Source organism: Phyllostomus discolor, chromosome 3 (assembly GCF_004126475.2).
Source record: "Phyllostomus discolor isolate MPI-MPIP mPhyDis1 chromosome 3, mPhyDis1.pri.v3, whole genome shotgun sequence".
Lineage (NCBI taxonomy): Eukaryota > Metazoa > Chordata > Mammalia > Chiroptera > Phyllostomidae > Phyllostomus > Phyllostomus discolor.
In genome coordinates this window covers 7886393-8028943 of record NC_040905.2, presented here as the reverse complement: position 1 = coordinate 8028943, position 142551 = coordinate 7886393, and the positions used below count along the sequence as shown (strand labels likewise).

General features: G+C 46.3%; 5 protein-coding genes, 2 non-coding genes and 1 pseudogene across 10 annotated transcripts; 3 read left to right on the top strand and 5 right to left on the bottom strand.

Annotated features, from left to right (window-relative positions):
• Nucleotides 1-23188: 23188 nt before the first annotated feature.
• Nucleotides 23189-34830, top strand: PTGER4 (prostaglandin E receptor 4). Its single transcript, XM_028518418.2, has 3 exons — nt 23189-23799; nt 24270-25197; nt 32810-34830. Exons 2-3 carry the CDS (start codon nt 24316-24318, stop codon nt 33410-33412), a joined length of 1485 nt encoding a protein of 494 aa, XP_028374219.1. The 5' UTR covers nt 23189-23799; nt 24270-24315; the 3' UTR covers nt 33413-34830.
• Nucleotides 34831-39301: 4471 nt separating this feature from the next.
• On the bottom strand, nt 39302-75037 carry TTC33 (tetratricopeptide repeat domain 33). 2 transcript variants are annotated; one of them, XM_036020183.1, is made up of 6 exons: nt 74726-75037; nt 70685-70906; nt 52054-52135; nt 50498-50629; nt 46219-46919; nt 39302-46174 (listed from the first exon to the last, which is right to left on the bottom strand). In XM_036020183.1, exons 2-5 carry the CDS (start codon nt 70903-70905, stop codon nt 46566-46568), a joined length of 789 nt encoding a protein of 262 aa, XP_035876076.1. In that variant the 5' UTR covers nt 70906; nt 74726-75037; the 3' UTR covers nt 39302-46174; nt 46219-46565. The 2 variants fall into 2 exon arrangements, with proteins under 2 accessions (XP_035876076.1, XP_035876077.1); XM_036020184.1 differs by lacking the exon at nt 74726-75037 and having other exon boundaries at nt 70685-72342.
• Nucleotides 75038-77829: 2792 nt separating this feature from the next.
• PRKAA1 (protein kinase AMP-activated catalytic subunit alpha 1) lies at nt 77830-110646 on the bottom strand. Of its 3 annotated transcripts, XM_028517373.2 has the most exons (9): nt 110498-110646; nt 94793-94934; nt 93012-93105; nt 89256-89400; nt 87473-87560; nt 84979-85203; nt 83021-83507; nt 82792-82918; nt 77830-80747 (listed from the first exon to the last, which is right to left on the bottom strand). In XM_028517373.2, the coding sequence occupies exons 1-9, from the start codon at nt 110622-110624 to the stop codon at nt 80503-80505; spliced, it is 1680 nt and encodes a 559-aa protein (XP_028373174.1). In that variant the 5' UTR covers nt 110625-110646; the 3' UTR covers nt 77830-80502. The 3 variants fall into 3 exon arrangements, with proteins under 3 accessions (XP_028373174.1, XP_035876074.1, XP_035876075.1); XM_036020181.1 differs by lacking the exons at nt 94793-94934; nt 110498-110646 and adding an exon at nt 102089-102094 and having other exon boundaries at nt 80503-80747; XM_036020182.1 differs by lacking the exons at nt 93012-93105; nt 110498-110646 and having other exon boundaries at nt 80503-80747; nt 94793-94920.
• An 844-nt stretch (nt 110647-111490) lies between these two features.
• LOC114511065 lies at nt 111491-118776 on the bottom strand (annotated as a pseudogene).
• Nucleotides 115120-115284, top strand: LOC114514764. The gene has a single exon (XR_003686115.1). It is a non-coding gene; the product is annotated as a U1 spliceosomal RNA (small nuclear RNA).
• Nucleotides 118777-123064: 4288 nt separating the features above from the next.
• On the bottom strand, nt 123065-126058 carry RPL37 (ribosomal protein L37). The gene is made up of 4 exons (XM_028521624.2): nt 125908-126058; nt 124622-124757; nt 124301-124385; nt 123065-123177 (listed from the first exon to the last, which is right to left on the bottom strand). Exons 1-4 carry the CDS (start codon nt 125908-125910, stop codon nt 123108-123110), a joined length of 294 nt encoding a protein of 97 aa, XP_028377425.1. The 5' UTR covers nt 125911-126058; the 3' UTR covers nt 123065-123107.
• Nucleotides 123260-123339, bottom strand: LOC114514620. The gene has a single exon (XR_003686085.1). It is a non-coding gene; the product is annotated as a small nucleolar RNA SNORD72 (small nucleolar RNA).
• A 2868-nt stretch (nt 126059-128926) lies between the features above and the next one.
• On the top strand, nt 128927-135340 carry CARD6 (caspase recruitment domain family member 6). Its single transcript, XM_028525956.2, has 3 exons — nt 128927-129687; nt 131058-131624; nt 132459-135340. The coding sequence occupies exons 1-3, from the start codon at nt 129354-129356 to the stop codon at nt 134747-134749; spliced, it is 3192 nt and encodes a 1063-aa protein (XP_028381757.2). The 5' UTR covers nt 128927-129353; the 3' UTR covers nt 134750-135340.
• Nucleotides 135341-142551: the final 7211 nt, after the last annotated feature.

Here is a 142551-nt window from a genome sequence, read left to right as displayed (position 1 = left end):
CCTGACTTGTAGCGATAGCTACTGCTTTCACAACACCGTGGCCTCCTTGAGGCCAGGAGGCATACGTCTATTCTAAATCGATTCCTCTCACAGCTCCTTGCAGGAGGGCTTCATTCCACCTTAAGTTAATGAATGAAATGCACCACGCCCCCAACTCTGAGAGACCACTGCCCGCTGTCACCGTCGTCCCACGCAGAGTGACTTGCACAGCCTTGGTGCACCCAAGACAGCCCCAGTGGAAGCCGGGTGCAAGGTAACAGCAGCCTCTTCCATTCTCAAAGGGTCATGTTTGGGAAGACGAATCATATGTTTGCCCTAATCATCAGCCTTAGTCACATTCATTCCACTCTTCAGTTACTTTTAAGGTAAGGGATTCTAGAACATCCTGGCTCAGGTTCTGAATTTACTTTACTCAAGGAGCAAGTAGAATAAGCATAGACCTTGAGCTCTGTATTCCTATTCCAGTTTCCATGTGTTTTTTTTTTTGTTTTAAGATTTTATTTATTTATTTATTTTTAGAGAGGGAAGGGAGGGAGGGAGAAAGAGAGAGAGAGAGAGAGGGAGAGAAACATCAATGTGTGGTTGCTCAGGGTCATGGCCTGCAACCCAGGCATGTACCCTGACTGGGAATCGAACCTGTGACACTTTGGTTCCCAGCCCGCTCTCAATCCACTGAGCTACACCAGCCAGGGCTCCATGTGGTTTTATGGAGGACCAGAGTCCCCGAAGGGGAGAGCTGGTCTTGGGGAGACTAAGCAAAACCACAAGCACCCCTTGCCCTGTGAGGACCAGACCACCAAGAAACTTGCATGAAAGGCAAGAAATCTCAAGTTTCCACCGCAGACAAAGGCATGACCTGAAGGGAACCTTTCACCTCTGTCCCAGTGATCCTACCATTCTCACAGGCGAGCGTTTGGATCACATCTGCTAATCCTTTGAGTTCCAGAGAATCCGAATAACAGGCAAATAACTTCCTGGCTTTGTTAGAGGAATGTCGCAAAGACCGGACTGTAGGAGAATTTCTCACTAGCCAGAACTTCACAGAAATCATCCTAATCTAGGCTTCGGCTTCCACGGAACGCACTAACGGTAATGGTTCAGCGGCCCCCGTCTGACTCTTACCCTTGAGCTCTTCCAACAAGCTCTGGAAATGGGAAAGGAAGGCCACCCCTTTGGGAAAACTGGTCTCACACAGCATTTGTGTCAGGGAAACACCCACATGAGCAGCCAAGTTTTGAACATAGACAATAACCTTGAAGATAAACTAAAAGCAGTCTACATCATTTGTATTTATATAAATAAAGTTCAGACCCGGGCCTCCCGAAACACAGCTTTCTGATTTCTCGGCCCCCCTCTGTTCTGGGCGAGGCAGTGACATAAGCACCAACGTGGCAGCCCCAACAACGCGCCAGGTGCCCTAAGGGGAAAGTCCTAGAAAAAGAGCCGCCTCCTCCCTTCTTCCCAAGGTGAAGTTCATTCCTGCCTACTCCTGGCAGCCCACAGTCAGATAACAGTCCCCGAGGCATCAGTCTGACGCCAGGGAAGTATGAAGCTAGGAGCCCGGACAGGTACTCTGGAGAAATTCCCTATTAGGGAATTTATTAACGTATGTCAAATGAACAGGTTTATGTCACCCCAGACCTATAAAAAACAGGACATATGCCCCAGTTTTAATTCTGGTAACAGGTTTACATACCTCCCTTTGTCCTCTTTCTTTATTACTTCTCAGCTACCCTCCTTTTTTATGCAAAAGTAACCAGTCATGTAACCTCTCTATATTTTAGTTTTCTCATTGGCAAAATTGGTGGGGTGGTTAGGCGTCAAACAGGGACTACATTTAGGCCACAGTAGACCCGAGTATTAGAGAAGCCCTACATTTTTTCATGAAGCAAAGGCATACCTAGGGTCTCCCTACCCCAATCATCCTGGCACAGTGCGGGGACTAAAGTGAAAGGAACCGAAGGCACCAATATCAAAGACAAGCTGATTCTGTCGCTACAACAAAGGATGGTTATGGTATAATCAGAACCAAACCAGGTTTCATTAAACACCTCATGTACCCACAGCACTCATTTCAGTTCCTTCCTTCCTTCCTTCTCCTTCCGTCTTCAGCTTTGGGTTTGGAGTGAGAGGGACTTGCCCACTCACTGGCCCCAAACAACTGGTTCCCATTTGCCCCGTCGATCAAAAGGGCACAGAACCGGAAGCGAGAGCCTGAGGTCTTGCACACGTGCAGAAAGGTAACCGCTTGCGTGGCTTCGGCACCCGCATTCCGCCTCCCACACTGATTGTCCCCACCTGTGCGATGAAGGGCTGGGTCTCCACGAACTTTAAGAGCCCTTCAAATTCGAGTACCTCCAATTCCCTAAAACATCTTCCTCTTCCTTTTGCGTCTCTTCCATTCTACTGTATCTTCTTACAGGTGTGCTCATGCTCCCAAGCTTCTAAATATTGCATCACTCAGCAGAGGCTGAACAGCGCAGAAATTTAACAGCCCAGCTTTGGAACCAGAGAAGTCAGATTCAAGGTCCAGTCGTGCTACATACCAGCTGTGTAAGTCTGGGTAAGATACCTTGCCTTAGCTGTACAATCGGATTAATGCTATGTGCCGTGTGGGGTTGTTGTGAGGAGTAATGGAGATACTGCACAGAAAATGCTAGACCCTTATTCATTCAGTTCTTCCAGCCCCTGCTGCGGGATGGTCACAGGGCTGGACCCTGGGAGTACAGCAGTGAGCAAAACAGAGAAGGTCTCTGCTGGTAGGAAGGTTACCATCCAGTGGGGGACCAAGCTCTTGAAGAAGTCATTGCGAAAGTACAAAAGTGATGAATACAATATTATATTAGTTTCAGGTGTACAACACAGGGATGAGGCATCTACATACCTTGTGAAGTGAGCACCTCCAGAAGTCTAGTACCCACCTGGCACCATACAAGGTTGTGACAATATTATTGACTGTATCCCCTATGCTATTCTTTACATCCCTGTGACTATTTTTACAATAGGCAGTTTGTACTTCTTCATCCCCTTCACCTTTTGGGGGGGAGTTGGCCCATCAGTCTGGTAACCATCATTTTATTCTCTGTGAATATACAAACTGTCTGTGTTAACCATTTTGACAGAAGTCTAGCTGAACATTTCACTCTTATGTACCTTACTGAGCGGAGTAAATGGATTGAAATCATTTCTCGGCCACTTAGAACCATTATTATAAGCCATCAAGGCAAGCTATGTAGCAACATATAGACCCCTGACTAGGGTTTTAGGGGACCTGAACTTTCCCTCTCATGTGTATTTAATTATCTCAGAAATAAACGTGTGGTGTGAATAACGGAGGGCATTTTTACATGACCATCTGTCTGCCACGTGCCCGAACCTTTCTGTACATGCTCCATGTGGCCACACACCTAGACTCTGCTGTGCATATGCCGTGTACTCTGGGTCAAGTCCTGGGGGCGGCTCCTCTCCTGACCTCCAATGGCACACCTGCATTCAGTGACAGGTATTTTCTTTCACTGCTCACAGGTCTCTTTGTTTCATGGATCATTAACCCCAAGGTGACTAGGCGGCTGAGATCAAGTTGGAGGGATCCTCTTAATGAGTAACAGTTACTTTGCATTAATTACACCATGATTTTGGTTTTTAGGTGGGAAAATTGCAATAAGAAATGACTTGCAAATGAATATTAGGGCTACTATCCCCACCCCCACCCTAATCATATGACCTGTAAATCTGAGTAGCCTTTGTATTGCATTGAATACCTGCTTGGAAGTCATGAGCTTAGACCATTCCCTAAAGATCTGCGTGGGCCCCCAAATGCATAGCTAAGTCCTCAGATGTATTCCCTGACTCTCACATGATAACGGCTCACCATCCCCTGGTGATCACCTTACACACAAGCTTCTAGAGCCTTTCCAAAACACATCCAGACGAGGCGTGCTTTAGATGTGGGCCCAAGTAAGTACTCACATCTCACATGTGATCAGCAGTTACAGCCATAAGATTTATTTGTCCTATTTGATAATTCTCTGATTATTGAAGTTGTGGTGAGCCGTGGAATACATATATTTTCTTCCTACTTAAAATCCCTGTTCTTTCTCAAAGAAAAGTAAAACCTAAAGCTATTTCTGCACCTACATTGTTGTTACATCTTTATATCTGCGAATAAATCCTGTTGGTGTGTTTTGTTGGTGGTTTTTCTCTCTCTCAAATTGCTGGAGATTTGGAATAAAAATGAATCAGCAACAATGGCGGCTGCACTTAAGAAAATGTGTGATCTGGTTTATAATTTATGGATTGGCTCCTGAAGGGATTCAAGTACTTAACTCCCCATTTGTGATGGAAGTATGAGCAATACCTCTCAATCTGCATCTGACTCAACTTGCTCGTTTTGTCCAAATCTAATTAATGCCCAGATTCAGTTCTCCCTCTACATACATCTCACCAGCTTTTTAAGCCCTACATGTGGAGCCGCAATCATCCAAAATGCCTTACTTCTAATTTTGAAGCAAACCACAGTCTAATGTCTTTGATATTATTAGATAACGTCACTGGTCTACCTCGTGGTAAACAGCAGTAGACAAAGGAATTATTTCTCAGGGAACTCTGGAAGAGAAGGAAAGGAAGAAGAAGACAAGCACATAAGAAAAGCATGAATTAATAATCAACTAAATATTTTCCAATTTTTCTAAGGAACATTTTATTCACGTCTTTCCTATCGCCACATCGAATCTAAACTTCTCTGTCTGGCCTGGCTTTCTGCCTTGGCTCTGTTCTCTCCATTGAATCGTATCTTCCACCCAGCCCTGAGTGTCCGCTCCCACGGGTCCCACACACGCTCTGCTCACGCCCACCTCTGGGGCTGGTGACTTGGCTGTCCAGGTGTGTGCATATTGGAAAGAACAGTAGGCCAGGAGATGGTGAGCCTGGATTTTATCCCTTTCCCCCTTTCTTTTTTTTTTTAAGATTTTATTTATTTATTTTTAGAGAGGGAAGGGAGGGAGATAGAGAGAGAGAAGCATCAATGTGCGGTTGCTGGGGGCCGTGGCCTGCAACCCAGGAATGTACCCTGACTGAGAATCGAACCTGCGATGCTTTGGTTCGCAGCCTGTGCTCAATCCACTGAGCTATGCCAGCCAGGGCTCCTTTCCCCCTTTCTTGCTTAGACACTGAGTGACCTCAGCTATGCTACTTAACCCGTCTGAGGTTCAGTTTCTTCACTTCTAAAATGAAAGGGTTAGCTCGATGCCACCTGATCATGCCACTTCTTAGAAACCTCTCCATGCCTCCCTTACTGACCTAAATGTTCTTTTAATTTCACAGTAGTTATCACCCTTTGACATAGCATCTATTCGACTGATTCAGTTTTTCCTCACCTACCTCCATTAGAATGAAAGCCCCATGTGGGCAAAGCTTCTTCCCACGTGGTTAACCGCTACGCTCCTAGCACTCAGAGAAATTCAATGCATCGTAGCCACTAAAGAAATATTGGCTGAGTGGAGGAATGCATGAAAGCATCATACATATCATTCTTCCTTAAAGATGCTCTACAGCTCCAATTTCCTCCATTAGATTTGCCGAGGATCCCGAGCCCACACCCCTCCCTTCCACGCACTTCTGACGCAATTACAGTGAGTAAGCACCTTCAGTTTGGCTTTTAGAATTCTCTGAGTATCTCAGATGTGTGAGCACGCGCTTCCCTGCTTAAGAACATACCGTGCTGAGGGCCAAGGATGACATGTCTTACACCTAGCCTGTCAAATAGTGGCTAGGTATTTGGTTGATTGAATTCCCTGAAAATGTCAGCCTTGCATTGGGCAGCTAACACAGGAGTCGTCACCCGCTAATCTGCCCATCTGTTCTCTGGGCGGGGTTTAAGGGGGTGATGAAACCACCGAAGCCCGGCTCTGCGAGCCACAAAGGAGAAGAGTAGTCACATGTCCCTTCCCGGAGACCATCAGGTCAGCACTTAATAGCATCCACTGGTACTACTGGGATGACAGGAGGCAGAGGGGGTTGCGGGGAGAAGCGGAGTAAAAATAAATGCAACTGTCTTTCAAACAGGAGACAGAAGAAGTAGAGGACTTGACTTCCAACAGGACTTCAGAGATTAAAACGGCATCGTAAGCGTTATCTCCTCACTTACCCTGTGTCCGTCTGAGAACGGAGCGCCACGGAGTGCGGTAACTTGCCTGAATGAAGGCAAGATTATCAGTGAAATGGCATCATTGTACAACGATACTGCTCACCAAACTCGGGTCTGGCACATTGAATTTCCTCATCTAAGTTTTGCAGGAAACCCGTTTGATCTGCAGCTATTATCAAAAAGCTTTCTCTACTGTAGCTGCAAGGATATAAAAGATAGCGGGGCATTTACTTCTAAGTATAGACTAGTTAGGGTAATTTAACCTGCCTTAGGTACTTCAGGGACATGCTACTGGGCCTCACGTATAACGGTGGCACAGGCAAGACGAGAGAAATCACAGGAGCTAGAGCTGAACGGCGCTAGGCCCTGACAGTGGCTTTGGAGGATATTTGGCTTTTATAACAAATTGTTTTCTTTGGATTTGCTTCTTTTTCTGAAAAGTCAACATGTGAAAAAAATAATAATTAAATTAGAAATCCAAATTAGTTCATTTCTAGCTCTCATTTTATCGTCACTGAACAGGGTGAGGAAAAACAGGGTTTAAAAAAAAATATTGCACGATATCATTGCAAAAGCCCTGATTCTGCGGTCACGAAGGGGTGTCCGTGAGTCCGTGATGCGTGTCTTTACTGACGGGGCTTTCATTTCCACCGCAGGGTCACAGGCCATCGGATGTGGGAGATCATTTAAAGGCACTTTACCCTGCCCTCTCACTTAGCCGGGAGGAAACCGGAGTCCAGACAGACGAAGGGACCAGTCCAAAGCCGCACCGCCAGCGTGAGGGCCTCCGACAGCACCCAGGCGGTTACCTGCACGACCGCACCCGGAGGCACCTTACGATAGAGCAGGCAGCCTCCCAAGGCTCCCAGGGACTCTCAGCTGCTACAGATCCGAGTCCATGCACGCAGCTACTTGTGATTCCGTTTTTGTGAGAATGTGATTCTTCACCGCTGGACATGGCCCTGCTGGCCGCTGGCCCCTGGTGTCCTGCCGAGTCCCCCACCCTCTCTGTTAGAAGCCACGCCTGTGGTGTGCTGGGGAAAGCTCATGCTGCGCTCGGATCAGATCTCTGGAGTGACTCCTTTGTAGGGAAACCTCCTCCAACCTGACTGGACTTCCCTTCCATCGGCTCGTTTCCCCGGCGTTGCAGGATGCGAGGGGGCCGCCCTTCAGAGGACGCCAGCGTGGACTGGCAGACTGGCTCAGCTCTGGCCTGGGAGGCATAAACCTTCATTTCCCAGGTTAAACTGTGCTCTGCTGGTGGGACACCTTTGGTCAGTGAAATCATTTTGTCTGGTTTGTTTGTTTAGTTGAATGACATCACAAGTGTGGAAGACAGAAAGATCAGCTGGGCTGGGGGTCAGGGCAGCGTCTAGACACCTTTTCCATGAACTGATAAAAGAATCTGAAAAGCAAACACCGCACTTATATGGCACCGGGCGATCTGCTGAGAGCTCTACGCTGGCCAACTCATTTACTGTCAAGAAAACCCCTAGGAGGTAGGTAGGTATGAACACTACCCCACTTCTCACGAGAAACTGAAGCACAGATTCAGCAGGTCACTTGCCCATTTTCACGCAGCCAGCGAGTGGCAAAGCCAGCATTATGCACGCGCCCATACATATTTGTACCGCCATGCTGTGCCCAACACAGGTAATTTGAGAAGAGAAATTAAAACAAAGTTTTAACATGCATTTTATAAACATTTCAAGTTAAAGTATTTGGGGATCTAAGATAATTATTTGGACAGCCGACACAATAGCTAAAGTCCTAACCATGCAAATACCATGCAATCTTCATAATTCAGTGTACATATTCAGTTGTGCAAAATAGAGTCAAGTGTACGGGAAAATTCCTGCACCACCTTGACCTTGATAATAAAATATTTCACTAGCTACCTACTATGTGCCAGGCTCCAGAGGAAGAGAAATGCAGCAACACAAAGAGCACGTGGTACACGTCAAATTGCAAGGCTGCCAGCCAGTGTAAGAAACAAACTCTAGAAATAATTGAAGCACTCAGCATTCTAAACACTAAGGAATATAAAAACCTCTTGTGATAACTCAGAGTTAGAAAACTGCGGCCCCGGCCAACTAGCACGGTTGGTTGGAGCATCATCCCAATTCACCAAAGGTTGTGGGTTTGATCTCTGGTCGGGGCACATACAAGTAGCAACCCATGAATGCATAAATAAGTGGGACAACAGATTGATGTTTCTCTCTCTCTCTCTCTTTCTTTTCCTCTCTCTCCTTCTCTCTTCTTCTCTCTCTCTAAAATTAGTAAAAAAAAATTTTTTAAAGAAACTTGTAAACAGTTATATTTTCTCCTGGCTGGCATAGCTCAGTGGATTCAGCGCGGGCTGCAAACCAAAGTGTCGCAGGTTCGATTCCCAGTCAGGGCACATGCCTGGGTTGCAGGCCATGGCCCCCAGCAACCGCACATTGATGTTTCTCTCTCTCTCTTTCTCCCTCCCTTCCTTCTCTAAAAATAAATAAATAAAATCTAAAAAAAGAGTTATATTTTCTAAGTGTGGTGATATTACTTCTCAAATCTTGACATAATCCTACAAGCATTTTCCTAAATATATACTATAATCAAATTTCTTTGATTATGCTTTTAAAAGGATTTTGATTTCTGTACCAGGTAAACATTTCCTTTGTTATTAAATAACACCTCCTATTAAAGCTTCAGTGTGCTTAATGTTGATACTTCTTTCCACGTCTGTTTTTCTTTAAAAAATAATTAAGTAACAGACGTCCCTTCACTATACTAGTAGCAAGGTTTCAAAATAAAGCACACAAACTTCAGAAATGCCAGCTTCGTTACTTCTTTAAAGGTCTTATCTCTGATACAGTCACATTCAGCGGTTCAGGTTTCAGCCTAAGAATTCTGGGGGTCACAATTCAATCCCCAACAATGCATACCTCCTCTCCTTAATTTCCTTCTTGATTATTCTTCATGCCATAAATGTATAGCATCACTTGGCTTGCACCTCAGTTACAGCTTCAGTTTTAATTTTCCGTATTTTGCACAAGGGAGTGGTGATTATCTGCTGTTGTTCGATAAATGATCATCAGATAGCTTGAGTCTGAACGTTCATAGTCATTCTCCTTTCCAAGTTATTTTCACTGAAATCTGTAACAACAATAAAAAGCTCTAGGAGAATGCATGCATTGTTGGGGATTGAATTGGGACCCCCCCCAAATTCTTACGTTGAAACCTGAAACCTGAACCGCTGAATGTGACTGTCTCAGAGATAAGACCTTTAAAGAGGTAATTGAGTTCTGCGGAGGTTGTTAAAGTGTGCCCTAATCTGACCTGATTGCTGTCTTTATGGAAGAGATTAGGAAACACCAGGGAGGTGCAGCCTCCCAGAAAGACTACACAAGGACACGGAGAGGGCAGCCGTCTGCCAGCCAGGAAGAGGGTGCTCAACAAGAACAGAATCTTCTGCATCTTTTTTTTTAAGATTTTATTTTTATTTTTATTTTTAGAGAGGGAATGGAGGGAGAAAGAGAGAGAGAGAAACATCCATGTGTGGTTGCTGGGGGTCATGGCCTGCAACCCAGGTATGCACCCTGACTGGGAATCGAACCTGCGTCACTTTGGTTTGCAGCCCGTGCTAAACCACTGAGCTATGCCAGCCAGGGCGAATCTTCTGCATCTTTGCTTCCCATTTCCACCCCCCGGAACTGCAAGAAAGCGAATGTCCATAGTCTGAGCTGCCCGGTCTGTGGGACCTGACGACGGCAGCCCTGGCAAACTAACACACCCTCGCAAGGGCTCGCCTTCCTCTCCCGCAAAGTCAGTTCCTGACGGCCAGCACTTCTACAACTCTGGTTTGTCCGTATTGTCTCATTTGTTATCTCCGCCCCTCTGTCACATTTCTTCGGTTCTCTATTCAATCATGCCTCATCATGCCACAGCCCTGGGGAGAGGATCATTTCCAAAAGATAGACACAAATGCTGACAACTTTTTAATCTTCAGCAAGGACAGGATAAAGGCTCAGAGTGTTGCTCCCAAATCAGAAGCACTTGAGAGCCACTAGTCCTTGTCGCATCATTTTCATTACGAGTGTGATTTGCATCCATTATTTTAAACTATCAAAGAATATCAATACATAAAAAGAAAAAAATGGAAGCCATCCCAACTTACTAACCATCCACCTAATCCTTCTCTAAAGAAATGTCCACTGTTGGCAGTTTAGTGTGTAAAACTCCTGCTTTCAATGGAGGGATCTCCTTTAAAACACATTTATATACAAGCTCTGGCCAGCTAGCTCAGTTGGTTGGAGCAGCATCCAGATATGCCAAGGCTGCAAGTTCGATCCCCAGTCAGGGCACATACAAGGAACAACCAATGAATGCATAAAGAACTGGAACAAGAAAGTGATGTTTCTCTCTTGCGCTCTCTCTCCCTCCCCTCAACTTAATAAAATTTTAGAAATTAATAAAACATGTTGGCAATACTCTACCAACTGCCTCCATGGTCTGTGAACACTGGTCTAGCAAATGTCTCACTCCCTGGGAGAAGAGACACCTCCTCGTTTCTTTAGCTGGAGATGCAGACAGGCCTTCCTCATCTGCACGTCCTCAAACCAGAGTAGGCCAGTCTGCAGACAGCCTTCCCTCAAGTCCTCATGAAAGAAGCCCAGAACTGCTTCAACATTAGACAAGTAACCGCTCAGATTTATTTATTCCTAATACAATATGTCAATGCTTGCAGTTAAAAATTAAACAATAATATACTTCCCTTTCAGTTCAACAAAGCAATAACCTGCTTCCCTGGTCCGTAATCAGAGGCCAAAGGGTAGGTAATTTATCACAAAAGAGAAAAGGGAGGATTGCCAAGGGGCTGTGATAGCCCTGCTCTTCCTGCAGGGCACCGGTTTAGTTAAGACGAAGCTAATAAACCTGACTCCAATTCCCAAGAAGGCAAGCACAAGTTCAGTCTTCTCCATAAAGGCAAGGTGGCCAGGCACATCACAGAAAATACGTAGGAAGTAGTAGATACCATGTTTATCACCTTTTTTTATGGTCAAGAGCTCTATTCCTGGGAATCAAAAGACTGCTATGTTATAATCTAGTTGGTTCCTTTAAAGATCTCTGATAACATGTTATGCAGTCATGAAAACGAATGTGGTTCATACTACCAGGACTTAAAAGAAATCAATATAGGCCTCAGGAAGAAGATGTAAAGCCATTAACAAAATAAAGCTGTCTCTTTAAATAAATATATATATATAATTTATATGTTATTTTTTATGAGAATTGCATTGTGTGTGTGTGTTTGAATCCTCTGTGTCATTCTCATAATCATGTGATGGACGAGCCTATTTAAGAATTAGCCAGAAATGACACCGAAGACATAGAAAGTGGTATTAATAAATAGACGAGGAGGTAATGCAAATTTTGTAGCTGCTGCTAAATTTAGTTTGCAGAGTCAAACTTACATGCATGCGGAGGGTGACTGTGGCTATACACACACACTGAAATGAGAAGTCAAAGTGCTTAGATAATTAATAGGAAAATGTGTGCAACGTTGTGTACAAAGAAGAGATGAACTGCATGTCTTGTGGGGACGGGAGAACACACGCAACCTTAAGGGCTGTAGCCGTACAGCTCACATTTACTGAGTGCTCACTGTGTACCAGGCACGACTGAGTGCTTTGCATATATTAACTTATTTAATCCCCACCTCGACCCTGTGAGGTAGGTTCTATTATTGTCCCCGTTTTACTGATAAGGAAATCAAGGCCTAGAAAGGCGAAGGGACTTGCCCCAAGTCACATCATTAACAGGTGTTGGTGAAGTTGGTGAGTTGGCCATCTGGCTCCAAGTCCCAAGTTCATCCTGCCTTAATGCATCTTGAGGTAGAGATTTTGCAAAGTCTCAGCAATACACACACCAGTCTTAGCATGCTACATGTTCTATCATTACCAACCTATGTGTATGCACCTGATTACGCACAACAGTTTGAGTCCACCGTACTTCTTTTTTTTTCTTTAAAGATTGTATTTATTTATTTTTAGAGAGGGAAGGGAGGGAGAAAGAGAGAGAGAGAGAAACATCAGTGTGCGGTTGCTGGGGGTCATGGCCTGCAATCCAGGCATATACCCTGACTGGGAATCGAACCTGCGACACTTTGGTTCGCAGCCCGCGCTCAATCCACTGAGCTACGCCAGCCAGGGCTGAGTCCACCATACTTCTGCACATGCTCTTCCCTCCATTCAGATCAGCCCTCTGTGTGTAGCTTCCTACTGAGTTTCTCTCCATTCGTGAGAGCGCTGCTTAGGGATCACCTGTCTTAGATCCCTCCCAGTCCTTCCTTGCCCACAGTAGAACAAATCTAGTCCCCCATATAATCTCTGTGCCTGTTAATACTTATATTTTACATATGTCACATTGACAGAGATACCGCAAGCCTGGACTGAGGGGGACAGAGAGAACATAACATGAAAAGGGAACTCAGAACCACCTGCTCAAATTGTACAAGTAGGCTGCAAAATACCACTTAGCTGCAAGTACATACCATCTTTCATGAAAACAAACAACAACAACAACAACAAAATGGCTCAGATATTGAAAATAAGAGCAAAGGGTGGATCCAAGAGCCATGAAAAATTACTTCCAGGCCTGGATTCCTAATCAAGAACTGGAACCTGTGCCCGGCTGGACTTCAGAATTGCCAGGGACCGAGGGCTCCACTGAACACTCCATGCTCCCTACGTAGGGAGACTGTCCGCAGTGGTTGGGCCAGTCCCGTCCCGCCAGGCAGCCGGCTGTGGGAGGGGATACCTTGTCTCTTCGGTTTGCAGGTCTAAAGGTCAAGGGGAATGCTGTTAAGGCAGCTGTGCCTCGGAGACTTCACCCTAAGAGACTTGGACCCGATGTTGAAGCCCGCATCCTGGACTTGGAGGTGATCATTTAAATGGGTCTTTTGGGAGCGCCTAGGAGGAGGTTAGTGTACTTTGCACGTGGAGGCAACATAAGCAATTTTTGGTCAGAGGCAGAACTGGGATAGTTTTCAAGTAAGTTCTCAAATCCTTTTGACACTCCTCCCTTGAAAAGGTGGAGCTAATTTCCTCTCCCTTGACTGGCACTTGGGGATTTGCTTTCAACAAACAGGATGTAGTAGACATGACAATACTTGACAGCTGAAGTTAGCGTCAACTTCGGCCATGACCTACACGCACTAGGAAGGTCATGACCTACACATGACCTTCAGCTCTCTGGCTGCCTTTTGATGAGAACACCCAAACGGCCCTGCAGAGTAGCCCACGTGGCATGTGTCTGAGCCTCGTGACAACAGCCTTAACACACCACAGAGTCCGGCAGTGAGCTCTCTGGGACCCAACCCTCCAGCCCACACAGGCCCTCAGGAGCCCACAGCCTGGCTGACGTCTTGCATGCAACCCCGTGAGACCCCAAACCAGAGCCATGGAGACAAGCCACTCCAAACTCTCTGCTCACAGAAACTGTGATGCCTGAACTGTGTGTCGTTTGGAGTCATTATTTTAAGTAAGTGTTTAAGTTTGTGCATTAAAATGCTATGCAGCAGTAAATAACTAGTACAGTGGGTAATCACAGATCTTTGCTTTTTTTATTCATTCAGGGCTAGGTGTTACCGCCAGGCACTGAGAGTACAGTGGCGAGCAACATAGCCATGGTCTTTTCTCTCAAAATGGACTAGTGGGAAAGGCAGATATTAACAAACCCATGCACTTACGTTTACAAACTGAGATAGGTACGAAGAGAAAAGAATATGTAATGAGGAGAAAAAGGAGAGACATCAGTCAGACTTGGAGGATCCCTCCAAGGATGCAGCATTTAAGCACAGACCAAAGAGGGCGGGGTTTAGCCAGGTAAGAATGATGGGAAGAGACCTCCAGGCACGGGGAGCAGCCTGCCCTGAGACCCGGAGTGAGGGGAGGGCTCGGATGGGCCACAGACAAATAAACGCACAACTAAATAAGTAAGTATCCCCTGAAGCACTCCTCGGAACAATAAGCCGTCCTTTGCCATATTCGGAAGGAACCCTATATGTGCTCCAAGGAATCCTAATGTGTATTACGTTAAGAAGTGTTATTGATGAAAAGTACATGATCAGCCCTGGCTGGCATAGCTCAGTGGATTGAGCACGGGCTGGGAACCAAAGTGTCCCAGGTTCGATTCCCAGCCAGGGTACATTCCTGGGTTGCAGGCCACGGCCCCCAGCAACCGCACATTGATGTTTCTCTCTCTCTCTCTTTCTCCCTCCCTTCCCTCTCTAAAAATAAATAAATAAAACCTTTTAAAAAAAAGTACATGATCAAATAAACCTGGAGGACGCCAACTAAAACAAAGTTAAACAGCTCTGATTTTCCTCATTGGGAGACATCTCCAGGCCTTTCATGACGATACGCAATACGGCTTTCTAACAGGGGGACATAGCACAGCACTTCCGAATGTCTTTGTCCACGAAACCCTTCCTTCTAGGTCAGATAGACATGGAGAATATGTTCTAAGCTGTAGAATTTTCAAAAGGTTACAGTTTCACCTTCTGAGCCCATACATTGTAAAAATAGATATTGCCTACCCTCATGTATACTGATCTCTACTAGCATGTTTGGGATATGTGTCTAGGGGAAGCAAGAATGCGTAGCACATTTCCTCTTGCCGTTCCCAGCGGGTCGGTCCTGTGGGGGAGGGAGCTCACCGTGCTCAGAGAGGGCCATCTGCACTGGACCTTCTGAAACACGAATAACCTCTAATGAGTCGCCCAGACCTCCTACCTCATTAGCAGTAGGTGAGGACACACAGGCTTTCCTTCCAGGTGTGTGTTTCATTGCCTTGAAGACTTCTCGGTGGAGCTCCAGCACCATGGGGTCTGAGCACATGTCTGTCAGAAAACGTAGAGCTGATTAAGCATCCGGTCATTCTCTCTCTCTCTCCCCACCCTCCCCGCCTCTCTCTCTCCCTTTCCCCTCCCTCCCTGTCCCTGTTTTCCTCCTTCTCTCTCTCTTCCCCCTCCACCCCCGGGTCTTTCTCTGCCTTCCTTCCTTTCTCTCTTTCCAGATCTCCCACCTTTCCAATGCTTTCACAGAAAAAAACTGAAAAGGAATTTTGTGTCTTTGGCACTTTTACCTTTAAGTATTTGTGTCATCATGGGGAAATCATCTCCTAGTTACTAAATCAATGCTTTAAAGCCAAAGCATATGAACATTTTCTTCTATTACATTTTTAAATAAAATTAAGAACTCAGACTCAAAGCAAAGAAAGTGCTGGAATAACTTTGGTGTTCTTGTTCATGAAAGGAAGTATCACGTTAGCGAGGGAGAATGCTGATGGGCTAAGAGCAAGATGTGCCTTCCTCCAGCCATGCACCCGTTCGCCACCTGGAGTGTATCTTTCTTAAACACTTGTTTTCCCCAACAACCAGAGTTTCAACATATTCGTCTTCCATACCTTAGAAAGGATATCAAGTTATAGAGTGAATTTTATCCTATAAAATGCCTTTTATCCAAAAACATCTATTACCTGGAAAGCTGTGTTCTCCTGAGGGTCCTCACAAAGCCGAAGGTAAGGAAAACACTTAGGAAAATAACTCAGCTCTTGCAAGTGTCCGCATGTAACACTGACCCATTGCAAACAAGCAAAAATCAGCCTGAATAAGCGCGACTTTTTGAAATATTTAAGGCAGGTGCAAACTGAGACTAAACATTGAGTGTTCTCCTCTCTCTGGTTCTAGTCAGTTGTGTACCACACGGCATTCATCATCGAGAAATGGACAGCATTTCATCCTTCTGGCACAGGAGACCAGCCACAGTTCAACGTGTATGAATGTAATTAAAACATGTGTTCTACTTTATACAAGTAATAATTATTAAAATACACAAGCATCCCTAACAAGAGAGAAAATAGATAAAATTAATAAATGGTGTGATCCTTTAGGAAAATGGTCCCCAAAGGACTCCATTATTATAGGAAGATGTACGCCATAGAATCAATTTCCCGAATATGCACTTGTTGTTTGTTGAAACACCACAAAGTATCTACTGAATAAAGCGAAGTTAGGTTTCAGTGGTTGCAATTCATCATCTCTTCTGCAATCAAATTCTATTTGAGGTACAGAAAGAGGTAGCTGGTTCGTTAAGAGCTGAAAACTTTCAGACTGAAATGCTGCAACTGGACCCAAGTCCAATCCACTCCCGCCTCTTGAGTTTGTGTCCCGCCGCTCCCCGAACTGCAAATGTGGCTATTGTGCAGGGAGGCATTTATTATGCTCTTGGATACATTCCAAACATCCTTGATGTGTCTCCTCCATCGATGCATATGTTTTGCAGGACCCTCTACCCTAGAGGAGATTTCTAGTTCCGTATTTCAAGATCATGATCTTTCTCCTATTGTATTCTCCTTTCACAGTGTCTCGGCACAAAGTGTGCCCTCGGAAGCAAAACATCCTGATGGACACCTTCATGGCCCTTTCAGAACTGCCAAGGCAAGGAGCCCCCCACACACACGCCTACACAGTTTCCCAACCCACTGTATCAGGATCTCTCTGAATCAGTTCTGCACACGTCACAGGCTAGATCAGGCATGGCAAAGAAGTTCCCTTTTTTCAGCCATCCCTGGTACGTGGGTGCTGGGCCCCTGAAGGAAGCAGAGATGTTTCTGATGAGCGATGTGGGTAATCAGCAGAGAAAGACAAAAAGGGACAGATGATCACAGATGATGGATCTTCCGCTCCTCTCTTTGCGTCCCAAACTGTACGCTAAGCCTTGCTGATGCCCACCCCCCATCCCCATAGAAGGGATGCACCAGGTGAACGCAGGTTTTCTCACTGCCTGTACACCCCGACAGAGTTACAAGTGCTACAATGCCACCTCCCTAGAAGGTTTCCAGGGGTGTACAACCTTTTGGCATCTCTGAGCCACCCTGGAAGAAGAAGAGTTGTCTTGGGCCACACATTAAATATACAAACACTAATGAAAACTGATGAGCAAAAAAAAGGTTTTAAGTAAATTTATGTTTTTGTGTTGGGCCAAAGTCATAGCCATCCTGGGTGGCCGGTTGGACACACCTGCTGGGCTTATCTAATGTAAACAATAAAGGGCTTAGCATAATCCCTGGCATGTCGCTTATGCTCGGTTGGTGTTTTTTCGTGTGACTGACAACTCTCCACTGTATTGTTGATTACCTTTCCTGCACTGGCCCATGCTTAGCAGGAAAGTTGAGTTTGGCTGTGTGTTTATGAATAGAAGAAGCCAGAGCCTCCTAAGGAAGTACTGGATCATTCAAACATCACAGAAGTTGTTGTCCGGCCCCTTGGCAGCTGCAGGAGTGGTGAACTACGCCACTCAAAGAAAAAATTAAATGATGTGGTTATAAGTCAGACATATTGTGACAGATCTTCTGCTTCCTGCTTTTGGCACCTGCTTCCTGGGTCACGGGGTAGGTGGCGAGTGGCTAGATGAATGCACCATTATTATTATTCAGAGAAGTTGTACCTTCACCCTTTACGGGAATGGGGCGGCATCGGCCTTTGGTTTTGTGACCGATGGGCAGAGGTGTTCAGGAGCGGCCGCTGGGGAAGGGGAAGCAGACAGCATAATTCAATGGCAGGTCCCCCTCCCCTCTGCAAGGTCATGACCTTGACTCCTTGCTTCCAGGCAGATTTGGATTCAACCCTTCCAAACAAACATGTCTCCGTTTTTCTTACAAATATCTCAAAAAAATTTTTTTAATCAGAAACTTATTCTGGAAGAGAACCACGTGAATTCTCTGTCTGGGGTGAAATTTACTAATATCCCTTTAATTAACACTGTGATTACAAAGTCAATATTAAACATTCTCCAGAGTAATTAATTATCTAAGGCAGTCCAGCAGTGTAAGCAGGCAATGGACATCATCTCATTGAAAGTAATCCTCTCCTTCTGATGAAAAGGTAGGAGAAGGGATTGCCTAAATTATCTGAATAATTACCTTCATGCTCTCTTTGTGATTATATACACAACCAGTCTTTGAATGTTTTGGGTTAGGCCCAGGCAAACATAAGTTATATCAAAATTATACACACTCAGTGTATCACAATGCCCCCTAAACAACTGATGCCCCACAACTAATCATACAATCATTAGAAGCGAATTTTGGAGGCATAATCATATGTGATGATAACTACAATAATAGGTTACTATTTGTTTTTAATATGGGAATGGCATTTTGTTAGTGTTCATTATTATATATATTACTTAAACTGCAAAAGAAGCAAATTAATTAAAAAACTACTTTTCACTATGCCAACTTACCTGCCATGGCCTTGAACCCAGAACATCTCTATCTCAAAGCCAATGATACTGAGGAAGAAAAAAAGGGACTGAGAGTTCTGTGGTTGGAGGTCCGGCTGGCCTAAGACATACAGCGGGTAGGGGAGCAGGTCTGGGGCTCAGACAGTCCCGACTGAATGTCTTGCCCGGCCATCCATCAACAGCGTGACCTGTAACTCACTCAGCCTCTCTGTACGGGGTGGGGTGATGCTTCACACGCAACAGAAACCGAATATGGTCAGTTTAAGCAGGAAAGCAGTTTATCGGAGAGACCACCTGCTGCACAGAGCCGATGGGAAAGCCGGCAGCAGCACACGGGTGGGCCTCGGCCAGCAGCCACGGCGCCGCAGGAGGCCTCAGCACCACCATCCCCAGAGGCCGTGCAGGCTGTTTAAAAACGACCACACTTCAGTTTGCTCCTCTGTAAAACGGACACAGGACTAGGTGGTACTTCCTCAGAGCTCTGTCGTGAGGGTTAGCTACAGAAGGCACGTGTATAAAGCACTCAGTACGGGGTCTCACACAGACGAAGCATTGGGTACATTTCAGCTGGTCTTCCTAATCCGGCCTTTGAGCAAGTCACATCCCCCTTCCTTGCCTGCCTTGTCATTACGGGAGAGAGACGAGCCCACTCACACTGTATGAGTCCTAGGCTAACAGCTGAAACAAGCAGCCCCTCCAGTCTAAGTGGATTCTCTTCCGCTTCATGAACGTCAGTGGGATCGGAATGCAGGCATTCAGAGACCCAGTTACCCTCTGTCTAATGGGCCTGTGACACACAGGGGCCTTGGATCTAGTCGGCAGAAGTCCTACAGAGAGAGCACCCCCAAGGGGCGGGGTCATCAAAAGGCCAGGCCTGGCCGTGCACCCGTCACTCCTACCTGGATTCCATCGGCTGGAACCCAGTTGCACAGACTTCCCATAACCACAGGCAGTACGAGAAATAACACCCAGCCACGTGGTCATGAAGAAATGGAAACAGGGCTTGGTGAAACATGGCAGTCTGCATCACACCTCCCTAACGCCCTCAGGAGGTTGCTAATAAGATCAGAGCGAGTGTGACAACGCTGTGGAAAGTGACTAACAAGCTACAGATGGTGGCGGTGCGGCTGATTAAACCGGGGAGTCCAGTGTATTTTCTGAAGTGCTAAGATACACAGCAATTCGGCGGGGGGGGGGGGGGGGGGGGTGTCTGAAGAAACTGAAATATAACCAGAATGTCCTTCATCCTGTAGAAGTTTCCTCTGAACTCCTAAGGCTTAATCTCCCCACCCGTACCTTCGGAAATGAGCAACAATTGGGCTGCAGGTTAGACTCCCAGTCTGGGTGCAGAAGATCCCCAGTCCGCAAGCACACGGGGGGCAACCAACTGATGCTTCTCTCTCTCATGGATGTTTCTCTCTCCCTTCCTGTCACCCTAAAATCAATGAAAAAGTGTCCTCAGGGGAGGATTAGAAAATGAGCAACGATGAGTAAAGAATCCCCTTTCTTTGCTCATTGGCTCAGTCCACGATGGGTGTGTGGTGGAAATATCTGTTTGGAGAAAAAAGGGGGAACGAATAAAAGAAAAGAAAGCCATCACTTCAGAGAGTGTAACTGCCAGAGAAGGAGGCGGCCTGAAGCCATCACTTGGTGGCAACCGACCTCCCCCCTGGAAACTCATCACCACATGAAGACGTCGGGGAGTTAATCACAGTACTGACACGTATAACTCCTCCATCATGCACTAGACTCAGCATAAAATGCATGCTTAGAAAATAAAAATTATCAGGAGGCCACACCGTTGCCATGCACCACTACAAGGGGAGGGCTGTTATCGGAGCCACAAGCACAATCGCAGACCTCTTTTCATGTCCAAGGTCAGCTGAACGGCATGCTCGCAACCCCCAGAACCAACCGGGTGAGCGTGGGGAAGGCGAAGGTGTCCAAGGCCGCCGTGTTGTTTGGACCAGACAGATGCCTTGGTCACTGCGTACCCGCATGTCCTGTTGGGGAAGACAGAGAGCCGACTGTTTGTTTGCACAGGTGCTGCTCCATGCCTGTTTCTGGTGTTTTAGGGATGATCTAAGAAAGACACAACCCGCGTTGGCTTAGTAAGGGGTCCGGGCCAGACCTGGTTCGCCCAGCTGCCCTCCCCCCAGCAATGATCCCCTTTCTTATCCATTCCTCTGCCCCAACAACAATCGGACCTAGTCAAAGGGGACGTGTCTGGGCCTCCCCTTATGGTGCTCACTCAGAAGAGGGGTCAAGCCATGAGCCAGGAAAGAGCAATCAAACTGACCCATTGGGCCATTCCTGGACGAGTTCAAGCCTTCAGAGAGGATTTAATGACAACTCTAAGGACCCGAACCAAGGTCTCCCAGTGCAGAGAAGTAGGGATTGATGTGGGAGCTGCAGGGGGGGTGGAAAGCAATGTTTAGAATAAAAGCTTCTTCACTGAAAATACACAAACAGCGACAAACAGTTTCCACACAATCGTGGCAAATTCTTCATTCCCTTTTTGCAACACAGATTCCTGGCAGAGTGTGCAGGGAAACAGGACTGCCCTGTCCCGGCTTTTCAGACGAAGAAGGTTTGGTTCCCAAATCTTCGCCTTCTGCTTCTGAGGGCTGCACGGAAGCTTTAAGAAGCCCAAACATGCACCAAAAGAGGATATAGGTGAACCTCATTGCATTTTTTTTTTCAGTCTTGTGTCCCGGATTCTTATTTCTCTTCCTCTTCCTCAAGCTATTGTGGGGGGAAAAAAATTAAAGGACTGATAAGAAAAACTCCTCCATCAATAACAAGCGCAGTCTGTCCATGCCGTGCTAAAACCTGCATGATCTACTATCTCAGATTACTACACGTAATTATCTCCGCAGCGTGCCTCAGTTTTTATATTTACTACACCCTATCGTGATAAACCTACAAGTACCAGTCCCGATCGTTTCCCACTTTAGCAACACGGTAAAGATATTTTTATTAGCAGAAGTTCCCACCCCCTTTGGGCGGACTTACTGACAACCACCTGACTGGGCGTCAGTGATGCAATGTGGTTAGGGGAGAACCGGGGTAGAGAGTGCGGTTTCCTTCTTCTAGAGCCGGTTTGTGTTCAGTGCGACAGCTCGACAGCTCGTAGAATTTCCTGCTGGGAGGAGACACGGCCAACAGAAACGGGCGCAGTGGTGGCGAAGAAAGGACCCTGAGAAATGGACTGAGCACCACCCTTCTTTGCACGCTGCCCAATAAACGTGTTTTTGCTTCCGAATCCCCGACGGTCACGAGGAAACAGCATAAACAATAGAATGTGCACACGCTGCCTTACACAAGTCAGTGTGCGTCTGGGCGGCTCCTGTCCAGCCGCTGACGCCCGGAATGCCCTCTTCGTGTATGCGTTTCTCATTTGTCACTGTGCCCTGGGAGAGGAACTGGAGAACCAGACGCGTTCTTGGGTTTGTTCATTCACGAAATAGCCTTCCAGGTCTCAGTGCCTGCTTACCACACACAGAAAGCACGTTACTTACCCCGTGAGGAAATACACCATATTGAAGTGTGTGTACAGGGCACAAGGAAAGAGGTCGTTCTAGGAATTTAAGTTGTGTGAAGGCCCGCGGGGTCCCACTTTAGGGTTTAAAAAAAATGGTGAGATGGTTTTCATAACACCATACATTTTCATAATCTTTTTTTTTCTCTCTTTTTTTAAGTTTTCAGTTCTGATTTTAGGAAATAGATGAGGAACTGAATAATGAGCCTAGAGAAAAACGGTTCCCTCGGGAAAAGAAATCAAACTATCACTCAGAGAAAAGAAGGCAGAGCAAATTGGCTTTCCCAAAAGTCAGCCATGGAGGGAATGACTGGATAATTCCCTTGCTCTGCTGAGTTCAAATCCCTGTCTCGCCCGCAAAAGCCTTTCAAAGGACTCGCGCGGTGACGTGTCTAACGCGAGTGTACCAGGGCAGAGGCGCGACGCTCAGCCTCACGGCTCTACAGGGCGGAGCTCCCGGGAGGAGGAGGAAGATCTCGGCTGTTAGACAGACCGCCCTCCCACGCCAACTCCCCCACGTGGCCCCTGCGGGCCACCTCTCCACAGCTGCAGGGCGCTGCCACCTGCGCCAGGAGAGGAGGCTGCTGTCCCGTCTCCTTGTGTGTCTGGGGCTGACCTACGGAGCGCGGCCGACAGCCTGGGAAAGGAACTGCCAACAAACCCCGTTTGTGGTGAGGATGACTCCGGTTCTTCCCCGCCCAAACCTGGTACCCAGCCGCCCATCCACCCGCCCCGCGCCCTGCGCACGCTAGTTCTAACCTGAGGCCCCCCGCGCGCGCGCGCGCGCTCACGCACGCCGCAGCCGCTGCAGGTGGAGTCCTAAGGCACTGCACCTCCCATCCATCCCAGCAACCAGAGGTGGCGACCCGCGTGCGTGACTTGCAGCGTGGTACTATGCAAGTGCGAGAAGCAGCCCACTCGGGGCGGGAGGCAGTGAGTTAGGGATGGTCGGTTCAGAGGAGACCACCCCCCCCCCACCCCCGCGGGATGCCGAGTTCAGAGGAGCCAGGAGGACGGGAGCCCGGGAACACGCTGGGGCTTCCCGGTCTCGCGCCCCCCGCCACCCCGCCCGCGGCCACTCAGCCCGGGGCCCCGCCCGCCCCGCCTCGCTACCTCGCGGCTCGGAGGAGGGCGCGCCCCGCCCCGCCCCTACCGAAGGGCACCAATGGGCGCCCGGGCCGCGCGCCGAGAGTCCCCGCCTCCGCAAGGAAACTTGAAGCCAGAGAAAAGTTTGTCCTGAGAGCGGCTGGAACCGCCGGAGCGGAGCTCGCCACCCGGCTGCCGGAGAGGAAGAAGATGAGCGGTCCCACATCAGAGCGTCCAGCCCAGAGGACATCAAGCCACCCCCAGGGATCCACACGCAGCCTCAGAGGCAGCCGCCAAGCCCGGTAGCCGCGCGCGCTGCCCAGGACCGCGGAGGAGCCCGCGGGAGCGCAGTCTCCGCCGAGTCTCCGAGGCTCCGTGCCACCTGCGCGCGCCGCCACGCACCTGAAGGCTGTCCGCCCGCGGACCGGACCAGCGGGCTCCACGAAGCTTGGATCGCCATTGAAGGAACGGAAAAATAGAAAGAAAGAAAGAACCCCAAGAGCAGGCTTCCCCAGCCCAGACCCGCTGCCCTTCCCGTTTCCCCAAGTTTTTGAAAGCTGGCCACACTGACCCCAGTTCCAGAAAACTGGCAGTCACCGAGACCCGGGTCTGAGCAGGCAAACGCCCCACGAGCTCCCCGACACGCGGGGCGAGACTGAGGGCAGGTCGGAAGCGAGTCCAGCACCTCCGAGGCTTGACGCTGCGCGCTCAGGCGGCTGCCACCGCCGCGGCCACCGCAGGTGAGATGGGGCTGGGGACGCCGGGCAGAGGGTGGGCAGAGGGTGGGCGCGCCCCTCCTCCGGAGGAGCCAGGGAGGAGAGGGCGCGCTCTCCAAATTGTCTTTCATAACTTGTTTTCAGTGAGGACATGATTGACTCAGAATCTGTCGGGAATTAGAGCGAGCCACTTTTCCCTTGAGATGGGTCTTGTTCCGCTTGGCTGCGGACTGAAGTTGGGGGGCGGAGGGGGGTGGGGAGAATGGCAGGATCCACTTATAAATATTAATGCGAGTTGAGTGGTGCTGCGGGCAGGACGTTATCCGGAGCTCGAAGCTTTGAGCAGCCGCAGCTGGCAAGTGGCTACAATTCCCAAAGTAGGGTCGAGCCGTTCCCCTGGTCTCATCAGCACATTGTTTCTTGGGCGCGGGCGTGACACTTTGCAAGCGGTATTTCCGCTCACAGCGCCTGTGTCTTTCTTCCACCATCCTCAGACCCAGCCTCGCACTCCAAGGCCGCCTGCTGCTGCCGGCCGTCACCATGTCCACCCCCGCGGCCAATGCGTCTGCTTCGTTGCTCACGAACAGCCCGAACAGCCCGGTGACCATCCCGGCGGTGATGTTCATCTTCGGGGTGGTGGGCAACCTGGTGGCCATCGTGGTACTATGCAAATCGCGCAAGGAGCAGAAGGAGACGACCTTCTACACCTTGGTGTGCGGGCTGGCGGTCACCGACCTGCTGGGCACGTTGCTGGTGAGCCCGGTGACCATCGCCACATACATGAAGGGCCAGTGGCCCGGCGGCCAGGCTCTGTGCGAGTACAGCACCTTCATCCTGCTCTTCTTCGGCCTGTCGGGCCTCAGCATCATCTGCGCCATGAGCATCGAGCGATACCTGGCCATCAACCACGCCTACTTCTACAGCCACTACGTGGACAAGCGGCTGGCGGGCCTCACGCTCTTCGCCGTCTACGCGTCCAACGTGCTCTTCTGCGCGCTGCCCAACATGGGCCTGGGCAGCTCGCGGCTGCAGTACCCGCAGACCTGGTGCTTCATCGACTGGACCACCAACGTGACGGCGCACGCCGCCTTCTCCTACATGTACGCGGGCTTCAGCTCCTTCCTCATCCTCGCCACCGTGCTCTGCAACGTGCTGGTGTGCGGCGCGCTGCTCCGCATGCACCGCCAGTTCATGCGCCGCACCTCGCTGGGCACCGACCAGCACCACGCTGTCACCGCCGCAGCGGCCTTCGCCGCCACCGCCGGCCGCGGCCACCCGGCCGCCTCCTCCCCCGCCCTGCCGCGCCTCAGCGACTTTCGCCGCCGCCGGAGCTTCCGCCGCATCGCGGGCGCCGAGATCCAGATGGTCATCCTCCTCATCGCCACCTCCCTGGTGGTGCTCATCTGCTCCATCCCGCTCGTGGTGAGTGGCCGGGGGCTGGGGTCCCGCTCCGCCCATCTCTGCGCCCACCTCGGCCCTTCGCCTCCCTCCCCTGCTTGCCCCTTCCCCCACTCCTTGCTTTCGTTCCTTGGCGAGGTGTCTTCAGGTAGCAACTCCAGGTCGGGGCTGGGATCCCCACACTCTGCCTCTCAGAGCAGGCCCAGGCTCCTTTCGGCCGCGTCCCTAACGCGCTAGGCAGCAGGTGCTTCCTGAAAGCCTGATTTCCTCTCTCTCCCGGGACAGCCCCTATCCCTTGCTGTCTGACATTGACCCTGAGCCTTCCGGAACCCCCGCCTCCCTGTCAGATGTGGAGAGGAAACCAACAGTGGGACTTAGCCCCGTGACCCCCACTGTGAACAGCAGAATCCCAAACATCAGGGGTGCTGGTCTCTTTGATGCATGCCATTCCTTAGGGTGGTGGGGCTTGGGGTATTTGGATGTCTGTAGGGTTTGGGGGTAGATTCGGTAGAGTTTTAGCCCAAGAAGACGAATGCACGTTTGGTCTCGTCTACCTCCCTCACTTGGCATCGGAAGTGACCTGCTTAAAGTACTCTAGCAGAACCCCACCATGGAGCTGGGTTCCTGCTCTTTGCCATGCCGCACCTAGGAGCACACCTCAGTGCCCAGGTGGGCTACACCTCCTGCACAGGGGCCGGCCGGGACTCAGGTGCCTTCACTCTCCGTAGGGTCAGGAAAGCAAGGTTTCTCAGGGGGGCCTCCGGGCAGGCAGCTGGACCTGGGCTATTGAACGTGCACCCTGAACAGCTGTGCGAGGTACAGCGCCATCCCAGAGAAACGGTGCAGTAGAGACAGATGGTGGTCTTCGTTACTGTCGGTCCAAACCCTGCAGCTGGTGACCAAGCTCACACCTCCCTGCCTCCAAACCCTGCTGGTGCAGCCTGACGCCCGGTCTCCCCTCTGGGACACTTCTAACTGTGGCCTCCGGACAGTGTGTGTGTGTTTGGGTACACTTGGCTGATAGGACGTCACCCTCTTTAAAATTGCCTCTGCATTCACTTTTCAAAGGTAAGCAGAGAAGTGGAAAGCCTATCTAGTTCTCCTCTGCTTTGCCTGTGGGTAAAATGGAATGTGCACTGGGAACCAATGGGCAGTCGCACACAATACTTTATCTGGAGTTTCCCTTAAAAGCAACTCCTTCAGAGTTTTCTCGACTCCCAAAACACTGCATTCCTGGACATTCTAAGCTATGAACTCAAGAAGAGAGGACTTCTCTTTCGTGTGCTGATTGGGAGTGAGAGAAAATAAGTGTGATGGGCTCTTGATCCTTTCTTTCCCTGATTAATTCCGTCCAGGGATGTTGAACATAAAAACATGATTTCTCTGATAAAGGCAACTGTGCATGGGAGGAACCCGGAGGTGGCTGGGGTCAGCATACAGTAGCTTCTTGCCGATTTGTATAAACAGAACTCAATATCATTGGCCAGAGGGGCCTGTAAACCACTCCAGGACCCAATATAACTTAGAGAGTTAAGCCACACTTGAGCCACATAAATGTACTTTACTGAGTGTAACGGCCACTCGGCATAAAGTGGGGTTCTGGAAGACAGGATGCAGCCCCTGCTAAAGCTCCCTGCTCTGGCCTCTGCCTTACGTTGTACAGAACCGTAAATGACGGAGCGAGTGGCTGTTGTTCACAGAGCGTCCACTTTAAGGAGGAGAGGAACTAGGCTAGAAGGTTAGCCACGTGCACATGCTTTTTAAACGTACTTTGGTTGGAGGTTAAGCATGCGAAGCTGCTGATTACTTCACCGTCACAGACGAACTGTTTTCTCCCAGCATCTTGAGAGACATAAAACGCTTACTTCATCTTGTGGGCTGAAGGGGGGCAGACCCGGCTCGGGGGTGCGGGGCCAGTTTTTACAAAGCCTCTGAAACGATGGGAGAAGCTGCAGGCAAGAAAGGCCAGGAGCTGTATTTGTGGTTTACAAATTCACCACCGTTTAAGTAACGAACACTGTGCACTCCAGAGAAAGCCATTAGTGGGTCGTAGGTATTAAGTCATTTTACCCTGGAAACTGAAACTGGCTCAGCTAGGACGTGCACACAGGGTGAGACTTGGGCATACCTCCGTAAGTGATGTGGAATCAATCATACAAGTGATCACAGCTTCTGTGTGTCGTCTTTAGATTTGGCTACCAAAATCTCATCTCAGAATCACTTTAATTGTAAATTAATGGCGTGCAATAATGATAGGCATGATTACTCCCCACCCACCCACCCACAGTTCAGCAATTACCGAAAGAATTAAAAGGGAAACTCATCCCTAACTATAATCTTCTTTGGCTTCTATTTCCAACTTTCTTGTCTTTTCATGTTACTCGTATTCATATTGTAATTGAAGCTCAAACATTCTGAACTCTGACTTATAAAGTAGTCTGGCTGATCTTCAGTTCCAAAAAACACTGAGGAAACATCTTTTTTTCTTTAACTTTATCAAGTCAGGTTGGTTTGCTAATCCTATTCGAGGAAAATTGAACCCTTCAGAGCATTTTAAAGGCTTGGAAAGGCTAGTAGAGCTAATATAATACAGTTGACTTGGAATTTTAGAAAGTTTGACACAGTCGAGCTGCAGAACAGCCAAGGTGTCTCGTCTTTGGACACCAGGGGACAGGAAGCCCCAAGGACTCTTTGAGAACAGTTGATCTAGAGTTCAGGATAAAAAGTAAATATTACTTTGTTATCCAAAATATGTCTGTCTCATAAAGAGAGCTCGGATTGGAAACGGGAAAAGTCGGGCAATTAGTTATGCATCCAAGGAACTGTGCTGAACTTGCAAGATTTCCTAAAGTGACTCACAATCAACTTAACAGAAGGTGTGAGTACAACCTACCAGCGACATTATGTGACAAGATTTAGTGGGAAGGTGCTTCTAGTTTCTGTTTTTGTTTCTGTTTAAGTACAGGAGACGCTGAAGAAATGAAAGCGTCTGCACTTAAGAGAAATCAGAGGGATAGTATTCTTTAGAAATATGCAAGCAAGGCAGCCTCATAAGGTCCGGTGTTACATGCTGTAGCTTAGATCAGCCCTGTTGCCCACGTTTCCCAGTACTAGTGTGAAGATGACAGTGATGATGAAGTCTCCGCCTCGGAACTGAACGGTGACACTACAGCATCTGGAAAGGCATTCCCCTCCCCACCTCCCCCGCGTAAGCACTGCCGTGTCCATTGTTTACTTGCTTCTTTTCTTTTCTTTCTTCTTACTCTGAAGCAGCCAGTACCTATCTGTGTTAGGGGTAAAACGGCCAATTTGGTTTATCGCGTGCCTGAAACTTAGGTCTTTAGGAAACGAGCTTCTTCCTGTGAGTGTTTTTGGTTGCTTACCCAAAACTGGTTGCGTGGGTAAAGCGCTCCCCAGCGCTGATTAGCAAAGGTGCATCAGGGCAGGAGGAAGCCTCACAGATGCTTCTGTGTCCTGCGGGCAAAGTGGAAAGGGGGTCATCAGACTCCTGAGGGGCTTTCAGATGGGTGAAACTCACAGCTTTAGCTACAAGAGTGCCACAGATGTGGGTGCCATGCCAGCAGAACCTGAAGGATCGCATGGTTTTTCAAGTATACTGAGCTGAGTTTTTAAAAAATAGCAACTCCCAAAAGCAGTTTTTTAGCCATAACGTAACACTGCAGACCTCTTTGTTGCACCTTGAGGACCGTGGAATAACATATAAGTATTTCCACAGCCGGCGTCTCATTGAAAAAAAGCTGTGGGAAGAAAATGCGGCCGGTCAGTGTTTTTGCTCCCTGTACACTTCAGCTGCCTCAGCTGCAGATGGAGAATTCCTCTTATTGTGCAACTCACGGGGCGGCTGTGGGTGAGTCCTAGTCTGACACGGGTCCCTCCTCCGATGTGCGTGGAACGGAACGAGCAGGCATGCCCGCATCCAGCTCCGGGACCTTGTCCCTTACTGAAAAGCACTTCTACCTGGACAGTCAATTACTAAAAATCAGCTTCATCCACACTGCAGCATTCCTTTCCAATTAGACATTCCCTGCCAACCGATTGTTCTGAAACAGGAAGTGCGTGTTTTTGATACGGTGTCATTACTGTACCCGAAAGCTACCTCTGTGCTGTGGTTTTCACATTCTTGATATATTATTCCACAGCGACCGAGCAGCTACACATGGGTTAGCAAAAGAGGGACGGCAGCCAGCCCATACGTTATATGTTAGCCATTTCACTAAGTGCTTTCATCGTTTCTGCGTACATGATCAGGAGCAGAGCCAGGGTCTGAACACAGGTTGTTTGACGTTGGGGCATGTCACTCTACAGCAGACAGCCTCCTCGTACCTTGGCTGCCATCACACCCTCTGTCCAAGTCATCACATTTTCTCCTGCGCCCTCACCTCTAGTCAATAATCTCAAGGAGTTGAGAATATTGTCAGGTAGGCCGCTACGAGCAGTAAACCATCTGTGCCCATCCACAGCTATTAAGAAAATTGACTCGCTTTTAAAAGTGCAAGAGATTGTGCAGGTTGTTTGTATTTGGTGAGTGTTTCACGGTGTTTTCCCCACCCCCTGACTCGGAGGTTCCGCTTTTAGCAGCAGCAGCACGCTCTCCCAACACTGAAAACCACCCGGGGCGGGCTTACTTGTGTAGCGTATCGGGGCCCTTGGACACGAATGCCAGACAAGTGCTTTCTTCGCCTGCCCACGTGACACCGCTGTGGACAGTCCCCTCTGAACCTGGGGGGGTCCCTCTTTGGAAAGAACAAATGACGTAGCCTTTACAGGGAGGCAGAGATTGCTCTGCTTTCTTAAATGTTACAAAGTGCATAGAGTTTATGTTCATCTTTGTCTTTTTTTTTTTTTGGTACATCAAATCAATTTCCGTTGAGAACATGTTGCAAAGCCTAACTCAGCATCTTGATTCTTTTCAAATAATTTCACCAACTTCTAAGAATGTTTGTTTGTTTGTTTGTTCACCTGAATTTGAGATGTTGCTTTTTCTACTCATCTTTTTGCTACCCTGTGAACTCCCCATTGCTGAAATGGTAACAGGGACCAGGCTCAGAGCCTTGTGTTAACTGTACATTTCCCCACCCCCTCCCCCCCGCCCCCCCAATCCTGCCCACTATGGAATTCTAAAATAGGGCTTCCTTAGTTTCCTGCCCTTATCTGCCTAAAAGCAGGGCATAAATTTCCCTTCATGAAGGTGGCATAAATTTTCCTCCCTCACCCCTTCCTCCCCAGGACCAGGATGAGAAGAGTGAGCCTTATCACAGGAGACAGAGCCAGCACCAAGATGAGCGTGCATAAACCTTACTTTACAGTAGTAATAATAATATAATAACAACTTATCTTCCACTAGTTCTCCCATACAGCCCCTAGTTACTGCCCCACATTGACCTGCCTGGAAGCCCAAAACCTCTCTTCTTTATTAAGACGGGTTATACGAGCTTTTTTTAGTTACTTTTTTGTGAACTCCTGTGCATGTAAAAATACTAATAAACTTGCATCCTTTACTCCTGTCAAAATAAATAAGTAAATTATATTAAGTAGGGCTTTCCTTCATTTCCTTCTACAGTATTCAAAATTAATTACTGCTGTGGACAGACTAAGGCTCAGAAATGATTCTTTCCTTGCCTATCATCACCTTGGATTATGAAAGCCCATAATTCATGTTTTTACAACACTCTGACTTTTCTAAAAAAGGTCCTAAAAATTTTAAGATAAAATACTAACTTTTAATACATTCCCTTAAATAGCTGCAAATTTCATTCCTTTTATATCCATTTTAACTGTCCAAAAATTCTCTTCCTTTCATTAGTAACCATGTTTTCTCTGAGGTAGTGGAGGAAGAAGCAACCAACAACAAAACACCTAAAGGTTAAAAAGATCAGAAATGCCAAGTTCAGACTTAACCAAGACTCTATTCTGAAGAGTCTTGGAGATGGCTGGGCAGAATGTTCTTAGGAAGGTTCTTCAGGACCAAGAAGTCCCAAGTGGAGCAACACTGCCCCCTGGCGGCTGCAGGTCTCCAGTTCTAGTAACCTTGCCACAGGTGTTTTCCCTGGAGCCTGTGAACTCACAGAAGAGAAGGCCTGATTGAATCCCTCATTTCTTTTATCCTACGAACATAGTCTGTGATGTGAGTAAAATAGAAGCCTCGTGCTTTTTATCAGTAATTCCATCTCCAGGAAAAATCTGTTAGAAAGAAAGTGGGCCAGCCTGGTGGAACATGAAGAGCAACATGGACCAGGCTGGCAACACAGTGGGGGGTGGGGGGCCTTGCTGGTTTCCTCAAAGCCTCACGGTCTCGGCAACCTTTCCTGAGGGAGATGAATCTCTCAGTGCCCAGACACAGCAGAGAACCTCGACAGAGGGGACGGTAGGAAGAACCCGAGATGCCTCACGGAAGCCATCCCTGGCTGGTGGGCCTGTGGGTGGGCCCAGATGCCCCTCGACTTACACAGGAGTGAGTTCTCATCCCCACTGGGGTGCCTGGAGTGCTCTTTTCGCTCTTGGCCACTCACCAGCTCAACTGCTATCCCAGCGACAAAGGCAGGATTCTGATCGTAGTTTTAGGATGGAGTGGGTGAGCTGAGTTGTTGAGCTAAACCACACGACTGGGTTGGCAAGCAGCAGGGAGCCTCTGGAGCAGCTGAGCCACACGGTCAGATCTGCATCCCAGCAGTCTTCTTCCAGGAGCCGTCTGCAGGACGGATGGGAGGGGGAGCGGTCTGGGCTGGGAGAGCTGGTTTCGCGGCGGATGCGACAACTCAGATGAGAAATGCAGGCAGAGGGAAAAGAGATGAGAAATGCAGGCAGAGGGAAAAGACCGGGGCGGGTTTTTAAAGGAAGAGTTCATTATGCCTGGGGAACAGACTCCCAGGAAAACTCGCAGCGTCACACCGGTCATTCTGGATCACAGGAGATTCAGATGCTGGCTGTTCCCGCATTCTCTCTGGCCGCTGCAGTAAAGGAATGTCTAGGCCTGCCTGTCTGTGATGACTAGATGGTTCGTTGACTTACAAAGTGGGTTTTATTTAAATATGCAAAGGGCAGCTGGAATAGGGGAAATCGAAGTCGGTGGATGACTTCATTGGAATGACCAAACCTTGAAAACGCTGGCAGAAATGAAGCTAATAAAATGCTCCTCAGGGGAACTTGATGTATATGTCACCCACGCACACATCTTTGATCTAGGAGAGATATTCTCAAGATAGATACAAAACTATTTGCCCTGGCTGGCGTAGCTCAGTGGATTGAGCGTGGGCTGGGAACCAAAGTGTCCCAGGTTCGATTCCCAGCCAGGGCACATGCCTGGGTTGCAGGCCATGACCCCCAGCAACTGCACATTGATGTTTCTCTCTCTATCTCCCTCCCTCCCTTCCCTCTCTAAAAATAAGTAAATAAAATCTTTAAAAAAAAACTATTTAAAGTTATGCGAACTTGAAGCATAAGTATAATTTCAGTCTGTGGCCTGTCTGAGGCTCATGCTGCTTTTTGGGGGTGGGGGGCAGTTACTACCAGAAAAGAGGGCTGTCACCTAACGCAATTGCTAAATTAAACAGTGCGTGCAAATGTGTTCCCAGTGGATCTCTGTTAAAATCTCACTGTGGGCGTGTCATTGGTGCAGGTGCGCGTGTTCGTCAACCAGTTGTACCAGCCGAAGCTAGTGCGAGAGATCAGCAGAAACCCGGACCTGCAGGCCATCCGGATCGCCTCGGTGAACCCCATCCTGGACCCCTGGATATACATCCTCCTGCGGAAGACCGTGCTCAGCAAAGCCATCGAGAAGATCAAGTGCCTCTTCTGCCGCATCGGAGGCTCCCGCCGAGACCTCCCGGGCCAGCACTGCTCCGAGAGCCGCCGGACCTCCTCCGCCGTGTCCGGCCACTCGCGCTCCTTCCTGTCCCGGGAGCTGCGGGACGTCAGCAGCACGTCGCAGACCCTCCTGTACCTGCCGGACCTCAGTGACCACGGCCTGGCCGGCGGCGGCGGCGGGAACCTGCTGCCCGGCGTGCCCAGCATGAGCCTGCCCCAAGCCCAGGTGGACACCACCTCCCTGAGGACTCTGCGGGTCTCGGAGACGTCGGACTCCTCCTCGCAGGGGCAGGACTCGGAGAGCGTCCTGCTGGTGGACGAGGCTGGGGGCAGCGCGGGGCCCGGCGCCAAGTGCAGCGCCCTGCAAGTCCCGTTTCCCAACGAAACACTGAACTTCTCGGAGAAGTGTATATAGTAGCTAAGCAAAGCAATGCCGCACTGTTTCTGGAAGCTTCTAAAATCCTGTGCAATAGACACAAAGTGAAGGGTGTAGCTGTGCTCAGAAGGGCTATTTTCGTCCCGCGACTCACCGGAAAGGAAGTCTGCTTTTTGAGCGCTTTACAATCACGTTGATTCGCGCGGCTCCTGTGGCCTGAAACCCATCACGGGGGGCCCTCTCCAGGGCGGATTGCGGTCACCGCTTGGTCACCGAGATCGGCCCTTCGTCTTCTACTTGACAGGACGCTGGCTGAAGTCTCGCTGTGCTCATAGCATCAGGGGCTTTGCCCCTGGCCCGCAACGGCCGGCCAGGGTGGGAGGGCTTGGGTCCGGCGACTGTGAGAACCACCTTAGGGGTGATTTCAGCGTCTCACTAAAGCATGAAATGTGAATTTTATTGTTGTAAATATGACTTGAGGTATTTAAAGTATTTTCTTCTCTATGAGAAGGTTTATTGTTAATACAAGGTATAATAAAAGTATGGTAACCCCTCTATTCCCAGTATAACCAGCTGAAGTTATAGATGTTTGGTTTTGGAGGGGGTGGTTTTCATAGACAAGTTCAGGCCAAGGTGTTGAAAATTCAGTGAAACTCACTATGAAGGGGATACAGATTTTTTTTTTTTTACAAGAGAGAGTACGGTTATAGGAATAAGGAAAAATACTATTGAAGACATGCAAATTCCAGTCCAGAATGCTGAAGTTTGTTCTCATGCTACACAGAATGCCGCGAAAAACGTTCAGTTGCTGACTACATGCATTCATCCAGAAAACTGACTTCTGGGGCACCCAACGTGCTGGCTGGCCGATATTTTCTACTTCTGTCCCCGCCAAGTGGTACTTTTTAAAATGTCAACATAAAATTTTGAAAAGTCTGTAATAAGTACCCACAGTGGAACTGTACAACATAAAAGTAAAACATCTAAGCAGCCTGTTTCCCCCCGGAAACTGTGCACAGGTTTACTCTCCTGAGAGGGAGCTAGAAGACCCACGACAATGTCAGAGGAAGACAGATTTGCGTGCCCGGGAACGACCCTTACGTCCAGACGGGAAAGGGCTGGTGAAACGAGCCTTTCCCAGACCCTAGCAGAGTCTCACGGGACAAGGGGAGATCGAAGACAGAAATAAGAAGAATGAGGGGTGCAGAGCGTGGGCACGCAGGGTCCGCGCATCTAACAGCTTTGTGTCGCGCCCCGTGATGCTGTGCACACACGTGAAGGAAACCTTCTCAAAGAAACATTAAGCATGTTTTGTTGCTTAACAGTGTTTTTTGTGAATCGCTTGGTTGTAGTTCAATTCTGAGCCTGATACTGATAACGGTTTAAAGAAGCAGTTGTACCAACTGAAATTATTTTGGAGATTATGACAAATAAAATAGGCTCAATCTGAGTTTTGTCGTCTTGGTTTTGGAGAACGGGTTGGTTTCTGTTGGTTTCAGGGTTATCTTTTGTACCTTTTCCAATTGGAATTTTTTTTAATTTATTTTGACATAATGTCCAATTTAGAGGACAGGTGCAAGAACAGGACGAAGCCTTGGATCTACTCAGTGGAGAACGGCGTTTAGAAACCCAGACGCAGGTGCGAGGCACGCGCAGAATCCCCGGCATGTGCGGGTGGCGGGAGACACGGAGTCACCTCCTGCTGGTAGAGTCTCTAGCTCAGCGGTCCTCATGCTGCGGCAGGTGGCAGTCGCCCTGAGGGGTTGTGCCCATTTCTAGAAAGCCCCTAGGTGGCGCTGAGGAGCAATGTCATTGTTTGCTCTTGGCAAGTGTTCCGATGTATTTCTGGGTGACCTCAGAAAAACAAGACCATCGTTTTCACAGACCGGATGGCACAGTGGCTCTCAGCCGAGGCAGGGACGGCTCAGAAAAGGAGCACTGGGCTCCAGCTTCTAAAATGTTCTACTTCACCGACATAAAATAGTCCTAATTCATCAACGAGACCACCCAATGCCTAAGAAATGATGTTTTCAGAGACTATGTTACTTGTGGAAGATCCCCCCCTACACACACACATACACAAACAATGAGATAACGCCTAGACTCCCATAGAAATGAATATATACGTGTGAGTGCATGCTCACCACCCATGTCCACGGAGGGAAGGCAAGGTCCTCGTCCACAAGCCAGCCGCCCTAACACCATCTCAGGGCGCAAAGCCGCCCATCCTCCACTGCAGGTTCGCCAGCCGGAACCCTGGTTCTGGCTGAGTCTTCTTACCTGAAACATAACTCACATATTTTTAAATTTGCCTTGTGTTTTACTATGCTCACAGTGTGCAACCATCACCACTGCTATCCAGTTCCAGGGCATTTTCATCGTCCCCAAAACCAACCACACACCCGTTTGCATTCTCTCCCTATTCCCTGCCCCCCCGCCCCTGGCAGCCCCCGTGTGGATTTGCCTATTCTGGACATTAATAGAATTGTGCACTTTATTATTTAGGTGGCCTTCGCCGGCTGGCTTCTGGCACTTAGCGTGTTTCCAAGGTTCGTCCACATGGTAGCGTGAGTCAGTACTTCGTTCCTTCTTTATGGCTGAAGAATACTTCCTTGTATGGGTATACCACCTTTGTTTATCCATGCGTCCGCTGATGGGCACCTGCTTCTTGTTTCTACTTCTCGGCCATTATTAGCTATGCTGAGAGCAGCATTTGCACACAAGTTTTACGTTAACACATTCTCAACCCTATCTATCTGGAGGGATATTGCTGGGCCATATGGTACCTACATTTAAATTTTTGAGGACCTACCAAACTCTTTTTTCCAAGTGGCTACACCATTTTATATTCCCACCAACAAAAGACAAGGGTTCCAGTTCCTCCACGTCCTCGTCAATACTTGTTATTGCCCATGTTTCTGATTGTAGCCATCCTAACAGTATGAAGTGGCCAGCTGTAGTTTTGATTTGCATTCCCCGAGTAACTATTGATGCTGAGAATCTTTTCATATGCTTATTGGCCATGAAAAACATCTATTCAAATCCTTTTAATTGGGTTACATGTCTGTATTACTTTGCTAGGGCTGCCATAACAAAACACTACAGACTGGGCAACTTCAACAGAAATTCATTTTCTCACAGTTCTGGAAGCCGGAAGTCCAAAATCAAGGTGCTGGCAGATCTCACTCTTGGAATGTGCTCTCTTTCTGGTTTGCAGGCGGCCACCTCCTGGCAGTGCCATCACACGGCCTTCTCTCTGTGCACATGCGTCCCTGGTCTCTCTTCGTATAAAGACACCAGGCACATTGGCTTGGCCCACCTTTATTGTACCATGGCCTAGATTATCCTGGATAATTTAAGGATCATTTACCCTTGTCATTGAATCTTCATTATCTCCCTAAGGGCCCTATCTCCAAATAGTCACAATGGGAATTAGATATTCACCCTATGAATGGGGGTGGGACACAATTCAGTCCATACAATGTCTTTATTGTTGGATCTAGGGGGTTTTTTTTTTCTTTCTTTTAAAGAGTTTGGAGAACATCTGTTTATAAATTTTTTCACTGATTTTTTTAGAGAGAGAGAGGAACATCAATTTGTTTTTCCACCTATCTATGCATTCATTGGCTGATTCTTGCATGTGCCCTGACTGGGGATCAAACCCACAACCTTGGTGTCTCGAGATGACACTCCAACCAATGAAGCTTACTCAGCCAGGGAAGGTCTGACTTATTCTTAAAAGAATAGTCAAAGAAGAAAAATGCCGATAGTATTTGCCATCCACATTTATTCTTTCTTCCACATTTATTTATAAGGCTTACCAGCTGCATTACACACAGGTGGTTTTTTTGTGGGAACCTTGTTCAAGACCATACAGAGCTTCAGAGTCAACACGGACTCGTGTGAAACCTTACCTTGTCCCAACAGGGTATCTAGCAGACAAGTAATTCTAACACCATAACCTCTAACACCACCACCTCATAACCTCTAAGACACTGCAAACAACCAGGTCAAACATTTTAGAAAATACGCTCAGCTACGTGGACCAGTAAGACCACGGAATGCAAGAGTCCTTTCTCAAAACACAGCCACCTCTCTCCACAAGTTCCTTACCGGAGCCACAAATAGAAAAAGCCACTGAACAGTCGAGGCAAATTTGTATTTACTAACAGCTACGCCCTGGGCCCTAAACCTTAACGTAAAATATTCATTAGTAGTATTCAAAATATTCACAAGTAATTCCCCTAAATTACTTGTACTGATTTCAAAACAAAACGAGCCAGGAAGTCTTCTCTCTTCCACCCCTCCCCCGACCACCGAACCCAAGTCTAGGATGCTGCGAGTTCTGTCTCATTACTGCTCTTCAAGTACTCCACCAAGGGAACCAGACAAAAAGCGACTTATAACATGAGAGAACATTTGACCCTCACAGGCTACAAAGTCAATGTACAAAAATCAATTGTATTTCCATGTGATAGTATCAAACTGGAAAAGAAGATTTGAAAAGCACTTTCCTGTAAATAGCATCAAAGACATGAACTATTTAGGGATAAACTCAATATGGGCAAGACCTATCCACGGATAATTAAAAAACATGAAGTCAGACTTAAAACAATGACAGTTATGCCACGGTCATGGATTCAAAGACACAACATTGTTAGGACGGCAATTCTTTCTGGACTGATTTATAGCATCAACACGATTCCAATCAAAATCCAGGCAGACTTGCACATCATTAGGGGCAAGTTGATTCTAAAATGTATATGGAAAGGCAAAGAAACTAGAAAAGCAAAACAAGTTTTTTGGTTTCTCTCAAAGGAGAAAACCAAAAGTTTTTTTGGCTCTCAAGGAGTGCAGAGGGAGGGACAAAGTTGGAAAAATCACTGATTTTTAAAGCAATTTTTAAGCTAGTAATCAAGACAGTTTGTTATTGGTGTCAGAATGGACATACAGGTTGGTGTAACAGAGCACAGAGCTCAGGCAAGCCTTCCGTGCAGGGTGAACTGACGTTCAACAAAGATGCCAGGTGTTTCAGCAGGAAAGGACAGCTTCTCCGATGGACAGTGCTCAAATAACTGGACGTCAGAACAAAACCTCACCAAAGTGTCGCAGGTTCGATTCCCAGTCAGGGTACATGCCTGGGTTTCAGGCCATGACCCCCAGCAACCGCACATTGATGTCTCTCTCTCTCTCTCTCTTTCTCCTTCCCTTCCCTCTCTGAAAATAAATAAATAAAATCTTTTTAAAAATGTCTGTATATTAAAAAAAAGAGAAAGAAAAAACCTCAAGCTGCACTTCATCATCACACATCAAGTGAATGTGACATGAACCACAGACCCAACCATAAAGGCTAACACTGTAAAACTTCTGGCAGAAAGATAGAAAATCTTTCTGACTTTGGAGAAATTTCTCAGTCTATAGAAAATACAACCATAAAAGAAAAAAACTACAAATATTAGACTTCATCAAAATTAAACACTTCTGCTCTTCAAAAGGTGTCATTAACAAAAAGGCAAGCCACAGAGAGGCATAAAATATTTACAATACATATATCTCATGCAGAATCTCTATCCAGAATACAGAAAAAATCTTAAAGCTGAAGAATAACTCAACTAAAAATTGGGCAAAATATCTGAACAGGAGATACAAATGTCACATCAATCACCAGGGAAGTGTATTATATTAAAACCACCAAGAGACCACCTACTCATCCACTAAACTGACTCAAATTAAAAACAATGACAATACCAAGCATTCGCAAGGATACAGAGCAACTGAAACTTTTTTACTCCACTGCTGGTAGGAATACAAACTGGACAAGCGTCACAGTTGCCTCTGAAGTTACACACATACTCAGCATAGACTCAGCAATGCCACCCCCAGGGATTTACCAAGAGAAATGAAAACACACATCTCCACGCAGACTCGTGACATACACACACAGCAGCTTTATTTATAACTGAGCAAAGCTTCAGATATTCAGCAACCACCCAGCTGTCCATCAACAATAGGAAAAGGTACAAATTGGGGTATAACCACACAACAGAATAATACCCAGAAATAAAAAAAGGAACATATTACTGATAGGCACAATAACATGGATCAAGCTCAACACAGATTTCAAAAGCATTACACTGAGCAAAAATGTCAGACACAGGGGACAATACCTGTATTTGAAATTCTAGAACAGTCAAACCTAATTTATAGCTACAGGAAGCAGGCAGGTGCTGGTTGTTGGGGCGAAGGGGAAAGACTGCAAATGGGTGTAACAGAACCTTCTGGGTGCTGGGAATAGTCTACATCTCGGTGGTAATGATGACGGATTGCATGGGTGTTCACGTTTGTCTAAACTCCTCAAACTGCACATTCACAATGGATGTTTTACTTTATGTAAATCACACTTGAACAAATGTTCACATGTCACCTTGTAATCAGCATCACCCATTTTCAACATAATTTGCGTGGTTTAAAAAAATCTGAAATTAGACAAAATGTCCTCACTTGGAAATATAACCTGCACTTGGAAATATAACCCCGCTGGGGTTAGAGGGAGTCATGTAATGCCCCCCTGCCCCCTCCTGATTTCTGAGCCACGTGAAGGACAAAAGGAGTCAGGCAGATGCAGAACAAGAAGGCCAGATTTATTGCTGAAGAAGTCTGGGTGAGAGGATGTAACTTAGGTCTGTGCCAACCATGGCCACTAAGCATCAACCCCAAACTAGACAGACCTGCTCACCAGGGCGTGGGCCGTCCGGCACAGCCCCTGGGAGGCAGACGGAGCACCTTCCCGGCAAGGCCTGCATATCTGTCAGGCTTGGCTCTGCACAGGCACCATCCGTCCAAAGAAGGGGAGAAGGGAGCTTTCACGTCCAGGGACTTACCCTAAACTCCCTCTCCTGAGGACGAGGGAGAAAAGGAAAGGGGGAGATCAGGATTCCTCGGTTACTGGATGTCCAAAGCAGCACTGTGGAAGGAAGCCATCTTTACCATCTTCCCCACCAAGTGAAGATCAACGTTCTCCACCTTTCTTGTACCTCGGCACGCGCAACAGGTGACGATCACACACAACACACACTAAGGCACATTCACGGTACACCAGCTGTAGGGCCACCCCTTGTCTTCCATTCACGTGAGCGTATTTAATTGCAAGTGACTACACTGACATATCTCAATTTACTTTGGTAATGAGCAAACCATTTGCAGATTTCTATAATCCTGGTTAAAAACAAATTACTTTCTCAATCCCAAAATGCCACCGATTACAAAATATACCATCAGTGTGATAATCTCTCGGGAAGAAAACACATTTAATACAGCTATTGATTTGAAGACAATTATGAAATTATGATTCTTGTGTCAACTCAACTCAAAATCATTTAGATACATTACATCATGAAACCGAAGTCCAGAGTTGGTTCAGAAGGCCTTCTGATTCCGGCAGCCTGAAACTGAAGGAATGACCGCTTTCCAACCACTCGGCAAGGCGATGAGACAAGCTGTTGACGTCGTGACATACAGCGTAAGTTTCAATCTAAAAAGGCCACCCCGATCAGCTGTGATCTAGGACACTCCAGCTTTCTGAGACGCGCCTCTTTCGTCTTCATTATGGTCCAGCCACAGAGCATCCGTGTAAAATTGCTTCACACCGAGACCGCTCCCATAAAACGTCGGGCGGAGACCCCGGAGGCGACAGATTCCGGCCCTGTGATCCGTGCCTCGCGTGACTTCCCAGTGTTCACGTAGCATTGGTTAGCAGACTGAAGACGAACAGTCCGTAATCTAAGAACCCGCTGTCTAGAGAATAGTGTGTGGATGGAGTTGGAAAGCATCATGCTAAGCGAAACAAGCCAGGCAGTGAAAGACAAATACCATATGATCTCACCTTTAACGGGAACTTAAACAACAAAACAAACAAACAAGCAAAATATAACCAAAGACACTAGAATGGAGGACAGGCTGACAGTGACCACAGGGGAGAGAAGAGGGAATTTAAGGGGACATTGGGAAGGGTTCACAGGAACAAATTTAAAGGATACATGGACAAAAACTAGGGGGAGGGTGGTGATGGGAGGGAAGAGGGGAGGGTTGGGTGGGTGGGCTGGATTGGGAGTAAAAGGGAGAAAACTGTACTTGAACAATGATTTAAAAAAAAAAAAAAACTTACCTTTAAAAAAAAAAGAGAGAGAATAGTGTACAATCCTCGAATTACCAGGCCCGGGGCGGGTGGCAGTGTCCTGACCACTGAGCATCTAGGCCACACAGTTTTCAGCCAAGAAACACACAAACTTTATTCCATGTAATTTTCCTGTTTAGTGTTGTTTCAGAAAGCATACTAAACACATTTAATTACACTACTATCGTGAACATCTATTACTTTTCTTTCAGGTAAGGAAACGTGCTGTCACAGTCCGTCAGTTCAGTAAATGTCAGCGCATCGGCATCCGCATCCGCATAAAACACCGTACGCGCTTCCCCTTCACGCACGGAAGGGCGTGAGCCAAGCGTCTTGTGGGGCCTGGAGACATGAGCTGCCTCCTTCTCCCTGATTATTTCTTCTCCTCCTCCATGCTGTGTGCGAAGCATTTTACGTCTCGTATCTGAGCGGGGAAGGGACGAACCCGGCCCGCCGAGGTCACTCGGGAGGAAACACAGGGTTCTCTACGCAGCACCCGGGGTGGCACGCCCTGCATCCTGGGTCTGGCCGTGTTGGGGGTTGAGACCTCATTCCAGGAACAATCCCCAACCGATAACCACCTGTGGCTCGCAACATTGAAAGCAGTGACTTCTCACTTTCAGATAAGGAAAAAATTACAAAGAAATTCTCTTCCTTTCTTAAAATTGGAAAAATTCATATATCTCCAAATTATCCACTATCTCCAAACTGATCTGAGCTCTTCATAGAAAAAGGTGGCACGTACTGAGTGAGTCACATGTGAGATACTATACACAGTGCTTCACATTTTTTATTCACATAAGAAATCAATCTAACTTTTCAAAAGCTTATAACACAAAATAAGCAAAACATTAAAATACATAAAAAACTATTCCCAAATTACACAATAAACAAATACCCATTACTCAAAACAACATACCAACTTCTGTAGACCCCCAACTATCTACCCTTTGAGAATATTTCTTACTAAACAGAATAAAATAGAATTATTATTTGGTTTTTTTCTCGGATCATTCTAAAACCAACCTCTCCAACCAGAGCTAATTTTCTAGTATAACCTTGGAGAAAAGGTAACACTTTTCAAGGCAAGTGCTGACTTCTCTGACTCTGAAATAAGAGGTAAACATTCCACTGAAAGAAAAATTTCACAAATCATCTCAGAAAAATATAAACCATTACTGACATGCTCCAACAGGATGAGATTTCTTAAAATAAAGTAACACACTTTCATCTCTAACAAAGATTAAATTAAGTGTCTATCAACAGTAGCTCCCTGAGTGTCAGAAGTAACAGTTCCCAGCAGTTCTACGTAACTGTACTGCAATGTGTGTTCTACAAAAATAATCATTCACATCAGCAATGGCAATACTGATTTGTGGATGGACATCGCTGTGGTGTTCCAATGAACTGCTTCTTCAGTACGCCCTTCTCCGTGCATGGGATCGCACCACAAATCGCATGTTAGTGTCCATGTGTGCTGTGCCTAAGTTAGTCACTCACCGGAACTCTAACAGTCACATCCCTACTTTTCCTTTAGAAAGATATACTTTAGCTATTTAAAATTACAATTATTTCTCTTTTGCTGACTAGTTCCAAACAAGTTATCTACAAAAGGAATCCCAAACCATCAGCTGGAAAGTTGTTAGCAAATGATAAGCTATATTCAAGGCTTTCAAGCTTTTTTTTAAAAAGATTTTATTTATTTATTTTTAGAGAGAGGGCGAGGGGGAAAGACGGGGAGAGAAACATCGATGTACAAGAGAAGCATCCATCTGTTGTCTCTCGAGCGCCCCCAACCGGAGACCGAGCCTGCAACCCGGGCATGTGCCCTGACTGAACAAGCGGCCTTTTGGTTTGTAGGATGATGCCCCAACCCACTAAGCCACACCGATCAGGGCTTTCAGCTTTTGAAAATAAAGAAAATACTGCTTGTGACCAGAGCAATGTTGCAGTACGATTTATGATGCAGCTACAAGAGCCATTCATTTTAAAAAATGTACATCAAAAAAATGACTTGCAACTTCTGATCAAGTCGGAGGCACAGGTAAATACGTCTCGTCTCTGTGCACAACTACAGCAGAAACTACAGCCACACTGCAAAACGATGATCACCCAGCACTGTCAGAAAACCTGGCTGTGGATTTAAAGGGTTTAAAGAAGCCTTGGTTGTGGACAACCAAGGATTTAAAGAAGCCACATGCATCCAGATGGTAGCAGGGGTAGAGACCCTGAGAGGTGCAGAGAGGCGTGGGAACAGGAAGGGTGGCCCCACATCCATGTGTGGTGGATTAAAAAATGGGAAGGATACCTCAGGAGTGAGGGATCCCAGCCCCAGTCCAGACCACCCAGCCCAGGGTCCCAGTGCCAGGAAGATAAGTCCCCGTAACTTCTGGCTGTAAAAACCAGTGGGGGTTTGGGTGTGGGCAGAAGAAACTGCATCCTCTTAAAGGGCCCACAATGGATTTAGGACTCACGCAGACCCACCCCTCTGGGATTCAGGACAAGGACAACAGCTAGAAGGGCACCAGTGGCACATGGGGAGAGAGCGAAGTGCGGGTGCAGGGACAGCTTCCTCCAGACAAAACTCCAGAGGCCAGGCAGTGCACTGTCCCCTCTGCAGGCCCCTCCCCACACAGAGCAACAGAGGGGTGACACGGGTTGCCCTCACCTAGTGATGACCCAAGGCTCCACCCCACATAGTTTAACAGGTGTGCTAAGACAGGAAGTAGAAGAAGTTCTACCTAATACACAGAAACAAACACAGGGAGGCTGCCAAAATGAGGAGACAAAGAAATATGACCCAAATGAAAGAACAAAACAAAACTCCAGAAAAAGATCTAAATGAAATGGAGATAAGCAACCTACTGGATGCACAGTTCAAAATACTGGTTATCAGGATGCTCCAAGAACTCAATGGGCACTTCAATGCCATAAAAAAGACCCAGGCAGAAATGAAGTTTCCATTAAGTGAAATGAAGAAAAATCTATAGGGAATCAACAATGAAGAGGATGAAGCGGAGAATCAAATCAACAATTTGGAACACAAGGAAGGAAAAAGCATTCAATTATAATAGCAGGAAGAAGAAAGAATTCATAAAAACAAGGACAGGATTAGGAACCTCTGGAACACCTTTAAATGTACCAACATCTGAATCATAGGGGTGCCAGAAGAACAGGAACAGCAAGAAAATGAAAGCTTATTTGAAAAAAAAAATAATGAAAAACCTCCCTAATTTGGTGAAGGAAATAGACACACAAGTCCAGGAAGTATAGAGAGTCCCAAACAAGTTGGACCCAAAGAGGACCACACCAAGACACATCATAATTAAAATGCCAAAGGTTAAAGATAGAGATCTTAAAAGCAGCAAGAGGAAAGCAATTTCCTACAAAGGAGTTCCCATAAGGTGGTCAGCTGACCTCTCAAAAGATATTCTGCAGGCTAGAGGAGACTGGCAAGAAGTATTCAAAGTGATGAAAGCAAGGATCTGCAACCCAGATTACTCTACCCAGCAAAGCTATTCTTTTCTTTTCTTTTCTTTATTTATTTTTAGAGAGGAAAGGGAGGGAGAAAGAGAGAGAGAGAGAGAGAGAGAGAGAGAGAGAGAAACATGAATGTACGGTTGCTGGGGGCTGTGGCCTGCAACCCAGGCATGTGCCCTGACTGGGAATCGAACCTGCGATGCTTTGGTTTGCAGCCCGCACTCAATCCACTGAGCTACGCCAGCCAGGGCCAGCAAAGCTATTCTTTAGAATGGAAGGGCACATAAAGTGTTTCCCAGATAAAGTAAAGCTAAAGGAGTTCATCATCACCAAGCCATTATTACATAAAATGCTAAAGGGAATACTATACAAGAAAAAGGAGATCAAAATGAGGAACATTAAAATGGCAATAAATTCACAACTATCCATTATTGAATCAAAAGAATAAGCCAAGCAAACAAGCACAACAGAAACAGAATCATAGATCTGCAGATCATTTGGAGGGTTATCAACTGGGAGGAGGAAGGGGGAAAACGGAGGGAAAGGTACGAGGATTAAGAAGCACAAATTGGAAGGTACAAAATAGGGGGATGTTAAAAACAGAACAGGGAATGGAGAGGCCAAAGAACTTACACGCATGACACATGGACATGAACTAAGGAGTGGGGACACTAGGCGGAGGGGGGCAGAGGGGGAAAATTGAGACAACTGTAATAGCATAATCAATAAAATGTATTTTTTAAAAGTAAATTGCCTGTGGTAAAGACTATCTACCATTGTCAAAAAAAACCCAAAAAACATCATTCTCACATTTATCAGTAAGTACTTCCTACCTCCAACAAATACTGAAGGTGTGGCAACAACCATGGTTATAATTATTTTGAAGTCAAAGTCAAAAGAAGCATAAATTAGAATTAACAGAAGCTGCAGAAAATGCCCAGAATGTACACATTTGCATGCATTTCCAGCTGAACTTTCAAAGAATCTGCATGTAACCAAATGAAAACTTTGAATCCAAACGAACATCAAAAATATTCAAGTTTTGTGACACAGTTACTCTAATGAAACAAAAAAAAATAGAAGACTGAATAGTAACAGCAGTGTATTTTTAGGAGGGAAACCAATCGCCGACTTCCTTTTACCATAACCTTTTACCTTCCTTTTACCATAACCTTTTACCTTCCTTGTTGACCACCAACAAGTCAGCATTTTAGCAACACTGGCCATCGAGTCATTCACCAGGCAAGCATTCATGTCCAAGTGGTGTCCTTAAGATGTGTTCACGTCTACATTTGGATTACGTTTATTAACCAAAACCACTGTAGTCAGAATTCCAGTCTTAATAAGTTTAAACCATAACTTATCACAGCATAGTCCCAACACTACATAATAATTCTACCCGTTCGTTTTGATCTGCCTCCTGTGAAAAACTCACTTTACAAACAGCGCTTCTGCCCGGTTTCTCCAGAGTAGATGCCCGTAGGCCTACAACTTGAAGTGGCCATCGACAAGGTGGGCTCAAGCAACCCCTGCTAGGCCTCATCGGGCTTTGATAAACACGGAGCCATCGGGCGACGCAGCGCCGTCCTCCTGCTCCGTGACGGTCTCCACGGTCCCAGAGGCCGACACAATAACCACTGTTTTATTTGCCGACGCGGGCTTCTGTTTTTCGGCGATAGCGGCACAAACGGCCACGATCTCATCACTCTCAAAGTCATAGTCGGGAATTGCCCTCGGCGAGACGTGTGTCGCCTCCGCCGGCGCGGCACTCTTCTCGCTCCTCTGGGCCACCGTCTGCTGCTCGCGGAGCGTCCTCGCCCAAGAAAGGTCTTCTTGCCACACTTCGGGGTTCATCGGGTAGATGTGCAGGGCGACTTGGAAACTTCGAATCGCCTAGGGAAAGCAAAGGTCAGGTGTTTTTGTTGGGTTTTTTTTTTTTTGCTTTGTTTTAAAAAATGGGTGTATTTAACATAATCCACAATATCCACATATGTATGTATGTATATGTAGGTACAGATAATATACACATTTTTTTAACATAGTAGACTGTAAGGAAGGAAGCCAGGGCTGTGTCCTCACTACTGATGACGACCGTGATGAAAAGACGAAGGTTATGAAAGTGTGAGAGAAAGTGACCGGCACGCTGCCGATGGGGACTAGAAGTCCGTTCAGATAGAGACACTGGGGTTCAGCACGAGGCAAGTGCGCTCGCGTGCTCGGCTCCTGCAGACCGGCAGGTACACGGATCCCGGGACTCTCCGGGCTACCCCACGGCCGTCGGGAAGGTGCCGGGCGTGCACGCCTTTGACGCCGGGTGCCAGAGGAGACAAAGGCAGACACTGCACAGTGACACAGGGTCGGTTCCCCGGAATTACTTAACGATTGTAACTATGCGCACACCCAGCGTCAGAGCACCCGAGCGTGAAAGCGAACACTGACAGAACTGCGGGACGAAGCACCGGCAGGAACCGGAGGCCGGAGCAAGCCCGCAGCGCGCAGGGGCCGGTAGCAGACCTCCGCGCAGCAGTCCGGCCGACGGCCGCGGAGAACACGCATTCTCCCCAGGCGCACCGGGAACGCCTTCCACTACAGGCCCCACGCTGTATCACAGCACAAGTCTTTGGGACAACCGTGACAGCATACATAATGGAATATTTTTTAAATGAATAAATAAATAAAAAGAAAATTCACACTGAAAAAAAAGAAAAAGAAAAACCCAAATTTAAAAAGACATACTAACCATCCAACCATCTTTTCTGACTCTAATGGAATAAAACTACAAATCATAGCAACATATGATTTGCTATGAACATAATCTTGAACAATCAGTAAGTTCAAAAAGAAATCAAAAGAGAAATTAGAAGGTATCTTGACACACATGGGAATGAAAATACACGGAAAGGACGGGATGCTGCAAAAGCAGAACTAAGAGGGGAGTTTCTATACATGCCTATGTTAAAAAAAATCTCAAGTAAAGAATCCTACCTCTAAACTCAAAAATTAGAAAATGGGAGTAAAAGATAGAAAATTGTACTTCAACAACAATTAAAATTAAATTTAATAAAAAGACCAAACAAAACCTATAATCATTTTCCAATATACACAACCAATTCTGCATAAAAATCTAAATAATTACTCATAGACATATACCCAACTCTCGACTTTTAATTTATTACCTGTTCTATTTAACTACTTATTTTGTTATGTTTTTATACACAGGGTAGGGCAAAAGTAGGTTTACAGTTGTGAGTACACAAAATACAGTTTATCCTTATATTATTTATTAATTATTGTATTGTTTCTTGTACAACCAACTGCAAACCTGTTTTTGACCTACCCCTGTAGGAAGAATTATTATACGTTAGAAATTTCAGCTTGCTTTCAATATATTTTTCATAGTACAGTAGAAGGTCAGTTCTCGAACTTTATTTGTTCCGGAAGAATGTTCGAGAAGCAACTTGTTCAAACACTCCATCACGCCTTAGGGATGCATGCATGACCGATCACACAGGTCAGCATGAGAGGGTGGTACAGTCAAGGACCAAAGTTTTGCTCAACGATCAGAGACGCTGTTTTCCATGTATAATTTGGTCAAGAACCAAACTGTTCAAGATGGGAGAGGTTCAAGAACTGAGGTTTGACTGTATCACTTCATTATGACATTAAGCAAAGCAATTTTTAACCATTCCAGTCTTTCAAAATGACATTAAGTTTAGCCCTGGCTAGGTAGCTCAGTTGGTTAGAGCATCATCCCAATATAGTAAGGTTGTGGGTTCAGTTTTCATCAGGGCACATACAAGAATTAACCAGTGAATAGTGAATGCACAAATAAGGGGAACAATGAATCAATGTTTCTCTCTCTGTCTCCCATCATCTCTCTCTACAAGCAATACATTTTTTAAAAAACATCTTTTACATAAAAATTACAAATTTAGATTTTTGTCAAGTAGAACCCTAAAACACATTAAATGAGGACAAAATAACACATTTAATTCCTCCAAGAATTACACACTACAAGTACAATGGATATAACTACATCAACAGGAAAAAAGAATTGAACAAGTAGAATTGTCCTACAGCGAGAGAAAATATACTGTACATGAGATCACAGGTCAAAACTTAGAATTCTGACCCGTGATCTCATGTACAGTATATTTTCTCTCGCTGTAGGACAATATTTTGCTAAACATTCTGCCCTAGAGATTTTTTCCTTTACCACAGGCACTTATAAGCAAAAGCACACTGATATGTAAGTTTTGAATAAAGGAAAAATGGAAAAAGTATTATGTAAGTTTCTATTCGGTTCTTTTACCTGTTAGAAAACCAAATTCCTTGGCCTCTTCTCCAGCTCTACTATGATTTAAGTCCGCAGGAGAGAAAAGATGACCATGCTCAATGGCAAAGGAGAAAACGGCCTTTGGCTTCACTGGTTTCCAGTTACTGTGAATTTCACTTCACATTATCGTTTTTAAGTTACTTTATTCCAATCAACTCTCCTCTCATCAAAGTCCCCTACCTATGATTTCTGAGTATTTGACACACATTTATTTCATAAGCAGAAATAACATATTTACAAGTGCACCAGAAAAACCTGAGTTATCCACAACTCACTGGGGCCAGTGCTAGCAAAGGTAAATTCAGGGTTTACCAATAATTTTAGCCTTGAAAGAAACTTGGTTTTTATTTTGTTTTTAACCACGAAGGCCTATAAAAGCATGAAAAATATTTGTTTGCTTAACGACAACAAGGAAGCCTGGCGCTGCTGGATTAGAGCCGCACGTACGTCTGGGAAATCAGCCGTCAGGAACACACGAGCCCCGCGAAACAGAGCAGGGCGGTCCGCACAGCCAGCGCTCACCTAGGGGGCCCCTGCGACCTACGAGGAGGCACAGTCCAGGCAAGCTGACAAATCCATCAAGTGCCAGTTTATAGTAAACGTCACACGATGAGCATTTCACTTTTATAAGCGTCTACACTTCCCCATTTTTCTCCCCACGATGCCTAGCAGCTTCTCAGGCCAGAGAGCTACCGCCACCACACTCCCCCACCCCACTCCACTTCCTTCCCTCCCTCCCTCCCCCGCGCCCTCTGCCAGTGCTCTCGTCCCCATGGTGACGCGGTGAAGCGCTCCCGCCGCCGCTGTACAACGTGGTAAATTTAATGACAAAGAGCACTGCCCCCAAAGTTACTTATTTTAGATTTAAACGAGGTCTAGCAAATGCTGATATTTTATGTTAAATTTTTTATTAATTTCCATGATTCCAAATATCTGAAAAATATTCCGACCCTGATATAGTTGGCATATGATGGAAAAAAGAGTAATAACTTTGATCTGTGTTCGTGGTTTAATACCTTTAAGAGGTAATTTGCTATTTATTTTTTTGCACTGATTGGATAAATGTTTAACTTTTTGATCGAAACCCATCAAAATAAAATAAAATGCTAGCATTCTAGCCGTCTGCCTTCCTTACCAAGACGATCTCCCCCAAGCCCAGCTGCGCGCGCCCCAGAGTCTGCCACGACTCCCAGGACCGCGGGTTCCTCTGCACGGCCATTTCCGCCGCGTGAACTGCCGGGAACATTTCGTGCAGCGACATGAGGACCTACGGCCGAAAACAGACACGGAACTGTCAGCAGTGCCCACAAACCGGCAAGCTCCCGGCAGATAACCACACAGGAACAACCCGTTTCATTTTTAAAAGCATATTTTTAGTCTGGTAAACATAGCATCTCCGTGGTTCTGGCCCCCACCACTGCCGTCCAGGGTCAGGAATTACATATCCTTCTTCCGATTCCTGAGACATCAACACTATAAACATATGGACCATTCCCTCTCCAAGTACTGCGCCCCGCTGCCCACCTGCCCGGAGCCACTAGCCACGCCGGGCCGCGGCAGCTCAGAGCTGTCGGACCTCTCAGCTCCACTTGTGTTTATTCTACTCCTCGTGGGGACTGAGGGGCCCAGGTCTCGCTGCACAAGTAGGTAAATATAAACTTGTTCAACCGCACTTCCTGTCCCTGGGGCACACCCTCCTGCTGTGAAAGTCACTCCAACACTCCACGGGCCCTCACACATCTGGTTCTTCACACCACACACCCCAGCAAAACTGGGGAGTTCCAGAACCCTCCACCTTCGATCCACGGCAAAGGGCCGATTTCATCTACAGTTTCAGGACCAAATGCATTTCACAAAATTTCTGACACAACCACCATTATTGGGTTCCAAATGAAATAACTCATTTCATACAATTCACCACAAATCTTGCCCTTAATATTATGTCCATATTAAAGGTTGAAAATGACTTCTCCAAAAGAAGGTCCTCACACCACTTTCATTCAGGAGATGTAATTCATTTGGGCTTTCTCCGGGATAAACTAGAACCAAGGCTGACGGGAGGGCACCCCAGGCTGAGACCGCCTTCAGCAAAGAAGTCAGACAGGCAGATGGATAAGGGGGCATGGCAGCTACTCCCGGCCGGAAACACGTCCGACACGCTGGGGCGGCAGCCTCCTGGATTGCTTCATCCAAATGCTCAGAGGTGCTGACGGTGAACTTCCCCACAAAGTATCAGAAATGTATTTTCAAATGCAAATGTTATTTTTCAACTGTCGATAACCTCAGTCTATTCGGACCTTCTGCTAAGAACTAGGCCACTTTCAGGGAAATGTCATCATCCAGAACCCAAACCATCGGACGCAGCTCCGTTACTGCTAAGTCCCCACGACCGATCCCCAAGGACAGCAGACCCACTTCGCTCCTTCAGGAGGTCAGCAGTGACTTCTTCAAAGATGCCCACCTGCTCACACCTGACCATAGTCAGGGTGAGCAACAGTCAATGTCATTGTGAAGGTAAACAAACTTCTAAACTGGATACACCAGGAAAAGCCATAAATGATATCGTAACATTTCTTCCCAAATAAATTGTATTTCATAAGGGAAACGGAAGAAAACGCTACTTTGGCCCATCGTTGCTCACCAGACACCACGCAACTGCGCAAGGACAGTGGAATTCCCCGTCACCCTCACCTGTGACTTCATCTCGTACAGCGTGGCGTCGTTCGGGGTCAGCTGCAGCGCTTCGTCCCACTTCTGAATCGCCTCTCGGTACCTGCGGTTGTTACAGTTGCTTTTATTTCAGATTTTCAATAGGTTCTTGAGCATATATCACCAAATTTAAAATGCAGATACTAAGGAGTAATTGCTTATCAAGAAATACCTCTATTAAGAACTGATAACAACGATGTTAAAAAGGTGGGAAAATTAGCCCTGGCTGGCATAGCTCAGTGGATGGAGCGCGGGCTGGAAACCAAAGTGTCCCAGGTTCGATTCCCAGTCAGGGTACATGCCTGGGTTGCAGGCCACAGCCCCCAGCAACCGCACATTGATGTTTCTCTCTCTCTCTCTCTCTCTCTCTCCCTTCCCTCTCTAAAAATAATTAAATAAAATCTTTAAAAAAAAAAGGTGGGAAAATTTAGGAGATAAAGAGAAAGGACAGCAAAAAAACAAAAAGAAAGAAAGAAAAAAGAAAAATATAAATAAAAGAGATCCTGAAAATCTTTCTCTAAGATTTATTTCCCAGGCTCACAAGTCACCACAAGAACTTTTGTTTTTCTCATCAACCTCAATGTCTACATGTGCTGTCACTCATTCTAGAGGTACTGAGTTGGCCAAAAAGTATATTTAGTTTTTTCTATGTGATGGCTCTGCCTGGCTTTCCGGCAATGGGCACTGAGTCAGGCCACGCCCCTCGGCAGGCACAGACCTCAGGGTGGGCTGGAGTGCTCGGAACACACTCCGTGCTCGGCTGGCGGTAAACAGGGGCGTCCCACGCTGGCTCTTCGTTACCCTCGATGGGAGCCTGAGGTTCACGTTTATTTTTAGATTATTTCCACATTAATATTAGCTTACACCCTGCCTAAAGCAATTCAAAGTACGCCATTTAAGGTAATTTCTCTGGTGCCATTAAAATTCTTTGTTTACGAATTCCAACTAATCTGCTAAAATACCACCAACTAGCCCTGGCTGGTGTGGCTCAGTGGACTGGGCACTGGCCTGCCAACAGAACGGTTGCCAGTTTGGTTCCCAGTCAGGGCACATGCCAGGGTTGTGGGCTAGGTCCTCTGCTGGGAGTGTGCGAGAGGCAATCAATCGATATATCTCTTGTACATCAATGTTTCTCTCCCTCTCTTTCTCCCTCCCTTCCTCTCGCTCTAAAAATAAATAAATAAAATCTTAAAAAAAAAGTATCACCGACCACACGGAATTAACTAGCTGCTTTTGTGCCATTAACGCCTATCAGACCATACTGCTTAGATGCTCACGCTAACCCCTCAAGGGTTCCATTCTTCCCATCCTTCCTCTCCCAGCCTTCCAGCTGGAGTAGCATCCTTTCAGCAAAACGTACTTTTAATTTAAAAAGAATAATAGAGAAAAGATGCAAGCATTTCACCTGGTACCTTTTAGCAAAAGAGAGGATAAAAAGGAACATACAAAGAAGGAATAAGAAGTTTGAACTTGAAGCCCTGGCTAGGTAAGCTCAGTCGGTCAGAGCGCCACCCTCAAATGCCAACGTTGCCGGTTCAATTCCCAGTCAGGGCACATAAGTGGAACAACAATTGGTGTCTCTCTTTTCCTCTGTCTCTGTCTCGCTCTCTCTCCCTCGCACCCCCACACCCCCGCTTCTTCTCTCCCTAAAAATCAATGCAAGTATCCTCAAGTGAGGATTTTTTAAAAGGTTAAAAAACAAACATTAAGAAAACATTAAACTGCTGAGTTTTATTCACTATCATTTTTAAAAGTATCTGGACATAGGGTTAGGTTCAGCCATAAAATCTGCCTTCAGTAATAATTTAAACTGTTTACTTACACAAAAGAACAAACAGGTCTTTAAAGGTTTCTCATTTATTATTGACAAGGACAAACCGCTCGGGTTGGCTCAGGTCACTCGGGCACCAGTGGGGAGGAACTCGGAAGTCACGGGAAGGTGCACACACACGGAACAAAGGTCATTTCCCACAGCAAATGGACACGACGCCGCCGCCAACCGCCACCCACGGCAGCACCATTCTCAGTGCTCACTGCGCTGAAGCAACCACCCTGGTCTACTTCCTGCTACACTCGACGGTGAACTCTGAAATAAGTAACAAGTCACAATTCTAATCTCCCAATTTCTACTTCAGGTACCGGGATCACGTAAAATATTTTACCATCTGTATTATTCACACATTTAGCGTACACCTAAATGTTACAAAGTAAAACTTGCCAGAAATTAACTTTGGGTATCATGGAATAATTTGGATCAAATGAATATACACATTAGCAAATGGGCAAGATTATAATAAGCTGCCTTAATTTGATATTAAATCTATGATAAAATGACAACATGTGAAAAAAGCAAAAACAACTAACAGGACTCCGTCCCTTCACTCAGACGAGCCCAGCCAGCTGCCGTCCTGCTTCCTGGGGGAAGGGCTCTGTGGCCCCTCGTCGGACTCCCTCTGGGGAAGACCGGCTCCTGGTACCCAGTTCTTCTTCTTCACAGGACGATCTGAACGTTTCCAGTTACTTCTGTGCTTGTTTAAACCAAAAGCTCTATGCAGACAACGAGACAGGTATTGTGCTCATCCAGGTATGCACAGCTGCAGCACCCAACACGACGGCATTTAACACATACCGATAACATCTGGAAAAAATAAGGTGCACGGTCCTTGTGGATGAATTAGGCCGATGCGGAACAGGCCCCGACAAGAAAATAGCTGCCAGCGCCTAAAGCAAAGTGTTAATTCCACAAGGAGAAGCCTAATGCATCTCAACATATTTGGAGAAGTGAGCGATAAAAACAAAGTACACTTTTATCCTAAGAAAGATACATTACCCGAGAAAAGAGGACCCTACTGATCACGGAAAACTTCCTAGGCCATAAAATAAATACAAAAATTCCACATCGAGGATTAGCAAATTAAACCCAACAGCTCACGAAAGCACAAAACCGCACAGACAGGCACGCGCACCTGCACCTGCACACTCGCCGCAGCTACGCGCGGCGGCCAGGTGGTGGAGACACCGGTGCCCCCCGACAGAGGGCCGGGCAGAGCCCCGCGGCGCTCGTACACAAGGGGCACTGCGCAGCCGCGAGGAGAGACGGAATGCTGCCACTGGCAGCAACCTGGACGGACCTCGAGAGTATCACCCTAAGCAAAGTCAGTCCGACAGAAGAAGCTACGAACCATCTGGTTTCACTCACATGTGGGATATAAAACAAAGTAACAAATGAACGAACAAGTCAGCCACGCACCAACTCCTAGACACAGACAACACTATGGCGGTGACCGGGGGAAAGAGCGTGAGGGGTGGTGAGGGAAAAGGGGGCAAACACATGGTGACGGCAGGAGATCTGACTTGGGGAGGTGGGCACACAGACCACGTGTCACAGAATCGCACACTCCAGCTGTTCCCGCCGCAGATCGGCCGCCGGCAGCCGCGTGAGTGACCCAACCACACCACGGAGCAGAGCCGCCCTGCTGAGCCCGGCCCCCACAGAGTCATGGGAAATGGTATGTGCATGCACTTGAAACCTATATAATCTTATTAACCAATGCCATTCCAATAAATTTAATAAGAATTATTTTTAATGTGATAAAAAATAAAGTATTAAATCCACGGGACCATGTAGAGTACACCTCAGAAAAAAACTGTGAAAGGCTTCATATCTAATAGATAATGGGGAAATAAAAGTACGTGACACTCAACAATACTTAATAAAATTTAACAGCCATTTCTGATTACTTACAGCTATTCTGTATAACTTTCTTAATAAAATTACATAGATAGGTAGACAGATAGATTAGATATCACAAAGAAATGTAATCTTTCCGTGCTATTATCCACTAAGCTTTAGTATTACCTCTAAAAGCAGGAGGTGATTTCAAGCCTATCTCTAAATACTATTTCCCAATGTTATTGTAGACACAACATGAAAGGCTTTTGCAAATGCGCTGCGTTCTGTCTTCTTTCTCTGGAAAATGACCTTGCTCCTCGATGATAACCGTTCTCACTCGCCATCTGCTAGCAAGTGCAGCGGCCGTAGATTCCGCAGGCCTTGTGCGGCGCAGGGACGCACCTCTTCCGACGCCGGCCTGTCCATCCGCTCTTGGGCCTGCTGCTCCCCACTCACGCCTCTGCTCCCCGAGGCTGCACCTGGGCCGCGTCCCTGCCACACACCAGGCCTGTGTCCTCGCGAGTCCCCAGTGCCCGCACGCTGGCACCACTGGCATCCTGTTCCTCCTCCCCTGCACCGACTCAAAGGCTCTCTCTCCACTCTAGCACCAACTTGAGACCCCCTGTTCTTCATGAAGACCACTCTGACCACATGGCAACACTTATCTTTCTGAAGTATGTGTTTTCAAAAGCATTCTAAATGGAATTATTTAACATACAATTATTTTCATGAAAAGTAACTCATTACTTACAAAAATCCTACATGATTGGCCCTGTTTGTTCTCATTTTACTGAAGAGGAAACCAAGGTTGAAAGCAGCTACAGGGCTAATCCTGAGGCACACAGTATTAACCCTGCAAAGATGAAGATTTGAAGCCAGCCCTTTAACTACAAGACCAAAGCTTTCTCCAGCTTCCCCAATGCCCCCTCCCATTTAATACTTCTCCAGTTCTCCACGTAGTTTTATCTTCTCCTTAGTAATGAGTTCAGAGATCAAAGATTTAGTTACATACACTACACCCTGCAGAACACGGCTAGCCTGTGATATTAGATGGTGCTAATTTGTCTCACCTTCCCTTCTCCAAGAGAAGTCTGGGGAAGCATCAGACAGAAGCATGGAAGACATGAAAAGGGGGGACAGGAGCTGGCTAATCATACATTTTATAAAAAGTAAAGAAAAAAAAGTCTACCCTAACACAAAAGTAGCAAACACTTTACCCTTACTTTTCCCACCTCCCCATCCCAGGTACAGAAACTACAAGAAGCCCCAAACCCGGGGACTGGGAGTGTGGGCAGAAAGCACCAAGAGCTCGGGACGCAGAGGGCCCTAAGAAGCTGGGGTGTCTGAGGTCTCAGGAGCCTGTGTGCCTTTTGACGAAGGGGCTGTAGGTCTTTTGAAAAGCTCCATTCAGGGGGTGATAGTGCAGGGTTCCTGGGCCACACAGTCTCTGTCTGCCCCAACTGCAGCCGCCCCAACTGCAGCCGCCCCAACTGCAGCCTCGATTTCACTGCGGCGCACAATCGGCCCCAGACGCCACGGAAAGGAAAGCGCAGGGCAGCGCCCAGACAGAACTTCATGAGAGCAGGCTGTGGTGCACCAGCCCCGCTCTCCTCTGCCCAGCGACTGCCATGTTTGTCACATTTGTCAAGTGTCCTGTTTACTTCCAGTCTTCTCTTCTGCCTAACTCAGCCAGAAGCAGTTAGAAGGCCAGGGAGGGCATTTGCAACAATGTACGGGGGCGTTTTTTAGCTGTCACTGTGACCTGGAGGCTCCAGTGGCAGGGGCCGGGGGTCCTGCACAAAGGGCGAGCCCTTCTCCTCTGGCTAAGAGGAGCGAGCGCGGTGGGCATTCGCCTCACCACTGCGGCTGCTGCATTCCTTCTCCTCCCTCCTTCCTCCCTGTGCTCTGCTTCTCCGCCTACAGCTACAGGGCAGTGCCACCCAGGCCCTCCCGTTCCGGATCCCGGGAAAGTTGGCACCCGATAAATCGCCGGTCTCTCATAATTATGCTCTCAGAGAACACAATGTAGATGTGCTCCATGCATCTCTGCATCTCTTATCTCCACACCAGTGCGGAGCACTCTGGCAGCTGCCAGCCCGGAAACACTGACAGATTAAAGACCTGCTCTGAAGTCACGGTGGTTAATGAGTGACCAAAGTCTGACTCAGCCGGTTGGAAGGCAGCCCGAACAGTATCCCGCTGAAGCAGCACCAGGATGGAAGGGAAAGGCGGCGCAGGTGAGCTAATGGCCTCCCCCAGGAGGAGCAGCTGGTGGTCAAGCCCCGTGAGCACACTCATTTATCAGGAAGAGACATCCGAGTGTTTAGCTACTTTGCTCCCAATTAGATTTCTAATTTACGAGAACTCCAAGTTTAATGAGCTCTATAGCTATCAGCGTATTCGTTTAATAAATATTTGCTGAGCACCTACTCTGGGCCGGGTAGGATTCTAAGGACTGAGGACGCAGCATTCAACAAGTTTTAAATGGACCTAGGTGGCGGGAACCGGAGGAAGGGGGTAAAGAGGGATAAATGGTGATGGAAGGAGACTTAACTGCGGGTGGTGGGCACACAATACAATACACAGATGATGTATTGTAGAACTGCACACTTAAAACCTATGTAACTTTACTAATCAATGTCACCCCGATAGATTCCATGAAAATTTTTAAAAGATATAAATAGCCCTGGCTGCTGTGGCTCAGTGGACTGAACACCACCCTGCGAACTGAAAGGTTACCGGTTCGATTCCCAGTCAGGACACATGCCTGGGTTGCAGGCCAGGTCCCCAGTAGGGGGCGTGTGAGAGGCAGCCGATTGATGTATCTCTTACACATTGATGTTTCTCTCCTTCTCTATCTCCTTTCTCTTCCCCTCTCTCTAAAAGTAAAGAAGTAAAATCTTTTTTAAAATAAAAAGGTATAAACAGACCCTGCTCTTCTAGATCTTCCATCCTAGAACATCTGTGTGTCAAAGAAGGCAGAAAAAGACAATAAACACAGATTAAATATGGTAAGTGCCATAACAACAACAAAAAACAGAGTGATATGGTAGGGAGTGACCATGTGACTACACAGAATGCGTGTCCAGAAAGGCCTCCAGGAAAGCATGTGAGTGAGATCCGAATGCTAAAAAGTCCTCAGCCGTTCATTTACTGATGGGCATCTAGGCTGCTTCCAGCACTTAGCTATTGTAAGTATGCTATGCAGTAGAAAGGAAGAAGGAGCTCCTACCCTTTGCAACAGCTTGGATGGAGCTGGAGAGCATTATGCTAAGTGAAACAAGCCAGTCAGTGAAATACAAATACCATATGATCTCACCTTTAACAGGAACCTAAACAACAAAACAAACAAACAAGCAAAATATAACCAGAGACACTGAAATAGAGGACAGGCTGACAGTGACCAGACGGGGAGAGGGGAGGGAATTTCAGGGGAGAATGGGAAGGGTTTACAGGAACAAATTTAAAGGACACATGGCCAAAAACTGGGGAGGGGGGGTAACGGGAGGGAAGTGGGGAGGAATGGGTGGGTGAGCTGGAATGGGAATAAAAGGCAGAAAACTGTACTTGAACAATGATTAAAATAAAATTAAAAAAAGAAGGCCTCAGCCAACTGAAGATGTGGAGAAAGTTCACTCCTGACAAAGGACAGAAGGAGTGCCAGGCGGACTGAACACCCCACCCTGAGGAAAGGAAAGAAAACTGCCGGCACGGACGGCTATGACAGGAGGCAGAAGTGTGGGGAGAGATGCAGGGGCAGGCGACTGCCACAATCACTCAGGGACCAGCAGGCCCTGGTTATGAGGATGGATTTAACAGGATATGCGATGAGGAACCCGTGGAGTTTTTACCTAACACAGAGACACCAACTGATTTACATTTTGAAAAGATCAGTGAGGCCCAGGGGAGGCGAGTAGACGGCAGGAGTGTGTGGATGAGCACAAGAGACCAATTAGCAGGCTACACGAGTGACCTACGGAAGCGATGACAGATTAGACCAGGCAACAACAATGAAAACAGAGGGAAGGATAAAGGAGATTTAGACTACATTTATTTCTTTTAAGATTTTTATTTATTTATTTTTGGAGAGAGAGGAAGACAGGGATAAAGAGAGGGAGAGAAACATCAATGTATGGTTGCCTCTCAAACACCCCCTACTGGGGACCTGGCCCGCAACCCAGGCACATGCCCTGGCTGGGAATCAAACCAGCAACCCTTTGGTTCATAGGCCGGCACTTAATCCACTGAGCCATACCAGCTGGGGCTAGATTATGTTTAGAAAATAAAGTTAACTTGGATTGGATAAAGGAGTTAAAAAAAAAAAGAAAGGAATCCAGGTTGTGGTCTGAGTCCGAATTACCTGGGAAGCAGCCTGAGGCCTAAGCTAAGTCTCGGTGGGGAGCAGGGAAGCAAGGGTGAGGGGCAAAAAGAGAAGCGAGGTGGGACAGGACGGAGGAAGAATAAACACCAGGTGTACGCCAAACTGCAAACGGTTTCAGAAACCAACACCCATGACTGCTAATCCTGCAGAACTCCCGAGACTGCGTGAGACCTGTGTCTTGGGAACAGTCCAGTGGCAGGAAGGGAAAAGCATACTGATCTGCAGGCCCCTGCCCACGAGCCACAGCCGTCCCCGCAAGGCGATAACCCACTCACACTCCTGGGTCCCCACCGCCAGCGCCGAGGTGGGCTGGTCTCTCGTTGCCAGCACCACATGGGGGGTTCGCTGGTCTCTGAGGACAGCAGCCGCTGCCGGGACGTCATGGTCTCACAGGGGGCAGCTGGAGGTGGCCGGGGAAGACCAGCTCTGGCCGGCACACAGACCGGCAGAGGGAACTCCTGGCATCTGGGCTGTGGTAACTGGGTAAAGGGAGGGGCCTTTTACCGACACAGGGAGGGCTGGAAAGGACCAGATGTTTGGGAGAAAAATCAAGAGTTCTGTTCAATACATGTTAAGTCTGAGACACCAATTGGACATCCCGGTGTGCGTAAAGCAAGCATCGGAGACCGGGGAGTCTGGGATTCGGGTGGGAAGACAGCACGGCAGACGTGTGCCTGACGGTCACGGGTCCGAGACAGTGCTGAAAGCAGGAGACCGTGAAAGTTGGAGAAGGAAAAGCCTACACGTGGGAAGGACAAGAAGCAAAGGACTTGCTAAGCAAAGGAGACCGAGGAGCCACACAACGAAGGAAGAGCACGACAGCCTGCCGAGCAGGGAGCAGTGTGCTGCGGGAGGAAGGGAGGGGCCGGCTGCGCTCCGCTGGGAGAGGCACGGGAGTGAGCACAGAGCCGCAGGACCGACTGTGCCCAGGCGGAGGTCACGTGATCTCTGTGAGAGTAGGTCAGTGGGTTAGTGGCGACAGAAACCTGGCTGGAACGGGCTGAGAAGATGATTCATCAAGACGTGGAGTCTGTGCAGAAGGGGGGCAGAGAAATGGGAGGGCACGTGGAGTCGAGGGGAGCTTTTACGTGGATGCTCTGGGGGGGGGAGTGCTTGCACATCAGCGAGAAGGGGTCAAAAGAGGGAGCAACGGACATTGAAATGAAGATCACTGTCAATAAATGTATCCATTTATCTGCCACTCAAGAGAATGTGTGTCATTCGGCCAGTCACCCTCCAGTTCACTTCTACACAAAAGACAAGTTCATGGTCAATTCTAATTACGTTCCTGCTTCATACACAGACACACCAATTCTCAAAGAAAAAAATAAACCACTTAACTACACAATCAAATACCGCCATCTAGTGGCTGAAACCTTAAAAGCCAACAGATCAAAGTTAGGACCCACACTGTAAACCATTGAGAAAGTATATCCTAGTTAATAATAATTCTAGAAAAAGACGTTTGAGCAAAATACCTAACACAAAATTTTAACACAATATGAAATACACCAACCACACATAAAATCCTAAAATATAATATCTAAAATACATGTCCTGAGTGCTTACTAGGTGCTACATGGCATGCTAAGCTTTTACATAGACTTGCTCTTTAATTCCCCAAACGTATACAAATCTCACCATTTTACACCTGAGAAAACTGAAAACTGACACTTAAAAAGTTAATCATCTGACAAAGTTAATACAGACAGAAATGCTAAAGCCAGGATCTGAATGGAGGTAAAATGACATCCAAACCCACACTCAAACAGTCGACTCACTACACCATCACTACGTAGTGCCCGACTTAGTAAGAGGCTGAGTATGAGAGTACGCTGGTTTGGGGTTACAAAGAATCGTGAACACTGCAAGGCAGAGCGTCGGAGTTTAAACCGCATTCCACTGCAAACCGAGCGTCCCGAGCGTGGTTACAGTTAGGAACCGATGAGCAAACTGACGGCAGGAGGCTGACGCAAGAGAACCGGGTGCCATGGACACGCTGGCTCACTCTCCTTTTAATGCGTTCAGACAACGCTCCATGTACTAAATGCAACCAAATGAGGAAACACTGACAGTGAAAAAAAAAAAGGAAGAAAAAAGAAAACCACGAGGGGCAGGAGAAAGTATCCCAGGACACAGAAGTGGCTCCCTCCTCTTCCTCAACTTCCTCCCTGCCCGCTGCTCTCAGCGATCTCCTCAGAGGCATCTGCACCTCCCTGTGGCTCTGAGGACTATTCCTCCTTCCCAGTGCGAAGCTGTTCCGTACTTGGTTGCTCTTAATCCTTACCGTCATTTTACAAACAAATACACAGAAACAGCCCCCAAAGCATTGCGTGACTGTTACCATCCTCTGAAACGCTAAACTGAAGAGGCAAGATTCCAACTCCAGATCTGCGAATGCATGCAAGTGCAAAGTCCCCACCCACCTCCCAGACTGAGACTGGGACTTCTGCCACCGCTCCCGGAGCCGAGGACGCACAGGAGAACGCTGACTCGGCGGTAAAATGATCAAGACCCCAGATCTGCAACATCCAGACTGAGGGTTTCATTCAAATCTGAATGGTTCCTTCTATCGGTTAACTTAGGAATAATAGCAAATACAGAACAAAAACACATCTTAAACGTTTATAGAAAGATATGAAATAAATAGAAAATGAACATTTCAAGTTTGGTTTTTTAAATCAAATTTTGGTATACTTTATATAACAAAACACATACCTATTTTAAACTTACTCTTTGCTGCGTTTTGGCAAATGTACACACCCATGTAAATTCTACAACCATCACAAAAATGAGTATTTGTATCGACCCACAAAGTCCCTGTGTCCTTTCTCAGTCACACCCCCCTCTAGTTCCTGGCCCACACAACCACTGATGTTCGGTCACTACAGATCAGATTGTCTTTAAAGAGACTTGCACAGATGAAATCAGACTACATGCACTTTCTGACTTCTTTCTGTGAGCATAATGATTCCTGGGTGCATCCATTATTCCTTCTCATTGCTCGTTAGGGTACCATTGGATGGATATACGACAAGTTCATTACCCATTCACCTGCTGGTGGACATTGGGTTTGTTCCAGTTAATGGCCGCTATGAATAAAGCGCTAGGAACATGGCTAGACCAGTCCTCGCATGAACGCAAGTTTTCATTTCTCCTGAGTAAGTATCTTGGCGTAGAACTGCTGGACTGTATAATAAGGTGTATGTTTAACTTTGTAAGAAAGAGCCAGGCTGTTTTCCAAAGTAGTAAAAACTATTTCACATTTTCATCAGCAATGTATGAAATTTCAGTTGCTCCACATCTTCTCTTGACATGTCAGTTTTTTCAATTTTAGCACTCTAGTGTTTGTGTACTAGTATGTTGTGGTTTTAATTTAAAATTCCCTGGTGACTAATCATGCTGAACAGCTTTCATGTGCTTACTGGCCATTCACCTATCTTCTTTGTAAAGCTTCTGTTCAAGCATTTTAATGGGATAGTTGTGAGAGTTCTTCACATCCTCTAGGAGTAAGTCCTGTGCCAGACAGGCATTGTAGATCTTTCCTTCCACTCTGCTTGCTGTTTCATTTTCATAATTATGCCTTTTGATAGCCAGAAGTTTTAATTTTTGATCAACTGACCAAATACATGAGTCATTTCAGTACCTTATATTCTTTTCATTGCTCTACAAGATCTGTCCGCAAAAAGTCCAGTCACTGTTAATATAACGAGAACAGTTTGCATGACATTGACGTACCCTGGCAGCCAAGGAGGGTGAACTGGAATGCGCATGTGTGAACAATGACAACTTCACTGTACTAGTCAGTGGGAGTGGTAGACGCCACTGAGTGAGCATGTGTACTGTGTGGCTGTTGCATTCAAAATGACTGAGCAAGCAGAGCAACAAATCTGCATCAAATTTTGCATTAAGCTTGAACATTCCTCTGTGGAAACTAGTCAGATGATCCAGAAGGCTTTTGGGGATAGTGCAATGAGTGCAGCGCAAATAAAAGTGTGGCACAAATGTTTCAAAGATGGTTCAGAATCTACTGAAAGTGATCCATGTTCTGGAAGGCCTGCGACAAGCAGAACAGCTGAGAATGTTGAACGTGTACTGGCTGCAATCAACAAAGATCAGCGACTGACACTGCAAGAACCGGAAGCTGATCTGGGGATTCCAAACACCACTGTGTCCGAGATTTTGACGCAGGATTTTGGCATGAAACGTGTCACTGCAAGATTCATCCTGCTGCTTCTGCCACCAGAGCAGAAAGGATATTGTGCTACAGTTGCTAACGACTTGATTCAAACCACTACCAATGAACCAGGTTTCCTGAAGAAGGTCATAACTGATGATAAATGGTGGGCCTATGGCTGTGATCCAGAAATGCAGGCCCAGTCATCCCAATGGAAATCACCTGGTTCTCCATGCCCCAAGAAAGCGCAGCCAAGTTTCAGCAAGATCAAGACCATGTTAACCGTGTTTTTCGATCGGGAAGGTGCTGTCCATTATGAGCATGCCCCTCCAGGCCAAACAGTTGATTAATAATGAGTACTGCCTCAATGTTCTTTGTCGGTTAAGAGATGCCATATGATAAAAACGGCAGTAGCTGTGGGCAACTAGTGATCGGCAGCTTCATCATGAAAACGGGCCCCCTCAGGCATCACATCTTGCGCAGAGTTTTTTGGCAAAACATCAAATCACCCAGGTGACTCAGTCCCCCAACAGACCAGATTTGGTGCCCTGCGACTTCTCGCTTTCCCCAAGAGATTTCAGAACATCGATGAGATTCAGGAAAATAAGGTGGGACAGCTAATGGCAATTCCAACAAAGGATTTTGCAGCGTTTTGAACAGCAGAAGAGACTCTGGGTGAATTATGTGAGGTGCCAAGGTGCCCACTTTGAAGGGGACTGAGGCAACATTGTCCTATGTACAGTGTTTCTTGTATCTTGTATCTTCTTCAAAAAATGTGTTTTCCATAGTGTGTGGCTGGATACTTTCCGGACAGGCCAGGTATGTATGTCTGTCTTCACACTAATAAAGTTGTGCTTCAGCACTTGTCATTAATTCGTTCTAGAACTCGTGACGAGTGTCAAGACCAGCAAGTGCTGAATGATGAGGCATTTTTTCTTGTGGAGCATCATCATGCCTCATCCACATTCAAGCACGTGCGGCAAGTGGCAAGCAAGCAGCGAGTGCTGAAACATTTTTTTCTTGTCAAAATGTACAAGTACAGGGTTACCCAAGTTCTGAAGCTGACGAGTACTGAGGTGAGACTGTACTATAAAGGTCTATCATTCAAGAATGCTGTTAAGTGTTGGAATAAAGTAGTATCAGTTTCCTAAGTACGTTTTGTTCCATTAAATTTTTTGACTAGTCTAGATTCTTTGCTTTTCCATATAAAATTTACAATAAGCTTGTCAGTCACTACAAAATCAAGCTTGCTGGAATTTTCATTAGAATTATGTTGAGTTTACAAAGCAATGTGGGGAGAACTAATGTCTTTACAAAACTTAGTCTGATGCATGAACATGGTGTGTGTGTGTGTGTGTACTTAGGTCTTCTTAAATGCTTCTCAGCAATGCCTTATAGTTTTCAGTGTACACTTCTTACATACACGTTGTTGAGTTTTTTCCCTAATTATTTTGTTTTGGAGTGGTCACTGTAAATGATACTTTTTAAAAATTTCAATTGCCAACTACTTGGTTTTATCACCACTATTGGCTTATGGGCTTTCCATTGACTGTACGGATGTTTTGGCTGTGTTCTGACATGCTCTCACTTCAAACCCTCCCAAATCCGCGCCTAAGCCCTGCCAGGACAGGTGCAAAGCAGCCTCCCCTCCAGGACACAGGGCTCCCCTACTAAGGCACGGAGACTCCATGCAGACTCCAGCTAATGTCCCTGGTCAGCTCCAAACTCTTCGCTCTGGGTGGATCAAGCTGAAACACCTATCTCTTTGGTCTACATGAACTCTAATAGTAGTTCAGCTCAAAATGTTCCAGTCTTTTTACCTGGATTTCTGGAATTTTCCCCACACTTGAAAATGTTCAACAAACACTCAAGGGAACCTCGTTTGGATTTCCAAAGCTCCGTCTCTGAGTAGCTCACTCTTCTCTGGGACACGATTCCACAATTTCTAGCTGCCTTACTCTCCCCCAAGCCCAATCCCCATCTCCACAGCTCAGCAGGACCCTTATGGTGAGTCTGGTTTCCCCATCAAGTGTTTAGACCCTGGCAATTGCCTTCATGTAGAAAGTAAGGGGGACACAGGGATGACCTCATTGGTGCCCCAACCCTCTATGTTGACTATTAATTAGCCAGTGATTGAAAACAGCTGTTTCATAGCTTTTGTCCAATTTTCCAGTTGTGCGGGGCTGTGCAGGTCAAGTTCTCGATATTATCTCCTGGCTGCAAGTTGAAACCCACACCTAATTTTTAAAGCATTTTTGTATCCATCATTGGATTTCAGCCTCACAAGAATCCCACAAGGCAAAAATATAACCAGTGAGAGACTATATCACCAATAAAGGATACAGAATAGTTGAGGATATTATAACAGAAGTATCAATAATTGCTAATATGTATTGAGTACTCACCATGTGGCAGGCACCATATTAAGCACTTTACACATGTAAGTTCTTGTAAAGGAATAAGCCTCCTGGACCTAAGGCCCAAGGCCTTAAGCCACTACACTGTGACAACTGTGCTGTTATTTTCTGCTGTATAAACACCAGCCTTCTGCACACAAAACAACTTGAGGGACAAGGCGGAAAAGTATGGGTTACAGGGAAAAGAATGGGACCTAGGAAAGAGCAATGATTCTCGAGTGCAAGGGGAGCCACGTTCTCATGCAGGGGGAGCGTGGGAAAATGCTGTTCTCAAAGGCCCTTGTGGTTGGGATATAAAATAAAATACATTTGCAGAATCCTCCCAGAGATACCATGCAATAAATGACAGTTAATCCACAAAAACCTATTCAACCACAATACAGCCAAAAATAGCAGCTTTATAAACAGTCAGTAAATATGTGCTCAGCGCCTCGTAGGTGCCACAAATTGTTCTGAGAGCTGAAGACACAGTCCAAAAGCCAGCCAAAACCCCTACTGTCCTGAAATGTGCATCTCTACAGAAGACAAATAACATATAAATAAAAAAACTAAAAAGGGAGTAACGTAACTTCGAAGAGGAAGACATACTGAGAGGAAACGCTAAAGGCCGCTGGGATGGAGGAGGAGGGGTGCACGGCGCTGTTTCAGACAGCACAGTCGGAGCAGGGCGCGCCGAAGACAGGGCATGTGAGACGAGACCTGAAGAGCAAGGAGGTGGACATCGAAAACAGGAGTTAAAAGCTCTTCATACAAGAACTATAAAATAAAGTGGTAAAAGAACTGCATTCAAAGACACCGGGAAGGCCAGAGTGGTTAAAATGTAGTAAAAATGAGGATGGTTTATGCTAAAGTTGATTTGAAAGGCTAGAACTTTTCATTTAACTACACTACTTACGCTTTCAACTTATATTACTTTCAAACTGTAGCCTCCACTTCTTTTTGGCAGAGTCACCAAACTGTTCGATCCACTAGGCCCCTCTAGTTCTGCCCAGTCATTCTCTAAAGCTGTGTACACACTACTCTAAAACCAGCGCTAATGAGCAAAAACAGCCTTAATGGTCCCACAGTGTTCTCCATGCAAAACGAAGCACCCAATCCAGCAGATTTTAATGAAATGACTCCATGATCTGACATGGAAGCAAAAAAGCAGGAGTTACTCTGTTTATCTGCAAAGCTCTTATCTGCCCTCCACCACAGGGAGCCTGTCAGGGGGCTCCCGTGGCCGTAACTGAATCGCTTTCCCCTCTCACACACCAGTGTGGTCTAGGGAAAAAGGCAAAAACAACAAAGTTAATGAACGTTTAACAGTCATTTACAGGAATTTCCAAGATGTTTTATGGACATTCTGAAAGTGATTTCATAAATGTGGGAAATTTATGGTTGGTTTTCTTCTGACTAAGACAGAATGGCCCATCTCCTGAAGTTCTGCAAGACAGAAACCTTTGTGCCTAAAATACCGGATCGTTGTCCTTGACTGTTATTTATTTTCTACCGTTCCTTCCCAACTTGACATGCTGATGTATTATAGCTTGAATAGTTTATGCTTTATATTAAAATATAGTAATAAAAGATTACATAAGAATTAAAAAAATCAGACCTAGAAACTAAAATGTTGGTTCTTCAACTTTGACTCATTTATGACAAAATGATTACGAAATCTAACCAGCCTAACCAATTAGGAGGGGGAAAAAGAACAAAATAAAAAGAAAAGACGTAGTGTTTGTTCAGCCCTCCTGCTTTTAATGGCTCACACTCTTCAAGACCCGGTGGGTGGACAGAAGATACCAGGCAAAGCGTCCCGGCCACGTTGCCAATCCCCGGGTAAGCTGAAGCGTGCCCGGCCTCCCAGCACCCTATCCGGACACGCCTCCTGCTGGGCAGACGGACCTCGTCTGAGAGTCCTGTCTTCCGGGCAAATAAATCAACAGTTCTCATGTTGTCAACTGTAATTTTCCTAGTATCAAATGTTTCCTTCCCCACAGGTAAATGTTTCACGGCTTTTACAAAATGTGGCTCTCAGCAAACACTGCAGCAGACAGACTGACACGGGACGACATCCTCCACCCGGATGCACAACGACAGTCTGACATCCACCAGCGCCTGGTCTGGTGCAGGGTGAGACACCAGCCTTGCCCCATGCAGTCTGACCCACCACGTTTAAGTAGAATCTGAGTCAAAGCTCAATGTGTAACTTTCGGTTTACAAGAAACACAGGGGACAGAGAATCAAGTTAAGGAAACAATCAAAAAGAAAACTGGTCTGGCCCTGGCTGTCATAGCTCTGTGGATTGAGCATGGGCTGCGAACCAAAGTGTCGCAGGTTCGATTCCCAGTCAGGGCACATGCCTGGGTTGCGGCCACGGCCCCCAGCAACCGCACATTGATGTTTCTCTTTCTCTCTCTCTTCCTCCCTCCCTTCTCTCTCTAAAAATAAATGAATAAAATCTTTGGAAAAAAAAGAAAACTGGTCTGGACGCTTCAAAATGTCAATGTCAGGGGGATCAAAGTAGGGGACCCGAGTAGACCCTAAAGAGACATACTCACCAAATGCAAGGTGTGGACTTTGGTTGGATTCTGGTTTTTAAAAAACACTATGTAAAGACGTTTAGACAAAAATGGGAAAAATCTAAATGTGAACTGGCTATCAGATTACAGAAGTGACAATTTTCATAGTTTGACAGCTACTGTGTTTGGTAAGAGAGCACCCTCATTCTCAGGAGGGGCATGCTGAATTCGGGGCCAGGTGTCACACCTGCAACTTACTTTCAAATAAATCAGCGAAAAATCCTAAGTACACAATTACGTGTGCATACGTGTGTATATGCGGGGGGAGGGGGGATAAATAAAGCAATTATTAAGACTTTTTTAATCTAATGTAAAGGACAGCACAGGAAGTAGAGTCAATAACACTGGAACAACTATGTGTGGTGCCGGGTGGGCACTGGGAACATCGGGGGGACACTCTGTAAAGTATGTGACTGTGTAATCACCATGCTGTACACCTGAAACTGAAACAAAATAATACTGAATGTAAAGTGTAATTGAAAAATAAAATTTTATAAAATATGTGGGTCCAGACATAGGGGATTCAACCATTCTGTCAACTTGAATATAGACTTGAAATATGTTTAAATAAAAAAGTCCTTCTCTACCTCGAGGTGATAGAGCTACCCTTCTATACTTTCCTTTATTACCGGTGTAGTTTAACCTTTCACACTGAGATTTCTGATTCCTCTAAAATTCAGTCTGTACGGGGCATGAGAGATAGATCAGCTTACTCTCCTCTATACAAAGCTTTCCCTGAGCAGCCTACGAAAGAATTTGTCCTTTCCCTGGTGATTTGTGGAAGGTGGTTTTTGGTTCCACTGAAAGAGCGAAGCAGAGGAAAGGAGAAAGGAATAATTAAAGTAGGAAAAACAGCAGGGAAAAAGGAAGAAAGGATGCATATAAAGAAAGTATTAGAACTTAGCTGAGGAAAGGCTAAGAAAAAATGAAGTTACTATCACATTCCATATTTACTTAAGTATATAAGAAGCCAATGAAAAAATAACTGAAAACCTATTTTCAAATATATATACACAATCCAAGCTATTCAGAAAACATCTGAATTGTGTGGTACATATTGATACTATCACAAAGAGAAAGTTCCCAGAAATTATACCATCTCCTACCAACCAGCAAATTGGATTACGTTATACTGAGCATTTACTCCACTTTAGACAGAACAAAAAGGGTGGGTGGCACAGCATTACAAGAGACATTATAAGCATCTTGAAGACTTTTTTCTCAACATTGAGATTCAATGGGAACTTTTAAAGGGGACTTTTAAAACTGTTTCTTAAATTCGGCACCTAGATGAGACGTTCAAAACATGAACTTACAGAAGTCGTAACTCTCTGTTCTGTTACCCACGGCAAGCCAGGGAATGCACATGTTCTCTGTATGGTACATCTAAATAAAACGCACCGTTTGTCTTCAGCCAGGCTGGCGCCCTCGTCCTTCAGCTGCTTGCTTCTCTCGGCGCAGCCTTCCAGGAGCACTTCTTTCCGGCGCTTCCCGGCATGCAGCCAAGCGCCTTCCTCGCTCTCCGCTGCGTCCTTTTCATCCGCAGCTTCAGCTTCGAACTGCTGGGAAGTGGCCTTGGACACCTTCTCACCAATCTTCCTCTTCCATCCGAAGGAAGCCATTCTGGAAAATGACACAGAAACAGCTTTAAATTTCAAACCTGGCTCTTTAGAGGATGCCGACTAGATGAACAAGGTATCAGGATTAGACTCACGTCATTTTTCAACTCGTAATTAGCCAGTGGCTCCAGGAAACAGTCATCAAAGGCTGCTAACTAAACACCAAGAAGGACAGGTGGACACTATGCATCTCCCGATGGAAGTGGCACTCCACGCACGATGGACTCTGTCCAAAACTTAATTCTGAGTCAGATCTAGCCTCTGATTTGTAAAAAATGTGGGATCCAGGTGAGCATGCAAAATAATATGGCAGAGATGCAGACAGAACAGAAAAATAAATAAAGCTGGTTTCTTCAAGAAATAAACTGTCAGGAAAAAAGAGAGAGGCAGGGAGGGAGGAAGATGGGAGGTAAGCCCTAGATTAATCAAGACTGAGAGATACAGTAACTAAATGGAGTAAGTGGATCTTTTTTTAGCTGTGGGTTCAAACAAGCCAATGGGGAAGAAATAAGGGGAATCAGAACACTGATCAGATATTTGATGATATTGAAGAATAAGTGGTATTTTAGGTGTGATAAATAATTTATGATTATGTTTAAAACACCCTTATCTTTTAGGAATACATACTAAAATATTTCACATGAAATTATATGATATTTAGGAATTGTTTCAATGTAACCAGTGGGGCCTGGGGTGCAGTGGAGAAATACAGATGAAAAGTTTGCTGTCACTGGACAGCTGATGAAGTTAGGTGATCAGTACATAAGATTCCTTATACTTTCCTCTCTCTCCATGTATGTTTGACATTTTCCATAATAAAAAGTTTTTAGAAGATTCACATTTGGCAAATTCATAGTATTGGGTGAATCAAAGAGATAACAAATGTTAAATTGTTTTGCAAATCTGCAATGATACACAAATGTAAGAGATAGAAAAGAATGCAAGTGTACTGATGGAACAAAGTGAAAGGAAATCCTGGAAGAATTCAACAAACATTTACTCAGAGAAGGGATTTACTGAGGGATCCAAGAACTCTTACTCATTACATGGATGGGCTTAAAAACACTGAGAAACCCAGGGAATTTTTATAGAATTTTGTATACACCTGTGTGCATTCTTAAAGGGGTCTAGGACCCCAAGGAGCATAGAGTTCAGCTGGTCAACTTGAGGGATAGGAAACCTAATCACCCAGACGTCTTCATAAAACTACCAAAGAAAGGGCATTGTGGGAATGAGGGAGAGGGAAAAACAAAATAGTGGATTAGTTCTAACACGTATCGAGGTCTTCACTCCTGATTCCCACCTGCAGTGTGAGTAATCACTAGGCGGAGGGGGCAGAACCAGGGAGCAGGGCTGTGAGGCTGTTCACCGGGAAAGGCCCAGGATAATGGCAGAACTGGGAGGGGTAAGAAAATTGTGAATTATGTGCCTAAGTTCTTTTCTTTTTTATTTTATTAAATTATATCTAGAGAGTGAGAAAGAAAGAAAGAAAGAAACATCAATATGTGGTTGCCTCCCACGCACCCCGAAGTGGGGACCTGGCCCACGACCCAGGCATGTGCCCGAACTGGGAATCGAACCGTTTTCGTTCACCGGCAGGCACTGAGTCCACTGAGCCACACCAGCCAGGGCATAGCCTAAGTGCTTGATGAACATGAGTGAGTGCCAATAACTTACAGCCATCAAGAAGTGTACAGGCTGATACGGGTGACCCAGATGCTTTACAAAAGAGCAGGGATTTTTAGAAAAACCCAAAGTATAAAAGGGAATTAGGATAATGTCAAACTCTCTCCCCAGACCCATTACAATATGAGAGATGAGATTCCTGTTTGAAGATGACTATAAGTAACTTAGGGGAAGAACCCAAGAAATGGCTGAAAACGAAAGTGTGGTTACTATCTGTGAGGCACAGATTTATGACAACGTGAGAGAATGGATCATCAGCAAAGTCTCCCAAGATACCAGGATGATTCAAGATCAGAAAGCAGGGTTGTGATTATGACTGTCCTTAAAAGTGACAAGAATGAAGATGATTTAGTTTTCTGGTTTCAAGTTTCCAAATGGAACTTTGTGAGGCACCCTAATAACCCTATTCATACAGATGGACACCTGGTGTGCTTACTAAAGGCAAATCACATCATAACTTACTGGTCAGGTCTGGAGATTACTGGCAGCAGGGGTTAGGGTAGGAGGAAAAGGAAAAAAGGACAGACAGACACACATGTATTTTTAAAAAATTAGTACTTCCTTTAGACTCCCACTACCACCCCCCGCCCTCCAACCCAAACCATGGTTACACATGCTGGAGACAGGTAGGTACAGGTCAAGGCTCCAGATGGTGGTTCTCAACCTTGAATGAAAAAGCCACACTCCCCATTGCCTTGGGTGTTTCTGCCATGCTTCTCCAGAAGTCCTAGAGATCAAAGGATGTGGAGGTCAGGACTCGATGAGGCTTTAGGAGTATAACAGGCCTGATGTCCCCTATCGGTTAACAAGTTTAGCCTTGAAGAGAGGGACAAGAATACACTCCTCTTGGACAAGAGCTAATATTGAACGAAAACTATAGGCAAGTTCAGGGGAAGGGAAAAAAGAAAATGACAAAATTTCATACCCCACGCTTCCCATTTTTTAGAGAAACAGGAGGCTAGTCACCTGTGCCAGGTAAAACGAAAAGAATAGATCTGAGACATGACAACAGGAAAGATCTGAAACAGCCACTGTGAAGGATAGGAAAAGCAACTGTAAGGGATGCCAAACGGTATCGAGGGTGCACTGAGGTTAAAAAGCACCAATCTCTGACCAAAACCAATAGTACAGTTTTATACTTTCTTCAAAATTGTCTGGAGACCACAATTACCCTTTGCCAAAAAAAAAAAAAAAGTGCTATCACCGAGTGAGCAAAAGATGCTAGAATGTCAGAGAAGAAACACTTCAAGTGTGGTGGATTTTGAAGAATAAAAATTAGCCAGGTTTTTTAAAAAGAGGGGTGAGTCCTGTAACATTCTTGTAAAGAAGGCTTTATTGAATCTGTAGTTAGATGCACAAAGCGCCAACACCCTAACCTTTACATTTTCCACCAGGATAGAAAAACCGTACAGACAAATCATAGTCAAACGGGTTTCATGTTAAACTCATAAAACAATACAAAGTCGTTTTCAGCAGAGTTGTATTTAATTAGCGCCATGAAAATTCTAAACAACGATGTTGCATTCTACATTCTTTTGCTGATACAATGAACCCTACGGTAGACACTGGATTACTGTTGCCGGCATGACAGTCCGCCCAGGCCCCAGCCTGAAGCTCTCGTCCTCGCAGGGTCGGAGGGTGCAGCACCGGAGGCGAGGAACTGCTGGGTGAACACGGCCAGGAAATCAAAACAGAACCCTTCTGGGGACAGCACGTATTCGGAGGTCGGGTAGTCAAGAAACGATTTACCCGAAAATGTCACAGCAAGACTGAATCCAGGATTAGCAACGTCCCTTCATTTTTCACAATAGACATGTGCCAAGTTCATCAGAGCTGCCCGGAACGTCCTCGCGAGTTCCCTAGCCCCGCCCTCGGCCGCAGACCGGTGCACTCGGTTCCGCCCCTCCCACCGCTAAACAGCACCGACTGCCCGAAGGCGCTGGAGCCAACCAAGGGAGGGCCGGACCCCCAATCTGCTCCTCCCTGGACACCAACCCTAGTGTCCCCGCTAGGCCACAGCCCCGCTGAATCTCAACTGCAACTTCTGAAGCACCTTCTGCCCTAACCACAAGTCCCACTCGTCCCCTTTTCCTGCTCTTCCTCGGCTTTCCAGCCCCAGCCGGGGTGCCTCACTTACCTGATGACAACTTCGCTCCCGTGTTTACATTCCGCTTGCCCTTTGCCCACCGGAAGCGGAAATCATCATGCCCGACCTCCGACCTGCCTACCTTTAATGCAAGGGTTTCCAAGGTTGGAAGTTGGTTGTCCCCCCGCAGCGTGCCAACCTTCCAGAGAAATCCGCAGGGAAGAGGCGCTTCTGAAAGCCTTTTTTATCCTCCAAGCTCTTCCCCTGGACCACAAATCCCAGAAGTCGCTGCGGCCAACACCACCCCACTTCCCTCTGGGACTTGTAGTCCGGGCCGCCCCTGCTGGGGGCGCTCTCCTAGGGCAGGCGGGAGTGTCGAGTGCGCAGGCGCTCGCGGTGGAAGGGCAGGGGAAACTGGCCCCGAGAGCAGCCTGCGGAGCCTGATGGTGCACCAGCTCGTGGGCAGATAAAGCGGGCGAGGCACGGGGAAAACGATGGGGGGGACTTCACTGCATAAAGATATGCCCCTGCTTTAAAAGAGTTCACACCCTAGCTAATGAGGTCGGCCACGCGCAGAAGCCAGAGGCAAACTCACTGAAAAGGGGGCCTGGGGAGCGGATTCGTGGGTACAGGAGCTCAACCGTGGGCTTCACGTAGGAAAACAGGAGTTGAACCTAGATGGGAGAATTACGGTCTGGGGAAAAAGCTGTGCTTCAGGTCTTGAAAATAAAGAAGTGCGGGCAAGTCACCCCAGGGAAATGTTGAGGCAATTGAAAACTTGAGATGGTTGCAGTTGCGGCGTGGGGGTGGCGGGCAAAGAAGACCGTTTCAGCGCGGGCGCCTCCGCGGCCATCCAGGTGGCGATCACAGCGCAGGGGCAGTCGTCGCTTCTTGCCCGCACGGAGCTCGGAAAACAGTCTTCCCTCTAGGACGGCCTTGGGGAAGCAGTGAAGATTATTAAAATGACCCTTGCGTACAATTGTTTTGAATGCTCTGTAGGAGGAGGGGTTACTCACGGGGTACTGGTGCTGCACCCTGAAGTGCGGGGTCCCCGTACAGGCGCCTGTGAGATCGCCTCCCGGACCGAAGTGCCCACAGCCTCATTGGGGCATAACTTCTACCCACGACGGATGGACCGGCTGGTTATTCCAGGCTTAGGTAGTTGCCGGGCCTTCTCTTGACTTTGAACAAAGGGGAGCCTGTTTCTTGCAAGAAAACAAGTGGTCGTGTTGCCAGTGATACAATTCAGACATTGAAACAAAAACTGATTTTTGGAAAACATCTGCCATAAAGATCTTGACAGCATCCCAATACTTCCATACTTTTCGGAGATCATCACGGGCGATAGGAGGTGTGTCTTGTATGTATATGGTTGGATTAAAAGGCATCAGCATTCGTCAGAGCTGCGTGAGTGAACCTGTAGATCAAAGGCGGTCAGCGCACGACCGCGGGAGCCCTCCTGCTCCTGACACCCATTCCCCTGGTTCCTTCCCCCTCTGCACCAGGGCTGTTCGTGCTAATTACAGGACGTCGCTTCTGTTCTAAATTATAGAGACACTAAGATGGGGACCGTGTTTCTTAAGCTGGGTAGAGGTTTACATACCGTGTTCACTCACCACAAATCTAAAACCCTGAAAATTCAAGCCACACTTACGGTTTGTGCACTTTTCTGCATATACCTCTATAAAAGTCTTTAAAATGCATCCATCTACCCGACACTAGGGGCTGGTTGTATGCCAGGGGGTCACATGGGTAGCACTTGGTTCACAGTAGCCGTAGGAAGGGATATATTTCACAGAATAATCAAATGATGCATGGAGTTGCCCAGACTGGTGTGGTTCAGTGGACTGAGGCCCAGCCTACAAACCAAAAGGTTGCAAGTTCCATTCCCAGTCAGGGCACATGCCTGGGTTTCCGGCCAATGTTTCTCTCCCTCCCTTCCCTTCTCTCTAAAAATAAAGTCTTTTTTAAAAAAAGTGACAGCGTAAACAGCCAACACAATAGCCATCCAGAGTGAACCAATCAAAATTATTACTTTTTTGTCAGATCAGCAAAATACATTTTTGGGTGGGCTGCAGAATTCTAGTAGTTTATGTGTGCCATGAGATGGAAAAGGTCAAAAAGCGTCCTAGCCAGTGTGGCTCAGCCGGTTGGGTGCTGCCCCACAAAGCTGAAGGTTACCACTTGATCCAACAGTCTGGGCGCAGGCCTGGGTTGTGGTGTTCAGTCCCCGGTCGGGGTGCGTAGGAGAGGCAGCAGATGGATGTTTCTCTTGCACATCCATGTACCTCTACCCCTCCCTTCCCCTCCCTCTAGAATCAGTAAGCATGTCCTTGGGTGAGGATTAAAAAGAAGAGGTTGATGAAAATCACAGATTTAGTACAAACCTTGCCTACCGAAATCACGTGGAGTACAACATTCAATTCTAACTGAATTCTACCAGTAGTGGAGTTCTAACTAAATCTAATGTTAGAAGCTAGAGAGAAATGGTAGATGCGTTGGCTTTTACCATATATTTTTTAATATTTTGTTTGGGTGGTTTTTAGATGAAATCAAAACTAATTTAGTTGAGACAAAAATTACAATGTTTGAGTGTTCAAGTTTGTTCGAACACTGTATTTTATATTTAGGCACACTGTTTTTAAAAGGAAGGTGCACAGATGGTTAGCCATGAAGTGCTGTATTCTTTTATTTCGTTTTCCCAGAGGTTAAAAAAAGCTAAGCACATTGTAACAGATGAAAGATGATGTTTTCCTCATTATCCGTTTTCTAAATCTAAGTATTTTAAATTATATACTTAAATATACTCCATTCCAAACACATATGAACATGTCTCAGAATACGGCACCACCAACATTGATTTCTACAACCCATCTGTAGTTGTGCTGTATGTGGGATCTCATTCATCGGGTCAGAACTCAGCACGAAAGCGAGACCTCCACTGTGCAGGTAGGCAATGGAAAGAGTCAGGTAAGATTCAGACAACACACATTTCTCTTTCATCCAAAGGTGCCGGTCAGGGCCCAGAGGCAGACACCTGCATCTGTGAATGGTGCCACCACGGGGTCCAAAAGGGCGGGGCAAGGGGGCAGAACTGTTTGTATCAAGTCATTTAAAACTGAAAAACTAGAAAAGCATCTCAAGAGAAAATATAATCAAAGTAAAAGCAATGGAGTTTATTTCAGTGAAATTATTTTAAATTAGATATGATATATTAAGCTCCCATGTCCCCCAACCTGGTAGAAAAATTCCTCTCACGGAGAAATCATTTATTTTAATGGCAAAATTTTTACATTTCAGTAAAATCTGTTATATTTAAAACTATGTATATAGTACATTTCTGGCAAAAACCTTATACATCTTTCAGTTGTCAAAACAAAGTAAAAATATGGTTGCATAAAATCACAAAAAATATAAATTGCTGAAAAGATAATAAAAAAAGATTAAAAATCATTTGCATTGACTCCTTTACATCTTCAATTAGTAAGAATTTGCAAACTACAATAAATTTGTGAAAATTCTGGTGCAACCTTTACACACGCAACCAAAAGTTGTCATTTCAAATATCCCAGCTTAAAAAAGAATTTACTGCAATAGTCCGTGCATTTATCATACTATTTGTACAAGTGCAATATTTAAATATCTTCACAATACAACTGAGTAACTAAAAGGAATCACAATAACTTAAACAGAAGCAAAGTTTACAAAATTAACAATTTTTGGAAGGTCCTCTTGCATTGGTTCCTCCATTTGCTCCCCACCCACCCACAACAGCTTATAGAGACATTACAACAATGTCTTAGTTCTATATACAGATTTGTAACTTCAAAAATACAGTTGTCTGTTCTTAACATCAGGAACAAATGTTGCATTTAGAGACCTACTTAAAATCAGTATCTTCAAAACAAAGGGACCACATTCAAGTTAGAACACAGTTTTGAATTTATGTTTAAATGGAACTGCTATCATTTTATATAGCTTCCAGATTCCAAATTGAACAGAAGCAGCCCTGGGCAAAAAGAAGCCAAGATTTTTCTTTTGAATTCAGTGCATGTTTCCAGGGGTGCTGGAGCCAAACCTACAACAACAGTAACTATGCGAGCTCTCATGACATCTGAGTATATTATTGTCTAATTACACAGGCGCTCAATGTATTTGCAAAAAAAACAAAACAAACAAACACAAAAACCCCACATTAATTAACAAGTAGTCTTGAAAGGGAAAAAAAGATAACTCTGTTGTAATGGAAAACTGATTAATAGGAAAAATACCAATTTCTTGAAGTTAAAATAGTATAAGGCAAATATGGGTAATATTTTTATTTTTAATTAGCATACATGATACTAATTTTATCTGAGGTGACTTTAAATCTTCATTTATACCTATTACGTAATGCTATTACTAAGAGCAACAAAAACAAATGAGAAATCTCAGAAAGATAAAGTGTCTTTAGGCAGTTCCCATAATGCCACTTTTTAAAAAAGGAATTAAAATTCAAAACAAATATGACCGTTTAGAACTGTCCAATTTGTTCCATATTTCATCAAAATGTCGTACCCGACTAAGGAGACACAACCAAATGCAATGTGTAAACGCAAACTGGACCTGGTTTGGAATAACCAGCTATAAAAGAAATCTGGAGAACAAGTGAGGCATCTAAATATGCATGATCAGATGACAGGAGGGGATTATGTTTATAATAGGATGGCTTTTTAAGGACAGGCATCATTATTTTTAGAACATGCTTGACGTGTGGAGGGCCGATGAGTATGTCTGCAACATCCAAATGGTTCAGGGAAGAAGAGCGTATCCTATATACACATATATGTATAACCAGATCTATATACACAACTAGATATAAAGCAGACGTGGCAACATGTTAACAAGCATCGAATCCATGTGGTGGATACACATGTAAAAATGTTTATAATCAAATCTGGGAGAAAAAGTCGTATCTGGACATTGAAATCATTGGTAAGAGATGGTTTTTTCTGTGCACTGAATCAATCTGAAAGATACATAATCGAGTAACAAGTGTTTGCACACATTCAACACTGACGGACAAGTGCAGAGGACACTGTGAGATTGGCAAAAACCACATGATTATTTACAGCATATGCCACTCGGCTCTTGGGACGCAAAGAGCCATTTATGTACAGAACATAACAGGACAAATTGTTACGATTAAACTTGGTGCCTAGCATACCTCGATATGTTAATTCTGTGTGGTTTTTTTTTTTGACTGAATGAAGCTAGAGAGAGAACCTCCACGGGCCTGCACGGCTCTGACGGGACTCACCCGACACTGCAGCAGACTGGGGTCGGGGGTGGGGGGCACGGAGGAGTCACCCACACTCTCCCTGCCGTCGGAAGGTACCTGCTACTCACGTGAACGAGCCTAGGAAACAAAACTCGCCTATAAAGTTCTCTGAGGATTCTAGGCAAATATTTATTGAATTTATGAAGCAAATATATAACACAACATGGGATAATAGATGAAGGCCTTTATGGTAAATTAATATTCTACAAAGCCCTGTGTACAACTAAATATAAAATAGCCAAAAATCAAGTGAGCCTGAGAGACCTATAATTCATTGTGTATATTCTATTATGCGGTATGCCTGCTGAACAAAGAACAAAATTATCTCAATTCATTCTTGCACATCAGGGTTTTAACTATGAATCGCGTTCCAGTCCCTGTGCGAAATACATTCCGAAGGGCCGATCCTCAGTTATAGTGATGTGTGACTTGATTATAAATGGAAGCGTTTGGCTATGATTTATTATGCATGCTTATTGCTATCAAAGAAATAAGCAAAGTTTTAGGTTTACTGTGCAAGAATTTTAATCAGATTCGCGCACATCTCGAAAAATTCTATTGTGTGGCTTCCGGGTCTTGGAGTTAAGTCAACAGGAGAAGAGTCAAGTGAGGTCACAGATGAGGTAAGAGAAGCTTCTGAGGATCTTCCTTGAGCCTCAGCGTCCGAGTCATTCCTTTGGCAAGAGCGATAGTTGCTGACTGATCCCGATCTCTGTGGCGTAGCAGTCCCTGACTTGGCTTCAGTAATTTCATCTGGGTAAAGAAATAGTTCCATTTATTATAATCCATTACACCCACTGAAAAAGATTTTTTAAAATTTTTTTAAAGATTTTATTTATTTATTTTTAGAGAGAGAGAGAGAAACATCAATGTGCGGTTGCTGAGGGCCATGGCCTGCAACCCAGGCATGTGCCCTGACTGGGAATCGAACCTGCGATGCTTTGGTTTGCAGCCCGGGCTCAATCCACTGAGCTATGCCAGCCAGGGCCAAAAAATATTTTTAATAGTGTTTCATTTTCTTCTTTGAGTGTGGCCATTGACCAGCTAACAAGAGCATGTCTATTTTGAATACTTTCTCAAACAGAGGAAAAGCACCTGTGTGAAATCACTCACCTTTTTCACACACAGGTACTCTCCTGGTGGCTAATCAAGACTGGGTACAGTACGTAGCTACTCATCAGTCTTGCAATCCAAGATTAAGAGCCCAATAAACTAATACCTTGTGGCTTAAAAGACATCTTTCCCTAGCAATAAAAATTAACCCCTCTAAAATGAAATCACAGAATAAATGCACTCTTTGAAGATATTTTGGAAATCATCTCATCCAACTCCTTGTTTTTTCAATATGAAAAGAAACCCCCAAGAGTTAAGTGACTCCCCAGAGGTAACAAAGGAAGAGAGAACCCAGGTCTCCTAGCTCTCATCCTGGTGCTTTTCTTCACTCTCCATTTTCTCTTCCTATTGGATTAAAGATCTCATACAGGAGCAACAATGCACCAAATCATGGCAATGAACAAAAGCAGGAAAAAACTAAAGTACACAACACAAAAATAATAAATGGTCATTGCATTGGTAAACCTAGGTGCTAAGGTTGAGAATCTGATCCAAATCCAATGAGAAAAGTAAAACCCATTCCAGATCTCAGACCGCATTAGGACACGTTAGTGGATAAATACCCTTTGGACATAAAGATAAGCACACAAACAGGTTTGGCCAGCATATCACAGCTCATCTGTCTCTTTCTGCTACTATGTAGATACTATCTTTCAGTTTATGAAGAAGATAAAAAATTTGTAGATGAATCTCACCTGACAATTCCATACAATCTTAGATGAACAAAAATGACAACACATCTTAACTCAATTGATTTGGCCAATGAAGAAAGGCCGTAAACATTTAAGCACACTTTTTGAAAGGCAAATAACGTTGGAATCATGTAACTTTCACAAAAATTACAAAAGATGCTGTGTCTGATTATGTCTCTATTGTCAGGCTGGGAGGAAGGGGCTAGTTCAGAAGAGAAAAATAACCAGAAGCCCCTACAAATAGGTCTCTCTCAAGCGCCCTGCAAGAAACTGTACTCAGCAAATAATTGCTTGTCCTATGAGCTACTAATCGAATCTATTTACAGTGCCTTTTCACTCAACTCTAAAAGCTAATAACTATTTTCTAATCCTTAAATGAAAAAGATAAACATTTTATTAAATATCAGATATAAAAATTATTTAATGAAAACTTACAGAAATGGCAACGATTATTTCTAAATAAAATATTTTATCTGCCCTGGCTGGTGTACCTCAGTGGATTGAGCACAGGCTGTGAACCGAAGGGTCAGCAGTTCGATTCCTAGTCAGGGCACATGCCTGGGTTGTGGGCCAGGTCCCCAGTGGGGACCACGTGAGAGGCAACCACACACTGATATTTCTGTCTCTTTCCCTCTCCCTTCCCCTCTAAAAATAAATAAATAAAATCTAAAAAAAATAAAAACATTTTATCTTATCAGAATGAACCACATCCAAAAAAACAGAAATGTAGCAAAAACTATCACTTTAGGACCAGACTGCATCTGGCTTTAAGGAATCCACAAGATAATCTTAAAAGGTCAACGTGCTCTAAGATTACAATAACAAGACTCATAGATGTTGACATCACAAAGGCACAAAATCTCACATTTTACATTCTTTTTCCATCGAGTTACTAGAAAGGATTCAAGAAGCTTCAAAAGAATCAAAGACTAAAAAGCCAAGTTAGGTAACAAAGTCTAATATGCCTCTGTGGTGCTTTGTGACATACGTACCATCAATACTTCGGAAATCCAGTAAATACGTTCGACTATCCACTTGGTATAACTGCAGGCTCATTTTGGAGTATGTACTTGTCACGGGATTCTTCCTTCGGACTCGCAGATAGTACGGGTTTACAACCTAGCGTATCGTGCGGACAAAGACAACGTCAAAAGCAATTCTTCTACAAAACACTACAGGTTTGCAAATGTACTAATAGTCAGAACGCCCTTTCCTTCCTACCTTCCATTCATAATCCAGTTGTTTAATTGCTCTACACACTTCTGCCATGATATCATTTGGTCGACTCTGACTCCTAATTCCCAAATGCCATTTTGCTCTCCTTACGCCTTGGTGTTTGGATTTCTGCGGATTTAACTCATCAAGGGTATGGCGTGCCCTTGGTGTCTCAGCGACCAAGAAGGGTACTCTTTCAGGATGGGGCCGAGTCAAATGGTGATCATCGAGAAAAGAATCAGGTGGGCTCGTCGCCAAGTAAAAATCCTTGGCCTCATTCATTATCCTCCTGTTATCGATGATGAGGTGGTAGGCGACCGCCAAAGGGTCCTGGTGGTTTCTGTTATAAAGGCAGCTGAGGACCTCCTCTTCAGAGCACTCAAATTTTTCACACACTTCTTTTAAGGCTTCGTCATCAATCATGGTTGAGCTATATGATGGATCCTCAGGAAAGAGATATTTGGGAAGATCCTGCTTAAACCATTCATGCTCCCTGAGAGAAAAAGGCAGGGCCAGGAGAAGGATTTTGAGTAGAGATGAGACGGAAAATGAGACGGTATTATCATCTTTTTTAAACTGAGACTTTCTGGCTCACATTTCATTGTATATATCAGAGGAAATGCTGCAGCCTCCCTCGGATTTTAAGAGGGAGAAAGCATTGCTGTAGTAACAGGAAAAGAAACGTAGATACTTTAGGTTACATCTAAATTGTAAAAATATGTTAACAAGAAAAAGCATCTCTCACTTAGATATTCCAAAATGTAAATTTTAGAGAACATGATTCATCCCTTTCATCAGCTGGTAAACCCACGCCCTGACCTTTGCGCCCGTTTTGGCCGGTCTGTAGCACACGGAGCGGAGGGAGAGGACCCAAGCTCTGCACGCCCATGTAACCCTTCCTCCTTCTCCACCTCCCTAACGTTTCCTTGTTTCCTATCCCAGGTCTGCACCCGATTTCCTCCTTCCTTGTCCCTCCATCTTGGAGAAATGTGCCGTCTAGTGACCCTTCTCCAAAGAGAAATTCCCATGGGGCGGGGCGGGGCCGGGGGGTACAGAATGGTAGAAGAAACATTATTTACAGCAAATTTTAAAAGTCGTCATCAGAAATGGTTCGCCCAGCCCTGACCTCTGTGGCTCAGTTGGCTGGGCATTTTCCTGCAAAGAGAGGGGTCACCAATTCGATTCCCAGTCATAGCACATGCCTGGGTTGTGGATTTGGTCCCCAGTCGGGGCGTACACCAGAGGCAACCAATCAATGTTTCTCTCGCACATCGATGTTTCTTTTCCTCTTTCTCCCTCCCTTCCCCCCTCTCTAGAAATAAAATGAAATATATTTTAAAAATTTGAGAAGTAAATTTGTCACCATCACTTTTGTCTTATTTAAGCTATTAGTTTGAACCATATGAAAATGGCCATGTTGACAGACTTTTTACCTACAAAACAGCAATTTCATATGTGATTCAATGTCTACTACTACAAAAAATGCATGTCAATGACTATTAAAATGTCCTCATTTGCCCTGACTGGCATAGCTCAGTGGATTGAGCTTGGGCCTGCAAACCAAAGTGTCGCAGGTTCGATTCCCAGTCAGGGCACATGCCTGGGTTGCAGGCCACGGCCCCCAGCAACCACACATTGATATTTCTCTCTCTCTCTCTCTTTCTCCCTCCCTTCCCTCTCTGAAAATAAATAAATACAATCTTTTAAAAAAAAGCAACGTAATGTTCACTATTATCATTTCAAAACACAGATGCATATGTAAAAACTGCAAGTCCTCCCTCCTAGCAGTCCTACTTCCCTAAGGTAGCCAGTACAGTGTGTATTTTTATATAACAAATTAAATAAATGTGTCTATACACTACTTTTAACACAAAAATAGCACATGCTGTCCTGTAACTTCTTCTTTCACCTCACTGGCGTCACCGGTACTGTCGGACCTGGTCACCCGCGAGCGGCCTTAGTACCTGATGTCTTTGACCGTGGCCCTCTTCATGGGGTCCACCTGCAGCATATGTTTCAGGAGGCTGATCACAGAAGGGTTTAAATACTGGGGGGTGTAAAAGATGCCATCACAGATCTTCTTAAAAAGGGTTGGCACGTGGTCGTCGTCAAATGGGAGGGTTCCGCACAGCAGAGCATAGAGGATAACCCCACTGCTCCATATGTCTACCTCGGGACCTGCGTACAGTCTGCAACAGGAAACACCCACAGGGTTAAGTGGTCATCGCTGACTTAAGAGTCAATCATTGTGCAAAAATTTGAAGAATGGATACTGAACAAGTACAAGGGGGAACCCCCACAAAACCTGGAATTATGGTTCTTCTGGAAGGTGGGCCCCTGGTAATACAGGCTCCCCCATCAGCTGAGTGTGCTAGGAGCCCATCTGTATCGGTGCACCTGTTGGCGTTGTTGTGAAAGGCTGCGTTCGGCTTCAGTGAACTTCTTTGGAAGACTCTTTCACCACGCCTGCCCACGTCCTGACGGGTGATTTACGAGCGCACTGCCCGCCCCGAGCTGTGTTCGGCAGTTTCTGACCAAAAGCAGCCCGACCCCAGGGCCCTACCCTCCCTATTCACCCCATCTCGCCCTAAGCAACTTTTTTTCTTTCCCCCGATGAAAACAAGTCCTCAAAGAGAAACATTCTGCGGAAGTGGAAGAGGTGAAACAGCAAACGGCAGAAGCACTAAAAGGCATCACAGCTGACGAGTTCAAAAACTGCCCTGAGCCGCGGGAAACCACGTCGGTGGGCGCACTGCATCGGATAGAGAGCGCTTTGAGGGTGGCTGAGGTTTAAACGTGTTAGAATAAACACACAATTTTTTATAAATAAACTCTGGGTTTTAGGGGGTCCCCCCTTGTCATTATCAGTCAGAATATAGTTCGTGTAATCACTGCTGAATATCACACATAAAGATTTTATACTAATTCTATCAGTATTTTCTTTGAAACAAAAGTCAAGAATTTTTTTTAAGTTACAGACTGTAGCTAAACTTCTGTCCTCACTACCTTACTACAGTCCTCATGAGATCCAACCAATAAGGCCAAACCTTGAACAAGCATATCGTCACTGAATTTAAAGGCCTCACAGCTTGGTTACAGAGCAGGGAGTAAGCGACCTTGGCCTGAGGCTGGGGAAGGAAGCCGGGCTAACTGGTTCATAGCCAACTCTGTTGGCAATACACTGTAGCCAACCGGCCAGCCCAGGCGCAGACTAGTTAGATAACCCATTCAAAGTCGGGCTTCAGAGAAAGGATTAATTTAAACTGTCAAATAAATTGTTGTACTGATCAATAAGCACTGTTTTGAAAGTAAAAGTTTCCATTCACACGACCTCACAGAAAGGCATTATGCAAACCAAGAAAATCAGACTTCACTCATGGCCCATTGCATACATGTGTAACTACAATAACTTGTGTCTATTTATTTAATCCCGCCCCCAGTATCCAGGGCCCTGAATTGTTTTATCCCCTAAAGAACTGAGACCACACAAATGGAATAGTTATTAAAAGAATTTTAAACATTAATATAAAATGATAAAGCTTGATAAATCTAAATTTAGGACACTTCTGCCTTATTCCTAGTAATGACTTGACAGAAATATAACCTCTCTGAGAGGGCTAGGCACGCAAGCTTACGGACATAGAAAGAAAGCACTGTAATATCTCTGCATTGTGAATTAAGCTGGATGTGAAACATTCAGACAAAGAAATATGTTTTAAATAAAAGTTCTTAGAAGTTAATTATAAAAACTAGTAACCAAAATCAACCTTCTGTTTTGAATTTCAGTGGTATAATGAACAATTACTCTTAAAAAATTTAAATTTCCCTGTTGTCTAAACTATTCAAAAAGCTGTACCTTACAAAAATTCTCATCTTCTCAAACATTAGGTTAGTAAATTGAGAGGTTACATTTTTTAAAATAATTTTGCAGTCTCTAAAAGATTTTTTAAATGAAATTCAAAATGAACGGAGTCTGAAGATTTTATTAATACTTGAGTCCAATTCTCCAAGACCCTTATCCTAAAACCTTAAGCCACAATAAAATACCATCTATTTGAAAAATTAAAGCTACACACTATACTATTAATTCTTCATCTAAGTAAACAGTAAATCACTCTAACTATTAGGTATTTCTGTATTATTCAAGTTTTTAATGTCATACCTATCTTTAAACTCGCTATTGTTAAAGCTTCAACTTCTTCTACCAGGAAAATAAGGATTCTCATCTAACTACTTTAATATAATATTGACTTTGCATACCAACATTTTCCTCCATAAATGGAGTCCTTAATTATAATGTTTTATTCTTAAAACAGAACATTTTCTGGATAAGAAAAGAATAACCCTTAAGTCTCTCTCCTTTCATCAAAATTAAACACTCCAGGCACTCCAGCCTAACAAAACCCAGGCGAAGACGACCATCACAGATGCACTGAGGGCAGGGGCGTGAGATACTACCTTCCTGAAATTACTTCTGGTGCAGCATAGTTGGGGGAGCCGCAACTTGTTCTTAAAAATTCACCATCTGACATCATGTTTGAAAGACCTGAAAATGCACAAAATCAATTACTCAGGATTTCCCAAGGACACAAATAAAAGCAAAACTCCATTAAACAATACAAGTGAGTTTGCATTAAGGAAATAAATCACTTTACTCTTTGCTCCAACAAAACTCTATAGTCTTTTCCATTCCCAAATATTTTGCCACTATGCCCTAAAATTTGTCATGTACTTCAACATTTAAAATTAGTGTACTTTGGGAATTTAATGTGTATATACTAAGCTATTAGTTATTGTGCTTACTAGAATAAACTTCATGTTTAAATTTTATTAGTACAGAAATTACTAAGGAAAAATGTAGAACAGAGTAGAAGAATTAAAAGTTTCTCTTAACCCCTGTTCTGATTCTTTAATAAGATATAATAATTTCAGAAATCAAAGCTTTTTCAGAAATCAAAGCTTTGAATAAAGCTTTGAGTTTCCTCATAGCTTTATTCCAAAAAGACACCTCTGCCTTCTCAAAAATGTCCTCTATGAAAATGATGATCACAGTTGTGGTACAAGAAAATCAAATACTGTAGTCAACTACCAAAGAACAAAACAAAAAATAATAGCTTAGGGCTGGCTGGCACTACTCAGTGAATCTCTATACACTGAAAAATATATATATATATTCAAAACTGAGGAAAATATAAGACTCTCCTCTGATTTGAACTGGAGCTAAGCAAAAGAAAGTTGCAGAGATTCATTTTTCACTCAGATTTAATAATGTTGATGACAATTTATATAAAAAATAAAGGGCAAGTAAATTTATTTTGATGATCCATATAATGTTCCTCAAGCTGAAATTACATTTTTCTCAAGTTGAAATTGGTTTTCTATCATTTAAAATACCGTTTTTTGTCCTGGCTGGTGTGGCTCAGTGGATTGAGTGCCAGCCTGGAAACCAAAAGGTCACCGGTTCGATTCCCAGTCAGGGTATATGCCTGGGTTGTGAGCCAGGTCTCCAGCTAGGGTCGTGTGAGAGGCAACTGATGGATGTTTCTCTCACATGTCCACATTTCTCTCCGTCTCTATCTCCCGCCCTTCCCCTCTCTCTAAAAAGTAAATAAATAAAATAAAAAATGCCTTTTTTCACCCTGGCTGGCATAGCTCAGTGGATTGAGCGTGGGGTGTGAACCAAAGCATCGCAGGTTCGATTCCCAGTCAGGGCACATGCCTGGGTTGCAGGCTACAGCCCCCAGCAACCACACTGATGTTTCTCTCTCTCTTTCTCCCTCCCTTCCCTCTCTAAAAAAATAAATAATTTTTTTTAAAAAACTAGCATCAGACTTTAAAAAAATGCCTTTTTTCCCTAAAATAATTTTATTCATATAGTTTACCTTCTGGCTTTCAATGCTTGCATAACCCCCTCCCAGGCTCTCTCCTCTCTCTCCAGAACTGATCAAAAGGACACACTGGTAAGAGGTCGCTAACTCCTCCTTCACCCTAACAGGCTCTGTCAAATAATGTCTCTACTGCCACCAACTTAAATTGTTTAGCTACTGTCACAAAACTCAATTTTAAAGACACAGAGCTAAGAAAAGAGAATTCCTCATTTTCTCCTTTGTATACGTGCTCGTGAATTGAACGGTGATGATACACTACTCTGGGAAACTCGGTCCCTTACACAAAAGTAAACGTTATCTGAAGACGCACGTCCGTTAACCGCAGTGACCAGAGGAAGCCGTAAACCCCTTACCGAAGTCGGCGATCTTCGCGTTCATGTGAGCGTCCAGCAGGACGTTTTCCGGCTTCAGGTCCCTGTGGACCACCATGTGCCTGTGGCAGTAATCCACGCCGGAGAGGATTTGTTGGAAAAGGCGTCGACTCTCTTTTTCATCCAGCTAAGAAAAGTAGAGAGACATCTTAAAGGTGTGTCTTTCACAAGAAATGCTTCTACCTATCAATTCCCCAAGCTATAAAACTGCAGGAATGCACGAACCCTTCCAAATGAACCTCACTTGTCAGATACTTTGGAAATGCAGAGGAGGGCCACGCAGCCCGGAACAGGCGCGCTCAGGGGGGCCCTGGAACCGAACCGGAGGCCCAGCCCACCGGCGTCAGCACTGCCCTGACGCACCGCCCCAGCCTGCGCTCCTTCCCGTCCCACGAGCCAGCTCAGCTCGCGCCAGGTTCCGCTGGAAACTAGGCGTGCTTTCCCCCGTGAGGTCAAAACGTTTCACCGTCACTGTGCCACGGGGCGTTGAATGATACACAGCAACAAATAAAACAAAGGACCTCCCACAGCTGATAAAAACAGGCAATTAAATGAACGAGTGACAGTGCTCTGGAGAAAAGTAAAGCAGGATAAGGACACAGAGAGTTACACTGTGGTGGGGATACTATTTTAAGCTGCATGAGGAATTAACATTTAAGCACTGCTAATGAATTAGCTAGCAACCATCTTATTGTATGTTCTGAAATAAAAGACATTTCAATTTTAACAAAAGAAAACCCTAATTTCATTTATTTTGTAAAAATATAAAAGCCTTTATCTTTAATCTGCTTACTGAAAAAATGCAGCAAATACATTTTTTAGGTCAATATTTATTTTATTTTTAATTTTTTTCTTTTTTTTTATTGTTGTTCAAGGACAGTTGTCTCCATTTTCCCGCAGATACATTTTTTAAAACACTCTTTTAAAAATTACGTTTCCGGCCTGGCCGGTGTGGCTCAGTTGGTTGGAGCACGGGCCACAGGCTGGATCCCCATCAGGGCACACAGCCCTGATGCGGGTGCAGGCCCCGCCCCCGGTGTGTATGTGCAGCAACCCCAGACAATGCTCCCCTGTCATATCAGTGTCTGTCTGTCTGTCTGTCTCTTTCTCTCTCTCTCTCTCTCTCCCGCTGCCATTCTCTCTCTCTAAAAGCAATGGAGAAATGTCCTTGGGCGAGGATAAAAAATAAAATAAAATAAAATAAAATAAAATATCCTCTTTCCATGTATCTCTATTTCTGCATTTTCTTATTTTACGTGTTTTCCATCATCACTACTTAGACATGCTTGCCCCTGACAAGCCATAGTTAATAAGAAGCTATCAATTCCGTTGGGCGAAGGAGTCTAATACGCAGTCTGTAACACAGGTCACAAATGACCATTCTCGGACCAGACTTGCACACCTTCAATGACAAGGACAATCCGGGAGAAGAGATGAAATAATTTTTTAATGCAGAATTAAAACTACCGAAGTGCTATGAGATGTCCTTCTTCCAAAAAAATACTAATGCATTAGCAATCTAACACCTTTACTTCTAGAAGAAATGTAGGCTCATTTTTTTAATACTTTATATCCAATATACGAAATAAAATAAAGAATGAGTTCCACATGTGAAAGAGAAGAAAACTTAACGGATTAAACAAAAGGTAAGCGGTCACACAAGCAGATAGGCGACTAAAACGAAGACCATACTGTGTCAATAATAATAAACACAGCAGCACGGCTGAAGGCGGAAACTGCGGCGGAAGACGAGAGAAGACGAAGCACACTTCCGGTTGCACGCGGCCGGCGGAGGCGTCTGTCTCCGCTCCCGGAACTACTACGGCGGAAGTGACGTGATCAGATGAGGACACACAGAACCGGAGAGGGACGGCATGTCAAGAGGGGCCACAGTGGAGAGCGGGTGCACAGCGGTAAAACATGCCACCGGCCAGAAGAGCCCAGGACACACGCCCCCAGGGGTGGGGTGGAGAGCCGTCCCGACCTGCCTCTGCACAGACCGCCGGCACACTCAGCGGTCGGAAGTGCTGGGAGATTCTGAAGGCAGGAGCGAGAGGTGGGCTGACCACCGGCTGAAGAAAGAAACTTCAAACTCCCCTCTGCTAGGGAAGGCGACCCGCAGTTTATTCTTCGGTAAGGCTGACCCAGCTCTGTCCTCAGGGACTCCGAGGCAGGGACGGGGCACCAGAAGGAAGACGGGGGGATTCGGTGAAAGTGGACACACGACGCACTAGGAACACCGTGCAGCCTCCGCCCCATCCAGGGGGCTGGCCGCTAGGCTGGCGCTCTCGGGGAGCTCGGACGGTTTCTTCCGGAGCGACCATCTGGTCCAGGGAAAGATGTTCATCATCACTGACATCTGGTGTGTCCCAACACCATGGCCAGGTCGCTACCTCATCGGCCTACGCAGAGGCCCGCCGGTCAGGAAGCTCCACCCGCAGGAGCTCGGCATTTACTGCCGCCCTCTCCGAGGAAGGGGCACTCTCCGAGGAAGGGGCGACCCACGAGGAGGGGCCGATGCACAGAGGACGAAGACCAATGACATGAATGACGGCAGCGCGGTGAGACAGGGAGCACAGCGCGTACAGGAACAGCGCAGGGAACACGGGGAAAAACGTAACTGTCATCTTCAGACAGATAAAGAGGATCCCATTTGTGGAGGAAAAAAACAGGCTATTGAAAGAAAGAAAATTTCAGGAAGCAAGCAAGATCTTTGAAATAGAAAAACGACAACTGAAAGTTTAATAAGCAACAGATAAAAACTGAAGGAAATCCCCACAAAGCAAACTGACCAAAAAAAAGAAAAACAGAAAAAAAAAAAACAAAGATTCCACTTCAACTTGTGCCTGTTTCCATTTTTTCCAGGCAGAAAAGGACAGAGGGCTGGGAGGGGGAGGCAGTACAGTGGACAGAGAAGTACAATATCTAGAATTTAAACGAACCATGTCAGGAAATGGCTAATCAGAATTAACTTGAGGAATGAGTTGAGTCTGACGAAAGTAAACATATGCTACGCAGGATGAATGAACGAAGGATGCGAAGGACTTAGATCGGGAAGGAAACAGAAAGGACTCGCAGTTCCAGACCCGGCTCTTCCCGGGAGAGGCTTCTGGGGGCCACACAGCCTGGGTGTGAAAACAGGTGGGGGCGGGGCGGGGCTCAGTTTTTGTGTCTGGAACTTAAGACACTGCTCAATTGTCTGCTAAAGCTCCTTCCAACTCCAAGTTCTTTCCGTCTGATTCCTACCTCCTTCATGGAGCCTGTACTTGCTACTTTAGGTACATCAGGTTTCTGAAACCAAGAAAGGAATGCAACTTAAAGGCGGCTAGGGTCAGCCAGCACGACCTAGCTCCTTAAGTATTGAAGAACATTTTGTAAGGATTAAATATATACAGAACTTTAAGACAATATATTAAAAGCATTTGTAGGCCCCAAAGCATGAAGTCCGAGGATCGTGAGTTCCGGGGTCTCATTACAATTCTGTCATTAATATATCACATGACCTTGAGCAAATATATACACTGTGAGTCCCCCTTTCCACATCTCTGTAAACTGACTACAAAAATAATCTATAAGGTCCTTACTAGCTCTAATAACCTATGATTCTAGACAAATATATCACTAAGGGAAAAGATTATTAAATAGACCTCTTAACAAAACTGCTTTCTAGTATCTTAAAGCTAGTAAGGGACAAGGGGAGTTACAAAACAGATACAGGATTAAATCGGAACTGCTTACCCTTCCATTTTTACAGATATAATCAAATAGCTCTCCTCCTGAGACATATTCCATCACCATGAAAATGTCAGAAGGTGTACTGATGACCTGGTACCTGGTGAGAGAAAACATTGCCTGCCAACGTTAAAACATGCATGTCCATTCATTCAGTAAATATTTACTAAGTGCCTACAATATTCCAGGTACTGCACTGAGAGCTGGGGAAACTGCAGGAAACAAAACTTCTCTGCCCTCCTGTCTGTCCCTCACCTTCTAGGAGCCAGGCAACAAACATGAAATGGACAGGCAATACATCAGGGAGTGGAACATGCTAGGAAGAGAAAGAGAGCAAACCAGGGTCATCTCTCACATGGAGCGTTCAAGGAAGGCCTCTCGGATAAAGCAATATTTGAGCAGAGCCTCGTGGAAGTCAGGGAGTCAACTGTGCCACTGCCTAGAAAGAAGGTGACCCAGGCAGAGGGAACAGCAAGCACAAAGGGCATCCCCCAGGCGGGAGCCTGCCTGGCACGTTCAAGCAATGGTAAGAAGGCTAGCAGGGTGAGCTGGGAGAGAGAAACAGATGTGGAGCTGAAGAGGTAACTGGAGACCTGAGGACAGAGAACCTTACGAGCCATGATAGAGCTCTGGCTCTTACTCCAAGGGAAAGGAAGGTTTTAAACAAGGCAGGTGTGTGGTCTGGCCCAGTCACACCTTAGCTGTGGCAGCAGCATCAGGAAGAACTGACCACAGGCAGTCAAGGTGGATGCAGGAGCCACGGCAGCCGTCCCTGCGCAACATGGAGGCAACTCAGACGGGGCTGATGGCGATGAAGGAGCTGGACGCAAGAAATGGGATGGAGAGTGGATGTGAGAGCAGCCGGGAAGTTAAGTTTCCACCCCGAGGAACTGGACGTTCGCTGAGATGGTGAAAACTGTGGGAAGGGCAGGTCTGGGAGGGGAACAGAGAGCTCAGTTTCAGCCGCGTGGAATTTCTCGTGCTGCGTGGACATCCGCATGGAGGACTAAAGCAGGCGGTGGGCACGAGCCGGAGTTAAGGGGAGCGGCTTCAAAGCGGACGGGGATGTTCAGGGGTCATCAGCACACGGGCACTATTTGAAACCACAGCCCCTCAGTCAGTGAGAAGAGGTGAGAGTGAAACCAACTGGGGGTCAGCCAGGTCAGCACAAAAGTCGCAGCAGCTTTAACTTACGGTCTGTAGAGCAAAGCTGAGCAGTAAATAAATCATCTGAAAACCCTACGACTGTGAAACAACAGTAATGTTACTGCCCTTCTGAAATATTGGATGCCTGATCTCCTAAACAGTTCTGTTTTATCAGATGGAAGCAACAGGGGAGAAAACCTTTTCGCTGCATTAACCCCAGCGAGGCTCACTGACTCTGGCTGGATGCTGTCCTAGCAAACGGCTGCCGGTTCTGCAGCGCGCAGGACACTGCACGTCACCCACAGAAGGGCAGGGGTCCAGGAGACGAGACAGGATGGGAAAGGTGACTGCTGAGGAGCACAAGGGCAGCACGGGAACACAGGCTTAAGTGACACGGAATGGGGTTAGACAAACACACACGAACAGGGAGAAACTTCAGCATCCTCCAGAACATCCTCCTTCCCTTCCCTTCCCTTCCCTTCCCTTCCCTTCCCTTCCCTTGGAGGTGACAGTCATCCCACCAGGAGGTGACAGTCATCCCACCAGGAGGTGACAGTCATCTTCCTCACCTCTCATATTAACCAGGTAACAGGCACAAGGGAAAAACTGGTAGGACTGCAGTTAGCACAATCAGAGCTTACAGTTTAATGATGTGCGGGTGCCGGAAGAGCTTGAGGTTCTGGATCTCCCTGCGGATCTTCCCCACCACGTCCAGGCTGCGGATCTTCTGCCGGTTGAGGATCTTCACAGCGACTTTGTGCCCGGTCAGCTCGTGCTTGCCGACTGCGGGAGGGGGGAAGCATGTTCACGAGTCAGTGCCAGGCCTGCCCGGGTACTTACGCAGGCGTATTCCAAGGGCAGTCATCCTCGCGTCCTCAGAAAATACTCGAGCCAACTGAACTCCCTTTCACCTCCACCTGGTCTGCCCGTGTTTACAGGAGTGACCGAGTGGGAGAACACAGAAGAAACCGGTAGCACTGGTTCCTTCCAGGAGGCTGGAAGGCTAAGGGAGAAAGATGAGAGACTTCTTTTTTTGCACTTTTAAGTTCTCTTCATTTATTTTTCATTGTTAAAACTATAATCTCACACATATCAGCTGAATCACACACACATTTTTTCTTTTGATGTACAGTTCTGCGGATTCTAACACAGGTGGACCATGGTGTGACCACTGTCTCAATCAGACACAGAAGATGCATCACCCCACAAACCACCCTCCCGCTGTAGCAACCTCCCCACCCGTAACCCCATGAGCCTTTTAAAACTTGGTTTGTGAGCATGTAGTCTCCATTTTTTAACATAAGAAAAAAAATTAAACGATTATCTTTTAATTTTGAATGCAATGCCCTGGTATTCAATGGTGATAGAATTCAGACATTTTTATAGAGGCAAAGTCTCCAGAAACTTCACCCTTTCTCCAGAACCAAGAAGACGGTACCCACTACAGGAGGAAAACGAAGAGGATCCCCAATGTGGCGAAGGAGCAAAGTCCCAGGTTAACAGATACGCAGAAGGCCGGGAGGCAACAGACCCAAACAGAAATGTTGCAGGGAAGCCGAGACGGTTACTTCCACAGGGGAAAACGGACAAGAGTTGTCCGGGTGTGGGAGTGCGGAATATCGCACTGACAGAATTTACAGAGACATTTGAGGATGTGGGGAATTTAAACTTAGTTTCAAAGAAAATGAAACAAATGAAAAAATGAGGGAAGAACTCAAGGAAAATTAAAAGTTCTGTAGAAAATATAGTCATGATGTTGGCTTCCCAAAGTTTTTATACAGTCACAATTATGAAAACATAAAATATAGATTTTTCAAAGAACGATATAAGGTTATTAGGAGAATGAAGGGGTAGAGGGAAGGTATAAGAGAATATCCTCATCTACCATAACAGGAAGTCAACATAAAAAGCCCATCAATAAGAATTAAGAGATAGCTTGTGTACAGGCATATATTAATTAGAAATGTGGAGGGTTTTTTTTTTAAGATTTTATTTCTTTATTTTAAGACAGGGGAAGGGAAGGAAAGAGAAGAAGAGAAACATCGTGTGTTTGGTTGTCTCTCATGTGCCCCCTACTGGGGACCTGGCCCACAACTCAGGCATGTGCCCTAACTGGGGATCGAACCGGCGACCGTTTGGTTCACAGGCCGGCACTCAATCCACTGAGCTACACCAGCCAGGGCAGAAATGTGGAGGTCTGAAAAAAAAAAAAGACAAATACAAGAAGAAACAGCTAAGAGCTAAAAGTGGGGATAGGGAATTCTGTTTTATAAATACACCTCTTAGCACTACTTGACCTTTTAAAGCTTACATGTATTACGTTACAAAAAAATTTAATTTTTAAGTATGTGATTTAGGGTTTTAGCTTTACAGGAAGAAAATGCTCTTTTTGAAATTAGAACGCAGTGTGTAAGACCATTATCAGAGAGCTCTCCCTCTCCCTGGCAATCTGGATCATTACCAGCCAAAAATTATGATAATGGTAACAGGAAATCCTTCGGTATCTGCATTTGTTATGGGCTGCCTGATGTCTCTCCCAAACTTTACATATTGAAACCCTAACCCCTCATACCTCCAAATGTGACAGGATTCGGAGACAGGGCCTTCAGAGAGGTGACTAAGTTAAAATGAGACAATTCAGGTAGGCCGGAACCCCACCTCGCGGGTGTCCCTGTAAGAGGAAATCTGGACACACAGAGAGACCGCAGGGGCACACGTGGGACACTGTGAGCACAGGGGGGGGTGCTCTGCAAGCCACGCTGCGAGGCCTCAGAAGGAACCGAACCTGCTGCCACCTTGATCTCAGGCTTTAGACTCCAGACGGTGAGAAAATAAATTTCTGCTGTTAACGCTATTCAGTCAGCAACATTTTGTTTTGGCGGCCCTAGCAGATGAATACAATATTTTTTTACTATTTCTAAGTTCAAAACTCAATACTGATACTCTATACTTCTTGTGTTTAAAACATTATCTAGCCTGGCTGGTGTGGCACAGCGGATTGAGCATGGGCCTGCAAACCAAAGCATCACCAGTTCGATTCCCAGTCAGGGCACATGCCTGGGTTGCAGGCCAGGTCCCCAGTAGGGGGCGTGCAAGAGGCAACCACACATCCCCCTCTTTCATTCCCCCTCTTTCTCCCTCCCTTGCCTTCTCTCTAAAAATAAAAAAAAGTCTTAAAAAAAAACATTATCTTAAACAAAGAACTTTTCTCAGGCCAATCTTAATAGGCTTTCCAGCTTCATCTGGAATTTGGGACAGAACTGAGCCTCACCATCTCTGCAAACCCCCAAGAAGGAGAACCTGACAGATCAGGTTCAGAGGTTTTCAGCAAGTTCACATTTCTCCCCACCACGCTCACCAAGACAATGAGTGATGGGCCCTCCTGCCCCCACCCCCCGGCCCTGCAATCCAGAGGGCCAACACAAGGGATTGGGTAGCTCCTCTGTATTCTGAATTTTTTAAGCCTTTGCTACTTTGCTTAAATATTTTAATTAATAATGTTAAATCCAAGGCCAAATTACACAGATATTTCACAATGGGAGAAAAAAAGTCTTTGTTAAGTAAGACTCAAAGTGTTTAAGTCATAGTCCTAACTCTCAATCCTTTTCTTAAAAAAAAAAAAAAAAAAAAAGATTTTATTTATTTATTTATTCCCAGAGAGAAGGGATAGGAGAGAGAAAGGAAGAGAGAGAAACAATGTGGTTGCCTCTCATGCGCCCCCTACTGGGGACCTGGCCCACAACCCAGGCACATGTCCTGACTGGGAATGGAACCAATGACCCTTTCGTTCGCAGGCCAGCACTCAATCCACTGAGCCAGGTCAGCTTCCATTTTGACCAGACCCTTTAGTCTTCATGGCGCCTCTACAATGCAAATCTCACAAGCAAACAAGCAAATGTCCGACTGCAGCCCGGCCCGCTGTAACCGAAAGTATTATCTCAGAATCAGAGAATACAGTGCCATTTTCAAGCTACTATAATATAAAAGGAAACTCTAAATTTAACTACCCTTTCTATAGTTCAACTAATGTCAAAACCATCTGTGGCTAAGAAATTACAGCAGCTTCCTGAAAGATGGCAGAGTAACGGAATGCACCGGATATATGACAAGGTCTGTCTGGAAAAAGTCCAGCCATTGTTAATGTAACAAGAATGGTTTGTGCAACATTGATGTAGCCTGGCAGCCAAGGAGAGTGGGCTGAAATGCACATGAGTGAACAATGCTGACCTCACTGCACTAGTCAGTGGGGGGCGGTAGACACCACCGTTGGGTAAGCACGTGTACTGTGTGGCCGTCCATTCAAAATGACTGAGTAGAACACAGACTCTGCATCAAATTTTGCATTAAGCTCGAACATTCCTCTGCGGAAACTATCCAGATGACTCAGAAGGTCGCAGTCACGGGAAACTGGTGACTGGCAGCTTCATCGCAACAATGCACCCCCTCATGCATCCCGTCTCATGCGGGGTGTTTTTGTGAAACATCAAATCACCCAGGTGACTCAGTCCACCCACAGCCCAGATTTGGTGCCCTGTGATTTCTGGCTTTCCCCAAAACTAACATCACCTTTGAAAGGGAAGAGATTTCAGACCATCGATCAGGTTCAGGAAAATACAACAGGGCAGCTAATGGCGATGGGGAGAACTGTGTGAGGTCCCAAGGTGCCTACTTTGAAGGGGACTGAGGCTTCATTGTCTTATATACAGTGTTTTTTGTATCTTGTATCTCCTTCAATAAAGGTTTCTATTTTTCACATTACATAGCTGGATACCTTCTGGACAGGCCTGGTACTTCCTTCTATCAAAACCTCACTAAAACATATGTGAAATTAGTGAGGAAGAAAACTCTAGAGTCACAGCAAAAATGAACTGTGGAAGTCAAGCACATTCTTATTTCCGATAAGGCTTTCTTCAATCTCCAATACCAAGCAGACGTGATTAAGAGCAACTAACTTGGCTGTGAAAATACAATTCAAGAAGTATTTTCTTTCTGAGATCTAGTTTATTGATATCTAAAGAAGTAGTAATCTCATCGGCCCCAACGACCCCCAAAATCTCCAAGCCCTGCCTTACTTATTAGGAACCTTTCCCCATTATCTGCACAGATGAAACATTGGGAACCATGCACAATATTGGTAACACTGGCAGGCTGAGACTTGGAAGTATTACAGCAGAACCCATTCAGGCCTGAACTCCATCCCAAATCAACCAGTCTCCTCTCATATCATGCTCTAATCCATTTAATTTCAGCCCCAAGCAGCTTTTAAGAAACAGCTGGGGTGATTCAGAACAGATGCATATGTTCTGCTGCTAAATAAGGAAGTGCGGGAGGGATTCAAAGCACCCTCTCAAGTGTGCTCCCCCAGCGCCATGTGCTAAGCACCTACTCTGTGCTAAGCACCTACTCGGTGCCAGTTCATGCTGCCAGGAAAAATGGTGCTAACCAAAAGCAGCCTGGGTTCTGTGACCTTGCTGGCCTCCAAGGGTGACCACAATAATTACAGGGTTGGAAGAAAAATTACAGCACTAAAGAAGAAAAGGGGGGCAGAGAATACACATTAAGCTCACCCAAGAAATGAATGTTTTAGGGAAAATTATTAACTACTTCAGGGTGATAGTTAAGACAATGTAGAAGTTATGAAATTAGAGCAGAGCCAGACAAATTTTGCATTGGAAAAAAAATAATTTCAAAAGCAGTCAAGTTATAGCAAAAATGTGACAAAAATTTATGGAACACATACCAAAAAATGAGGAAGAAATTAGCAGGAATAAGAGGGGAAGGAATACCAGGCCAAGTAAAATTGAACTCATGCGTGGAGAGTAGAGTATCATCCCACCTATGAATAATAATAATACAAGTAACCCCCAAAGGACAGACAGAACGAAATCAAGGTATAGCTCAAAACTTTTTTTCCAATACATGACCATTTCATCGAATTATAAATTAGCAGTGCGAAGGCATAACTTCTTCACTTTTGAAACACTAGGGGACAGTCACCAAAATCTAACTACATGAACTGAAGTTCAAACAAAAACGGAGGCAGGGGCCCGGGGGGTCGGTGCCTGGCCAGCAACTGCAGAGAGCTCGTTCGAACGCACGGGTGCGCCCACTCGAGGCAAGAACAAGGCAAACAGACGGGGTTTACTTAGTTCTTCAGTCATGACTAGTTTGTTTTCTTTAAACGGAAAATTAATGTACTACTGTTCATGGCTGGGTAAGCTGAAAGAATATTTTAAGGGCACAAAGAGTCACCAAAGTCCTAGAATAGTATTGAGGGTGACGTTTATTTTCTAAAAATCTGCAGTTCCTCTCCTCAGAATTTAATTTAGGACTAAGTAGGTGAAAAAACGTGCACACATGTTTACTGCAGTGTCTTGTACAAGAACGAAGACCGCAAGTAACTTAAGTGACCAAATGCAAAAAACAGTTTAAAACATTGTTACTCCAACATAATAAACTCTCATAGGAGGACTACAGAAAACATTTTTATAAATGTAAAAAGAGCAAACAAAATTTATCCGGGCATTCTGCATTTTCCAGCCACGCAGACAAGATTTACATGCAAATGACTATGTGAAAAGTTATTCCACGGTGATTTTTTTCAAATTGGACTTACTACATTGTAGTCTTTTCAGTTAAAAAAAAAAATCCAAAGGGAAGTTTAAAAACAAAAACAAGGATAGGTGTTGGCGGACTGAGCCTGCCCAGGAGCAGGACCGCGCGCCCAGCGCCACCACCAGGGGAGACGGCGGTCTGCGCGGGCACTGGCTCCGCACCACGCAGACCTGCGCTCTGTCCCTGCGTGCGGGTGCGCACCACATGCTCGCCGTGGGCGGACTGAACCACTTCAGCCCCCTATTCACTCGTCTGTAAACATAGGAATGCCGCATATCCCACACAGGTAACTGTAAGGAATACGTCAAGTAGTCTGCATGTCCATTGTGCCTGGCACAGAGTCAGTGCTTGATTAAAAAAAAAAATGGTAGCTGTTCCTTCCTAGGGTTCTTTATTTTCCATTTCTCCCTGGCCCGCCCCCCATCCCGACCTGATCAGCCCTCACTGTTCCGGGATAGCCAGCCAGTTTCATCTCAGCTCTTTGGCTGGCCCCCTCCTCCACGGAGAGTCAGTAGCGCGCCCTTGTGCAGGCACATAAGTGTTCCGCAGATAGAAGCTGTAACTTCTCCACATCTAGCTCCCGTCTCCCTGAGCTTCAAACCCACCGACCTGCTCCGTCCTTCCCCTCCCCATCAACGCCAACCCCGAGATGCCTGGCTCCCGCTGTCCAACCCTTTTCCCACTGTGGTGTGAATTTTCAGCAGGTCACTGCCAGACATCTCCTCGAACGGCACCAGGCCCTGGACAGGGACGGCACCAGGCCCTGGACAGGGACGGCACCAGGCCCTGGACAGGGACGGCACCAGTACCACGAACCCGCGGGAACACTGTCGGGTCGCAGAAGAGCACGGATTAAATTGACTTGAATTTCAATCAGATCTGTTTAATGATTACTATTTCTAAAAAATCTAAATATAGTTAATATATAATAGAATTTAAGTATACAATTTACTGTAGTGAACACTCACGACATTCCCAGCATGCACCCACACACGCAGACTCGAAGTCCCACCAGCCCTGGCAGAGCAGCCCCAGGAGCAGCGCCTCACGGGTCAGGACGCACAGCACGACGGACTGACCTGCCCAAGGTCACACGGGCAAGACGGACTGACCTGCCCAAGGTCACACGGGCAAGGCGGACTGACCTGCCCAAGGTCACACGGGCAAGATGGACTGACCTGCCCAAGGTCACACAGGCAGCGAGGGGCCTGCAAAGCCAGACGCTGAGCCCAGGTCCATCTGAAAATATGGTGCTTTTTCCAAATGGTAAGTGAAATGTGATAAACTTTTTAAAAAAGATAATCCTCAAAAGGACATTATACAGTATAATAATACAAATATAAACACCCTTTTATCAAACACAAGGGGTAGAAGTTAACATGTCAGGGGAGTCCTTAATGGACAGTCTTGTAGTTCTGAAAAGAACAGCAGGCTAACAGTTGACTCCCCCATCTGAGAAACAGCGCAGGGCTGCCCACAACGGCGCTGCCGCCACTGTGGCCCTTCTCCTGCGTGAGAAGACGAATCCCGTCTCCTCGAGCCCCGTTTTAACACCAGACACCGAGACGCCGTTCTACGTATGAAGCCAATTTAAAAGTTACTGAAAAACGAAGGTATTATCAGAGGAGAAGTGAAGGGCATAAACTATAAGCATATAAAATACAACGGCAGGTGTAGGGGGTTGAATAGGTTCCCTCCTCCCCAAATTCAACTCTGCCTGGAATCTCAGAAGTAATCATCTGGAAACAGAGTCTTTGCAGACATGGTGAGTTACGGATCTCAACACGAAACCACGCTAGATTGGGGGTGAGCTTTGTATCGAATGCCTGGGGTCCTCCCAGGAAGAGGAGAGAAGGCAGGAAGAGACACCACAGACACACACAGACAGAAGGGGGCCGTGTGAGGACCGAGGCCGGGACCTGGGTTTTGCGGCCACCAGCCAAGGAACCCGGGCAGCCACCAGCAGCCGCTGGGAGCCGGCAGCCGCTGGGAGCGGCAAGGCGCGGAGGCTCCGCAGTGCTCGCCAAAGGCTGCGTGACCCCGCTGACCCCGACCTGTGAGGGAATCGGTTTGTGGTGTTAAGCCACCCGGTTTGTGGCTCTTTGCTCCCACAGCCCCAGGATGCTGTAGGATACAATAGGTTTATCAGTTTGGGAGTGAGTTTTCTGAAATGATATTCACCATGAACATTCACAAGTTCACAGAGCTACTGTCTTTGGAAAACGGGTTTTCCGAACGGCACTGCACACGGCGGTGCACTCTTCAAGGAACACACTGTACAGAGCCGGGGGCCCAGCAGATGCCCGGGGGCGTGACGTCACTCACTCCCCTGTGCCCTCCCACGGCGACATCCGAGGAGTCCTCTGGCTGGACGGGGCTTCCCGCTCCCAGCACCACGTGCTCTGGGCTGCAGGTCCCCGCTCCTGCGGTTCTCTGCTCCCTGCAGCTGTGTCTCCTCCTTCGAGAACTATCCACAGCCAACCCTTTCGGCCCCTTCTCCGACGCTCTGATCTGGGGCCTCTAACCTTCTATGGGCTAGAAGAATCACAAAACTAAAATTATTAAAATAGATTTCATACAGTATGCTCTACGAAACCCTAGGACTGGAGACTCTCCACAGGAAAAAAAAAAATTCACAATCAAGAAAATCTGGGGAAGGACATCTGTCTTCCCGTTCAAAGCCGCCGTGGGCGCGTCACCCACCCCGAGGCTGCGGGTCCCCTCCCCATCAGGGCCCACGCGAGGAGCACCCAGTGAGTGCATCAGTGAGGGGAGCGACAAATCAGCGTTTCTCTCCCCCTTCCTCGCTCTCTTTCTCTCTCTCAAATCAATAAATGATTTTTTAAAGCAGATGTTTGCACAGAATTTAAAAACAAAAACAAAACCTTGCCCTGACTGGTGTGGCTCAGTGAGCTGGGCATCACCCCACAAACTGAAAGGTTGCTGGTTCGATTCCCAATCAGTAGACACGTCCGGGTTGTGGGCCAGGCCCCCAGGTTGGGGTGTGGGGGGGGTGAGAGGCAACCAATGTTTGTCTTTTACACCGATGTTTCTCTCCCTCTCTTTCTCCCTCCTTTTCTCTGTCTCTAAAAACAAATAAATAAAATCTTTAAAAAAAGAAGCTCATGGACTTCCAGCCAAGATGGAGGTGTAGGTAGACGCACTGTGCCTCCTCGCACAACCAAAAGGAAAACAACAACAATTAAAAAAAACAAAAAACCACCAGAACTGACAGAAAACCGAACTGCAAGGAAGTCTGACAACCAAGGAGTTAAAGAAGACACACTCATCCAGACCAGAGTTCCGGCCAAGCTGGAGGCGTAGGTAGAAACCCTTTGCTTCCTCTCACAACCAAAAGGAGGATAACAACCAATCTAACATCAATAAACAACCAGAAGCACCAGAAAATCAAACTGCATGGAACTCCGACAACCAAAGAACTAAAGAAAAAATCAACCAGAACCACCAGACGGGTGCGCCAAGACAAAGAAATAAGGCCCAAATGAAAGAACACAGCAAAACCTCAGAACTAAGTGGTGAGGACATTGCCAACCTAACTGATGGAGAATGTAAAGCCCCGGTAATCAACATGCTCACAGAACTGATTGAGCTTGGTCAAAAAATGAAAGGACAAATGAAAGACACCCAAAATGAAACAAAGCAAAATATTCAGGAAACCAACAGTGATAAGAAGGAAACGAGGATTCAAAGCAACGATGTGGAACAAAAGGAAGAAATAAACACCCAACTGGATCAGAATGAAGAAGGAAGAATCCAAAAAAATGAAGAGAGGCTGAAGATTTTCTGGGACAACCTGAAACGTTCCAATATCCAATCACTAGGATGCCAGAAGGAGAAAAACAACGAGAAGTTGAAGACTTTTTTGACCAAATAATGAAGGAGAACTTCCCCAATCTGGTGAAGAAAATAGACTTCCAGGAAGTCCAGGAAGCCCAGAGAGTCCCAAAGAAGTTGGACCCAAGGAGGAACACACCAAGGCACATCATCATTAAGTTACCCAAGATTAACTATAAAGAGAGAATCCTAAGAGCAGCCACAGAAGACAGTCACCTACAAAGGAGTTCCCATAAGGCTGTCTATCAGCTGATTTCTCTAAAGAAACCTTCCAGGCAAGAAGGGGCTGGAAAGGAGTATTCCAAGTCATGAAAGGCAAGGACCTACATCCCAGATTACTCTATCCAGCAAAGCTTTCCTTTAGGACGGCAGGGCAGATAAAGGGCTTCCCAGATAAGGTCAAGTTAAAGGAGTTTGTCATCACCAAGCCCTTACTATATGAAACGTTAAAGGGATTACCTTAAAAAAGATAAAAAATATGAACAATAAAATGACAACAAACTCACAAGTATCAACAAATGAACCTAAAAGAAAAGAAAAACAATGAAAACAAAAACTATGCAACCAACCAGAACAGGAACAGAACCAGAGAAATAGGCATCACACAGAGGGAGTCCAGTGGGGAGGGGGAAAAACGGAATAGGGGGAAAAGGTTCAGGGAGGAAGAAGCATCATTGGTAGGCATAAAACAGATGGGGAGAGATAAAAAATGGTACAGGAAACAGAGGACTCAGAGAACTTACATGTACGACCATGGACATGAACTAAGATGGAAGGAATGTTAGAGGGGACGGGGGGGGGGGGCGCGGGTAAAGGGGGAAAAACTGGGAAAACTGTAATAGCACAATCAATTAAAAATACTTTTAAAAAAGAAGCTCGCTATGCGTAGTAACAGGAAAGGCTCTAAAATGCCCAGTAGTAAAGAAACCCCTTAAAAGTTGTCTACGTCTTAACTGGAGAGGTTGTTCCTCCTGAGGTTTTACAACAATGCCCCCACACTGATGACTCTCCCAGAGTGGGCAGTAGTCAGTCTAACCACTCTCTTCCTCCCTCTTTTTTCCCAGCACATCTCGTCAGTTTAACGCCATCCTACGATAATCTGTGCTTTCGTTACTTACAGGAACAGAAATATTTGCCTTGAACTCAGTTACCGAAATACTTCAATGTTAGAATTTCAGAAGCATAATGCTTGCGGAACTATAGTGTCTTACACCTTAGGAAATACACATGGTCACATTTAAGCCTCGCAATAATCCTAGCTTTCTCAAAACGAGACTGGAGATTCCCCACCGACGAAACTCAGTTGCAGCCAAATTAAGTGCTCCTCCCTAATCAGTCAGGGCCATACGTGGACCGTGCCAGGAGATGCATGGCTGAGATGCCCCCCTTTCCAGAGCCCCAAGTTTTCCTCTCCACACTTGCACTGCTTTGCAGTGGTGCGGAGGTGCGGCTTCCGGGCAAAACAGGACATCTGCAGACCACTGACAGCAAAGGTTACCGGAATTCCCGTCTCCCTCCCAAGAGGGGCAGAGCTGTCACCTAAATATTAGCTAACGAGACCCTCTCTTGCTCTCCAAAGGGAACTCTGTCTCACTGTGGGACATTGTAACAAACGCTCTTCTAATCAGACACGTAATCCTGAATTGAATCAAGATCATACTTTGAAAGAGAGGATTTTAAATAGGAGAGAGATGCCACCCACAAAGACAGAAATATCTACTGAGAATATTCTAATCACCTAACGATTTCATCCCCATTCTAAAATCGAAAGGATAGAAATCTCACAACTAAAAATACTAGCGAAGAAAACCATCCTGGAGAGGGGTAAGCTTTAACAGCCATACGTGGAAATTTGAGAAAGCTACCTTTCTACAAAACATTTCAGGCGCCCTGAAAGGCACGCCACGCATCCATGTCTCACTGCCCCCCCCCCCCCCCCCCCGCATGGCTCAAGCATTAGACAGTACAACTGAAGCCCAGTGTGGCTCCTCCCAGATGCGCCTCCTCCCTCTCTCCCCAGAGGTAACCCCTCTCTTGAATGTGGTGTTTGCCTTTCCCATAAGTATGAGTCCACAAACAATACAGGAAGATTGTTTTCCCATGCTTAGCTTGCCAATTTAATTTTGTGTATTCTTTCACCACACACTTCAAAAGTACAAAAGGATACACAGTGACATGTCTCCCTGCGACCTACTTCCCCTCCCCTGAACAACTAATGTAACACCGTTTCATTTGTATCTTTAAAGAGACACTCTATACAGGAGCAAGTATTTGCACTTAGATACATAGCTGCCCTGCTTTTGTACATGAATGGAAGGTATACTATAGGCATTGTTCTATTACCCCCTTATTTTTCCTTTTAAAACATACACCTTGGGCCCAGGCTTGCGTAGCTCAGGGGCTTGAGCGTGGGCTGCGAACCAGGCATCGCGGGTTCGATTCCCAGTCAGGGCACATGCCTGGGTTGCAGGCCATGGCCTCCAACAACCGCACATTGATGTTTCTCTCTCCCTCCCTTCCCTCTCTAAAAATAAATAAATAAAATCTTTAAAAAAAACATACACCTTGGAAACTGTTTCTTAAATTATATAGTCTCTTGCTTTTTTTTTCATTTTTGCAAGGCATATCACTATATGAATAAACCATAATTTAACCATAATCCTATTAGAAAGTTAGTTCCAATCTTTTGCATTTACAAACAATATGGCAATGAATGACCCATTATTTCACACAAAGGAGTATACAGAATAAATTCCTAGAAGTTGAATTACTGCGTTAATTTTAATAAATACCGTCACACTCTAGAGGGATGATACCAATTTGTATTCCAACCAGCAATGTAAGTTTTTGCATGTTTTTTTAAATTTACATAAATATCGAGCATACATATCCTTCTACTTCTTCCACTTTAGTGACCTAATTTTATATACTTGTGATTCACCCATGCTGATGTATACAGTTCATAGATTTTTTACTTAAATGTTTAAATAACTTGCCCTGTGACTCATTTACAAAGAAAACACTCACCTATTTAACTGACATTGCAGTTTTATGTGGAAATACTCGTCAACTAAATAGATCCTATGCACAAACAACGCAAAGGCAGCCTTCTCTGGGAGCGCTGACAGGACACTGCCATTCTGACTGCCTGCAGCCTCCCGCGAGTCTTTGTTCCGAGTCTTTGTTCGTGGGGCCCTCGTACTGGTCCACCTGGGGGAACGGGGCGTGGACCAGCCACGGAGGGGAGACTGACACCTTGACTACAGGTGTGGGGGCCTGGGAGTGACAAAAGACAATTCAAGCACAGTTCCAAATTAACCCTAGTTGTCTGTTTAAACTTTCCTCTCAAAAAGTCAGGGTTAAGTTACCAAAGGATTTTTTTTTTAGCCTGTAATAGGAAACAAAATAATCATCATGAATTTACAGTTCCCTCATAGATTCCTTTTCTACGTTAATTTTACCAGTGTGTTTAGCTAACTTTAAAAGCTCTTTCTACTCCAAATTATCTCCAGTGAAATAAATGGCTAATCATATTTCTCATAAGAATTCTTGTCACATTAAGGCTAGTGTACTTTGCCGGTATCACCACTAGAGGAGCTATTGTTGCCTGTTCACTGAGCATCTATATCCTTCTCTCTTAAGAATATCCATTTCTGTCTGGGGATCTACCCTGTCCCCCTACACTATCCCAGTACTTCAGAAGAAGGTCCCCCTCCCCCACCTGCTACACACACACACACACACACACACACACACACACACGAGTGGCCATATCCCTCCAAGGGCAACTCCACTCCCCTTGCCAGTGCCTACCTAGGAACCAAAGCCCAAGCCAGGTGGCAGAGGGCATCCCTGGCCAGAGGGACTGGAAGAGCCGATGAGGTTCATGAGAGGAACACCAACATTTCCTCCAGAAAGAATTGCAGAAAGAGATGTTCTCGCTAGGCTGCGCTGAATTTTCTATCGGGGCACAAAGCACCCCAACAGTTTAACAACTTACAAATGCACTCGTTAAGGATTTTGACCAACACCCAGTGATGCATCTACGGACAAGCTGAGCCGTCTCTATGAGACCTAGGATCCTGCGGCTCACACTGGCCCCACTACATGTGACGAAGCTGCCGTCTTGGACGGTGAGGCACAGGGGGAGCAGGGAAGGGTGAGGGACAGCAAGTCACTGTGGCTCACGCCACAACCGCATCACAGACCGGATCCGGGAAACAAACAAAAAAAATTTCCTCTTGCCTTCCTATCTGCCATGCCAAAAGCTGCCTAACAAATTTAAAAAACATAAAAAAAGAGACCTGATTCTGCTCAGGTCTGTACTAGGAGAACGAGCATCCCAACCCAAGCAGAGCTGTGGAAGGGGCGAAGGCGTCAACACGGCCACTGGCCACCACCATTTGGGGCAGGGGGGAGGGACAAACGAGCTTTTCTTACCACTACTTGTAAACTAAAAGCAGTCTGCGACTGCTACCCAGCAAAGCGACAGCACACCAAAATAAACAAATAACCTCGGGAACACGACCATCTCGTGACCTAACACAGACCCACCCGCATGGATGCTATCACCCTATTCTGCCATTTGCTTCTTGCTTTTGTACATCGTTGGCCCTGCTGATTTTCATCAGAAGGTCTCGACAGTTGCTTCCCTGTGCGGCTCTACAGCAATTTTTCGGTTCTATGGGTGAGAAAGGGCAAAAGAAGGAAGGGTTCTCCTGTTCCATCCCCAGATAAAATCAGAAAGTGTTTATTTAACTCTAGTAGAACAAGGCTCAGTTAGTTAATTCACTGTACAGACTTGCACAACTTTTCTGTCCTTCCGGTCGAACATTACCTGCAAGTCACAGGCTACTCCTGGAAAGCCAAGGCATGAATTCTGGTCAGTGTCATACTTTTTTTCCTCTGCCTCCCTGCTAACAAAGTCAAATGTTTTAAAGACAAAAATTATGCCTCACAAAGTTTTCAGTTAAACTTCCTGAGCCTAAATTGATGGGCCAAAGAACAAACAAGTTTGCTATTTGCAGGATACTGTTTGAAACACACGAGTAAGAGAATCCACACACTTTAAAAAAGAAAGTTCACATGATGAGCACTAAATTGCGTACTAAGACCTAAGTGCCCAGTGAAAACAGAGGGAAAGGGACTCCATTAACGATCTGGTGAACACTATCCGGGTGCAACATCCGCAGGAGCTGCCAGGGTCGGGCTCGGCGCAGGGACTGCAAGGGGGTCCCTCGGAAACGCTGCAGGCGAGTCTGCACTCAGAACAGAAACCAGGCATCGCAAACACAGGACCAGGTTATTGTGCACCGGCTGCTCCGAAAAATAATTAGTCACCCTTTCCGACAGGATGGCCATTTTTTTTTCCAATTGGGTAAGCTACCCCTAAAGCAACCTGACTTTGGGGGGACACAGTCCACACTGGAGAATCAGCCGAGGCAGGCACGCCGACAGCCCCCCGAACAGGACGGAAACGCGGACAAAGCCGAGAAATGCCGGGGAAGCGGTGGGCTGGCCCCGAGCCGAGCGAGCGCGCCCCGCCGGGGCGAACCGGGGCGAACCAGGGCGCCCCGGCGGAGCGCGCCGCGAGCCCCCGCCCGCACCTGGGAAAGTTCGTCCCGCCGCGTCTCCGCCCCTCGCGCGGGCGAGCCCCCGGCCGCGGCGCCGTCGCCATGGCGACCGGCCCCCGCCCCACCCCACCGGCCCGGGAGGCCCCGGCCGGCCGCGGCCTCGGGCTCCGCGCCCGCCGGACGCAGGAGCGGGGCTGTCGAGCCCGGGGACGCGGGGCGCAGGGGGCGTGGGGGATGAAGCGGCGCGCGGAGCAGAAGTCGCCGGCCCGGGGCCGCGGCCCAGCCTCGGCCGGGGGTCCTCACCCTTCACTTTGCCGAAGGTGCCGACCCCCAGCGTGTCCCCCAGGATGTAGTGGCCGATCTTCACCCGCCCGTCGTGTTTCTGCTTCTCGGCCGTCGCCATCTTCCTCCAGGAACTGAGCCTGCGCATGGCGCCGCGGGAGGGGGCGGAGGGGGCGGGCAGGGCCGCGCCGGGGGCGGGCGGGGGTGTGGGGACGCGGGAGGGGGGCCCCGCCGCCAGCCGCCGCCCAGCGCAGCCCGCCGAGGCCCCGCCGCCGCCGCCGCCGCCGCCGCTGGCGCAGACGCTCCCCCTGGCGGGGCGGGAACCGTCTCCCGCGCTCGCCCGCATCTCAGCCGCGCGGCGCCCGCCCACCTGCCCGCGGGACGGCAGGCTGGCCGGCCGGCAGGGCCGCCCCCCACGCCCCGGGCTCCTTCCCCGCTGGGGTCTGCCCTGCGGATTTCTGCCGGGTCGGGGGGCCGCTCTGCGGTGCCTGCGGCGCGCTCGGGCCGAGCGGAGGGGCGGCTGGTTCCCAGTGCAGCCTGCACTGGAACGTGGTGAGGACACCGCCCTGCCGCCGCCTTCCAGCCTTTGCATTTTCCCTGCGCGGGTGGAATCCCGCAGCCACGGGCAGTTGTCAGTTACTTCTGTGACGAGTCCCCCACCCCCCTCCCGCCGCTCCTTTTTTTTTTTTTCAATTTTTTCAATTTTTTATTTTTTTACTTTGAGCCCGTAAGTTGCCCTTGGGCACCACGACAGCTCGAACGGCGTTGTGGGGTTTGCTTCCACCTGGGCACCTTCCTGCAATTTCCTCCCCCAAGCAGGCTCTGATGGAAGGACTAGGTTGGGGATATGTGTGACTATATTGGTGTTCAAGGACTGGAATATTGCCCACACATTTTGATGCATGGGAATTGCATTTTAGGTTACCATTAAAATGTAGACTTTCACTGAACTGAAAATAACGCTTACAAGTTGCACCCACCAGATCAGTCGACAGTTGTTTTTTTATGTCAGTAAAAATGAGCGGCATTTAAACTATATTTTAATGAGAACACTTTCTCACCATCTGTAAATGAAAATGATTTGCACTTTTCAATCTGAAACAGCTCTGGCATGAAGACTTAATCGCTTTCTGGTCCAGGGGGCTCGGATGCCACGGCACTAACTCCCCAGGGCCCTGGAGGCATGTGTGGGCATGCCCTCCTTGGGCATCCTTGGGGCAACTCGGGCTGGACTCTTACCAAGTGTTGAACCACTTTTCGGTTTTTCCTTCACTGAAGGGATGGATGTTCCTGTGAACTTGAGAATGTGCTCTTTCTAATCCAAGCATCTTTATTACATCTTTTCCCCAATATGGACATCTTTTGGGACATTTTATTCTGGTAACTACGCAGTTGATGAGGGCACCGTGGATCCCCACCATATTTCTCATGATCTACACGTAAAGGCTGAAACAGAAGGCTTATCTGAATTCTTGGTAAATTTATGACGAATCTGTTGTGTACAAACAAGAGACCCCCACACACTCTGCCACAGTTTGTAATCTGCCCGGGGGCCTCTGAACTATTGAGCCAAAATCCAGGCGAGGAATGTGATGACTGTCCTCCGCAGAGGCTGCCAACACGGAGCCGAACAAGAGGAGGGGACAAATATTTATTATGCTTGGAGAGTAAGATCTGGGCTATTATCTATACAAATGGCATCATGTTATATCACAGGGGAAGTAGAGAGTATACTTATTTTTAATAAATATACTTTGTAAACAACAAAAGGAATTTTTAAGTGAGTTCATTACTCAATGTGGGCAGAATGTAGTGTCCAAAAAAGGCAAAAAAAAAAAAAAAAACCTTTATACGATCTTAATTTTGCAGTGTCATAGCACTTGGGCCAGTGTCAATGGGCAGAGTTTGACTCTTCATGAAAATAACATTAAAAACTAAAAGACTAAAAATGTTATTTTCTCCAATGAAAGTTACCAACTGTCCTAACTTGTGCAAGCTGTTTATTTATGAAATCAAAGCAACGTGCATTAATTACTGCTGTGTTTCCAGCCAGGTGCTGCAGAGGAAGGAAAAGCCTTTGAGCTCAGAATTACACAAAATGAGCAGAGCGAAGTTACAACTGTCCTTGGAGAGGGCATCAGTTCCTGCTTTATTGAGGACTGCTTGTATTCTGAAGGGCCAAAATGCCAAGAACTCTATATTACTGAGATACTTAGGAGGGGCAGTTGTTACTGTTGTTATTTTGCTTTCTGGTTCCTTCACCTTCACTGGTTTGCCTTGGGAGTTCCTGCAGCTCAGGCTTTGGGGGTGTCTACCAAGCAGAAAGCGCTCTCTGGATTCTCTTAAAGGGAAAAAAAAGTTAAATTTCCTCCTACTCAAATAAATAAATTAAATTACTTTAAATATGTATCTGTTATTTCTTTTAACCTAAAAGAAAAAAATCACAAGGTTCCTCAGCTCTGCCCAGTTCCAGGAAAGCCACAGAGCATCTTACAGGGGAACAGACAGAAGCTGCATTTCGCAAACCCGCTGCCAGTCTCTTCCTGAAACTATGAAGACCTGACTCAGAAAGTAACATAAGCTTTGTTGTATAGCAGAAATATCAGAAAAGTTTGCTTTTCTGCTTTGGGGTTATTTTAGATTATAATTCTATTTAGTAAGTATGTATTAAATGCCACAATTCACTCAAAAGCATTGCTGGAGAAATAAAACCTAAAATCATAGATCGAAGAACTGACTGGCAACTTAGAAATCATCTTATCCAGTCTCCCATAGTCTGAGCAGCTTATACTGCTGTGGTCTTTCTTGTCCTGTTAAAAACTGAATGTTTCCCTGGCTAGCATAATTCAGTGGATTGAGCGCGGGCTGTGAACCAGTGTCACAGGTTCGATTCCCAGTCAGGGTACATGCCTGGGTTGCAGGCCATGACCCCCAGCAACCACACATTGATGTTTCTCTCTCTCTATCTTCCTCCCTTCCCTCTCTAAAAATAAATAAAATCTTTAAAAAAACACACTGAATGTTTCTAAGAAAGCAAGTAATTAAAATAAGCCTTCTTTATTTCTTTGCTTTTCCTCTTTCCTTCATTCCTTTTTCAAAATGTTTGCCACGTTTTCTTCCACTCTCTCTTCCTGTTATTCTCCCATTGACCCCTTCCGCAGACCTTCACTTCCAGGCCCTGATAACTACCAGACACTGTGGAGAGAGATACAAAATGACTCTGGAGGAGCTTCTAATCTAGGGTTCTCTCGAGTTCTCTCCCCCCTCCTCCTGGAATAGATGCCCTTCACATGTCCGACATCTTCCAGCGCAAATACCAGGATAAGGTAGACTGTGGCTTCCACCCAGTTTCTGGACCCATCCGTTCTAACCCTGCCCCTATCAAAGCAAAGTAAATTGGAACATCAGTGGGCAGGAATGGCATTAGAGAAGGAGCCTTGAATCCACTCTAGGCGAGGGGAAAAGTACTTGTTTTCAGACTTCAGCCCTTCAGCTTTTATTAGCACAAGTAAGTCACAGTACATTTCAGTGCTGATGAGCACACACCAGGATGACCCAACACTGGGTGAGACGCTCAGCCGCTCTTGTTGGCTGCTTCCTCTGTGGCCCTTCAGAGATTCTAAGGGAGCCGAGGCCTCCTAGCCTTCTCTTCTCAAAGACCTCACGGTGTTAGCACACCCGACACTGTCAGGTGGACATTACACTTCCTCCACGTCTTCCTCTAAGTACGGTCATCAGAGGTAAGAATTCTGAGCACTCCATTGCTATTAATGCAGCCTCATATTCCCTTAGCTTAGTTGCAGTTACGCTGTGACTAATATTCAGTATTTATGAGACAAACAACTAAGTAGGTATTAGGCAGTTTGCTAGGACTCAGAAAACAAAGGAACAGCATCTGCCTGCAACAGGTCATAGCAATGTGATAGATGCTACAGTAAAAACACATCTGGCTGGTGTGGCTCAGTGGATGGAGCCCCAGCCTGCGAACCAACAGGGTTGCGGGTTGGTTTTCCAGCCAGGACACAAACCTGGAGTGCGGGCCAGGTCCCCAGCAGGGGGCGTGTGAGAGGCAACCACACATTGATGTTTCCCTTCCCCTCTAAAATAAATAAAATCTTAAAACACACACACACACACACACACACACATATATGGCCCTAACAGGATTATGAGAGGAGGGTATAACCTTTAACTGTGGAGGCCCATGAGGGCTTGCACTTGAATAGATTTAGAGGAGCACTGAGAGATGGTGCTTCGTACTCAAAGCAAAGGGCGGCAGCCAAGGGCATGGGGCAACTTGGGGTAGGCATCCCACGCAGGGGACGAGCACGTGCAGCATCACGGAGGGGAGGAGGCCCGAGGCCCTCCAGAGAAGAGCCAGTGGTTACAGGGGTCGAGGTGAGGGCGCGCTGTAGACTGAACCCTTAACCCTTGAGGTTTAACGCGATCCCCAGGTAGATAATGTAAGAAGTGAGCTGGATTATAGGACACCCTGCTAGCGTGTGAGAATTGGGTCAAGTTTCAGATCCAGACGACCTTGGATCGGCCTTATAGTGTAATTCACCAAGCTGTGCTTAGCTGTGTCCTAAGGTCTTAAACAGTGCTGTCAGCGTACTACTTCTGTGTTAAGGCAAACATTTCCCACACTTCCCTGGCGGGGGAGATACCGAGATCACGAAGGTGGTTTTCCCAGGGCGAGGCTTCTCCATTGCACTCCGGATGTGCTGACCCCTACGATTTCCCCGAATGTGGGAAACTTAACTGCATAATTTGTGGTAGTCGGAGGGCCGTGATAGTGCTCCCTCTGGATTGAAAAAGAAGCAAATATTTCCACTTTCCTTTCTGGTTAGTGCCTGTGAGCCACAGAAACGCACCTCCTCAAGGATACAAAAATAAGAATGCCGTTTCGGAGTTAGACCAGTGTTTGCAAGCCATGAGTATTCTGCCTGTTCGACAGTTAGATTTCTGACCAATTGGCAAGCCTATTTGCAAACAATTCTTAATTATCTGGGAGTGCATGAATCATGGGAGCAGGCAAAGTGCATGGTGTGGTGGAGAAGTTGGACTGATGGAGAAAGAATGACCTTGAGACTGAACTTGAGCTCATGTGGTAGGAATCGCAGGAACATCCTTCCTCTGCTCTCTTTGCCTTTCATCTGAATCCCCACCAAGTAGCTGAGGAGCATCAACCAGGGATACTCCCCAAAGGCTTAACCCACCCACCCCTGGACAGTGAGAGGTGATTGTGCTCGCTTCAGTGTTGTTTTTTTTGTTTTAGGGTTTGTGGTGTTTTTTTGTTTGTTTGGACAATAATGGCTTTAAGTGCCTGACAGATACTAAATCTGAAATTAGGGCATTTTAGTGCCATTACTTGAAGCATACACGTGCCTTTCATTCTATGACTAACCTGTGTGGATGAAGTGTGCTGAGTGAGTGACTGAGGTGGGCATGGGTGGGGGCGGGGTGCATGGAGGAGGAGGGGGATCATCAAAGGAGGGAGCGGGGTTAAGGGGGCCTTTGGAGGGCTCAGCCAGAATCACCCACATTAAAACCGTGAAAGGCCCCAGCAAGACTGTGTAACTGTGCAGGTTACTCCGTTCTTACTGACACAGCCACCTCCGAAGGTCCTATTCCAGGTCCTCTGGAAATAGTACCATCTTCTCACACGGCTCTCCAAAGCTCATTCTCCAAAGCTCATTAGCATGTTCGAGGGTCAAAAGGATCAGGGAGAGGCCAGAGTGAGTGGTGCTCACTCCAGGAGCTTATTTACACAGGCTCCCCCCGCCCCCACCGCCTCTTCCAGCCTGTGGTTTCCGTGAACCAGAGTGGAGTATGATACCCCGCTCTGGGGGCACAGAGCAGTCCTGGGGCTGTTCCGCTAATGGTAACTGCAGATGAGACTCTGGGCCACGTCACTGGGCGCCCTGAGCCCAGAGCAGCCGTTGGGTGAACCGCTAGTGACGGCGCTGCAGAGAAGGCGGCTGACGCTGGCCCCGAGGTGAGGCCCGCCCGGCACCCCTGCAGCACATTTACCCAGCAGCCCCCGAAGCAAGTGTTATCCAGCTCCTGCAACCACAGTGCCTCAAGCTGCGGGGACTGTTTGGAAGAAATTAGCAGATACTGAAAGCTCTCTTTGAAACGCACAGAGAGGGCTGACTTATTTGGATGGCTTCCTTGGGGTGAAGCTGAATATTTTTCTACAATTAACGGTTAGGAAAAACTTGAACTGTCTGTGAAGGCATTTTACCCTTAGCAAATTCATCTTGACCAGCTCTGTTCCCCAAAGGGAAACTTGAACTCTTTAGACGTGAATGTCACTGGGAGGGGTCAACCCAGGGAATGGAGATTTGCTCTCCCACAGGGGCCTGAGGCTCAGGGAATTATGGGGAGAATGTCAGAACTGGGAGCTTAAATCTTACTTCACAGTCGAGGAAACTGAGACCAGAAAAACTTCCTGCCTCGACTTGAGGAAGCTAGACCAGTCTCCAACGCCCTGTTTTATCAGTTAAAAAAAAAAGAAAAGAAAAGAAAAGAAAAAGGCCTGCCCCGGCCTGGTAGGTCAGTTGGTTAGAGCATCATCCCGACATGCCAAAGTGTGTTCGATCCCCAATCAGGGCACGTACAAAAATCGGCCAATGAATGCATGAGTAAGTGGAACAAACGGATGCTTTTCTCTTTGTCTATCGCCCTCCCTTCCACTCTCTAAAATTTATACACATTTTATCTAAGATTTATTTATACAACTTGTAATTGTACAAATAAATAAAAATACAAAGACCTTTCCCTTAAAGGATTTATTAATTTTTCTCCGCGTATTAACACTCAGGAGTTCAAGTCATTTTAGACATTTTGGAGAGCAAAGCTAATACTTTTTACACTTGCTAGATATCTATTTGCAAAGCCAGATTAAATGTAACATTCCATCAGAATACGGCTTGGCTTGCCTCTGGGCACTCCCAGCTTACACACAGACACACAAAATGTGTCCAAGAAACTGGTCACAGCTTTTACAATCCTCAGCCCAATCAAGGACACAGATGCCCAAAAGGGAGAGATGAGTGAAGAAACTTCTTTGAAGAATGTGTTCTTCAACCCAGCCTTCTTGGAAAAGAGGGTTGATACACTCTAGCGCTAAACCTGGCGAGGGGACCGTGCAAGGAGAGAGAGCTCTGAAGTGTGTTTTCTGCTTCTGCCATGAGACCTGCTGGCACTGAGGAATCTGTGCAGGCTGGGGTGGGCCGTCTCCCGGGGGCCCCTCGGAGAGGCGGCGTGGGGTCGTTTGGGACCCCACAACAGGACCCTCAGAGGCAGAGAAAACTGCAGAAGAGGCTGGATTCCCAGGGCTGGGAAGGGCTCACACAGAATTATTTCAAACTACGACAGAACTACAGGAGAAATAACCTCCAAAAAGGTCACAGGAGTGCCCAAGAGAGGAAGTCAGGTTAATCATCTGCAGGGTCCGGCCAAGGAAGCACCACCCCACTCCCTCACCCCGGCTCCCTCCTCCCATCCGCCCCTTAGCCCCACTGAGAAGTGAACTGGCAGCTCACAAGCCCTGGGGCAGCTGTGTGAGGCTGGGATGAGGGGCATCACGGCCCCTCTCCCCTGCGCCCCCCTCCACTGCACCCCTCCCCACCGCACCCCTCTCCCCTGCAGCCTTTCTCCACTGCGCCCCTTCCACTGCACCCCTTCTCCACTGCCGGCTTCCAGCCCACAGGAGTCCCAAGCTCAGAGATAAGAATGAAGGACAAGTCAACCCTGAGTTTTGACTATTACGTAGGACCATCTTACTTATTGAAATAAAGCTGTTTTCACAGCTGACCGTGACTGGAGGGTGTTTCTCACTGCGTGGGAGTGGTCTAAGATCACGAGGGTGAGACAGCGGCCTCACGGCCGGCACCGGAGCACAGTCCCCCCAAATAAAGGTGAGGGCGCACGAACAAAGGCGGGTTTTCCTCTCCGTCTATGGCTCTGTGGACCACTTCCACACGCGAGGAACTGGATTTCCTTAACAAACCAGCCCTCCACCTTACTATACAGAAAGCTTTTTATTAAAAAAAAAAAAAAGAAAGAAAGAAAAAAAGAAAAAGATTTACTTTTAGAGAGAATTCAAGGGAGAAAGAGAAAAAGAGGAACATCAATGTGTGAGATACGACTGGCTGCCTTGCCCCCTACTGGGGACCTGGCCTGCAACCCAGGCATGTGCCCTGACCTGGAATGACCTTGGAGTCCACAGGCTGGCTGGGCTCAATCCACTGAGCCACACCAGCCAGTGCCAGAGAGCTTTTGCTTGATCCCATCCTTGGTTCCTTAGGTTACTGACAGCCTCTGCCCTGTGCTCCTTTTAGAGTATGATTCAAACTACGTTTTTGTTCTGAGCAGAAATAAAAAAAGAACTATAATCCCTATGTACTAATGTGTAAACCTTCTCTGAAGCCAGTACTTAAATAGAAACAATTCTATAGTGTAATCCTTTCCTTTTCTTGAACATACAATACTAGTTTCAGCTAAATACAGCCAAGATCACATTTTGCAACCAACCTGGAACTCAAAAAAGGCCCAGTATCTGCCTGAATGGCCATCCTTGTTTTTGCAGGAGTAGCTCCTTATCATTTTGCTTCCCTCCCTCCCTCCCGCCCGCCCCTTCATTGATTTTAGAGAGAGGACTGGAGGCAAACACAGAAACATCGGTTTGCTGTTCATACTGGTTGCTCCGTGTATGTGCCCCAACAAGGATCGAACCTGCAACCTTGGCGTATCAGGTCGACGCTGTAATGAGCTGAGTCACCCGGCCAGGCCAGGCCCTCTGGTAGCTTGCTTAACCAGCCCTCTGAAGTGGGCTTCTCCACTCCCCAGCACACCCATTGTCTTTGTCCTCACAGCACTTAACCAGTAACCGTGATCCTTACTTGTTCGCTGTCACGCCCAGTGCACACAACCTGCGCACAAGCACAGACGCACATGACTGAAAGGTGTCAGCTGTGCAGCAGGTACGACTAGAAGCCTCCACTGAAAGAACAAAGGCTTTAAAGGAGCCAGTGACCTCCTGTCCTACTGGGAGGAGCACACCAGCTGGCCCCTTGCTGACAGGGTTCCAGCTCCGAAAAACCCTTGCAAGGATAAAGAGTTGTATCAGCTCATAGAGGAAGAGAGAGAGTTCCTCACCTCTTCTCAACAGAGCAGCTCCTTGAAGAGAAATACCTTCAGCTTACGTGGAAACCACCGCTAATAACTACAATGCTCTGAACACGGAATGACAGATTCTGAAGTCTTTATTTTCCAAGTTGTCCGTTCTCTGGAATACCCATTACTGATTTAATGCAATTCCATTTGGCTACAATGTGTTATACTAGGTTACTACTTAACAAGTCAGTCTCGGCCTTTTATTATACAAATGATCCAGGTATATCAAGACCTAAATTACCTAAACCCATCTAGATTAAAATTCCAAGAATAACTTAAGCCCTTAAACCTTTATAACGTGTTCTTAACAGGGTGTACCAACACGTACAGCACACATGGGTGAGTGTTGTGTGTATGTAGTAGACACATCAAAGCTTATTTCCTTAAGATTCCTCCATTCCGTAGCTCACTGAACAGGTACTTGGCTCATGAGGAGGGGCCTGTATCACAACAGAAACGAAAGGCAACCATAAGATATCCAGGTGACCTTCCCAAAGCATCTTTTGTTTTAAACTGACCCTCCATTCCCCACTGCCCCATCTTCCCTGCCCCTCTAGCAAGCAGGCTTTTCCCCCATACTCTACTGAAATGAGGTTTATGGACAGAACACTAACCTGAATTTTGCCAAGTCCCTAAATCACTTCTTTTATTTTTAAACTTTAAAATCTCCTTTCCCCTTGGCCTCAGCCACGCAGGACCAAGTGCCCCTCCACTGCTCTTTCTGCAGCCCCGGAGGTTGACTGTCAACTGCAACCATGTTGCAGTTCCACTCTGTTGCCAGGCACACAGTAGGTGTGTCACATGCGTTATGTTGAACCAATGAATGAACCACCCTCCCTCCTATGGACAACTCCCTGAATTGTTGAATCTGATTGTTTTCCTTCTGGGGTTTGTGTATTTTCAAATGCTGTCAACAATTATTGAATCAGACAATTACTGAAGCCGATTAAGAAACAGTCCTTTTCTCTCACCACCGCCTCATCTCCTTTAAATTATTGTCACCACTCCGACCCCAAAGTCAGTTCCCTTTCACAACTCTGTTCATTTCTGCCAAGAGCAGATCCCCAGCTCTCTCTCCACTTAACTGCCACATTTACTCAGTGCTTCTGAAACTTGTCCTTCTGGTGTCCTACTGACATCTCGACCAAACCCAACGTTAGTTCCCCGCCCCGCGTCCCGTATTCCCTCCCTAAGTGCACCAACCACCTCCTCGCCCCAGTCAGAAACCTGCCTCCCAAGCTTCGTGATCGCTTTGAAGCCTGTTGCACTCAACACAAGGCGGTATTTTCATGTATGTGACCCCAGAGCCCGCAGCACAGCCGGATACAGAAGGCAAGTGGGGCTGGACACTCTGCCCTTGGGCCCAGGTCTCAGGTATTCTCATCAGGGCCCTTCCCGATACAGCCAGCCCCGCTGGCCCCGCCTCAGCCCCCGTCCTGGCGATTTCCACAGGGGACGTTTAGGAATCCGGGGCCTGGCCTTCCAGCTTCTAGACATACACCCACACCGCCCCCCACATTAACTGTGCTGATGATAATCATGTGTCCTTGGAACCGCCAATGATGCCATTGCTCCGTGACCTGATTGCTATTACCCCACCAGCTTCTTCTGTGCCAACCCCTCCCATCTCCTGACCTGCCAAGCCCCAATTTCTGTGACCCAAAGGCCAAGTCACCAACACCACATGACACACCCAAGTGTTCCTGGGCCTCACTTCAGCTGGCCTCTGGAGTCACCCATCTGGTCCTGAGTGCCCTCTGCCCGAGAAACACGGCGTCCTTAGCTGCTAAGGTAGCCAAGCTGCAGGCACTGCGTGGGCACGCCGGTCACCGTCTCAGTGAACGAGAGTGGCACTGGTCCCAGGCACCTTTTGTCCGATGAGGGACCCACTGTGCAACGCTGAACTCTGATCCTCGGGCCATGAGACCCACACAACACACGAACTTCTGCAAAGTACCATTAAATGAGCAACCAAATGCGCCTGTCTGCACTTCATCTTGAATGTGTTAACCCAGCCCCATCTCCTTCCCATTGCTTCTCCCTGGGTCTTCAGTCCAACTTAACTGTGGTCACTGCACCTTCGCTGTTGGCCTGTGAGCCAGCCATGACTTACAGGGACAGTGAGCACTGCGCCAAAGTAGTGTCCCAGGGAGGCCCACTTTGTGCCAAGGGCCACAGGCACTGGCAAACAAGAGTCACCTTGTGCCCAGGACACAGGCCTTTCTTTCTCAACGCACCACTGCCCCTCACCTTTTCTCTCTACTGTACCAGCTTCCTTTTCCTGACCCGGGATCCAGCAGGTCCATAGGTCTTCAGGCCAGTGCCCGCTTGCCACAAACCCGACCATTCAGTCCACAGAGGACTACCTGTCTCCACGGTCCCCTCCACCATGCAGGACTCTGCCATCAGCATTACAGGGATTTCAGAAAGCTCGCAAGAACAAGTCACGTTTCAGCTGGATCAAGCCAAAATACCGTTTCGAATGCCAGGAAGCCCAGTGTATACTTGGACGAGCGGGGGCTTCTGTGCACTCCAGAGTGCAGTGAAGGGAAAACCGGAGGCAGTGAGGACCAGAACCCTTGTAAGGCCAGGTGAGGCTGGAGAGCAGTTCGGCCGCTTCACTACTTCGTGGTGACTGTCTCAGCACTTGTGCCCTCAGCCTCCCGTGCCCTGACCTGGCAGGCTGACGGAGCTGCCCTCACTTCAAAAAACTCTTTGGCAACAGGCCACCAAAACTGGGAAAGCGTGGCAAAAACCCCCAGAGCACTCTAACACAGACCCCCCCCCCCCCGCCCCCAGTGGAGGGCTAAACATGCTCTACCGGGGACCAGTTTACGCCTGGCTTTCCTTTACTCCCACCCCAGCCCGTGGTGTTTGCACGGGGCCCCACAGACTTCACACCCAGCGGGTGGTTCGGCTTCCCACTCAAACCTCACACACAGCCTGTGTGCCAGACTCGAAGCAAGCATTTTGGATGCTGGGGTCAGTTAGGACAGAATCCATCTGACCCTCAACCTTCATGTTCTCATGGATACTCAAGCCCTTCTGTACAGGACTGGACAACCACTCCCCAAAGCCATACACGGCAGCAGGGGAATGTTACTAAAAGGAAGTAATCTATGCTTTTGTCTACTCTACCTTGTTAAATATCCACACAAGCCTCACACTCCGTGCTACTTTACCTCTTACTACATTCTTCACATCACCTACAGTGTTGTTTGCTTGAAGGAATCCTGGAATTCTGCTTGTTTCTCGTCCTCCTAAGCAGTATCCCAACCCAGGTCAGAGGTCAGTGCTGCAAAACCACCGCTTGACAAGTAAACCTGATATTGAGTCGTCCTGTCCCCAAACCTCTAGTTCGCCGAGGCTCCGAGTGGACTGAAAACCCCTCAGCACACCAGACACTTTTGGACACCAGCATTTATTGTGGGACTAATCAGCGAAATCCTCAGGATGAGCTGGATGCCGCGACAGCCGCCCTCTTGGGTTTGGGTGTCGTCCCTTCACGGAATCCATGCCTGCACCACATCAAAGACAAGAACCGTTACTTCAGCAACCTCAGAGAGACATTTTACTTTTTGCTAAAACAGATTTTTAATGAGCTTATCTCAGTTAAATGCTGAAATCAATAATGAATTCATATGTTCAGACATTTATTTTTACAACATCATCGATAAGCTGCAATTGTTCTTTTATACCCTTCTGCTTCACGGCATCTATTTTTGGGATATAGTAAACTGCACTTGAAAAACAAACTCAACAATGTATTTGGTTTTACTGAACCCTGGACTAGGATTTCTCTGCCACCTGTTAGGAGACCCAAGGTACTTGTGAAAACAGGTCCCTTTGCTATGAAGCAGGTATTAACTACTGTCCTTTAAGCAAGGAAAGAAAACACACGTGTTTAATGGCAGGTAGTTTCTAAACTGCTTGACATGTTTACAGTCTAACTCACTAACAGTCACACCTACTGGAAGGCAAGTGTACTGTGGTTGTAACCCCCTGGAAGACCCATGAACTGAGGCCCAGAAGGCCCTGAACCCCTCCGCCGCAGTAGCAGATCGGTCCACAGGGAGCCGCACCACTGCACGATGGTGTGAAGCCGCAGCACACCAACGCAGGCACATCCCAGGGTGCTGTTCGTGTTCACAAAGCCCGTCTCCTGATCTTTGAAAATTATAAAATCTGGAATTGAGTGGGGAGCAGCAGCCGGGGTTCTGCTTAATATCCTCCACTGCACAAAACAACTGCTCACAACAAAGAACCACCTATGTTGAGACCTCAGATGGGTTAATGCTTGAAAAGCAGTTTGTAAGTCTAGGTTGGGGCTGAAACCTCTGCTTTCCTAACAGAAGTAAAAGTTCTTCCTTATACAGATGCAGCAGCAACTATGACAGCTTGCTACAGTGGACCCCCCAAAGCCACAAAACTGAAGGTCTGGCTGCAGACCTCACTCGCACAATACTGTCTTTTAACAAAACCCAGACTCAGCGGACCTGAAGGCTACGGTGGCAGACAGCACCTCCGCACACCCCTCCCTCGCCCACCAGGGCAGCACCCTTCCTGCACACCAGTAAGGGACCGAGACGATTCTCATCCAAGCTCGCAGGGCCCACAACGACTGAAACAGAGAGGCTGTACCTGAATCTGCGGTACACGATCTTCAGGTGCCTCATGCGACCCGTCCCGGTAGTGTTTCGTCGCTTGGCCTTGGCACTCCAGTTATCTAAAACACAAAACTGGGGTGAATGGTTTTCCCGGGACACCCTGCAAGCACCATTGTCCCAAACAGGTAAGAGCCTCCCCTAGGTTTTCAATTGGCTTCACGGGAACGCAGGCTCACACCTTCACGGGAGGCACCCAAGAAGGTCCAAACCAGCCCCCGGGAGCGGCGCCAGCAGTACCGTTCTTGACCCGGGGATGCACCCCAACACCCAGCCCGCCTGGGAAAGGTGAACTCACACTTTCTCTTCCGCTTGGCGGGGTAGCCGCACTTGCCGCAGGTGGACTTCTGCAGGTGGTAGGCCTTGGAGCCGCAGCGGCGGCACAGCGTGTGCGTCTTGTTGCGGCGCTTGCCGAACGACGACGTCCCTTTCGTCTGCAAGCCAAGGGGGCAAACAGTTCTGAAACGCAGCAATCACCGTGCGCTTCCCGCAAAGACACTGGAGCAGAGGCAAGCTCTACCGCGGTCACGAGGGCTGAAGTTACCCTCGGGTTGGCCAAAACGTTCGTGTGGTTTTCTCCATATAGTAAGACATTTTTCGTCCTCATCAATAACTTTATTGATTTGGATATCCTAGGTATGTCGGCTCTCTCCCGCTATTGGCTTCCAGGGGGTAGAGGCCAGGGGTGCTGCTCAACATCTCCCCATGCATAAGCCAGCCCCGCAGCAAAGAATTATTTTGGCCAAAATGTCAATAGCACCAAAAAACGTCACAAACCACTTCTGACACGTTTAATCGGTCACAGCACCTTCTCCACACACTGCACAAATTTTTGCTTTTCAGCTGCGTTTTTACCTTTCTTGAAACAATAAACCACAATACGCCAAAAATGTTATTTTCTTTTTATCTTCAATACGAAAATGATTGCACAAAAACTCGGTAAATTTGATCATTTTTAAATGCACGCTGAGATGACACCTGACACAATACAATGTAACAGAACTGCTTTGCATAAAGTTAAGGACAGCTAAGCACGACTCAAGCCACCAGGACGGGAAAAAACATAAGAACTTTCTGGCCAACTCAGCAACTTTTTTTAGAGGTTCGATCAAAAACCACTACCTGCATTTCACATGTATCTAAAGCTTCCCGCAGGAGCTGCTGTGCTTCGAATCCTGCCCCATTTTAGCGGGGAAAAGGCAAAAGACGAAATGTGATTCTCCTCCCTACCCTCACTCACACACCTAAGGGCGCCTGCTAGGCACCACCGACCCACAAAACCACTCTCCTCCAGAGCGAGGCGCCCCGAAGCCAGCTTCTCCCTTTAATCCCCGTCCGAGGGCAGGGCGGTGCGGGCACCAAAGCTCAGACTGCAGCGAGGGATCTAAAGTGGCTCCAGTCCCACGACAGTCCCAGGCAGAGGTAGGAGCCATCCTTCTGATCCGGGAGGGCCGCAGCACGTCCCTTCCCTGCCCACCCGCTCCCATGATCGGCAGCCTTGCCGGCACTCCCACGGAGAGCAAGGAGCGCGGCGCTGGGGACAAGGATGGGGGGCGATTCGAACGGCGCTTGCCAACAACTCACCATCTCGCCTCTGCCGCCGTGACCAAAGAGACCGGAAGGGAAGACACTTCCGCTATATCGCGCTGAAAAGCTTCCGCTCTGGGGAGTACTTCCGGCGGGGCGCGGTGCAGCGTTCTCAAGTGTCCGTCGCCGCGGGGTGTTTCAGGTGTGGGCGGGGCCAGTAGGAGTTTCAGCTCGGGGCTGGCGGGCGGGGCCGAAACTCGGTGAACCGTGCTGATGCAGCTTCTGCTGCTGGAGCCGCTCTTGGGCCTTTGCGCGTTTTCAGCCGGAGCTGTGCCCGCGTCGCCAATTGCGGTCCCGAGCTGGTGGGAAACCTGGAATGTGAAGCTGTCCCTCCCGGGGGTACGCGCCGCCGACTCCGCGTAAAGGGACTAGGATCCCGATGCGGAGAAACCGGGTTCTTTGGGGTCCTCTTCCCTCTCGCTGGAATCTTCTCTGAGAGGCCGCTGCGAGTAGCGAAGCCCAGAATCTGAAAACCGAGCAAATGATGTTAGAAAAGTTTACAGGTCGAGTTTTGACTACCCACGCGGATCTTGAGGGTAGTGTCCCGCATCGCAGCGTGAAGAAATCCGATTCGGCAGCTTTGAGCAGGCTCCGGGAGCCTGCACTCGGGAAACCCGTTCCAAATAGTTTCGAAATGGGTGGTTCCCAGACCTCAATTAATGTGAATCCAGTTGTAACCCTTTCCCTATCAAAGCCCCCCGCAAGACGATGAACTATCCAAACATTGAAAAAGTGTAGGGAAAAATGATCCCGAATAACCCTATTATGTGCTTTCTAAAGCAAACCAACAACGCTACCTGCAAATGCGAATTGTCAGCAAAGGTAATTGACTAAGCGCTAGCAGAACCAGGTGAACTGGAGGAATCAGGTTTAATTTTGTCAGGTGAACAGTAGGCGCTGCGAATAGAAACAAAGACAAACCTTTACTGAAAGTTGCATGCCTGGGGCTTGACCACCCACCATGACCTGTCCAGTTAGGAATTTAAGATCAGATGACCCTGTGGGGTTACCTTCGGTAAAACCCCCCTTTTTTTGTCCACATGTAAAATACTCCGGATTATTCATCCAGACTCCTGTTGATCCTTATTTCAGGTTGTTTTCCAGTTCTTAGGAACTGCATCACTGAATAAAGACCAACTAGTTCTTTTTTAAATCAAAATAAAGTTTGCTAATAAGAGCCAAAAAAGTAACATTAAATGGTAATGTTTAAAGTAGAAAGTTTGACTCCCTCTGTAACCTATCCACAGAGATACCAGTGTTATAATCAGGGTATCTCTTAGCTGTCTTATTTTAAGTATAATGTGTATTCATGTGTGTATGTTATATGTATACACTATATACATATTTTTAAAACAGAAGTGGGATCCATAACTTACTGTATTCTATAACAATACATCATGGGTATCACTGCTTGTCAATATGTAAAGATTTACTTCGTCCTTTTTAATCACTTTTTTTTTTGGTGTTTCATTGTTGATGTGTAAACATTTATTCCACAAACCCCCAATTTATGGAAATTTTTATTACTTTCAATTTTCCGTTACTATAAACAGTCATGCAATTCAGAGTCTTGTGCATACATCTTTGGGCCTTTGTCTGGTCATTTCCTTCAGGAAATTTCCCAGCAGGGGAATTGCTGGACTGAAGGGTATGAATATTTTTTTCTATCAACATTTATTTATTGCTGCATATTGCCAGATTTCTCTTCAAAAAGAGTTAATCAATTCACATTTTTGTGATCACAGATAGAGCTTAGAGCAGGGAATAGCTAGTCCTATCTGAAGTTCAAGGGAGACTTCCCAGAGTGGCCCCTGGGGGCCAGTGGTGGAGACTGAGTCTAGTCTGGGAAAGAGCGGATGAATGAACCACAGGGGCCAGGGTGTGGGGGGGGGGGGGGGGGGGGGGGGGGCGGGGGGCTGGGCAGTCACACTGCCCTGGCCTGTTTGTGTCGGCGGCGGTCTCCAACACCAGGCAGCACTGACATAGTTCATCTTTGCCAACTAGAATTATTCTTTCCCTTTTGAAACATTTTTCTTTCTTGAGGCTTTATTGCTTGTTCTGAGGATAAGGACACAGACATTTCAATTTTTATACAACTTTGAACCTGCATACGGACATACCCCAAACCTAAATTATAGTTGTGATTCTTTTTCTAAACAGTTATTCCAGTGACTTTCCAACTTAAAATTTGGAGGCAAATTTTCCTTAATAGAATACCAGGTACCAACATTTGCCCTGGCTGGTGTGGCTCAGTGGATTGAGTGGCGGCCTGCAAACCTAAAATTTGCTGGCTTGATTCCCAGTCAGAGCACATGCCTGGGTTGTGGGCCGAGACCACAGTCGGGGGTGCATGAGAGGCAACCAATCCATGTGACTCTCCCACACTGATGTTTCTCTTCCTCCCTCCCTTCCTTCCCCTCTCTCAGAAAGTAAATAAATAAAATCTTTAAAAAACTAAAAATAAAAAATAGAATATCAGGTACCAATATCTTCAAATGTTGATACCGTTACATCATAGTCCCACGAATTCACGATTTAATATCATATACATGACATAATCTAATTTTTAATCTTTCACAGCACAGCTTTATGAGGAAAATTGGACAACCACACCAAAGACATTACAGAGTGCACAAAATTTGGACACGTAGAACCACCTAGATCTTGATTTCAAGATCAAGGAGCGGTTTTCTTTAGGAAACAATTCTACCAAAAACATGGGAGTCGAAGAAATTTAAAATGTTGAAGACATGTTACATGCAGGACGGACTCCAAATTGCCATTTACTGTGCTTTGTATTATGGGACATGGCCCCATCAATGGAATGTTAAGCTGACACCCAAGACCATCAAAGCCTCCCCGTTCAATGCCCCACTGTCTTCTGCTTGTACCAAAGAGCAGACAACCAGCAAACGATTTCACCTCTTTTAAAAAAAGCACTGGCACTGTACAGCAAAATGGGGTGAGGTGGAGTTCCCTCCTTAAACATGTTCCTTGAGCTACTAAAAAACTTACATTTACAAAGTAGTTGGTAAAAATATTCCTTTGGATTGTAAAAAACGGGAGACGGGGGGCCCCTGACAAGCACATGGTGTATGATGTTGATCACACCTGGCTCCCTTCTCTCCTGCTTCCTCAGCAGCTGGTCTCTGCTCGGTTTTAGTTTCTCCGTTTCCTGTGGGTCGGTCTTTCGTGCCTCGGTTACCACGTCTGCCTGTTTCACTTTCGATTTCCTCTCCCCTCTGTTTGCACTCTCCTGTCTGCAGGTTACCCTTTCCTGCCACCTTTTATTTTGGCTCCATTTCCATTTTTGCAGGAGCTGACAAACTCACTGATCTTCTCTTGGGCTCCTCCTCCACCGCCCCATAGGGGAAGCTGGCCTTCCCCTTGGGCCGTGTGGCAGCAGCCAGCTGCTCCGATCCACCTTGGCTTGTTTCTACCCAATGGAAGAACTTCGTTCTCCCGTTCCTGGGCGAGAGGAGATGCCAACAATGGCTACCCGGAGTGCACCCTCGGAGATTATAGAGAGAGAACGGAAAAAGTTGCTGGAAATCCTCCAGCAAGATCTTGATTCCGTCTTAGATTCCCTGACCTCTCGGAAGCTGATTTCTGAGGACGAGTATGAGACGCTGGAGGACATGACAGATCCCCTGAAGAAAAGTCGAAAGTTGTTGATTTTGGTACAGAAAAAGGGAGAAGCCAGTTGCCAGCACTTTCTCAAATGTTTACTTAGTACTTTTCCCGAGTCGGCAACAACGTGGGGCTTCAGCTGGCACGGTAAGTTGAATTTCTCTGCTTTTTGAGGGGTGAAAGGGACGAGGCAGATTTCCGGAAAGAAGACAATGATCACTTGTTATTTTCATTTGTCTTTGTCCCCAGAGATAATTTTTCAGTGAAACATGATACAGGGGAAGCAACCAGGATTCAAAAAGCAGGGAACAATGCATCTTACTTCGGGGAATGATAATTTTTTTTGTTTAAACCGCAACCAACATTTGCAGTTGTTTCAAAGCTGGTAGAGACGGCTCATGATCATGACAGATGCCCTGAATTACTCACAGCTGGGTAGAGACTGCTGTACATGGTGACACATCAGGGATTTCTTTATCAAGTCGGGGGATTCACGAGCATAAACAGTCCCCAAACCACAAGCTGCGTCTTTCACTTAGAACAGACATTTGGGAAATACAGGGAAAACAATGCATATACAAGGTGGATCGCTCTCTTCATTTTTTTCTCTGATAAGAATGCCAGCAGAACCCTAGTCTCCTGAAGCAATTCTAACGCTAATTTTTCGGTGTTCAAAGATAATTAGCGGCAAAGGAGGGGGCAATTCTTCCAGAATGGATTGTTGAGCAGTTCTGCGGACCGCCACCAGGGGCAAGCGCAGCTCCTCCTGCGGGAATCCAGGGAGTGAGTGCGAGAAGACAGAGAGGCAGCGTGACAGATCCGAAGGTTGATGTTGATGGTCCCCAACGTAGAACAAGACCTGTCTGCTTAGAGAACTAGGTCTTACTATTTCTAGGATTTACTATTTTAAATTAGAGCTATTTGCTTGCTGATTAGAAACCATTAGGATCAGACTTGATCGGCAATGGTCCAAGGAATTCTAAGCTGGTTTTGGGTCACAGTAAATCCACAAGTAAATGCTGTTCATAAGATTTAATTTTTTTTGCCCTGGCCGGCGTAGCTCAGTGGATTGAGCGCGGGCTGTGAACCAAAGTGTCACAGGTTCGATTCCCAGTCAGGGCACATGCCTGGGTTGCAGGCCATGACCCCCAGCAACTGCACATTGATGTTTCTCTCTCTCTCTATTTCCTTCCCTTCCCTCTCTAAAAATAAATAAATAAAATATTTTTTAAAAGATTTAATTTTTTTCACTCAGTTGATATTTGTCTTTGCTATGAAAGACTTGGAATTTTGAGCAAGGCAGGAGCGGGGCCTACTTTTTCCCCCAGTGAGAAAAGAAGGTTCCGACAGCTGACTTACTGCCACTTATGTTGGGGGTGGTAGGTATTTCCACCTCCCAATGAATTAAAGAAGAGAGAGAATGCTCGGAAACTCAAGTAAACAGAAAATTTCTTTTTTTCTTTTTGTTAATTTGAAAAACGAAATAAAACCCCTAAAACTGTCTTGTTCTTTTTCAGAATTTTTAAAACATGAGAACATAGAACCTCCTCAATCCATGGGTACGAGCGAGAATTCAGAAGAGCCACTTTCCCCGGGAGAGAAACAGCCTGGGAATTCTGAGCCCGCAGTGCCTTTCTCGGAGGAAGAACACCTGGGTTTGGAACCTTCCGAGACATTCTTGGACAAGAAAACAAGTTATGGGGAGACGGGTGGGCCCTCCAGGGCGGGGGCAGAGGACAGCCACACACCAGCGGCCCCACTGCCACGCTCATTGGAGGATGTTGAATGTGAAGTTTCAGAAGCTGTTTACTATTTACAGGATGGACAGAGATACGATGAGATCGACGATTCTTTATACTTAGGGGAGGAGGACTGTCTGGAGTCAGGGATGTGCTCTGGAGATGCAGAAAGCGCCGTGGAAGAGGAGGACCCCAGCGGCCCAGAGTACCTGGTCTACAACGGCGAAGAGGAGCCTGCGTATTCTGACACCACAGAGTTCTCCGGTGAAGAACAGAGTCGTGGGGAGTCAGACACGGGCCTGCCGTTGGAGGAGGAGGAGGCGGCGGAGGAGGAAAGGATGGAAGGTATGGGATCCATAGGTGACCACTGGGAGAGGGGAGGAGGAAGGGCCCCCGATGTCAGCGTCTCAGCACTTCCTTGTCCCCTGTAAGTAGACTGTCCCCAGAGGTGGGTGCTGCTGGGGACGGGGCCCGGAACGCTGCACAGGGTAAGGAGAGATGGATATTGACCGCAGCTGACGGGGTGCTGTCATCACCCCGTTACACGTACAAGAAGCCACTAGCCACTTACTTTGGGCATTACCTTCCCGTCCTTAAATTCGGTTTCTTCAGTCATTTGAGTGCCTTTGTAACCAAGGGAATATGGCGATCACGGGCCTCACTGTTGAAATGAAGGCAGGAGAGGAGTTTGTGGGAAGTGGAGAAAACTTCAAAATACTCTCAGCTCGATCCAGTCTACCATATATTGATTGCCATCTGGATGAAGAAAACTATGTTAGACTCTTCAATTAGAGTCGTTTTTCCTTTTAAAAATGTATTTATTTATTTTTAGTGAATTTATCGGAGTGACATTGGTTAGTAAAATTATATAGGTTTCAGGGGTACAGTTCTGGCATACATCATCTGTGTATTGTAGTGTGTGTTCACCACCCAAGTCCAAGTTTCCTTCCATCACCACACATCCCCCTTTACCCTCTTCTGCCTCCCCCACCTCTCCTTCCCCTCTGGCAATGACCACACTGTTGTCTCTCTGTGAGGTTAGTTTTAGTTTTGGGGTTTTTTTTGCTCAACCCCTTCACCTGTTTTCACCCTGCTCCCTACCCCATCCCCTCTGACAGCTGTCAGGGAAGGACTTGGAATGTGAAAGTGACATTCACGGAGTTATCTTCTTTCCTACAGAAAGAAAAAAGGTGTTTAAAGACGTCCTGTCGTGTCTGAACCTGGACAGGAGCAGAAAGCTTTCTCCAGAGGCCGTGAGACAGTTCTCCTTAGACCGAGGGCGTAAGTGGACCCCCGAGACCCCGGGAGACCTGGCCTGGAATTTCCTGATGAGAGTTCAGGCGCTGGATGGGACGGCTCCAGAGCCAATCCTTAGACACGACGCTGTGCGCGAGGAGAGCGGAGGGGAATGGCCAGCTGACGTCGGGGCCGCGGGCATCAGGGACGTCGGCGCCCCCAACCCCCTGGACATGCTCTGCGCCTCCCTGCTGTGCTCAGACGGCGCTTTGCAACGCCAGGTCCTGGCGAGCTTGCACCGGTGCCGGCTCGCGCTCCCTCTGCTGCTGCCGGATGCGGAGAACAGCAGAAGCATCTTAATGCTGGGAGCCATGAGGGACGTGGCGAAGGAGCAGCCAGCGCGGGCTTTAGGGGCGCCTGCAGGGGACACGGAAACGTTTCTGACGCGCGCGAAGATGCCCGTCATCTCTTTTGTGCGTCTCGGAGACTGTAGCATCTCCAAGTCCAGAATCCTCAACGCGCTGCTCAGCCCTGCCCACCTGAAACCACCACGCCAAGCCTTCCTCCACCGGGACGAGGCAGTGCCCGGGCCTCCCCGGCGGATCTCCGACGGCCTGGTGGAGATAGCGTGGCGTTTTCCTGACGGCGACAGTCTACAGGCGGACGCTCCCTTTTCCCAAGAGCCCGTTGCCTTGGCCAACCTTCGTGGAGATGTCGAAAGGTTTTGGATGCAATTTGGCTTCTTGATGGAAGTGTCCTCAGCCGTGTTTTTTTTCACCGACTGCCTAGGTGAAAAGGAATGGGACCTGCTCATGTTTTTAGGAGAAGCTGCCATGGAGAGATGCTATTTTGTCCTCAGTCCCCAGGCCAGGGAAAGTGAAGAGGCCCAGATTTTCCAGACGATCCTGAAGTTGAGGCCGTCCCAGCTACTGTTCTGGGAGGAGGAGGCCGCTGGGGAGACAGGGGGCAACATAAGGAGCCTCCAAGCTGCCCTCGGAGACGTGATGTCCTCCTCCTCCCTCCAACGCGTGTCCGTGGAGGACATGGGCTCCCTGGCCAGGGAGCTGGGGATCCAGGTGGACCACGACTTGGAGGACACTGCCGGAGTTCCAGCCCCTCCTAGTGAAAGCCGCGCTGGAGCCGCTGAAGACAAGGGAACACAAGGGCACAGGCAGCCAGAAAGCTCGTCAGAAAGCGCAGCTGAGCTGCCAGCGAAAGAGCAGGAGGCTGGAGGGGAGGGCAGCCCGGCTCCTCCGAACGTCCACCTCGGCCCCGGGGTCAGGCCTCACCCACGGGGCTCCTGCTTCTTCCCCGTCAGACTTGGGGGCCACTTCAACCGTGTTCCCTTCAGAGCCCCGTGGGTTATGGGCTCCCACTTTGGGGCCGGGCAGAAGTCTAAGTGGTTCCATCCTTCACCTTTTCAGAGTTCATGGGCCCGTGGTCAAGGTAGAAGTTTTGGGGTCCAGCACTTCCAACCTCCGAGATTTTGTCCCGGTGGAAGGTTTATGAGATTTTCGAGATTCCCTCGTAAGCATCACGTGCCTGGACTATTTGGGAGGCCGCTAAGACCTGTTAGTCCGCACGTACAGGCCTGGCCTCAAAGACCACAGGCCTTAGGAGCTTGTGAAAGGCCTGCTACCATGGCCCCCCAGATACGTCACCCCCACCCCCTGGGTGCACGGCCAACAGGACCATTTGGGAAGCCGCAGCCTAGGCAAGCCCACCCCCAGGCAGCACAGCCGACTGAGGCCGCTGGAAAACCTATGAGAACAACATCTCCTACCGTGAATGCTCACCCTCAAGCCTGTCGACCTGCAGGAGTCATACAAAGACCCATAAGACCTGCCTTTCAGCCAGGATTCAAGCCAAAGACCCAAGGGGGGCCTTTAAATCCAGCTGTCCAAAAGGGATCCCATCCCGTGTCCATTAACACATTTTTGCCCAACTCTCCGTCCGGTCAGCCCAAGCCATCCCAGTACCAGCACCCCCAGCCCAAACCCTCCCAACCCACGTCCTCCCAACCCAAACCCACTCACACAAAACCCACGCAGCCCCAGCCCTCGCAGGCCAAATCCTCTCCATCCAAACCCACGCAGCCCCAGCCACGCCAGCCCCAGGCCTCCCAGTCCAGGCCTCAGCCCAGAGCTACTCAACCCAAGTCATCGCAAGCCAGCCACTCACAGGCTAAGACATCCTACTCAAGAGCCGGGCCCAAGAGGGGTGGGAAGCACTGAGGTGCTCACTCCAGAGACCTGTGAGACTCTCTCTCTCTCTGGGCCACTCCGATCCCACAGCAGCAACTCGAGGAAGAGTGGCGGCGACCGTAAGAGACTGCTGTCGTCAGCGTGACACAGAAAACAGACATGCGCAGCCTACCTGGACATCCCTGAACTATCTGGAAGAACTGCATCCCTAACAAAGAGGGAAAAATATGAAAAGAATGAGGAATAGAACCAAGCAGTAAATAATACATCAATTGAATCCAGCCTTGAGTATTAGGTAAGAGGTAGCCTGCATCCGGGGCTGTGAGGCAGCCCCATGTGGGGAAAAATGGGGTTGGAATCTTGAACTGTGAAGTAATCATTAACTAGGACTCAGGTTGTCTCATTGTTGCCAATAAAATTGCCTTAATTGTTGGCTGCTCCAGAGGTGTCCCGGTCAAACCTTTTCATGTAACATTGGCTGCTAAGCAGATAACCCTGTTCGTTTGGGATAATCAGTTTGCTTCTAATTACAGCCTCAATATTCTTGGATAATAAAACTCTCTCATTCGATCCTTACATATAGAAATAATGAACTACCAACCAATAAAATGAATTATTTTTTATCAACTTTATGTGTATGATTCATATTTTAAATATTTATAGTAGGTAAGATAATTTGGCTTATTCTTAGAGGATCTGATATATTAGCCTCATGATTCCAGCTTAAAATGTATAATTAAATTTTTAATGTTACAGTTGCTATTTTTTAATATGAAAAAATTAAGATCTGTTTATAAAGTTTGTTAAAAGCCTTGGAATGTTTAAGAGAACTTAACATTCATAGATTTTACCATTTTAATTTATTAGATTTATTTTTGTCATAAACATTCTGCTAAGTTCTGCTAGTTTGAAGCATTAAGTAAAAGTACTATATTAATTTAAAATATTTATGTGAAGTTTTAATTAAGTTTGTAAATGATACCAAATGTATTTTTAAAGATTTTATTTATTTATCTCTCTCGAGAGAGAGGGAGGGGAGGAGAAAGAGACCGAGAGAAACATTGATGTGAGAAACATCAATTGGTTGCCTCTTGGGGTGTCCCCAGCTGGGGACCTGGCCCACAACCCAGGCATGTGCCCTGACCGGGAATTGAACCAGGGACCTTCGCTTTGCAGGACGACATTCAACCAATTGAGCCACTCTGGTCAGGGCATGATACCAAATATTAATAAAAGACCACTTCAAAGGTAAATGTTAAAATTTTTATTAAGTTGAAATAAAATAATAAGATTATAAAACCCTTGGTTTTTGAATTGATAACTTTTATAAAAGTAATACTAATTTTAAGCACTAAAATACCTCCAAGTTGTTCTTTCTGAGTAAAAAAAAAATGCCTTGAAGGACTCACATAAAAATCATATTGATGTCCTGGCTGGCGTAGCTCAGTAGATTGAACTCGGGCTGTGAACCAAAGTGTCGCAGGTTCGATTCCCAGTCAGGGCACATGCCTGGGTTGCAGGCCATAACCCCCAGCAACTGCACATTGATGTTTCTCTCTCTCTCTTTCTCCCTCCCTTCCCTCTCTAAGAATAAATAAATAACATCTTTAAAAAAATCATATTGACAAGTAAATGAGAAACGATCTTTGGAAAAGAGTAATCAATCTCTGAGAACATTCTCACACTGCAATAGGTACCCTTCATTTGTTTGTGCACATATTACGCAATCAATACTGAGTATTCAGAGGGTGTTGCACCCCTCTAGAGGTAACAGTAAGGGTAAGGAAAGAAAAAGAGGACTAAACGTGTGAATCTTTACCTTTGGCAGGAGAAAAAGCGCACTAACTACTTCACAAGTACGAAATCTTTGGTGTAAAAGTGGTGTCTCCTGAATGAAAGTAATACTTTTGTTGTTTAAGCTTTTGAAATGAGCAATAGTATGATTTTTTTAATTTTAATTTTAACTTTAAAAAAGTTTTTAAAGAGAGGGGAAGGGAGGGAGAAAGAGAAACATCAACTGGTTGCCTCTCGTTCAGCCAGGAACAAACCCATAACCCAGGCATGTGCTCTGACGGAGCCTTGAACCAGCGACCCTTCGCTTTGTGGGAAGATGCCTAACCAACTGAGCCACACCAGTCAGGGCTAGTTGATGTTTTTCTAAGTTTCCCTCTGAATCCTTCGAGATCGGCCCCCAAAGGATAGACCTAGTCAGGTTATTGTCACCAACAGATTTGGTCTCTCGCTGGGTCTTGACAATACATAGACGGTGCATTGAAATTGGACAATTTGAGAAGAGTTTAATAAAGGGACTATTTCTAGAAGACGGAGCAAGATGTAAAAACAGCACAAGGGAGAGCACGAGACACTGGGCCTAGTGACAGCGAGGCACATTACTGCCCCAGGGTCCAGAGGGAGGGAGCAGTGCTTTCTCCAGTGGGAACTGTTGCGGGGAAAGGGTCTGGGGTCTCCTCAGTGGAGGGACACGGCGGGCTGCAGTGACCTGCAGGGAGGTATCCCAGGGAGTAAATATCCACTCCTTACCTCCGAAATGCCAGGGTGGCCCTTGGGCGAGATTCAACTCAAAACCGGAGAACAAGAGGTCCATCTAGGCAGCTGACGCAGGGCAGCCTTTTAGGGTTCCGAGCAGGTTGGAGAGTGGACCTAGAGGGGCAAACAGAAGACACCCAGCCGATCCCTCCCTTTCTATTCCATTCTTCCATTTCTCTTTTTTCTTTCTTCCTTTACTCTTCTTTATTGAGCATCTATTATGCGCAAGGCATCAGATTAGAAACCAAGAAGACACGGAAACAGAAGGAGACATCCTTCTCCAGTTGTGCGATCCTAAAAATCTGTTCCCTCTTTATTGTAAAACCATAAGCTCATTATACATAGTTTAGAAAATGCAGAAATACACAGAGAAGAAAGGAACATACGAATAATCAGTAATCTCACGACTCAGTAACTAGTGGTGTAGTCCTCTAGCTCATTAACAATACCTTTATGTGTTTTTCCCATGTGTGCATATTTACAGGCAGCCCTGAATTACATTTTCCAGTCTGTGCTAGGGCCAAACGTGGCCAAGTCGAACCCAGTGTCAGGGGCAGGCGGCATGAACTGTGTGAAACATTGGTGTTCAAGACGTCTTCAGAGGTCTGCATTCAGGACATGAATATAATTTAAGGATGTCATTGTACAGCGCACAGGTCCTCTTAATCAAACGTGCACAAATTTAGGATCGCTTGTTTATATTCGTTACTTACAAACTTGAGAGCATTTAATTGGGACTTGACTTCTGTTGCGTCAACAGACTGAAGAGTCTGCCCGATGATTTGCCTCTTCAACATCTGCAAATTCTTTCTTAAACACCTGAAGCCAATTTATAGTTTGTACAAGAAAGCAAATAAAAGTTATTTTTTTAATTGTTAAAAAAGGTTTCTTCTTGGTTGACATGCTTGGAAGAAATGTACCCCAATGTGATACAAAGACTGGCCGTGGGGACAGAGCTGCCCCACAGATCGTATTAGCTCACAGCCCCTTGGCTCAAACGTGGTCACATCACCACGTGTCGTTACAAAGGAGTTTGGGAAATGTAGTCACTACTCGAGTGCTCACACATCCAGAAAGAGGGGAGCAGGGGGCAGTTTGCCATAATGTCATACCTTGTCAACACCAGCAGAGGCCTGGAAGAGGAAGATAAAGTCACCAAATGGCATCCTAGCTGTCCAGCCCTGCCACATTAACCATGGAATGCTGCTATTTATTGTAGGATATAAATCACTTTAGTTACAAGGCAGGAGGGGGTAATGCTGTAGACTCCTGAACCAAAGAGAGGCTTTTGAATGATGTTACACTGAAGAAAGATTTTAGAGTGTGCACTCTTCTAAGTAAAATAAGGTTGCTATTGCGCTGTGGGTACGGCCCGCCCCTGCCCCTCAGCTACACAGCAGGGCTTGAAGCTTCTTTCTACTAGTCTGCAACGGAAACGGAAACTGCACTGTTCCCTAACCCAAGGTGTTGGCATCTTTTACACATTGTTGGCAAGTTTTTTTAACTGTTAATGCAGTGTGGTTTTGCCATTTGCGCGTGCACACAACCCACCCGAGCTGGTTGTGAAGCCGCACATTGTTAGAATTCCCCTCGGAGACTCGGTCCGAGGCAGGGGGTCCGAGGCAAGCCCCAGGAATAGCCTCTGAGCAGGAGCTCCCACCGAGGCAGAAAATCCTGGGGCACATTCTGAAAACCTCAGGTACAGCCAGGTCTGCAAACCTGTTTTCCAGTGCTCCAAGAAAGACTGTTCTTCTGGGCCTCAAACCCCGGCCTCGACGAGTTCCCTGCGTTACCTACCGTTCTCACTAAAACCGTCCATCACCTCCGGCTGGAAAACTGGGGACAGAGAGCTGGTGTGATGAGGTGATGATGCAGCAAACACTTTGGTCCACTTAAGATCAGGGTTGTTCTGCCGGTAGATGTTTGTATTAACGCTTCTCACCTTGTCTGTAAGTTGTGTGCCTGATAACATTGAAAAGATGTCCTTTGGGCCCTGGCTGGTGTAGCTCAGTGGACTGAGTGCGGGCTGTGAACCAAAGTGTCCCAGGTTCGATTCCCAGCCAGGGTACATTCCTGGGTTGCAGGCCATAACCCCCTGCAACCGCACATTGATGTTTCTCTCTCTTTCTCCCTCCCTTCCCTCTCTAAAAATAAATAAATAAATAAATAAATAAAATCTGAGAAAAAAATGTCCTTCCATTTTTCTTTTTTTTTTCTGCTTTAGAGCATCTATTTTCTTTTTTCTTTTTTTTCATTTCAATCATTGTTCAAGTACAGTTTTCTCCCCCCTACTCCCGTTCCAGCCCATCCACCCAACCCTCCCCCCTTCCCCCCGTTACCCCCCACCCCTAGTTTTTGTCCATGTGTCCTCCAAATTTGTTCCTGTAATCCCTACCCATTCCCCCCTGAAATTCCCTCTTCTCTCCCCTCTGGCCACTGTGAGACTATCCCCTATTTCAGTGTCTTTGGTTATATTTTGCTAGTTTTTTGTTTTGTTTTGTTTTGTTGTTTAGATTCCTGTTAAAGGTGAGATCACATGGTATTTGTCTTTCACTGCCTGGCTTGTTTCACTTAGCATAATGCTCTCCAGCTCCATCCATGCTGTTGCAAAGGGTAGGAGCTCCTTCTTTCTTTCTGCTGCATAGAATTCCATTGTGTAAGTGGACCATAGTTTTTTGATCCATTCATTTACTGATGGGCATCTAGGTTGCTTCCAGCACCTAGCTATTGTAAATTGTGCTGCTATGAACATCGGGGTGCAAAGGTTCTTTTGTATTGGTGTTTTAGTGTTCTTAGGATAGAGTCCCAGCAATGGAATTGCTGGGTCAAAAGGCAGATCCATTTGTAGTTTTCTGAGGAAGTTCCAAACTGCTTTCCATAGTGGTTGTACCAGTCTGCAGTCCCACCAGCAGTGCACTAGGGACCCCCTTTCTCCACATCCTCTCCAACACTTGTTGTTTGTTGCTTTGTTTATGATGGCCATTCTGACTGGTGTGAAGTGGTATCTCATTGTGGTTTTAATCTGCATCTCTCTGATGGCTAGCGATATTGAGCATCGCTTCATGTGTCTTTGGATTTTCTGTATGTCCTCCCTGGAGAAGTGTCTGTTCAAGTCCTTTGCCCATTTTTTAATTGGGTTACTTGTCTTCTTAGAGTGGAGTCGTGTAAGTTCTTTATGTATTTTGGAGATTAAACCCTTGTCTGAGGTATCATTAGCAAATATGTTTTCCCATACAGTTGGTTCTCTTTTTATTTTGATACTGTTTTCCTTAGCTGTGCAAAAGCTTTTAATTTTGATGAGGTCCCATTTGTTTATTCTTTCCTTTATGTCCCTTGCTCTAGGAGACAAGTCAGTAAAAAAGTTTCTGCGTGAAATATCTGAGATTTTCCTACCTACATTCTCTTCTAGGACTTTAATGGTGTCACGCTTTATATTTAAGTCTTTTATCCACCTTGAATCTATTTTTGTATAAGGTGTAAGTTGGTGCTCGAGTTTCATTTTTTTGCACGTAGCTGTCCAGTTCTCCCAACACCATTTGTTGAAGAGGCTATTTTTATTCCATTTTATGTTGCTGCTGCCTTTGTCAAATATTAATTGACCGTAGAGGCTTGGGTTTATTTCTGGGCTCTCTGTTCTGTTCCATTGGTCCATGTGCCTGTTTTTATGCCAGTACCAGGCTGTTTTGATTACAGTGGCCTTGTAGTATAATTTAGTGTCAGGTATTGTGATTCCTCCTACTTTACTCTTCTTTCTCAAAATTGCAGCAGCTATTCGGGGTCGTTTATGGTTCCATATAAATTGTTGAAGTGTTTGTTCTATGTCTGTGAAATATGCCATTGGTACTTTAATAGGTATTGCAATGAATGTGTAAATTGCTTTTGGTAGTATGGACATTTTAATGATATTAATTCTTCCAATCCATGAACACGGTATATGTTTCCATTTGTTTGTGTCTTCCTTGATTTCTCTCCTCAGTGTTATGTAGTTTTCTGAATACAGGTCTTTTACCTCTTTGGTTAGGTTTATTCCTAGGTATTTTATTTTCCTTTTTGCTATTTCAAATGGGATTTTTTTCTTGATTTCTGCTTCTGCTGTTTCATTGTTGGTGTACAGAAATGCCTTTGATTTCTGGATATTGACTTTGTATCCCGCTGTTTTACCAAATTCATTTATTAGGTCAAGCAGTTTTTTGGTGGAGTCTATAGGATTTTCTATGTACACTATCATGTCATCTGCAAACAGTGACAGTTTTGTTTCCTCCTTTCCGATTTGGATTCCTTTTATTTCTTTTTCTTGTCTGATTGCTGTGGCTAGAACTTCCAGTACTATATTGAATAGAAGTGGTGAAAGTGGACATCCTTGTCTTGTTCCTGTTCTTAGTGGAAAAGATTTTAATTTTTGCCCATTGAGTATAATGTTGGCTGTAGGTTTCTCATATATGGCCTTTATTATGTTGAGGAATGCTCCCTCTATTCCCACTTTACTGAGTGTTTTTATCATAAATGGGTGCTGTACCTTATCAAATGCTTTTTCTGCATCTATTGATATGATCATGTGGTTTTTGTCTTTCCTTTGTTTATGTGATGTATTACATTTACTGATTTGCGTATATTGTACCATCCTTGCATACCTGGAATGAATCCAACTTGGTCATGGTGTATGATCTTCTTAATGTACTGTTGGATGCGGTTTGCCAGTATCTTGTTGAGGATTTTAGCGTCAATGTTCATCAGCGATATTGGCCTGTAGTTTTCTTTCTTTGTTGTGTCTTTATCTGGTTTTGGAATTAAGATGATGTTGGCCTCATAAAAAGAGTTTGGTAGTCTTCCATCTTTTTGGATTTTTTGAAATAGTCTGTGAAGGATAGGTGTTAGTTCTTCCTTAAATGCTTTGTAGAATTCTCCTGTGAAACCATCTGGTCCAGGGCTTTTGTGTGTTGGGAGTTTTTTGATTACTGCTTCAATTTCTTTTGCTGTTATTGGTTTGTTCAGGCTTTCTGCTTCCATTTTATTGAGTTTTGGAAGGTTATATTTTTCTAGAAATTTGTTCATTTCATCTAGGTTTTCAAATTTCTTGGCATACAGCTCTTTGTAGTAATTTGTTACAATCCTTTGTATTTCTGTGGTATCTGTTGTAATCTCTCCTCTTTCATTTCTGATTGTGTTTATTTGGGTTTTCTCTCTTTTTTTCTTGATGAGTCTGCTTAAAGGCTTGTCGATTTTGTTTATCTTTTCAAAGAAACAACTCTTGGATTCATTGATCTTTAGAATTGTGCTTTTAGTCT

What these genes read in the sequence shown, in the direction of transcription:
- PTGER4 (XM_028518418.2), top strand. Translation starts at nt 24,316, where the DNA reads ATGTCCACCCCCGCGGCCAATGCGTCTGCTTCGTTGCTCACGAACAGC. An exon ending in TCTGCTCCATCCCGCTCGTG is followed by an intron (nt 25,198 to 32,809) that starts GTGAGTGGCCGG and finishes TCATTGGTGCAG; the next exon opens with GTGCGCGTGTTCGTCAACCA.
- TTC33 (XM_036020183.1), bottom strand. Translation starts at nt 70,905, where the DNA reads ATGGCTTCCTTCGGATGGAAGAGGAAGATTGGTGAGAAGGTGTCCAAG. An exon ending in TGTACGAGATGAAGTCACAG is followed by an intron (nt 50,630 to 52,053) that starts GTGAGGGTGACG and finishes TTTCGGCCGTAG; the next exon opens with GTCCTCATGTCGCTGCACGA. An exon ending in GCTTGGGGGAGATCGTCTTG is followed by an intron (nt 46,920 to 50,497) that starts GTAAGGAAGGCA and finishes TGCTTTCCCTAG; the next exon opens with GCGATTCGAAGTTTCCAAGT.
- PRKAA1 (XM_028517373.2), bottom strand. Translation starts at nt 110,624, where the DNA reads ATGCGCAGGCTCAGTTCCTGGAGGAAGATGGCGACGGCCGAGAAGCAG. An exon ending in CACCCGCACATCATTAAACT is followed by an intron (nt 93,106 to 94,792) that starts GTAAGCTCTGAT and finishes TTCTCTCACCAG; the next exon opens with GTACCAGGTCATCAGTACAC. An exon ending in GGATTTCCGAAGTATTGATG is followed by an intron (nt 80,748 to 82,791) that starts GTACGTATGTCA and finishes TTCTTTACCCAG; the next exon opens with ATGAAATTACTGAAGCCAAG.
- RPL37 (XM_028521624.2), bottom strand. An exon ending in CGCCAAGCGGAAGAGAAAGT is followed by an intron (nt 124,386 to 124,621) that starts GTGAGTTCACCT and finishes TTTGTGTTTTAG; the next exon opens with ATAACTGGAGTGCCAAGGCC. An exon ending in ATCGTGTACCGCAGATTCAG is followed by an intron (nt 123,178 to 124,300) that starts GTACAGCCTCTC and finishes GATGTGGTGCAG; the next exon opens with GCATGGATTCCGTGAAGGGA.
- CARD6 (XM_028525956.2), top strand. Translation starts at nt 129,354, where the DNA reads ATGGAAGAACTTCGTTCTCCCGTTCCTGGGCGAGAGGAGATGCCAACA. An exon ending in GTGGGGCTTCAGCTGGCACG is followed by an intron (nt 129,688 to 131,057) that starts GTAAGTTGAATT and finishes GTTCTTTTTCAG; the next exon opens with AATTTTTAAAACATGAGAAC. An exon ending in GGAGGAGGAAAGGATGGAAG is followed by an intron (nt 131,625 to 132,458) that starts GTATGGGATCCA and finishes TCTTTCCTACAG; the next exon opens with AAAGAAAAAAGGTGTTTAAA.